Genomic DNA, 113,039 nt, shown 5'->3' with positions numbered 1-113,039 from the left:
CTCCCCCGTGGGCAGGGGGCTGTTTCTCTTTGAGGAACAGGTGTTTGTCCTTTAAACTGCTCTCACTGCCCTGTGGGGCAAATTCAATGCGCAATAAAACGAGGGAGGGGACATTCAGGGCCTGCCAGCAGCAGTAGGAACTGAGATCAAACAAGTGGAAGGTGTCTGGAATGAGTTTAAGGGTTTAAAGTGTCTTCCAACCTATCCCACTCCATGATTCTGCTGCTAATCTCTGTCATTTTCCCCCTGCCAAGTACTGCTGTGAAAAAAGAGCTGGCTGACCCGAAGGAGTTAACAAAGACATTACCTAAAAAGCCCTCAAGCAGAACTATTTTGCAACACCTACTTCAAAAATTCCCCGTTACCTCTGTTTAAACAACTGAAATACCACAGAAGGAAATTATCTTAATTTCCACTCCAGTAACATTTCCATCTTTGCTTTATTGATTCCAAATCAGAGAGGAAAAAACAATTTAATTTATCAATATTTTTACTCCCCTTACATTGTTCACAGCCTCACTGATTGGAGGCCACAGAACTCAATATTTCTGTACATAACCTTAGTATTTCATTTGCACTTTTGTGTTGCAAAGGCTTCTTTGAGATTAGGCACCAAGATGTGGTGGGAATACAGAGAACAAGCAGTGGCTGGGAAAAGTTTAGGAAACCTTAGGAAAAATTTGCTGGGAAAAGAGGGAGTGCTTCTAGCTAAAGGAGAGGCATCCTGGGATAAAAACCCTTCTGGTTAGAGCCTGTGATCATCTGGGGTGCTGTGAGCAGTTAATTCCTTCAAAATAAAGATTTCAGTGATCCCACGGGCTCACCTCTGCCTGAGATTCCCATTTCAGAGGCGAGCAGCAGCTTTGGGTTTGTTTTTCCAAGGAGGATGTGTGGCAGGCAGGCCAGGAGCAGGGTTTGGAGACAGGCTTGTATTGACAGCTGTGATTTCTGGCTGCACAACGCCAGCCTGGTGCCAGGCACGGCGTGCAGCTGTGCCAGCCAGCTGTGGGTAAGGCAGGAAGGCTGTTTCCACTGGGGCATCCCCCTCTGCACTCCCAGAGACAGAGCTGGCCAGCAGGGGAGGGAAACAGGCCGGGCTGGCACACATGGAGGGATTTGAAGGCTCCTGGCTTCAGCCCTGTAGCAGATTCCTGGCCACAATCATCCTCATGACCTCGTTGGTACCTGCAGCAGGATGGGCACACAAAGGAAACACAGTTAGGGCATGGTCCAGGATTTTCCTCCTCAAAAAGCCAAGAGAATTCTCCCCTGATGCGCAGTTTACAGCACAGAGAAGCTCTTCCCATTTAGGAGGGGCTGGGCCAAAACCCAGCTGCCGAGGGCCAGCATATTGCTTGGGAAATTGCTGCTTTTTATGTGAGTGTTGGGAGGCTGCAGGAGCAGGCACTGAGCAGAACTGGATTTACAGCAACATCTGAGCTCTCTGCTGTACATTTAACACATTCACCACACACAGGCTGCAAACCCACTGGGTGTAAGAAACAGCATGTCCCTTACCAGCTACCCTGGTTGGAGGTGAGGGCATTTCAAAGCAGGGAAAACAGAATATTTAGGAGGTGAAATTGGGATTAGAAAAGGCCAGATACTGTTAGAGACACAATGTCATGCCAGAGCTAGGCATTCCTGTAGTTAAATTTTTTAACAATGGCTTTTCAGGCCATAGATCTCAGAGAGAGGTGAGTAGGAATTTATGATAGAATTTGTTTTACTTTTAGGGTTGTGCTTTGTTTTAGGGGGGTTGGCAGCATCTAACCCCTCCCCTTATCATGGACCAAAATCACTGTTAGAGAAACGATGTCAAGGAGTGTAAACAGACCAAAATCACTGGACAGGAATTGTTAGGGAGAATCATCACATGGCCAGGAGTAATGGGATGAAACTGGACAGAGGCACTGCTAACATGACAACTAAATATATTTCTCTGCTGTAAGACTCTTAAAATAGCCAACTACATATCTTCCTCTGCCTTCACACAGCCAGAGTTCCCAACCAGGGCACTCACACACTGCACACCTCCTGCTCAGAGCAGAGCAGGGCTCCGAAACCCAAGAATCAGACTCTCATGGGAAGGTGGGAGCCTCCAGGGGGGTTTTTCTCCCAACCCCTCTGCCAACTTCCCTTGTTCTAGGAGTGTCTTTTACCTTCCAGGATCTGGTGCACTCTGATGTCTCGCACGAACTGCTGCACGGCGTAATCCTTCAGGTAGCCATAGCCGCCGTGCATCTGCAGAGCCTGGTTACAGATCTGAGGGGATAACACTGCTCTGAGCTGACTTGTGAGGACACAACAGTGGCACAAGCTCAGTAATGACCCAGGAAACTGAGCTCACTTTTTCTCCCTGGTCACCTAATCTCATCTCTTAAAAACGTGGTGTGACTGTCAGACCCCATCGGTGCTGCTCTCCATGCTAGCACATTCCCTGTTTTATGTTATGGCTGTGTTTATGTGAACAGGAATGCATAGAAATACCCAGGGATGGGTACAGACACCCAGGGATGGGTATGGATAACCAGGGATGGGTATGGATAACCAGGGATGGGTACAGAGATATCCAGGGATGGGTACAGATGCCCAGGGATGGGTATAGAGATACACAGGGATGGATACAGACACCCAGGGATGGGTACAGAGATATCCAGGGATGGGCAGGGATGGGTATAGGCACCCAGGAATGGGTATAGATACCCAGGGATGAGTACAGAGATATGCAGGGATGGGTATAGGTACCCTGAGATGGGTACAGGGATACCCAGGAACAGGTACACACACCCAGAGATGGGTACAGACGCCCAAGGATGGGTACAGACGCCCAGGGATGGGTACAGATATGCCCAGGGATGGGTAGGGATGGGTATAGACACCAAGAGATAGGTATAGATACCCTGAGATGGGTACAGACACCCAGGGATGGGTACAGAGATGCCCAGGGATGGGTATTTTTCGGGAATAAATTGATTTTTGCTGCATTTCTGGGGTTTGCAAACCCGAACCGCCCGATCGCCACCTGGCGGCCACTCAGGGCAGGCGCTGGTTTCCATGGAAACGCGACTCCGTCCGTCCTGCCCCCCAGTTTGGGATGGAAAACGAAACAACAGCAAAAAATTCAAACTGCTGAGCACATAAACAGCTTCTAAATGGCACTGGGATAGGAAATACCAAGTTATTTTCCCCCCTTCTTGCTTGCTCTTTATGGAGACATTTTGATAAAGTAACAAAATAAGGTATTTTTCAGTGATAAGGTAATTTTCAAAGCAATAATGTAATTTTTCAGCAGTCGAGGAAAGACTTGCTACCTAAAAATGATCACCCTGCAACATGCAAATTTTCCTTGGAAAATAAAAATGCTCTGCTCCCTGTCCTGTCACCCTTTTGGCCCCCTAGGAAGAAAAGTGGAAAGATGTTTGAAATCTCTCAGATTATTAATCCTGCAGCCTCCACACGTGTTATAAAACATCCTGTCCTCAAATAAGGCTCCTGTTGGCTTTGGGTTGTGTAGTGGTTTTGGTTTGCCAATTTAAAAATCTTAATTTTTAAATTAAGATTTGAGATTAAATCTTAGAACTGTTAAGATTGTTTTTAATCTTTAAAAAAAGTGGGTTTTTTAAAGGTTTCTTTTAAGGTTTCTTAATTATTTAAGATTTAAATTAATCTTCATTTAAGATTAAATTTAATCTCAAATTTGGGATTGAATTTAATATTTAAAAAAATAAGATTTTTAAAAAGAATTAAGATTTTAAAAAGATTTAATTTAAGAAGTAAATTAATCTTAATTTAAGATTAAGATTCAATTGAAGATTAAATATATATAAATATATATATATATATTTTTCTTTTTTCCAGGGAGAAGATCACACTTCTTCCTGACACCCTGGCCATTAAGGTTAAATTCGAGTTTTTTTTAAAAATTAAGATTTTTCAGGGAAGAAGATCAAACTTTTCCCTGACACCCTGGCCATTAAGATTAAATTTAAGATTTTTAAAAAAATTAAATTTTTTTTCAGGGAAGAAGATCAAACTTCTCCATGACATCCTGGGCATTAAGATTAAAAAAAAATACATATATTTTTCAAGGAGAAGATCAAACTTCTCCCTGACACCCTGGCCATTAAGGGGGGCATCTCCAACCTTCTAATGAGGATTCCAAGAGGAGTTTGAGGCACCTAAACTGAAGCACTTGGTGGCGAAGAGCTTGGCCATGGAGCAGAGCACGCCCAAGGTGGGTCATTAAGGGGGGCATCTCCAGGTTTCTAATGAGGATGCCCAGAGGTTTTTGAGGCACCTACCCCGAAGCACTCGTCGGTGGCGAAGAGCTTGGCCATGGAGCAGAGCACGGCCGCGTCCTCCCGGCCCTCCTGCAGCGCCCGCGCCGCGTTGCGCACCATGAGCCGCGCGGCCACCAGCCGGGTGGCCATGTCTGCCAGCCTGAACTGCAGGTACTGCAGAGCCACGGGAGAGCTCCATCAGCACCTCACTGGGGTCTCAGCCACAGCCCCACCACTGCCAGGCAGGGCTGGTACCCACAGCTCTATAGAGAGAGGAAACACAGCCCCACCACTGCCAGGCAGGGCTGGTACCCACAGATCTATAGAGAGAGGAAACACAGCCCCACCATGCCAGGCAGAGCTGGTACCCACAGCTCTATAGAGAGAGGAAACACAGCCCCACCACTGCCAGGCAGGGCTGGTAGCCACAGATCTATAGAGAGGAAAACAGAGCCCCACCACTGCCAGGCAGGGCTGGTACCCACAGCTCTATAGAGAGGAAACACAGCCCCACCACTGCCAGGCAGGGCTGGTACCCACAGCTCTACAGAGAGGAAAACAGAGCCCCACCACTGCCAGGCAGGGCTGGTACCCACAGCTCTATAGAGAGAGGCAAACTTTCCCTGGGGAAGGCTGTGAGGTCAGAGAAAAGAATAGGAAACAATTCTTATCTCCACTTGCTGCTCCTGGTGTTGTGCACGTGTGGAATGTGTTACGGAAATTTGGTTACCAAAGGGTGGTTTCTTACTTGGACACTGGATCCTCAATTGGACCCGTCTGGATTGGACTGTCTGTAAGGGCGATGAACTTCTTAAGAAGTATAATATAATAATATAGTATAATATCATAATATATATATAAAATAACATATATATAAAATAACATACTATATTATAATATAGTATATAATATAATAATATAGCATACAGAGAGGCAAACTCAAGGCATTGTCCTGGAGAAGGCTGTGAGAAGATCAGAGAAAAGAATAAGAAACAATTCTTATCTCCACTTGCTGCTCCTGGTGTTGTGCACGTGTGGAATGTGTTATGGGGATTTGGTTACCAAAGGGTGGTTTCTTAATTGGATGCTGGATGGTGTTTGGATTGACCTATTGGATCCATCTGGATCAGACTGTCTGTAAGGGTGACAATCGTCTTAATAAGTATAATATAATAATATAGTATAGTACAATAGTATAATATAGTATGTAGTACAATATATATTATAGTACAATATATATTATATAGTATATTATACATAATAGTATAATATAGTATATAGTATAGTATAGTATAGTATAGTATAGTATAGTATAGTATAGTATAGTAGAATAGAATAGAATAGAATAGAATAGAATAGAATAGAATAGAATAGAATAGAATAGAGAAATTGATCAGCCTTCTGGAATCATGGAGTCAATGCTAATTATTACCCCACTCAATGGATCATTGCTACAATTGGGGCTCAGGTCTGACACGCTTCCTTACTAGGAAAAGCATTTTCTTGACTTCCCCAGGAAAGGGGCCTGTGAGGTGAGGGATGGCCCTTCCAGCATGAGGAAGGGCACAGCTGCTGCAGGGCTTACCTGGTTGCTGGCGAGGGGTTCCCCGAACTGCTTGCGGACAGTGAGGTGCTCCTGAGCCAGGAGAACCGAGGCGTGAGCAGCTCCCAACGAGCAAGAAGCTGGTGTGAGAAGCCAAGGACACAGAGTGAAGGTGAAGCTACCTCAGACAGGCAACAGGAAGGTCCTGCCCTCCTCCCCTGGCTCTCTTTGGCTTTCTCACCGATGTTTATCCTGCCTCCGTTGAGGCCCTGCATGGCGATGTTGAATCCCTGCCCTTCAGCTCCCAGCCGGTTGCTCACAGGAACAACGCAGTCCTCAAAGATCACAGCCCGAGTTGGCTGGGAATTCCAGCCTACCTGGGAAAAAACAGAGCTCCTTCCAGACTGCCTGAGGAGCAGCACAGCTCCGACACAGAACCACCAGCCTGCTCCTATCCCCTCGCTCTCACTGCCAAGCTGTCACAAAGCACCCGTGGTCTGCGTGGTTTGGCCTCAGTGTGGAAACTGGAATGGGTGTTTTTGAGAAGCGCCACAAATCCAGTGATCTTGATTTTCCTGAGTCTAAAATCCTTCACTTACCAAAGGGGTGGGTATTGGGCAAACTTCACTTGGTAAAACCATGCCAGTCTGGGACTCCAATCCCATCCATGAAGAGATCCCTAATGCTTTGCACAGACAAGCTCATTGGGACCACAGGACACAGCCTCAAGCTGTGCAGGGGAGGCTCAGATTGGACATCAGGAAGAATTTCTCCATGGAAAAGACTGTCAGGTGTTGGAATGAGCTGTCCAGGGAGGTATTTGAGTGACCACCCCTGTAGGTGTTTAAGGAATGCCTGGATGTGGCACTCAAGCGAGCATCAGTCACAGGTTGGACTCAATGGTCTTGCAGCTCTTTCCAATCCTGATGATTCTGTGGTTCTGTGACCTCTGTCCTGCACTTCCCTCAAGCACACAGGAAGCACAACCCAAGCCTCTTACCTTCTTCTCCTTCTTGCCAAAGCTGAGTCCTGGCATTCCCTTCTCCAGCACGAGGCAGGAGATGCCCTTGGGGCCTGGGCCCCCTGTGCGACACATGACCACGTACACATCCGTGTCACCTCCCCCGCTGATGAAGGCCTGCAGGAGGGCACAACGAGAAAAGTGAGGCTTTGAGGGGGGGTTTGCAAACTATCCCTGAGCCCACAGCAGCAGCTGGCAGGGTACAGAAATGGAGAGGCAAAGACCCCACAGCCAGAGGCATTTAGGGACTCAGCTGGTGAAAGCTCTGCAGAGCACTTCTTGCCTTGGGAGAATGCACAGAGGTGAGGAGACAGCAGGAATGGGAAGGACAGTGAGACCCAGGCAGCTTGAGCAGGAGCAAAGAGGTACCTTGGAGCCATTGAGGATGTAGGTGTCCCCTTTCCTCTGAGCTGAGGTCAGCAGGGAAGCTGCATCACTGCCACTCCCTGTTTGAGAAGCAAGGAAGCAGCCAGTGAAGCAGAAGGTCCAGAGCCTACAAACTCTCCCTGGGACCATACCCTGACACTTGAGTTTGTACCATGAGCATCTCAGCAATCATCATCTGCCTCTCCTCAACTTCACAAATGAATATGGAAAGAAACATTTCACCTCCAGCCCTTTGCAAGGTTCATGTGCAGTTAAAGAGAAAGGAGGTGTCCTGGTTGAGGATGCTCACCTGGCTCAGTCAGGACCTTTGCAAAGTTCATATGCAGTTAAAAGGAGAGATGTCCTGGTTGAGGATGCTCACCTGGCTCAGTCAGGCAGTAAGAGGCAAACTTTTCCATGCTACAGAGAGATGGGCAGAACCTGTGCCGCTGCTCCTCGTTGCCAAAGGTGTCGATCATCCAAACACACATGCTGGGGTGGGAGAGAAGGAGCAGCATTCAGGATTGATCATAGGTTGTACAAGAACTTCCCTGGCTGAACAGAGGAAAGCTCCACAAGCCCTGAGGCCTGAAAATGTTCTTGTTACACCTTCCATTCACCACAGACTCACTGCCCTGTAGAACAGCAGGTTCTGTTTAAGAGCCTCAGCCTCTCCTCCAGGCTCAGCCCTGCTCCCTCTCCAGGAAAGTGCACCTGAAGAAAGAGCAGCATCATTGCAGCTCTCTGTGCCAAGTGACCTGTCACTGGACATGTCTGTACAAGCAGGACAGCCCTGGGGTCAGGTGGTGCCTCTGGGCTCTGTCACAGCACAGCAAAGGCACAAAGGCTTTTTCCAGGCTGGTTACTATCTATAGACAGCTTAAGTGGCAGGGCAGAGAACAAAATCCAGAACTTAATCCCATCTTGCATGCCACAAAGCTAAAATTACTTCTTGGTGGCATCTCAGTCCTTGTGGCCTATTTGTTTACTGCCATCCAGGGATCCTCACAGCGATGTGTGCACTCGAGGTCAGCATTTAAATATATAAATTATGAGCAGCAGCCTCCTGGAGCTGCCTCCAGCTGGATTTAGAGCCCACAGAGCAGCCAGGCTGACACCACCCACCCCTGCACAGACACACTCACTTGTGGATGCTCATGTAAGCAGTGGTGCTGGTACATCCTGTTGACAAAGCTTCAAAGATTATGGAGGTGTCAAGCCGTGACAATCCAGAGCCACCAACATCTGGTTTCACATAGATCCCACCAAATCCCAGCTGGGCTGCCTTCCTCATGGTTTCCACAGGGAATATTTCCTATTGGGAAATAGGAAATAGGAAAGATACCCCAATGAATATTCAGGCTTAGTTCAGTCCCTTTGGGTAGCCCTGGGCTACCAGTTTGAGTCCCACCATCCTGCAGAGTTTAAGTCAGCTGGGTGGGTCAAATTAGAGGTGATACCAACACAGACAAATTCCATCTTCAGCAGTGAACCCAAGATCCAGGTGATTGAATAACCTGGCTAGGAAAGCTTCAAGGTATTTCTAATTATTTCCCTCCCCTAGCTACAGCAGCAGCTTCAATGACAACTCCAGAGCTGCTGCAGGAACCCCTCAGTGAGACCTGTGGGTCACAACATCCTAAGGAAGGAAAAAGGGAACAGGGCAACCCTGGCGAGGCTGTCCTACCTTCTCATCCCACTCGGCCATGTAAGGAGCCATCTCCTTGGCAGCAAAATCAAGGGCAACCTTTTGGAATTCCTTCTGATCCTCAGTGAGTCCAGTGGATGCTAGAAAAGGAGCAAGAGATGAGAACATGTGTCTGATGAGGGAAAGCAGCCCAACCACCTTATCTATACCCCTTAACTCACACAAACAGTTCAGGGTCTCTGTTGCAGACACCATTCCTCTGTTCCTCAGGAATACAATGAGCTGTGCTGAGAACATGGGGCTTTGGGAGGGGCTTTTTGGCACAAAACAAATCCAAGATCCCAGCTGGCTCTGCCTGCTCCATGCTAACTACATCAGAAAGCCAGGACAGAGGAGCACAGTCACTCCATCTCACTAAGTCTGTGCTAAAGAAATGTGAGGGAGCAGTGCTGGGACTTCAAAGAAAGGAGATTGGAAGCAAATAATACAGCAGCCCTTTGGAAACAGCATCTAAAGCTTTAGTTAGGTTCTGCATTTGAAATCTGCTTCACTGACACATAGACCCAACATTGTTTTGTTTGTTCCCCTCCTGAAATTCACAGCTATGCTGGTGCCTCAATTTTAAATGTTGTTAGATGTTGAAGCAATTCATCTGCAAAGTGTTCTGGAAACAGAATGGCTTGGATTGCAAAGGACCCTAAAGACCATCTTGTCCTTGTTCCAACCTCCTGATACCTTCTGAGACCAAGCCCTGTCCAACCTGGCCTTGAGCACTGCCAGGGATGGGGCATCCACAACTTCTGGGCAACCTGTGCCAGCTGGAATTCTACCAGAGGAATTTCTTCCTAATATCTAACCTGAATCTCTCCTCTTTTAGTTTAAATCCATTCCCCCTTGCCCTATCAGTCTGCCTATATAAAAAATCACTTTCCTTCTTTTTAAAAATCCCTCTTCTTTGAGAGATATTCTTTGATTCACTATCAAATCTGAAAAACCATGAAAACCTAGGTAAGGGAAGGACATGGAGATGTCACTTTAGGATATGAAACAACATGAGCACACACACCACTGCTCTTAAGGTGAAAAAAAAAGGGAGTTTATTTTCTGACTCCCAACATTTATAGTTTTCTAAAAGAGACAGTGGATTGGAGGGTGACAGTGCTACCTCTCCAATGACACTGGACAAACTAACAGTTTATCAAATTTCTTCTATAAAAAGATGCAAAACAGTAAGTTATTTACAGAAAGTATGTGAGGAAGTTTACTACAAAAATGTAAACATTAAAAAGTTTTAAAAATCTTGAAAAAATCAGAGCAACGTGGAGAGGGACAGACCTTCCTTGTGGTCATTTTCCCACTACTGAGCACGGTCTAAAGAGGTAAAAGGAGGAATATGGAGAGGGATGGACCTTTCTTTCCTTCCAGGCTCTGTCCCACTGCTGAGCACGGTCTAAAGAGGTACAAGGAGGGACAGGGAGAGGGAAAGACCTTTCCTTACAGTCTCTGTGCCACTGCTGAGCAGCACGGTCTAACAAAACAGAAGGAGGGACATGGAGAGGGATGGACCTTCCTTGTGGGCTCTGTCCCAATGCTGAGCACGGTCTAAAGAGGTAAAAGGAGGGGCAGGGACAGGGAAAGACCTTTCCTTGTGGGTTCTGTCCCACTGCTGAGCACGATCTAAAGAGATAAAAGGAGGGGCAGGGACAGGGAAAGACCTTTCCTTGTGGGTTCTGTCCCACTGCTGAGCACGGTCTAACAAGGCAGGAGGAGGGACAGGGACAGGGATGGACCTTTCTCTGCCCTGTCCCACTGCCAGGCACCCGCCGCGCGTGTCCGCGCCCGCACCGCCCTGAGCAGGAGCAGGACCCGGGGAGGAGGGACACGGGGAGCAATGACACGCGGGGCAGCGACACCAACAGCTGGGAACATCCCTCCGGGCGGGGACACGACCCGGGGGCCACCGAGCTGCCGTCCGTCCGTCCGTCCATCATCTCCCCCAGCCCGCCTCCCCCGGGCCGCGGGGCCGGGCAGCTCCTTACGGTCGATGCAGGACGCGATCCCCCGGCGCCCCAGCAGCAGCCGCGCCGCCGCCCGCGGGGCCGCTCGCCACGCCATGGCCATGGCCGTGCGGGGCCGCTCCGCTTCCCGGCTGCTGCCGGTGGGGCAGGCTGGGAGCTGTAGTCCTGCCCCCGGCGCCGCCCGCCCGAGCGGGGAGGGAGCGAGGGGAGCCGGCCCTGCCCCGGCCTTTGCATAGCGGGCACCGCTTCAGAGCGCGCTTCCTCCTCCTCCTCCTCGTCCTCCTCCCCGCCCGGCACCGCCAGCATCCTCATCGCCCCGAGCAGGAGCGGCGGCAGCGGCCCGGGCTGGTGAGCGGGAGCTCGGAGGGCTGGCGAGGAGGGAGGGAGGAAGGGGAAAGCTTGGCATGGAAGGCGGAAAAGTTGATGCCGGCCGGCCTGGCAGGAGGCGGCGGGCTCGGAGCCGTGCGAGTGCTACTGACAGAGGGGGCAGGGGACGGGCCGGCTGGAGCCCCGGGGTCCGCAGGGCTGGGAGGGACCTGGGGGTCAGCGGTGAACCCCCCTGGCCGGGCACGGCCACCTGCGGCCAGGTGCGTTTGGCGCTCTGCATTGAAGGAGCCGCTCCCGAGGGACGCGGGCGAGCCCGGCCAGGGGCAGGCAGAGCCCAGTCAGAACCCAGGAGCAGCAGGCAGAGCCCAGATAGGGGCAGGCAGAGCCCAGGAGCAGCAGGCAGAGCCCAGGAGCAGCAGGCAGAGCCCAGGCAGAGCCCAGATAGCGGCAGGCAGAGCCCAGGAGCAGCAGGCAGAGCCCAGACAGAGCCCAGGAGCAGCAGGCAGAGCCCACACAGCCGGGGCGAGGCTGGGCTGAGCCCTGGGGAGCTGCGCAGCTCCTGTGCCACAGGCAGAGAGCGGCCCCGCTCTGCCCACGCACCTTGGGGATTGCCCGGGCACGGCAGCGCTCCAGCCCTGCTGCTGGTGTCCATCAGGGCTCCAGGGTGCGGTCCCCAAGCCCTGCCAGCATTCACACTGATAGAGGAAGTGGCTGAGCTCAAGGAAAGATTTATTTGCTCTCCACTCACCCTGCAGCGCTCGCAGCTCTCTGCCTCAGCCGTCTGTACTTTTTTCACCCGCCTGGAGCAGCGGTAATTCCTCCTCCTCCTCTCGTCCATCAGGTGCTTCTCAGTGAACAGAAGATAATTCAGAGAGACCAGAGATGCCTTGGCCGAGCAGAAAGAGAGACAAAGGAGCGGTAGCAGGTCTGTGCTGACATCCTGACTGGTTTAGCACGTCTCATTTGAGGTTCCAGGCTATAGTGAAACTACAGGCAGCCGTATTAACTGTCTGTCTTACAGACAGCATTTCCTGTGCCAAATGGGCTGAGAACCCAAGCGTGACTGAGACAAGCCTGCTAGGTGTGTGATAAGGACAGTGATGTATTCTCAGCACAAGGGGCTTAGGAAATGGAATTCGGGCCCATTTTTGCACAGCAGAGTTGGTCAGTCAAAGTACACCCAGTGCAGTGCCAGGAAGCTGATGTAAGAACAAAACCAAAAAGCTGCAAAACAAAAAGGAAAAACATGGCACTGGAGGCATCATGATGTGGTGTTTAAAGTACAAGATGAAAAACCTGCACATCTGTGCCACTCATCTGCTTGATCCACTCTAGCAAATAACCACATTTTTACCTCTTAATCACTTCTTAATAACTGGGGTTTTTTTTGTCTGTGTCCTGAAGAAACAAAGGATTCCTTCTGAACAGGTAGCTCAGTGGAGGTTAAGCTAAGATTTCCAGCTCCTGCAGGAATTGAAATAGTTTGGTTTGCTTGGTGAATGTTCCTCTTACTCACCAGATTTACCTAAGTCTGCTTTGTTGCCTGGAGCTGATTTCTCAGCAATTAATTAAAAAAATTCAACTGCACTTCATGTGGGCAAACATGGTCTATCCTGAGGTCTTTTTAGTACTAACTGGGAGTATTAAACTACATTTTTGCAGACACGAAAACCTCCTTATTTCAGATGCAAATTAGAAATACTCAGAATCATTGGTGCATAATGCTGTTACCTTACTCTGAGCACCTGGGCTGCCCCAAACTCCTGCTGCAGTCAAATGTGTGAAACCAGCTTGGACAACTAAAAATATTTTTTGAAACAAAATGTGTTTTATCTCAATGTCTTTTAAGATAAAAAAGAGCCTGATGCTAAAATTGCCAAAACCGAGAAGGAGACTTCGGATAAGGAGGAAGAAGAGAAGTCTGCAAAACCCCCAGCTGGGAGCTCCAAGTCAGGATGGAAGAACTGGAAGAAAAAGGAATCTGAGTCTGGTGGGGAGGAAAGCAAGATCACATATTGTCACTGGCTGCTGAAATCAGAACCTGAGAGCAGGCTGGAGAAGGGGGTGGATGTGAAGGTGAGCACTGACACCCCCTCACCCAGCAAAGGACAGCAGCAGGGCCACTCTGCCCACCTTTAGTGCCAGGTGCTGAGGGACAGCATCAGGCAACTCAGATTGTTTTATCTTCTCAAAACCCATTTTCCTCCTGGAAACAGAAAAACAAGATGTTCTTGTCCAAGGTGACAACCTTGGGGTTTCATACATGTAATACAAGAGGAAATCAGCTCCTCAGCATGCTTGGCTGCTGGTCACAGGTGCAGCATCTATTTCAGACTCTACCTTTATTCTGCTGCTTTGTAAAGGTTTATCTGTAGGCCCTGTGGGAGATGAAAATTGTGTCAGATTTGTGCTATAATTGAAGGAGCTGCTAGCAGTAAATGCTCAGTGCAGACAATGACACTGTAAAGATCAGAAAGCTCCTGAATGAATGTTTATTTTCATTTCATTTGGCAGTTCAGTGTTGACGACTTGAAAGCTCAGCCTAATCAGACAACCTGCTGGGATGGAGTAAGGAACTACCAGGTAGGAAGCACATGGGGGCACTGAAATAGCAGAAGAAGGTGGCTCTGCCCACAGCTTGTTCCTGTGCCTCAAGCATTTCCTCTTGGGGCACTCTGCCTGTTCATGCAGGTGCATTTTGGCAGGGACCTCAAGTCAACTCCTGCTTAGTGGCCTCTGGGTCAGAGGTAGATTCAGGCTGGTGAATATTCTGTCAAATCACTCAGTTTTTCTTTCACTTAGACCAACCTTTGATAGCTCACAGCAAGTCTGTACTTACCCAGATGCTCTGTCAGTGCACAGCTTTCTGTTCCAAAGGAATTCCACGTGTGTTCTCCTGCTGTGTATGATCCCTGTGCTATATAGGATTCCCTGTTCCCCTACACATGATCTGCTCTGAACTGTTTGCTGACAACTTTCCTGAGCTGTTGAATTCCCACACACTTTCTGACCAACAGGAGCTTGCTCTTCAGCCTTGTTTTGACTTTATTTAATTCCAACACAAAACCATCTCTATGACAACTGTAGGAAACATTATCTGAGTAATTCTGAAGCACATCTACCTCTCCTCTTGTTGGTTCCTGCTCTTGGCTGCTTCTAATGAAGCCATGAGAGCTTGATGGAAAGAGCTGAAAGTCTCTTGTTTACTCCTGACAGGCAAGGAATTTCCTGAGATCCATGAAACTTGGGCAGCAGGCCTTCTTCTACCACAGTAACTGCAAAGAGCCTGGCATTGTGGCCCTTGTCAAGGTGAGTGTTTTGGGGAGAAGTGATAAGGAATGGGTTATCAAACAGCTCACTGCTTGTGTCTCAGCCCCAAAGAGTGCAGGGAATGAGCCCAGGACACCTCAGCTCAGCCCTGCAGGGCTGACTCAGCCATGTGTCCCCAGAGGGATGGAACCACGCTGTGCTGTTTTCCTGCTGACATTTCGGGGCACTCCCAGCCAAGCCAAGTGCTGCTCCACACTCTGACTCACTGCATTCTAGTCAGCAGGGCCCAGAAGGCAGTAGAATAAAACCAGGGCACAGAACAGCTTTTTCTTTAAGAGCAGAACTCATCACAAAGATCTTTAGCAGCAGCTACCCAGTTTGCCTGTGCTGCATTTCCTTCCCCACTGATCTCCAGCAGGTGATGCTGCACTCGCTGTTCTGCACTCCTTCCACGCAAGAAATGTAAAGAAAACTGTTAGCATGGAGATCAGGGAAAGCAAGGCTGATTTTTCACCAGGATTATTCCTTGTCACATCTCATGCCCTTTGCTGACAGGTGTTTTGAACTGATGGAAACTTTCTCATTTCCTTCTGCTTCAGATTGTGAAGGAGGCGTACCCTGATCACACACAGTTTGATCAGAAGGATCCTCACTATGACTCCACCAGCAGAAAAGAGAACCCCAAGTGGTCCATGGTAATGTATTCCATTAAATACAGCTCTGTGTGCAAGTCAAGAGAAGGGAGAAGCCTCTTTGCATCATACTGAAAATCTTAAGCTTCTGTCCTGGCCTAGCTGCCTTTTTCTCTCTCAAGAGAAAATTCAATCCTCTTTTCTCTGCTTTTTCCCCAGTCCCTTTCAGGAGGCTGCCAAAATATATCTCCCTAAATTTCCATATCTTGGCTGCATAGCTGGCCTCTCTTCATTTTCAAATCTTGGCTGCAGAGTTGGCCTCTACACATGGCAGAACCCTGAGGTAGAAAAATGAGCTAAGAGCCACTGTCAGTGCACAGCAAACAGAGCTGTAGTTTTGAGGATTGTAGGGAAGGGAGTGTTCATAGGCTGCCTGCATCCCTCATCTGAATTCTGCATTGTCTGTGACATGAATGCACCTTGCTGCTGCACTGTGCCAACAAAATCACCTCCAGAACCCCGAGTTAGAAAAATGAGCTCAGAGCCACTGTCGGTGCACAGCAAACAGAGCTGTAGTTTTGAGGCACATTAGATTGTAGGGAAGGGAGTGTCACATCTGAATTTTGGACTGTCTGTGACATGAATGCACCTTGCTGCTGCACTGTGCCAACAAATCACCTGCCACAAACACTAGGAAGCTCTTTCAGCCTTCAGCAAGGCAAAGTTAGTGCACATCAGTCACTTCCTTCAGCTCTAAATCCTTATCCCTCAAATATTTTTATGGGCTGTGGAGGCTGTGTGCCTATCCAACGTGCTGTAGTTTTGAGGCACATTAGATTGTAGGGAAGGGAGTGTTCATGGGCTGCCTGCATCCCAAATCTGAATTTTGCATTGCCTGTGACATGAATGCACCTTGCTGGTGCACTGTGCCAACAAAATCACCTGCCACAAACACTGGGAAGCTCTTTCAGCCTTCAGCAAGGCAAAGTTAGTGCACATCAGCCACTTCCTTCAGCTCTAAATCCTTATCCCTCAAATATTCTATGGGCTGTGGAGGCTGTGTGCCTGTCCAACCTGCTGTAGTTTTGAGGCACATTAGATTGTAGGGAAGGGAGTGCTGCCTGCATCCCACATGTGAATTTTGCACTGTCTGTGATTTGCTGCTGCACAGTGCCACAAACACTGGGAAGCTCTTTCAGCCTTCTTAGTGCACATCAGCCACTTCCTACAGCTCCAAATCTTTATCCCTCAAATATTCTATGGGCTGTGGAGGCTGTGTGCCTGTCCAACGTGCTGCTGCCCTCCCTTGCAGGTGGATGTGCAGTTTGTGAGGATGACCAAGCGCTTCATCCCCCTGGCTGAGATCAAGGCTCACCACCTGGCACACAAAGCAGATGGGGGCCCCCTCAAGGACATGATGCTCTTCAGCAGGCAGCGTCTGTCCATCCAGCCCCTGACACAAGGTGAGAACCTCCCAGGACTCTTCATTCCCTCTGTCAGGCAAGCTGCAAGCTCCACTTATGGCTTTTCTTTCCTTACCACAGAGGAATTTGATTTTGTCTTGAGCCTGGAAGAGGAAAAGCCACATTAAAGCAGCCCAGCTCCCACCCAGCCCGCTGATGCCTCCTCCTGCACCAGCACAAGTCTCAAGTTCACCTGCTCAAGCACAGCACCACCAACATGCCACCACAAGACCTGCAGCCACACATCCCTTCCCCTGACACAGTTATTTTTGCTTATTTTTTCAATAAATAAAGCCTTTTGGAATCAACTGCAGCTACTTGGGTTTTAAAAGTAGGGAAATCTGCAATTTATCTCTTGAGGAAGAAACAGGTACATCTTCTTTGTTTAGTTTGGGGTCTAGTGCAGCTCCATGTACTGCAGAGGGACATTTAGAAAATTAGACAATTTAGAAAATTTAGAATCATTGAGTAGCCTGGGCTGGAAGAGACCTTAAAATCATCTCATTCCACCCCCTGCCATGGGCAGGGACATTTTCCACTATCCAGGGTGCTCCAAGCTCTGTCCAGCTGGGCTTTGGACACTTCCAGGGACGTGGCAGCCACACCATCAGGAGGAATTTCTCCCCAACATCCCATCTAAACTATTTTCTGTCAGTTTGAGGCCATTTCCCCTCCTCCTGTCAGTGCATGCTGTTGTAAACAGTCTCTCAGGAGATGGATACACAAAGCAGATCACAGTGAACTTCCTGCAGGTACAGAAGTTCCCATGTTATTTTAGTTCTGACATCAGGGAAATGGAAGAAAATAAAGCCAGCCTGCTGATTTTTAAGCCACATGGGTCCTCCACCAGCACAGCTGCCAAGCAGTGACACAGCTTAAAGAAAGTCCAAGGATTTACAAAGATAACAAAGGACAAACTCCTCCAGCATGTTTGAACTGCACACTGTGGCACTTTTAAAGAAAAATCTCTTCATACCACAGTAAAAAACCCCAACCCAACCCAATATAAATCATCAGACAAACTCATGCACAGCATTTGACAGCCAGGGCTGGCTCTTTTTAATTGGAGAGACAAAAAAACCCAAGTTTTAAAATACAGCCATTGAAAAGACGACGAATTAAGAAACATGTAAACACAGCAGAGGCTTAATTACAACTTGCACTGCTTGGTTTGGTACCTGCCCACTCCCCTGTGCCTGGGAGAGAGGGAATGAGCCAAGTACAGCACAGAACCACCAGCTCAGGGGGCAGGACTGCCCCTGGACATGCTAACACAACACTGCTCTGGAGTACCTTGTCCTGGAGTGAGCCCAGCTGCTCTCTAGGGATGCTCAGCACATCTGCTCCACCCCACACAAACACAGGCTGAAAATGGTCCTTCAGATTCAGTAAAAATGGGGATGATTTCTGAATTCTGATTCCACACACAGGGACATGGGGTAGGAAAAATCCCCCAAATCAATGCATAGGCTCAATCCATGTATGGGCTCAATCCATGTACAGGCTCATGCACCTTTTCCAAAGGAACCCTCCAGGAGTGATGAGCAGATGTTGAAGCCACCTCCTTCCAGCCAGGCAATGATCTCACACCCAGCCAGGCAGGAAAATAAACCACTCCTGGGATGCAGAGACATCTCCATCCAGGGGGTTTCTTTCCTTCCACATGGCCTACAATCCAGGGGAACAAAGGGATAAAGGGAATAAAGGAGTAAAGGAGTAAAGGAATAAAGGCAAGGAGGGAGCTGAAGGAAAGCTGAAGAAGATTGTAAGGGCACTGCTGTGCTCAGTTCCCCTTAGAAGAACAGTTTGCTATCCCCAAGAGCTCCCCAAGGAGCCTCCCTTGTCCCTAAAGGATTGTGCCTGGCTGCAGCACAGCCATTTCCCCCAAAGGAAGGGAGAGAGGAGTGTCCCCAGTGACATCCAGGTCCCCTGCCATGGCAGAAGTGCCCAGCCCTGCCCTGGCACAGACTGGGGCACAGACTCCCCATGGGTGGGACACGCGAGCCATGTCCTCAATGGGGCACAGCAGAAGCAGGGGGTGACAGGGGAGGGAGGGAGGAGTGTCCCCAGTGACATCCAGGATCCCCTGCCATGGCAGAGGTGCCCAGCCCTGCCCTGGCACTGCAGGGTGATGCTTGCAGGGAGATTTTGCAAGGCAGGGCTCAGCCCATGGCACAGACTCCCCATTGAGCCATGTCCTCAGTGGGGCACAGCAGAACCAGGGGGTGACAGGGGAGGGAGGGAGGGAGGAGTGTCCCCAGTGACATCCAGGGTCCCCTGCCATGGAGGGACAAGCCAGCCAGGTCCCCAACGGGGCACAGCAGAACCAGGGGTGACACAAGCACTGAGCAGAGATGAGCATTGGTGTCCTCTACAGAGCGAGAGTGGCCAGCTCCACTACAAACCACAACCTTACACGTGGTGAGGAAAAGATAACTGACTTTGGCAAGCAGAAACACACATTTATCACTGAATACAGCAGCTGTCATGACAGAAAAAGCTCCCCTTCCCACCCCAGCCCCACTCCCTCCACCAGCACCGTCCCACTGAGCACAGCAGACACTTCCATTGCCCAGACACCTGCTCCACACCCAGCTGCAGGACAGAGGAGCTTGATTCCAGAGCCAAAAGGAAGCTGGACAAACTAACAAGCCACAAACTCGGGGAAATCCAGACAAATCCCACTTGACAGAGCTCCTGTCCCAGCACTTGGTGCAGGCTGGTCTCTCCCTGGGGTAGGAGGTGTCACCACCTGCTTGAACAGGATGGACATCCTCCAAACTCAGGCAATCAAGTCTACAAAGCCACATCTGATTTTTAATGGAGGAGTGACTTCCTTCTGGGAATGTTCTCATGAGTCTACTCAGCTGAAGGCTAAAAGCAGCTTATTTAAAAAAAAAAGAAAACCCACACTCAGGTTCTCAGCTCACTGCGTGCTCTCAGACCTCGCTGGTGACTTCAGCTCAGGCCTCAGGAATGTGTCTCTGGAATCAGAGCTCTGCCACCCTTTCAGGTGCTGCCTGGCTCCTTCCAGCAGCCCACACTGGCCTGTTTGAGCCTCCCACAACCACTGCATTCCCCTTCTGTCCCCACTAACCCTCATCCTGCAGGCAGCAAACCTCAGCAAACCAGACCACATGCACGTGTCCCCACCCTGCTGTCCATCCCCACACACAGCCTGCTCTGTCCCCAGGACACAGGCACAGGCAGGGCAGCACAAACCCACCCACAGGAGAGCCCCCACGAGCTCCAGAGCTGCTCTCCACACCTCCCTGCAGCAGCACCTGGGAGCAGCAGCCGAGTGTGGATCTCAGGACAAGATGAGGAAGGCACAGCTCGTGGCCAGGAGCCCTCCTGGCCCCACTTGTTGCCCACCCATGAGCACTGGGACCGTCACCGCTCTGCCCACCCCATGCACCTCCTCCTGCAGCCACAGCTTCTGGTGGGACACAGCTCCACGTGGCTGGGTGGCAGTCCCAGGGCTGAGCCACCTCCAGCATCCAGCTGCTCGTGGCAAGGAATCCACCGCCAGCACGGAGAGGAAGAAGGGGAAGCAGCGAGGGGATGACACCACAAGGTTTCCAGCAGGCCACAGCAGTCTCTGATCCCTCCTCTAGCTCCTTCTGCTAGGACCTCCATCCAGCTCATCACAGGGCAAGATCTCGGCAAGGCAAGGAGAACATCCATCCTGCACAGCCCCAAAGCACCCCGGGCCTTCCCCGCTCTCTCCTTCCCCACAGCTGTGGGAGCCCTCGGGGCACGGAGGAGCTCAGGAGGAGATCAGGAGCTCGGCCACGGCCTCCAAGGAATGGACGGACTGGGCAGCGCCAGGCACCTCCAGTGCAGCTGGCCGAGCCCTCCCGCCCCGTCCCACCCCGCCAGTCCTCCGAAGAAAGGAATGCAGTCAGATCCGGGTGTTTATTCAGGGAGGGCCCTGCGAGTCCCGCGCTGCCGGGGGGTCCCGGCGCCCCCCGGCCTCACTGGCGGCCGTTGTTGTCCGCGGGCTGCCCCGGGGCCTTGGGCTCGCCGTGCGCCGAGCTGCCCTCGAAGCGCTGCGACGCGATGGCCGCCTGGTGGGACATGCTCTTCCTCACGATGTCCCCTTTCCTCCACAGCACCACCTCCTGCAGGGACACAGCAAGCGCTTGTCAGGGCTCATGAGACCTTCTGCTGAGAGAGACCCTTCTGCTGAGAGAGACCCTTCTGCTGAGAGACCCTTCTGCTGACAGAGACCCTTCTGCTGAGAGACACTTCTGCTGAGAGAGACCCTTCTGCTGAGAGAGACCCTTCTGCTGAGAGACCCTTCTACTGAGAGAGACCCTTCTGCTGAGAGAGACCCTTCTGCTGAGACCCTCTACTGAGAGAGACCCTCTGCTGAGAGAGACCCTCTACTGAGACCTTCTGCTGAGAGAGACCCTCTACTGAGAGAGACCTTCTGCTGAGAGAGACCCTTCTGCTGAGAGAGACCCTTCTGCTGAGAGACCCTTCTGCTGACAGAGACCCTTCTGCTGAGAGACACTTCTGCTGAGAGAGACCCTTTTGCTGAGAGAGACCCTTCTGCTGAGAGACCCTTCTACTGAGAGAGACCCTTCTGCTGAGAGAGACCCTTCTGCTGAGACCCTCTACTGAGAGAGACCCTCTGCTGAGAGAGACCCTCTACTGAGACCTTCTGCTGAGAGAGACCCTCTACTGAGAGAGACCTTCTGCTGAGAGAGACCCTTCTGCTGAGAGAGACCCTTCTGCTGAGAGACCCTTCTGCTGAGAGACCCTTCTGCTGAGAGAGACCCTTCTGCTGAGAGACCCTTCTGCTGAGAGAGACCCTTCTGCTGAGAGACTCTCTGCTAGGACCTTCCGCTGAGACAGACCCTCTACTGAGACCTTCTGCTGAGAGAGACCTTCTGCTGAGACCCTCTACTGAGAACCTTCTGCTGAAACCCTCTACTGAGACCTTCTGCTGGGACCCTCTGCTGAAGGAGACCCTCTACTGAGACCCTCTGCTGAGAGAGACCCTCTACTGAGACCCTCTGCTGAGAACAACCTTCTGCTGAGACCTGGTAGGACCTTCTGCTAGGATCTTCTGCTGAGACCCTCTGCTGAGAGAGACCTTCTGCTAGGACTTTCTGCTGAGACCTTCTAGGACCTTCTGCTGGGACTGGCTAAGACCCTCTGCTGAGACCCTCTGTTAGGACCCTCTGCTGAGACCTGCTGGGACCTTCTGCTGTGACCCTCTGCCGGGACCTCCAGCTGCCCCACCCAGCCCCACAGGGTGAGCCAGGCTCCATGTTCCACCCAGAGCCAGGACACACCCGGCAGTGCCTAAGGTGAAGCACAGAAGCTCCACCACTGAGCAGAAATGATATCCCAGGCATGCATTTTCCAGAGTCCTCCTCACCACCACACACATCTGACCTACATGGACATTCTTCTAGAAAACGTCTGCTGAGACCTGCTGGGACCTTCTGCTGCCCCACAGGCTGAACCAGGCCTGGTGTTCCACGCACAGCCAGGACACACCTGGCAGTGCAGCCTGCCTGAAATTTGGGTAGAAAGCTCCCCCGTGGGGTCTGGGCACACAGAGGACATCCACAACACCTCTGTCCTAGTGCCACTGGTAAGGTGAAGCACAGAAGCTCCACCACTGAGCAGAAAAGACATCCCAGGCAGGCACTCTCCAGACTCCTCCTCACCACCATACATATCTGACCTACATGGACATTCTTCTAGATCATCCCTCCATGTGATGAATCCCAAAATGGACATTGTTCTGGACTATCTTTCCACTTGTTGAATCCCAGATCCCCAGCAGGTCCTTGGAAAAGCATCCCAAAGAACCATGCACGGGTCCAAGGAGAGCAGCAGCCCTGGTTCTCACCTGCTGTTTGAAGTAGCGCCGCTCCTCCTCATCAATCAGCACCAGGTTGAGGTAATAACGCACAGAGAACTTCTTGTTGATGTCCCTCATGGTTGGAGTCAGCTCATAGCCAGCCAGAAAGAGCCTGATGGGAATGGACTCCCCTGGGAAGGGCACAGAGCTGTCAGCACAGACAGGATGCACAGAGAAACCAGCAAAATGCAAACTCACACGGCCACAACCTTTGTCACCGTTTCCACAAGTGGACTAACATGAGCTAGAAGACCTCAACTCCCTTCAGTGCTCAGCCAGATCCTGCCCTTGCTGACAGCTATTCCAGCTCCTCTCTAACAGCACAGGACTCTTTAGGGACCTGCATCAAGACAGCACTGCAGGAAAAAACGAGGAAGGTGACATTTTCTCAGCTGGGCAAAGAACAGTGGCACAGGGGATTGGCACAGAGCAAGAACACCACCTCTGCTCTGAGCTGCAGCAATGCCAGCTGCTGGCCCATGCCAACTGTGAATTTATAGCTGGTTCTGCCACTGCTTCATCAAAAGAATTATGATTCTGTCTTAGCTGCCCCTCATCACACTGGGGAAGGAAAGGGATCGCATCAATCCCCTGCTCTGAACCCACAACAATGGAAAGGGATGCTGAGCACAGAGAAAGTACTGCAAGGGTCATATTCCCACCCCAAAATCCTCCAGGAGAGCAGTGCTGGGGGCTCCTGTGCCCTCTCACCTCTCACAGGTGCCCCATCCATGATCTCGTACTTGGCTATGGTGTCGTTCTCGTGGTACACGTTGGGCCCCGTGCCCGTTGTCTCCCTCTTGATGATGTCTATCTCCATGTGCTTGATCTTGATCCGCACCAGCAGGAAGTAGATCTTCCCCACAATCACATCTTTTAAATGGTACCTGGCAGGAAACACCAGGATCAAACCCTGTGCAGCAGAGCAGGGCTCAGGCTGACGTGCAGGAACTTGCTGGGCAGGCACTTTGCTCTCATCCCCAGCAGATGGCAAACCAACCACCCCCACCAGCCACCAGCCCTTCATTTCCATCCTCTGCTCTTCTGGAAACCCACAAGAACATTTAGCACAAGCAGATAAAATAAATACTTTGCTTCAGGCTGAATATCTACAAGAAACTCCTGTAAGAGTAAAGGCTCCAAAATCAGTATTTTATATCAATTAAAACCAACCCAAATCACTGAATCATTCAGGTTGGAAAAGACCTCTGAGACCACTGAGTCCAACCAACATTTGCAGGGAGATTTGCCAGCACCAGCTGGGAAGGATGCACTAAGAGTAGTTTAAAAGAGCTCTTCCCAACTTCTTTGCTGGAGTTAATTCCCACTTCAGCTGTACTGCCTGGAAAGGAGCAACCATTGCCTTTTGGAGACACCTGGAAGTGCTGATCTGGATACAGGAGTGGGAAGCTACAGCAAGAATTTCATGCTGTGCTCCAGGCTCAGTGAGCCACAGCCATTGCTTCCCACCCCCTGACCCAGAGAGATGGGGAAAGGAGAGGAAGCCACGGAGCAGGGAGGATCTGAGCTGCCTCCCAGCCTCTCTGGAGCACGTGTGAGACATCAACTTTAAGGAATTTAGAGGATTTGAGGTTTTAGTTAGAGATAAGCTTTATTGGAGGTAATTAAAATCAATGGGTAGGCCTTGATGAAGTTAAGAGTTAGTAGCTAACTAATAATTGATTGCTTGGCAACACAATGTTGGGTTAGCTGGGTTTATAATGAAGAATACAGAAACTGATAAAGAGCTTTTAGGAACATCAGACAATTGTGGCCTCCTCTGTTCTGAAACCAATTGAAGATGGGAATGGGAGTTCTACCAAGGGTTCATTTGTCAGATTTGCATTGAAAAGGTAGAAAGGTCAGAACGAGGAAGACTGCATTTACTTCCTCCTTTTGGGACCCCTTCCCATGAAAGGGACCACCGACCCATTTCAAAGAACAAACCACGTATGCTTAATAGCTTTTGAACTGATTACCATGCTTAATAGCTTTTGAACTAATTACCATGCTTAATAACTTTTGAACTAATTACCATAGGAAGCGGGGAATGGGATGTACCAAAATTATGAACATGCATTTGCATTTTGGGCATTCAATACCTGTATAGATAAAAGGGCTCTGTAATCACCTGTAAATCACAGTGTGTATTTGGGAGCTATCCCACAATAAACATAAAATTTCTATCTTTAAACTGTTAGAGAGTTTTTGGATATTGGTACCAGATCAATATCCATATTGGGAATGGGATGTACCAAAGTTATGAACATGTATTTGCATTTTGGGTATTCAGTACCTGTATGGATAAAAGGGCTCTGTAATCACCTGTAAACTGTGGTGTGCATTTGGGAGCTATCCCACAATAAACAAACACTTTCTACATTTAAACTGTTAGGGACTTTTTGTCCATCACAACTGGATATCAGTACTACATCAATATCCATGTTTTTTAATAAATGACATGGACACGGAATTCCTTTGAGGAAACCCCCAGCAGGTGGGTCCCCAGCTGCTCCTGAGCCACTCACTTGGATTTGTTGTACTCGAACTCGATGTGCAGGCAGTCCTCAATGCCCACTTCCATCTTGATGGAGGAGTTGAGCTCGGGGTAGGTGCTCAGCGTGTGCACAACGATGTCCATCTCCTTCACCACGTCGTTCAGCCGGCGGCTCACGGTGGCACGGAGGAAATACCTGCAGGGACAGTTGTCATGGGCATATTTCATCAAAAATCCTTTCCTCAGGATCTTTTCCTCCTGAGAAGTTGGGAGGCCTCAGGAACAAAATGTAAACAATGGTTGTCTGCTGCTGTGGAATGCAACAGGTGCATCTGGGATTGGTCTCATGGGGTTGTTTCTAATTAATGGCCAATCACAGTCCGGCTGTCTCAGACTCTCTGGTCAGTCACAAGATTTTATTATCATTCCATTCAAGCCTTGTGATTAAATCCTTTCTCTTTCTTTAGTGCAGTTTTAATATATAATTTTCTTTTAATATAATATATATCATAAAATAATAAATGCTTTCTCTTTCTTTAGTGCAGTTTTAATATATCATTTTCTTTTAATATAATGTATATCATAAAATAATAAATCAGACTTCTGAATCATGGAGTCAAGATTCTCATCTCTTCCCTTGTCCTATGAACACCACCAAAGACAGGGTCACAGCAAGGACAGCCAAGGGGGGCTTGGGCTGTGCTATTTTCACTACACAGATCCATGTAAAGAGCTGAAATGCATTTCAATGCAAATCTAAACAAAACGTGTGATCAACTCTGCAGATCCACTGAGAAAGTTCCTTTTTTCCACTGAAGCTTGGAGTTTTCTCCTTGGCAAGGTGAGGGGCTCAGTTCAGCTCATGCACAGCTGAGGAGGGCCAGCATTTCAAGAACAGCGAATGGGGAATGTCCAAAGGGATGAAATAAGCAGGAAACCAAAGAATTGCCACAAGGAAGCAGAAGAGCAAGGAAGCTCCTCTTCCCATGTCATCTGCTGTTCCACTGCTCTTTTTTAGTGCAGATCTGAACAAAATAAACCCACAGCAAAAAGCCCCCAGCTCTTTACATGTACCTGCCCCTGGAGCAGCCAACACCCCCCACTGGAAAAGGCAGAAGGGAATTTTCAGATGGAAAAGCAGAATCCTCTCAGCTTCCAAGCATTTGTGAGCCTGGGTTACCTAAGGCCCATTTTGGGGATCTGAGGCACAGCCTGCACATGTTCAAACCACTGCCCTTTTGCAAGATTACATCAGGCTGCACAGCCACACCTCCCAGTGCAGATCTCAGACTTGTCCAACCCCCACTTTGAAGGCAATGAAAGGATTTTGAGTCGATTGAGTGCCTTGATGTGAAATATCATTTCTAACACATGAACAAGGCACCAGCGAAGCATCTGTTTGCATACAGAGCACAATTAAAGTTGACAAGACTGATTACAGCAAAAATATCCCCACTGGAGACTAAACCAAACAGTTTATTTTGATTTTTTGAATTATCAAATAAATTAGCAAGTATTTGACTCAAAAGGGGCTGATTTCTCTTGTCACTCAAAAGGGGAAAAACAAGTTCCATAAAGAGCCTGATGCATGCTTGTAAAATAAAGACCTCAAAGGCAGCTTTTTACAACTCAAAATTAATTTGGAGTTCTGCAGCATCAGAGTGAATATCAGCATTCACATAGAGCAGAATTGGGGTCAGCCAGGGCACGGCACTCACCTTAGCTTCACATTCTGCCCCGTGTAGGACTCGTAAGGTTTCTCCACGTGTGTGAACTCAAAGTCAAACGTTTGTGACTGAGTGAATTCCCCAGGCCGGGCCAGGTCCTTCACCAGGGACACGAACTCGTGGTGGTTCCCTCGGTCATAGTAGAGCTCTAGGAAAATGGAAATCCAAGTTAAGCTGAACCCCAGGTGACACAGGAGATATTCAACAACTCTCTTGTCCAGGTCACTCCTTCCTTCAACACCATTCACCAGGGCAATGCACTTGTTCCCTGCTCTCCATCAGAGCCAGGTGCGGGCCACAACTTTCCTCCCTGAAACAGGAAGGAAAAGTCCACACAGCCTCCTTTACTACAATAAATCAAGAACTTGCCTTGGGGAGGCACAAGTCGCCCTATTATCAATATTAAATATGGTCTGTAGTTCATGCAAACCCCTCCAATAATCTTCTGCACTGTACTCCAGGCCAAAGGCATTGCCCCTGTGAGGAAAAGCTTGTGTAGAACAGCCAGTGACAGAGCAAAACCGAGGGGACACGATGATTCCAACTGCTCCTGCTTATCCTTGGGCAGCAAAGAGCCTGAGTGGCCTTGGGCTGCAGCAGGGAATAAATGACAATGTTGATCCTGCTGCACAACCAGCCTGGGTGTGGGGAGGCAGCTGAATCCTCCAGCCCATGGATAACACATCCATGGCCATGTGAGCATGGGGAGGGAAGAGCTCTCACCTCTGGAAGCTCTGCTCAAACCAGCTCCAGGGACCAGCACTGCCTCGCTTTTCCCCACAACCCTCCCACAGCAGCAGGAAACTACAGCTTTCCTCCTTTAATGAAAGCAATCCTCCACACCTCCACTGAGTTTTCAGCCTCAAGACAAAGCACCAAAACCCTTCAATCTCTGCAATTTGCATGAACAGCTTGGGATTACACAAACCATCAATGAAACCTGCCCTTCCCAGCCCTGTGTGTGAGCCTGTGCCTACAGGACACCCACACAGTCCTTCTGCAAGGCAAAGCCTTTCTGCTGAGATGAGGAAACAAAAACCCAAGTCATCACACAGTCACACTCACAAACTCAGTGTCAGCACTAAACTGTGCAGGGGAGGCTTCTGAGAGGTATTAGAGGTGCTCAGGAACTGCAGTTCAGCCCTCCTTGAGATGCACAATGAGATTTCAGCTTTTAAGCGATGCCTGTTCCTCACAGCCCCGTGCTCACCTTATCTCTCTAATGGAAATTTTGGCACTGGAGCTCCCCTCACTTACGCACAACAGCAAATGTCACCAAGCCCTTTAGGCCGGGCAGGTGACATAAATAACCCAGCCTCTGTCTGTGCACTGAATTTGTGTGTCCACTGAGAGGAAAGTGCTCGCTGATGTGACAGGGAGAAGCCACGTGCCAAGAGAAAAAAGAGGAAACAGCTACAGAAATGGAGGAATCAGCCCAGACCATCGTGACACACAATGCAGAAGGCACAAATCAAAAAAGCAAGGGGAGGCAGATGTCAGTGCACTGAGTTCTCTGCTACCTCAGAAGGTGATGTTTGGCACCCTGCAGCCTTTAGCAGAGTGATGTTTCCCACACTCCAGCCTGTCAAACAGGTATTAGCTGTAATTTCAGGTTTTCAGAGCTATAAGGTTTCCAGACTGAGAAAATAACCTGCCAACATTTCAGTGGCTCGCTGAAAGGCCACAGCCACCAGAGGTGAAACCATCTGGAATGGGTTCTGGGCTCACCTGGGATCAGGCAGGACCCAGCACCCACAGTGTGGCCTTTGGTACCTGCTCTGGAGCATCTTCCCTGCAAAACATCCCTCCTTCACATCCCTGTTAAACTGCCTCACCTCCACGCTGGCCTCGTGGCAGCAAGAAGTCAGAATACAAGATGGAAAGCACTGAGAAATGCAATTAGTGGAACAAACTTCAGTGATTTATCAGAAAGGCCTGAGGGGCATAAGGACTGACGTGCAGCCACAGCAGATGTAACACACCCTGCTTGGGCAATAATGTGCATACAAAGCAGTAATTCCATGCAGGCATGGCTCAAAAGTCTTCCAAAACAGGGAATGAGTTGCAGGCAAGGCAGCACAGCAGAGACAGTGGAGCAGGAAACAAAGTTCATATTGAATTTCCACTGGGAAATGTATCAATAGGAGCTCCTGGTGAGCAGCCTCACCTACACTCCATCATTTACACACTCCTTTCCTTTCCAAAAACCAGAGTCAGGCACAAGCACAGCCAATAAAACTCAAACAGCAGCATGGGGCTGGGTGGGAAATCTCCTGCTCATGCTCCCTCACCACACGATTTGCAATGCAAAGGCTGCAGGCCCTTGGGTCCAGCAGTGATTTTGGGGTTTTAGAGCCAAGCACAGAGAGCCACAGATGTGAGGCCTCGCACGCAGCCACGGGAAGGAACATCCTGAATTTATTTTGGCTTGTGGGGCTCCAGGCATCTCCGTGGAGCAGGGACAGCTCTGCTCCGATGGAGGAGTGGGTGTGGCAGCTGCCTCTCCCCTTCGAAAGCAGGAAATACTAAACCTGAATTGCTTACACGCACAGATAACCACAAGTTTTGAACAACTTGAAGTCACTCAACCAACCATGCAGGGTGCGTGGAGGAGAAGGTGGGATCAGCCCAGGTGAGCCTGCAGGCTCAGGAAAGGGGATTCACCCAGGGAAAAGGGACACAAGGACAAAAGCCACCCCATCAGCACCCTCAGCATCCCTAAGAGGATCAGCAGGCAGGCAGCTCCTGGAGCAGGAACAGCCAGCATGGGGAGCAGGTCAGGGCTGAGCTGCAGCTGCAGGATGGAACCAAAGCGCACCCGGCTCGGAGCTAAACCAGTGACCGAGCAGAAGAGAGAAATTAGGACAGGAGAACAATGACCTGGAAAAGGACTGGAATGCCCTTCCTTCTGCCAGGGCTCGAGCCTGGAGAACAGGCCAGGCTGCCCAGCTCGGGGGGTGGAATAATGTCCAGCAGCCGTGGGAACGCTGCGTGCAGCCAGGAGCGAGAGGAACCTGCTCAACACCAGCGGGACCCCAGTGCCATGGGGCACAGCAATGCCCCCAGACCCCCAGTACCAGTGGGATCCCAGTGCCATGGGGCACAGCAATGCCCCCAGACCCCCAGTACCAGTGGGACCCCAGTGCCATGGGGCACAGCAATGCCCCCAGACCCCCAGTACCAGTGGGACCCCAGTGCCATGGGGCACAGCAATGCCCCCAGACCCCCAGTACCAGTGGGACCCCAGTGCCATGGGGCACAGCAATGCCCCCAGACCCCCAGTACCAGTGGGACCCCAGTGCCATGGGGCACAGCAATGCCCCCAGACCCCCAGTACCAGTGGGATCCCAGTGCCATGGGGCACAGCAACGCCCCCAGACCCCCAGTACCAGCGGGATCCCAGTGCCATGGGGCACAGCAATGCCCCCAGACCCCCGGTAGCAGTGGGTTACCATGGGATGCAGTGATGCTCTCTGGATCCCTGGCACCTGCAGGGATCTCAGTACCATAGGGTCCAGCAAGGCTCCCCAGACCCCTGGCACCTGTGGGATGCAGTGATCCCCCCGGACCCCCGGCACCAGCGGGATCCCGGCACCCACGAGGGTTATCAGGAAGGGACCCGGCCCCGCAGGCCGCCCCGCTCACCGATCTGCCCGATGAACTCCACTTTGATGCCCTGGTGCTCCAGCCGCTTGTTGGGGTTCTTGAGGGTGAGGACCACCCTGCCCGACACGGTCTCGCCGTCATAGAAGAGGAAATATTTCTCCTTCTTGCCTTCCTCCGTCTTGTGCTCCACCCGCCGCCGGCTCTCGGCGTCGCTCAGCACCAGCTCCAGCTCCGGGCTCTGCCCGAACCCGAAGAAGCTCATGGTCCCGGGATGCGGCGCGGGCCGGCGCGGGCGGACCCCGCGGCCCCGCTGGCGGATCGCGGCCGGGGCGGGGCTGCGCGGGGCGGCGGCGGCGACGCCGGGGAAGGAGCCGGGGCGGCGGCGGTGGCAGCAGCGGCGGCGGCGGCGCGGGGGGGCCGCAATGCGGCAGCGCTGCCGGGGCGGCGGCGGCGGGACCCGCGCACCGCGCACCGCGCACCGCGCACCGCGCACCGCGCACCGCGCACCGCGCACCGCGCACCGCGCACCGCGCACCGCGCACCGCGCACCGCGCACCGCGCACCGCGCACCGCGCACCGCGCAGCTCCGCCCCGGCCCGGCCCGGCCGCGCCCGCCCCGCTCCTTCCGGGGCAGCGGCGCCCGCCGCGATTGGCCCGCGCCGCCCCGCGCTCGCCATTGGCGCGTTCGAAGGCGGGCGGGCGGCGGCAGCGATGGCGGCGGAGCGGCTGCGGAGCGCGCTCGGAGGGTGGCGGCTGCCGGAGCTGGCCGCAGGTGCGGGGTCGGCGTCGGGATCGGGGTTAGGATCGGGTTTAGGATGGGGATATTGGGAATGGGGTCGGGGTTAGGGTCAGGATTGGGGCCGGGGCCGGTTTGCCGACCTCTTTTCCGGTTTTGGTCGCTGTGTTTCTCGGTCTCTCTTTCCCGGTCTCGCTGTATGTTCCAGTCTCTCTGTCCCCGTCGAGGTCTCTATTCCGGTCCTGGTCTCTGTTCCTCTCCCGTTCTGTCTCTCTGTCCCGCTCTCCGTGTCGGTATCGGTCTCCGTTCCCCTTCCCAGTCCTGCCTCCGTTTCGGTCCCCGGTCTCTGTCCCGCTCTCTGTCTCTTTCCCGTTCTCTCTGTCCCGGTATCCGACTCTGTTACGGTAGCGGTCTCTGTCCCCCTCCCGGTCCTGCCTCGGTTTCCGTCCCTGTCTGGGTCTCTGTACCAGTCCTGGTCCCCGTCTCGGTGTCAGTCTCTGTCCCCGTCCCGGTGTCAGTCCCGGTCCCCCTGTCCCGGTCCCGGTGGCTCTCCCCGGTCACCGGGGTGCGGCTGACCCCCGGCAGCTCCCGGCACTGACAGCGCTGCCCTTGGCGCGCCCGTGTCCCGCTGGATTTGGGCAGTCCGTGCTTATTTTGGAGCCTTATTTTGGGTGAAACGCGTGTTTCGGAGAAATCGCACCCCTGGCGCTTATAAACACTTTTTATTTTTATTTCTCTCAGTGTGGGTGGACACGGTGTGGGATGTGGATTTCACGGAGACCGAGCCTCTGGAGCCTTGGATAGCGGAGGAGATCACGGCCGATGGGCTCGACACCTTCACCCGCCTGTACAGCGCTCTGGCGCCCTTTGCTGCCGGGGACCAGGAGAGCCGAGAGGTGACATCCCCTGGGCAGAGCCAGCCACTCCCACTTGCTCTCTTTCACATCTGAAATTGGCAAAATATTCAAAAACTATTCAAACAATTCTTGCTCTGTGTGCTGGAATGCTTCAGAAGGAAGCTATTCCCAAATTTTAATAATAGATCTTAGTATTATATTATATTATATTATATTATATTATATTATATTATATTATATTATATTATATTATATTATATTATATTATATTATATTATATTATATTATATTATATTATACTATATTATATTATACTATATTATATTATAGTATATTATACTATATTATATTATACTATATTATATTATAGTATATTATACTATACCATATTATATATCATATCATATAATATCATATAACATATTATATTATATATTATCCTATACTATATCATACTGTATTATATTGTTATATATTATATACATTATGTATATCATTATAGGTATACATTATATATATTACTGTATATTATTATAGTCTATATATTACATTAAGTATACATAGTGTTATTATAATTATTAATATAAATTTAATTTAACAATTATTAATTGTAATCTATTAATTTAATTATTGTTACTCAAAATATTATAAATAATAAAATTAATATATATATTAATAATTACAGTGTATTATACTTATTAGAATACTTTTTAAAGCTTATAGTACATAGGGTGTTGGTCATGGTGTCACCTGTTAAAATCTGAATAATGGCTAGTTTTGGACATCCATGTTATTATGGCTTTCCTGACTATTCCTGTTTTGCCCTAGAATGTCTGGACCTTGTTTGCTGAGAGCAGCCTGTCCCACCAGGCCCTGGTGGCCGTGCTGCATCACTTTGTGCACGTGGGCCAGCACAAAAGAGCCAACGCACAGCAGAGGGTGTTTGCTCTGCACTCAGCTGGCCTCTACCTGCTGCTGCTGGAGATCCCAGGTGAGCCCTGAAATGTTCCTCTTCGTGCCTGGGACAGGACAGGTCGGGCAGGGTCGGGTTTGTAACAATTCCAGCTGGAACAAGTGGTGGTGTTGGCTTGATGGCCCTGAAATCCTCAGGGGTTTCACGAGCTGAGCGTGGTGTGAGTGCTGAGCAGTGTCACTGGACACTGTCACAGAGGGGTTTGGTGGCCCATGAGCAGGTCTGTGTCCCGTGACAAGGTGACAGAGGAGCATGCACAGACCTGGAACCACACAGGTCCCTCTGCTTTGACAGTCAAGGCAGGACCTTCTTCCTGTTTCTTCTCTGTAAGCAGGGAACACTTCATTGTGCAGCACATTTGGATGGGTTGGCTTGTGCAAACAGAAATACCAGTTTAGAATGACCAGCAGCTGAGTGTTTCCAGCAGGTTAGTTCACAGCTGGATCCCTTTGCATTCCGGCAGCCCTGAGGTTTTGCTGATGTCCAGGGTGCAGCTGGAAGGGGTCATTCAGCTGGTGATGCTGCTGGAATGTGTCACTGCTGATGATCCATCAGCCTGGTGCACTTCAGGCAGCTCTTTATTCTTCTCTTGAACTTTCTTAGGCTCTGGGGCGCCTGTGGAGAGATCATAGAACCACAAACTGATTTGGGTTGGGAGGGACCTTAAAGCTCATCTCATTCCATGGGCAGGGACACTTTCCACTAGACCAGGTTGCTCCAGCCTGGCACTGAACACTTCTAGGGGTGGGACATGATGCCCAGGTGGTTTGATGCTCTCTGTATCTTGTCTGGAACAGGGCTGACGTTTGTCTTTTCTGAGCAGGCAGCATAGCCAACCAGGTGTTCCACCAAGTGATGTTTGATAAATGTCTTCACACCCTGACAAAATGCTGGCCTCAAGAGGTGAAGAAAAGGAAGAAGGGACAATCTCAAAGCTCTCAGCCCAATGCCAGAAGGAACAGAAAGAAAGGGAAACCAAGCAGGAACAACACCTCCAGTGTAAGATATTTGTGCAATCCCTTCAGATACAAACAAATCCCTAGTAATAAACAAATTGTTGGCAAGCTGTTTCTCTTTCCTGCCAATACAGATGGAAGAGATGTTGGAAGAGGAGAAGGAAGAGGATGATGAGAATGTTTACCTCTCAACAGAAAATCTCCTCCAAGTCCGCAATGCCATCTTCCTTCTCTTGAAAAACTTCCTGAGGCTTCTGCCCAAGTTCTCCCTAAAAGAAAAGCCTCAGTGCATGCAGAACTGTGTGCAGGTCAGAAACATTCAGCTTGAGGAGCCTTATGTCCCCTAACACAGACTTTTTGGGGATGCAGAGCACTCCACATGGTAGAGGTGGCAGCCCTGCCTTCCTTCACTTGCTCCCTGGTGGGAATTAGGGAGGTGTGGGAGCAGGGTGCTGCTCTGTGGCTGCCTCTCCTGCTGAACACTTGCAAGTGTTTTTGTTCCTGGAATCAGAAGGGTTTGGGTTGGAAGGGACCTTAAATCTCATCTTGTTCCACCCCTGCCACGGCAGGGACACCTTCCACTGTCCCAGGCTGCTCCCAGCCCTGTCCATCCTGGCCTTGGACACTTCCAGGGATGCAGGGGCAGCCCCCATTTGTTCCTGGGGGGAGCTTCTGGGCTTTGGGCTCTGCTTTTGTTCTGCTCAAGGGAGATGTTTGAAAGTTAAACCCAGTGGAGTGACCCCAGCCATCCAGAGCCCTGCACAGCCTCCCCTCAGGGCACTGAGCTCAGCTTGGCTCTCTTCCCTTGCAGGTCTTTGTTGAGATGACCAGCTTTGAGCCAGTGCTCCACGAGTTCCAGTTTTCAGCAGCCATGTGAGCAAACAATTCTTAATATTTCTTAATATTTACATGATGATCTGAACAAGTAAAGCCCTCAGTGCTTGCGTTGTCCTGTTTGTATAAAAATGAAAGTGACAAATTCTCTTATAAAGATAATTGGAATGTGTTCCACGTGCTGACAGCAAACAGCATCTTGTGAATATTGAATGTTTCACAGTCAAAGAGCTCTTTTAATAGTCTTAATTTTTTTATAGTCACATCTAATTTTTTAATAGTCACATTTTTACATTTTCATTTTCACACTTTTAATTTTCTAATAGCCACATTTACTGTGATGAGAAGTGAACACATCTCTTTGCTTTCTTTCCTTAGGGATGTTAATAAAGCCAAGTACATTCCTGAGCTGGCCTATTATGGACTTCACTTACTGTGCTCCCCTCTCCACAGCACAGAGGATAAGGTACAAGTTCAACAGAATCTTTAACATCCTCACAGCAGCATGGAAGAGGAGTGGTTGCTTCTTTCTTTCTCAGCATGTCCTTTTTGCTTGGGTGGTTTTTACTTTTCACTTCAGTTTCCCTCTTTGTGCCATCTTTGCTGGGTCAGAGCAAAGATGATTTTTTTCCACCCCAGTCCTTATTTGCTGCTGCACTTGTGTGCAGTGAATTCTGTGCTCTGCTGACTCTTATGGCAAATGAATTGAAAACAAAGGAGAGCTGCAGTGGCACTGGGTCTGTGAGCCTTGAAGAGGAGAGTTCCAGGTGGCTACCTTTGCCTGGAATGTTGTGATTCCCTGCTAGATGGAGCTGCAGCACCGCCTGGCAGTGTGTGAGGGGCTGGGCTGTGCACTCAGTGAGGCTGAGCAGGGCTGGTTCTTGTTCACAGAACACTCTGGCATCGTGGAGCAGCCAGTTCTGCCAGAAACTCCCATCTGTATTTGCTTAATTGGCAAGCAGAGCAGGCATCTCCCCGATACCTGAGTACTGCTGAAGGTTGGGTGTGCCCAGGCTGTGTCTGGGAGTCTGGGCTGGTTCTGAGCCTGCAGCCTGGGGATCAGCAGCTGTCTAATCAGGAAAGCCTGGAGAACACACCAGCCTGGTTATTCCTGAGTGCCAGCCCAGCTCCAGCAGCCTGTGTGTCTCTGCCTCCTTGGTTCCTCAGTGCAGCAGGAGCTTTGCAGAGCTGTTGGCATTTATGGTGACAGCAAGGTATAGTCACTCCCTTTCCCAGAGCAGCCTCATCTTCCCTGCCTCTCCTGCTTGCTCAGGCAATGTCGGGATCGTGAGGCAAGCTGTGGTCCCAAAAAGATTCAAGGCAGACAACTCCAAGAGTTCAAGTACAAAACTTGCATTTAGCTTATGACGTCCTGTGCAAAACCCAGTGAGTTTCCTCAAATTCCAAATGCTTCTGGCAAAAAGAAGTGTCCACAGGGGACTATGGAGGGGGGACTTTGTTTGGAGGGCAGCTGTTCATGCTTTCAGAAAGCCCTTCTGAGACCTTGCTGAGCTTGCATGAGAACATCACAGGTTCTAAACAAGGTGTTGTGTGTGTTTAGAAACTGTCCTCTTGGGATTTCTCTGCTAGCAGTCATGCTTTAACCTGTGCTGCTGGTTGGTTCTAAGCTTGATTCAGAATTATTTCATGACCCTGGAGTGCCCATCTGTCAGAACCCAGGAAATTCCTCTGGCTGCCCTGGAGGACTCGAGCCCTTGCTTGGGGGCCTCAGAGCCCTTGGCACAGAGCCCAAGACCCCTGTGCCTTTGATCTTGACCCATGGAAAAACAATTACCAACCTTTATATGAAGAATTACAAGTCAAGAAAGTTTAAGTAGAATGATAGTGAATTTGTCACAGGGTGAAAAATAGATTTTTGAGGTTTTTAGAATGGAGGCTCGGGGTCCCAAGATGGAAGAATTTGGGTGTGCCCTCTCCTTTTTCCTTCTTCTTCTTGGCCTCCATGTTCTGGGTGATGGTGGCACTTTTAGATTGGTTTAGAGTAGAAGCTCACTGTCTAACATAGGTGATAGATGTTGGAAAGTTATGGTAGATATTGTACACGTAGTTTTTAGTATAAAAGATAACACCAGTGTGCCTCAACCCAACCTGCCAGGCAGACCTTGGTGGGTCAGAGAAAGAATTTTATAGATAAAAACAATAAACAACCTTGAGAACAAGAACTGAAAAGTCCTGACTCCTTCTTTGACTGCTGAGCTGGGAAAAAAGAAGCTTGTAGATATGTCAGAGTCACTCTAACCAGCAGAGATTCTGAGACCATCCATGGAACGGAGCCTGCCAATAACACCTTTGCAGCCCCTTCCATGTGTGTGTTTCTTTGCAGCCCCTTCCATGTGTGTGTTTCTTTGCAGCCCCTTCCATGTATGTGTTTGCTTGCAGACCCTTCCATGTGTGTGTTTCCTTGCAGCCCTTTCTATGTGTGTTTCCTTGCAGCCCCTTCCATGTGTGTGTTTACTTGCAGCCCCTTCCATGTGTGTTTCCTTGCAGCCCCTTCCATGTGTGTGTTTCTTTGCAGCCCCTTCCATGTGTGTGTTTCTTTGCAGACCCTTAGATGTGTGTGTTTCCTTGCAGCCCCTTCCATGTGTGTGTTTCCTTGCAGACCCTTCCATGTGTGTGTTTCTTTGCAGACCCTTAGATGTCTGTGTTTCCTTGCAGACCCTTAGGTGTGTGTTCCAGCGGCTCCTCAGCGTTGTTCTGATGGTGGAGAGCACTGGGGGCTCCAGGCGTGAGGCCCTTCCCATCACATCAGCTGTGACCAGCGCCAGGAACCAGGCTGTGAAATTCATCAGGTGACACTCAGAGCTCTGAGCATGTCTGCTCCTTTCTTCTGGCATGCCTTTGCTTTGCTCTTGAGGTGATAAAGGGATGAGACAAACTGGCACTGGCTTTGAAGTTGTTTGTGCAAATGAGGCTTAATTAAAATGTCTGGAATGGGAATTTACCCAGCCTGCTGGCAGAGGGGGAAGAAAAGGTGCTGTGGAAAGGACCTATTTTCTGTATTTTGCTTTGTGTCAGTTTTTCAAGTCTTGTGTTTAACTACAGAGAATTGTGAAGGAAATGAAAGATTAACATGGAGCTCATTCCTCTGTAGTTCCTGCTCTTTCCTGCTTAATGATGTGTTTTGCCTGTGTTTATTCCCCCTTTTGGGGATCCATATTGTTGGAAGTGTAGTTTGTGCAGAGATCCCCAGACAACATATAAAAGTAGATTAAGAACAAAGAAGCTTTTCATGTTACCCTTCTCCTTGTTAGAAAAGTATGGGAAGAAATTATTTTTTGCCTGCAAAGCCAGGTTAATGTGGGAAGCAAGGATGGTTCTCTGGTCATATCTTGCTGTACTCATGATTGCAGAATCATGGCCACTTTTCCTGACTTTTAAAATGCATTCCAAAAGGAATGTCCTTGACTTTTCCTCTGCTATAAACCAGCTTTGTTAAAATCTGCTTCCCTCTCTCTCTCTCCCCTGTGCAGTTCTCTGGTGGAGGAGCTGAAGGAAGCTGTTTATCCTGTTCTGCGAATCCTGCTCCAACATATCTGTACCAAGGTATGCCAAGCTCTGCTGCTTCTTGGGCTGGAGAACTCATGAGGATACATTGGAACATCATTAATAGTTTAGGAAATCAGTTTTCGCAGTCTTTTCTAAGGAGTGAAAACGTGTGATGGTGAAGTAGTGACTGAGGAAGCTGTGATGATTCTCGCTGTTGTTGAATGTGAATATATCAGCTCATTAAATAAAAAAACACTTCTCTTAAGCCCTGAAATGCCTTTCTGGCATCCAGAGCAGAGCAGTGAAGAATCACAGGGTGCCCTTGTGTCTTTCAGGTTTTAATTAAATTTTCTTTCAGGTCCCAGACAAGGGTGATTATCGCACCTACGCTGCCCAGGCCCTGGTGACCCTGCTGGACAAACTCCCCTGTGCAGAGTTTGCTGAATTCATTGCTTGGCTTTATAAATACTCACTCACCAAAGTAAGTGCATTTCCTTGATGCTTTGGAGATGAAGGGTTCAATCTCAGCCCTGAATAGCTCTGTCACTGCTGGTACCCAGAGGCAAGAAAACCCCGTGTTCGCTTCCATTAACAGAGCGCCTCGTGTGCTTTTTTCTTCCTGCAGGTTTCCTACAGAGTGTTTGCTCTTGATGTAGCCTTGGCTTTGTTGGAGCTGCCAGAGAGGAGCCCAGGCAGCTCCTTGTCCCAGGATCAGCAGAGTTTGCTAAAGCACAAGTTTTTAGTGCAGGTCATGGTGTTTGGCCGGTGCTCAGACAAAGCCCCCGTGGTCCGGAGCAAAGCTCTCAGCAGCCTCGCCCATTGTCTCGAGATGAAAGCTGCTGCCACCTTTGAGAGCATTCAGGACTTACTACAGAGCTGTGAGTACTGTGGGCACATGAGGTAATGAAAATCATTCTTGAACTTTCAAGGGGATAATTGCTGAGAGGTAGGAGTTGTCAGGAACTTAAAAACTGGCACTAAGCACAGTCCTTACGTGCTGTGCCATAATGAGCAGTAATTCATGAGCTGTTGGGAAGGATGAAAGTTTGACAAGAAAGTCTCACAGATACGTATGTTTAGCAGAAAGATTTTTAAATGTAGAGTCTGATGAAGGAATAGAGATGGAAGCAAGTTTTGATATAGAAGAAAAGAATTGCTGAGCCAGTCTTACTGGATAACCAAGGAGGCAAAGGGTGTGTTAGTTAGAAAGGGTTTTTATGGCTTAGAGCAAAAGATAAACTCAATCTAAACAAGAAGATGTTTTTACTAAGCAGAAAGATAGCACAGGCAAACAAGCCTGCTGATGTTGCAAATAGAAAAAAAGTCTCAGAATTTTCCACTGCAAGAAAACTGAAAAACTACTTTAGCTTAAACTGTAATGTACTGACTTTTAGTGATTGGAGAACAGTAACATGAATATGGTAATTACAATAGTTATGATAGGCTATGGATAAAAGTTAAGGTATAGATTGGTTCTACTGCATTAAGATGCTCAGCAAAGAAAAGTATAGAATGCATTGTAACCAAAACCAAAGTATAGAATGCACTGTAACCTAAACTAAGGGTCTCCAGGCATGCCTGCAGCTGGAGCTGACAGCTGTGGGCACAGCTCTGTCACCCACAACTCTGGACTGCTGGAATGTCTTGGATGCAATAAACTGCATTTTGGAGAGCCACCTGGAGTCCCACATCCTTCATTTAAACTCTTACAATGAGCCTTGTTCCTTATGAAGCCTTATATTTGGGAGGGATTTATCCTCCTGTATCAGTTCTAAAGAGATTCCTCTGTGAGGTCCCTTTGAAGGATGTTTACAGACAACCCAAAATTGCTCATTGGGAAAAAAAAAAAAAAAAAGAAGCAGTTCATTCTTGCCTGACAGCTGATTAAATCTTGAGTTGCCTTTTGCTTCTGCTAATTTGTTCTGTTCGTGACTGGCATGCCGAGCTCCCCCAGGTGTGCTGAAGGCCAGATGGCACAACTCAGAGCCTGCACACAGCATCCCATAGCTAGAAAGGAATTTGGAATGGCAGGGATATCCAGAATTCAAATACTTTGTTTGATTTCCTTTCTTATTTCTCTTTTTTGGCAGCCTCTGTCCGCACAGTGTTGGAAGCGAACACAAACACTGCGAGCGTGACAGTCAGTGCAGAAGGTATAGAGTCATTCTCTTCCAGTAAGTCTCAGGCTTTTCTTGGCATGCCATTTCCTAAAAAACACACATATCTGTTAAACCTAGGGCATGCACGAGGCTCTCTGTTTAACACTGAACCATCTTCTTGCCAGGTGAATATATGCTTTTGTTATTCCTCAGCTTTTATCTTTCCTTTCAGCTGTGTCCAACCATCCACTGAGGACCTTGCCAACTTGCAGAACTGTGGAGCTGACAGACAGCAGTGACACTGCTGGGCCTGATGGTATGTCAGAATTAAAGCAGCCTTTCCAGATAAGCATTCAAAGCCTTAATTGAAATCAGACTTTCTGAAGTGTATTCATTGTCCATTTCTCAAAGGAAGTGGAGAAATCTTTTACAAAACACTTTGGGGTGATGAAGGGGGTGGAATTGCCAGCCATAAGGAAACACTATTTCCACTCAAGTCTGAAAAACACATTTAATCCTGAAATGCAGATGTCTGTTGGTACTAATGTGGTGGCAACCCTTGTTGAGAAGCAGGTAATTTATTCTTCCCAATTTGTAATTTATGTGGAATGTAACACTTGTAGCTCCATGAATTTCAGGGTAATTAAATCTCTTGCTCCAGTGCACAAAGAACTGATCTATTTTGCTGTGTAAAGCACAGCACCTTTCTGTTCTGTAGGCAAGGATCTGCTTCTCTGCAGCATCAGGTTGAAAGCTGAAAGCAGAGTGTCACACAAAATGTCCTGATGCAGCATGGCAAGCTGCCTCTAATGTGTTGATAGCATGAAATCACCATGCAAGCTGGCTTTTGTGGCCGGGATGTTCCTCCTTTAAACCTCTCCTTTTCTTTTCCTCTTGTGTGGAAAAGCTTTTCTTGCTAACCTTTCAACCCCTGCCAGGATCTGCGCTCTCAGTTCTTGCTGTTCACCTCCCCTGAACTGCTGACAGTTCAATTCTCTGCTTGCCTCACATCCTGCAGTGCTGCCTTTGTTCCACGCTGCTCCTCACATGGGATCTCCCTCCCTATCTCCAGGAGCCAGGCTCCAATCTCCCCCCATTGAAAGCTCCTTTTTTTTGCTGATAAATTTTCCTTAATCTGCTCCCTCAGACAGACAAGTCCTCCAGGCCACTCAAGGTATTGTGAATTCCCTGTTTAGTTGCAGGCTCCTCGTGCCAGAGGATGCCTGGGTTTGTCTCTGATACCCAGCTGAGCACACGCTTGGCACTTGGCAAAACAAATTAAGAAAAGGCTGGAATGAATAAAGCCTTGTCTGGAGCTCCAGAGGATTCTGGAATGCAGGGCTCTCCGAGGCAGTCAAGGTGCATTAGCAAAGCTGTCTGGCCCATGCCTGTGCCTGGCTTGTGCCTGTGCTAATTTTGCTCTCCTCTGAAGACCAAACAGCTCATTTCTCTTAGAAAAGAAAGAAATCTCAGCCAGGGATAGTCAGAACATGCTCAGTGCTCAAGGGCAGAGATAAGGAGGGTGGGGATAACCTGCAAGGTGAGCTGTGCACTGCAGAATTTCCCCTGCGCACCAGCATCAAACATTCCCTTCCTTTAGGAGTTCTCAGCCCTTTAGAACTTGGGAATTTTGGTTGTTTTGTTGATTTTTTTTTTCTCCCTCTCTCTTTTCTACATCAGAAAAGTCAATGTCAAAGTGTGATTATTTGGTCACCTTCACAAGACTGGATTATTTTAGTGGCAAAATCTTGCAGTGGGGAAGGTTTTGTGCTCTTCCTGTGCAGCTGCTCTTGGGAGGAGGGTGGAAACTGCACTTAGCTGCCCATTAAGAAAGCCCAGATCAAAGTCCCTTTGCTTCCTTTTGGTAAAAATGTATTTTTAAGCTAGTTTTGCTTAGTTCCCTGTGACTAATCCTGTTTTTAATGGCAACAGGATGGATGTCCATGTGAATCTCTAAGTAACAGATCTCCAAATTTGGCATATCTTTGGGAAATCTGACAAACAGCAATAAATAAAAACCTTAAAAGCCATGATAAAATGCTTGAAGTCCTTATGGCCAGTTAATAGCCTAGTGATTCAAAATGTGAGAAATAAGTGATCTGTGAATTCAGTTGTGTGCCATTTAATAACTTCTTGCCTCGATGATGTATTTTTCCTTGCCAACATGCAGAAATAAGGATGAATGTGGCTGTACAGGGTGAAATTTGAGTCTTAACATAACATCCAGGGAAGAGAGATGTGTTCTGGTTTCCTTGCAGACTCTGAGGAGGGGCTTTGCAGCTGCTGGTTCAATTCTGCAGCCTCGAGGAGTTCACAAACGGAGTCATTTTCCCTCTGTAGCACAGCAGTTCATACATTGGTGCTGTGTGCAGCTCTGAGGCAGAACTCCCAGGAGGTTGTGGGTGTTGAGAGCTCTGCAGAGCCTCCCCTGGCTCTGTGCTGGCTCCTTTTTTCTGAGCTCTGCCCAGGGAGCTCTTCCCACAGGTACCAGGGTCACCTGAGCCACAGACTGTGCCTGACCCACCTGCTGAGCTCTGAAGGTAGCCTCACATCTTTTGTGTAGACAAATGAAAAGGTCAGAAATTGCAGATTCACCTTTTTTCTTTTTTTGCTGTATGTCTCTCAAGTAATTTGTTCCATCATTTTCTTTTGTGATATATTAAGATGAGTTTTCAAATGAGCGAAGCAGGGAAATGGTTTGGGTTTGTTTTTTCTTCTGGCTTATGCCTCATTCTGGATTTTTTTTGGGTGGTTTTAATTGTCCAGTCCTTCTGAAAGTTTTGGGGGATTGTTTTTGCTGTTCTACTGAGTTTGTGCTGCTTTAGGGTGGTGAGCCACTTTAGGGTGTGCTGCTTTAGGGTGGTGAGGGCAGCTGGGGCTGCCCCTGGATCCCTGGCAGTGCCCAAGGCCAGGCTGGATGGGGCTCTGAGCATCTGGGACAGTGGAAGGTCCCTGTCCATGGCAGGAGTGGAACAAGATGAGATTTAAGGTCCCTTCCAACCAAACCATCCTGGGGTTGTGTTGTTCCAACTAATGCTGTTCGTGGGGGTAATTCCATTTTATCTTCATTTTGGATAGGAAAAGAAGTCATGGCCATGCTGAGGATGAGAGCTGGAGATGAGAAAACCAACGTGAGGAAATCTGCCCTGCAGGTAGGGTGAGGCTTGCATCCTTCCCTGCTCCCAGTGATTACCCAAAATTGTTAATAATTAATTAGGCCACAGCTTTGCTGCGAACTCTGTCACTTTGCCCACTTGTAGCTTCCTGCTCTCCCTGCAGAGTGCCTTAGAGGCATTTAGGATCTTGTTTACTAGCTCCTGATAAGTAAATAATGCAGGCATAATGATGGAAATTTCTCTAGTACCCTTGCTGGCATTCTGTTATTCCGTCATTTGCGAGGAGAGGCTCTTGTCAAATGTCAATAGGCATTTCAATTAAGAGACTTCCTCATAAACTGAAGCATATTAGCTGCTTAGTTTGTTTTGACCTTGTTAGCCAAGGGATTAGGTTATATCCAGCCTCTTTCTGAGCTCTGTGCTGCTTTCCTTGCTGCTCATTTCTTTAATGAAGTCATTAGCTTTTAAAGAGAGATGCTTCAATGGAAATTTCCTTGTTTTAAAAAAGAGGTGTCTGCTGCTGACTGCCTTCCTCTGTTAGTCCTCTTCACCCCAGCTCTTCCCCCTCAATTCACACACTGATTTGAGCTTCCCAGTCAGGGCTTTGCAATTCATGTTTTAATGCTTTCTGATTAAGAATAAAAATAAATCCCTCTTGCTTATTATGAAGTAAGAACAGTGGCTCATACGAGAGGCACATTACTTTCAAGGGGAAATTGTGACACCCTCCCTCTCCAGCTGCTGTTCCAGAGCAGCAATGACTGGAATGATGTTTTGTGATTCATTTTCCATCTCTGGCTGTGCCCAGCACTCATGAATTGTTAATGTGCTTCCCTCTGGGTGTGATGAATCTCTGGCTGCCGTTGGTGGGGGGTAAATTGTATTTCTGCTTTGCCACCCAGTGCCCCTGGTGTGCCCAGCCCAGCTGAACCTAAATGGTGGGTCCAAAATGGGATGGGATTTGGGGACAAAGAAAGAAGTTCATGGTGACCGCATTCCTGTGAAATAACAACTTCTAGCCTAAACAGGACAGTGGGGGTCTAGGTAGGATCAGTTGGGTTTGGAGGCCCAATTACCCTCCTTAAAATTGTTCCAAATATCAAGGTAAGTGCAATGAGATGCCTGTTGCATTCAGTAATTCTATCTGGTTAAGATGTTCCTATCATAATTAATGAAAAGATTTTGAAGGCTGCAAAGCACTGGGGAAGGACAAGGGGTTTTTTTGACCACCTGTTTTTAAGCTGCCCCCGAGAAAGTTCCACAAGTAAAGCCCATGCAGTTTGTGATTATCAATGCAAATGGCAACACCAGAATGGAACTCAAACCCCTTTTTATTGACCTCTGCTCCAAAACCCAACCAAACATCTTGCAGCTGTAAACATAGATGGGAACCCTTTGTGGGAGCTTTGAAATGCAGCTCTATTTGAATTAAATACCAATATAGCCAGATGGGACATACCTGGGCTTGTCTGGCCGTTGCTGCTTGACCAAAAGGGGACAACTGTGGTGTTTTCACCGCACAGGCACTTTGGGCTGTGGGTGTGTGGTGTTTCACCCCACAGACACTTTGGGCTGTGGGTGTGTGGTGTTTCACCCCACAGACACTTTGGGCTGCCTGGGTGTGTGGTGTTTCACCCCACAGACACTTTGGGCTGCCTGGGTGCTGCAGTTGGGCCCATGGGGACAAGTCCAGGCCTGCAGGAGCTCTGGTGGTGCTGGGATGGAGCTTCCCCCCATAACAGGGGCTGCTCCTCAGGTTTCCCTCTGGCAGAGAAGCTTTAAGGCGATGGTAAAGGAAAGGAGTTGGTTCTGATGGAGGGTTTGGATCCAGAGCTTTATTCTGGCCCACAGGCCTCTGAATGCAGCACCAGCTCCAACAGAACTCCCTGAGCCCGTGGTTGCTGTTCCTCTGAACCCCGGGAGAGGGGCAGGGAAGGGGCAGGGAGCCACAAACCAGGGACAGGAGGGGAGGGACAAAGGGACAAAGGACACCTGGATGGCCTAATGTCCCCCAAGGGTAGAGGGCATCCTTTGGATCTGCCAATCACTCAATGCCCTTCTGCAATTCCAGGACTGACAGACAGTGTGGGGCAGGGATCAAGGAGGGGAAAGGACTGGGTAAACTGACATCACACCACACCACAACGCATCTCAGTGCTGCTGTTTGCCTGGCAGGTGTTTGTGAGCCTCCTAAGGCAGGGAGTGGTGCCCTGCACGGCCGAGGAGCTGGATGTGCTGCGGGAGCGCTGCCGGGACCCCGCCGTGTCCGTGCGGAAGCAGGCGCTGCACTCCATCACTGAGCTGCTCCTGGTGAGCCTGGGCAAGGGGAACACGATTAAATGTTGTCATCTTACTGCAGGGGTGCCATGCTGTTGTCTACTTATCACAAAAGTTTCATATATTCTTGGTGTTTCTTGTGGACAGTTCCTCATACTGTTGGGTTCCATACTGTTGTCTCCTTATCACAAAGGTTTCACACCTTCCTGGTCTTTCTCATGGGCAGCTCCTCAGAGCACTGACTTTTTCTTCTTCACAAAGCAGCCACTGACTCCAGTTCCCTTCTCAACCACCCTACTCTTTTATAGCATCTTCTTCTCATTAGTTACTGTTAAAGTCAGGCCTGCTCCTAATCTTTGATAATTGGCCCAGCTGCAACACCTTAGGGGTAAGATTACTTTCTACATTGTCTTTATTTTCTTATATTCTATCCCACTACAGTTAAATGGGTATTTATATTATGTCTTGGTTTCAAAAGACAGGTGCCTGCTAAGGAAGGCAGGAGCCCCCCCTCAAATGGAAAAAATGTAAACCCCCCTCTCTGAATTTTATAAATTTTAAATTAAGGGGCTCTCAGGCAAAAAATATGGGAGCAGGAATAACAGTTATTTAATAGGGAAGAAAATAAAAGGATAAAATAAACAATGCAGTACACTAGAACAACACTGACAGAGTCAGAACACACCCTGACACCCTGTGGGTCAGGGTGTTGGCAGCAGTGCCATTGGAATTGTGGCTCAGCCCTCCTGCAGTGTCAGGGCTGGTTCTGCTGGAGCAGGGATCCTGGAGAAAGGTGCAGTCTCTGCCTCTGAAGATCCAGGGGCAGAGGCAGCTGCTGTTCCTCTGGGGAATCCAGTGGAGAAGCCGTGCTGGTGTTCCAGAATCTCCAGATTATATCCAGGTAGGAATGCTTGGCTGGTGTTCCAGAATCTCCAGATTATATCCAGGCAGGAATGCTTGGCTGGTGTTCCAGAATCTCCAGATTATATCCAGGCAGGAATGCTTGGCTGGTGTTCCAGAATCTCCAGATTGTATCCAGGCAGGAATGCTTGGCTGGTGTTCCAGAATCTCCAGATTATATCCAGGTAGCAATGCTTGGCTCCTCCCTCTGGGCTCACATCTCCCAATGGGATGCTGTAGTTCTTATCAGCCATGCACTGACATTCAATGGCCTCTTATCAGCAGATGTCCCCCAGAGGGAGGAGTGTGTGTGTAAGAGATAAGGAAAACTGCCCACGGAACAGAAGACAACTGCCATACAGATGGCAAATAGAACACAATTCTATTTAGAATACAATAGAATAACAGAATAGAATAAAATAAAATAAAATAGAATAAATAAATAAAGTAAAATAGAATAAATTTGCTGACACAATCCAGGATAACTGAAGACTTTCAATAGCTGCACCTTGGGCAGTCAAAGCCTCCCAGAGGCTACACCCAAGCTGGACAATGGTCATGAGTTTTTCACACAGTTAAAAGTTGTGGGATTCACATTTTCTGAGCCTGAGAGAAGCAGGGGAAAGAATGATCAAAACAATTCTTATTTAATTTGTTTGTGCAAAAGTAGAATGCAGTATGGAGATTGTTTACCCAGAGTGATGGGGTTTTGTTTCCTTGGCCTGTCAGGGCCAAGTGTGAGATTCTGGGCAGCTGAGTTGAGTGCTTTGTTCAGATTTGGTTTAGATGTAATATAGTGCAATATAGTATAGAATAATATAGTATAATAAAGTATAATTAATAATAATATAGTATAATAAAGTATAATTAATTAGCTTTCTGATATCAATGGACTTCTCTTCATCATTTCTTACAGGAGTCGCCCCTTGATTCCAATAATAAGTTTGGTCCATTTACTTTTATAAGTTTAAGTTTGGTCCATTTACTTTTCTAAGTTTGATCCATTTACACATCAGGGGTTAATTCTCCAATTACACCTTCAGCTAATGAAGTAATTTACCCACAGTTTGCTCCTCTCCAATTCACTTTTGTTTGTACTTTTTGGGGCCTGAGACAGTGAGGTGTCCCCGAGTTAGAGCCCTGGAGGGACTGTTCTGTGTGAGTAAACAGGAGGTGATGCCTTGTGTGCAGTTTAGAGTTATACCCTAAAGCAGCACAGGATTTGAAAAATAGAAAAGCTGAAATCCTAAGGCATCAAGGGGAATGGGAATTCTGCCACACCTGGGAGGGGGGAGAGCAGGAGGGACCTCACCAATCAGTTATTCACTCTGGGAGCTGCATTTTAGGCTGCTCTAATTCTTTTCATTACCTTTTGACTCGGAAGTCATGACTCACTCTGATACCTACTTGTGATTTATGCAGAGTGCTTCCAACTGTTGGAAACACTGATTTTTCTGGCTGTTGATTTATGTGTCATGAAGAAAATGTTTATGTTGCTGGCCTTCTCAAGTTAAAAAAAACCCTGAATCACTTTCAGATGTAATGTGTGGATGATAGCAATGCTATATTTTTCTTTCTTTTCTATTTATTCACAGGGGGTTTGTAACTCAGGCTTGGAGCACAGGGTTTATATTAAGCAAAGCTCTTTTTTTTTAGTGCTAAATCATCTGCTGTACAGCCTTATTGCAAACCTGTTATAATTCTTTATAGAGTCTCAAAACAAAGTGTTGCAGTTCTTTAGCAGAAACACCAGGTATTTATCATAGAGATGATTAAAGACCTTGTGATGCTGAGTTTCCCTGTCCCACCTGCTGCCACACTGCTGGGCTTGATTAAAATTCAAGTTTCAAAGTTTGTAGCTGAGCCTGGAGGCCTTTGCTGCTCTTAACCATGCATTTGGGGTCCCCTAATGATTTAGAAATTTGTTTCTCTCAGTCCCAGCACAGCAATGTCCTGGTGCAGAAGGCCTGGTTGAACGGAGTGGTGCCTGTGGTGATGGATGCAGAAAGCTCTGTCCAAGAAAAGGCCTTGGATTGCCTTGATCAGCTCCTGCTGCAGCACATTAAACCTTATCATAAATCCAGGAGTGGTGATGAGAAGCAGGAGCTGGCGTGGGATCTGCTCTCCCTGTTGTCTTCAGAAAGCCAGGAGCTCAGGTAAAAGCATTTCCCTCCCCTACCTATGCTAATATTCAGGGATAAAACCCAGAAGTTTGGGAGTTTTTCCATTTTTAATCCCATTAGAATACACAACTTTTCCTTTACAGAAGGAAATTACCTATTGACTGAGGACTAAGATAAGAGTCTGAGTTTGTGTTCTCATTCCCTGTGAGGTCCCACAGCTCACACACACACCCTGTTAAAATGCACATGCTGTCTGCTGTGCAATGACAAGAAACCAAATTTTTCTCAGGGATTTCTTTGAAACTGCTCAAATTCCCTGCTTGAAACCCTCAGTATCATTCTGGGGATGGAAACCACCACACTGGGGTGCTTGTGTTGCCCTGCCAGCTCCCAGGACAGGGCTGTTGAGCATGGACAAGAAGAGTTCAGCTTATGTGTCAGGTGTTTCCACCTGCTGCTCCTGTTACCTGTGCTCTCTCCCTGGACTGCAGTGCTCACTGTTCCATCCCATGCTGGATGCACTGATAGCACATGAATATTTAAGTCAGATGGAGGTGTTCCTCTGACAGAAGTGAGAGAGGATATATAAAGCAAGAACATCACCTTGTATTAATTCTTATGTACAATATGTTACTTGTCTTGTGACAAATCGAATTATCCTGCCTGCCGTGGGAAGGAGAGGGAGAAATGGGATGACACACAGCATGACAAGGACACAACATTGATTAAAGACAGCTGTATGTTTATTAGTCAACAGGGCATAATAGCTCAGAAATAGCAGCTGAGGCACTGGTGGTGCTGCCGTGCCAGTGTGGGGAGCTGTCACTGTTCTAATTTGGGCCAATTTCTAACAGGGTTTGCACATTCCTGGCACCTTCTTCCTCCTGACCCTGCAGGACCTTGCAGCTTGAGAAATCTCACAGCTCTGCCAGTGTGGAGTAGATAATGAGGGTTGTGCAGGAAAACGAGCAGGCTGTGATGCCTGACGTGACTCTGCTGTGCCTCCATCCCTGGCAGTGCTCAGGGCCAGGCTGGATGGGGCTCTGAGCACCCCAGGCTAGGGAAAGGTGCCCTTATCCATGGCAGGGGGTGGAATGAGATGATCTTCAAGGTCCTTTCCAATTAAGGGCATTCTATTGATGACTTGTGAAGGCTGAAGTGAAACAGAGACTGGACAGAGTTAAAGAATAAAGCAGGGATTTATTAAGAGGCCTCAATGGATCCACCTTGGGCAGCACAAGAGCCCAGCCAGGGCTGCCCCCAAGATGAACCAAAATGGTCCCAAAATGAACCCAAGATGCACCAAAATGGTCCCAAAATGAACCCAAGATGACCCAAAATTGCCCCAAAATGCACGAGCGCTCCCGGGGTCTCTCCCTGGGATCAGTTCTGCTCCATTTGCACCTTGCAGTTAATTGTCCCATTCCAGCTTTGGCCCAGGCAGTCCCACCCTGCTTGTTTTTCTCTCTTAAATTCACCATTGCTCATGTTCTTGGGCATGAGATTTGTATGATTGTCCTTGGTGCCCAGCTGGAGCAGGAATTGTTTTGTCTCCCTGCTCTGTGCACAGAGCTCACCATCCCCTGATGTGAACCCAGACCCACACACTGAAGCAGCACAGAATGTGAAAAATAGAAAAGCTAAAACCTGAGGCATCATTATTATTCTGGGTATTAAACAACAGCTGCTGGAAATTCTTGGTTACAAATTGCTGAAATTATCATTTCCTGATGTGTCATGGGACCAATTGGACCTTCTGTGTTACTGCCCCAACATCCATGTAGGGATGCCAGCTCTGTAGCGAAAATATGTGTAAATGTGGAAATTTTCAGTGTGAATTGTGGCAATGCCAGGCGATAGCAGCTTTGTTGTGTTGGATTTTACTGTTTTATTTATTCCTCCCTAAACTTTCCTTTCCTCCCTGCAGCCGTTACCTGAGCAAAGCCTTCCTTATGTGGTCCAAGCAGAACAAGTTCACCTCCACTTTTGTCAATAATGTCATGTCTCACGTGGAGACAGAGCATTCCAGGGCAGCTTGGATGCTGCTTGCCAAGGTGGCTGGCTCTTCCCCCAAGCTGGATTACTCCAAGATCATTGAATCCTGGGACAGCATCAGCAGGTCAGTGTGTGTGCTTTGAGCTCCATTCTGCCAGGAGCCCTCAGTGCCCTTCCACAGATTGCCTTGTAGCTGCTTAAATCCCAGTTTTTCCTTCAAGCTGTCACTTCTGCAGCTGGAAATCCAGCAGAGGCGTTGAGATCCATGCAGTAACCAGCTCTTTCCTCAAGCCCTCTGAGTTTTCATTGCCTTTGACAGGCCTGCCTCAATAATGCACGTCCCAGAGGAGAGAGGGTCGCTCAGCTGTGCTCTCGTGGCGTGGCTCAGAGCTCACTGTTGGTTTTGCAGGCAGCAGGACACGAGTGGTGGCACCGTGGGACACGTCCTGTGTGTCATTGGGCACGTGGCAAAGCACCTCCCCAGGAGCAGCTGTGAGGGGCTGAGGGGTGAGTGGTCCTGAGCACCTGCAGAGATTTTGTGCTGTTAATTGCAGCCCTGAGATGTGTGAACAGTCTCTGTCTCAGCCCGTGTGTTCGAAGAATGACTTAGAGTTCTTCAGTTTTCAGTCCCAGAGTTGTTTATTGTATCTTATCTATAAAAATTTTCCTCCTGTCCTGTCAGAACTCAGTGCATCCCTCTGGGTGTCCAGAGTTGCTGAGGACCCTGCTGGGATCTCTGAGCCCCCTGGCACACAGCCCAGAACACCTGGGGATTTGATTTTGACCCCTGGAGCAAGTTACCAGCTTTGTATGAGGACATGAAAGTCACACAGGTTTGAATAGTGTGATAACAAAATGATCACAGGGTGAAAATGTAGATTTTAGGATTTTTGTTATGGGGGTTATGGGGAAAAGATGGAGGAATCTGGGCATGTCAACCCTTTCTTCTTCTTGTTCTCCATTTCCTGCTGTGATGTTGGCACTTTGGGATTGGTCTAGAGTAGAAGATGACTGTCTTAACACAGGTGATGGGTATTGGGAATTAAGTGTAAATATGTTATATGTAGTTTATAATATAAAAGGACACACAGAGTGCCTGTGGCTGCCCTGCTGAGCAGATCTCGGCTGGGCAGAAAGAAAATTTTATAGATAAGAATTAACAAACAACCTCAAGACTGAAAAGTGAAGAGTCCAGACTCGTTCTTCAGTTGTGTGGGCTGCAGCAGAGACACCCTGCACATCTCGGGGCAGCAATGAACAACCAAAACCTGAGAGTGTCCAGCCAAGGTCAGCTCAGCAGGGCGGCCTGAGGCACTCTGACCACCCCCGGGGTGGTGTTGTCTTTTTACACTACAAACTACGTATAACATATTTACAATTAATTCCCAATACCTATCACCTATGTTAGACAGTGAATTTGTATTCTGAACCAATCCCAAAGTGCCAACATCACAGCAGCAGATGGAGGTAGAGAAGAAGAAGAAGAAAGGCTGGACACGCCCAAGTCTCTCCATCTTGTCCCCAAAAACCCCTATTCTAAAAACCCCAAAATCTACCTTTTCACCCAGTGATAAATCTATTATTACACTGCTTAAACTTCTGTGGCTTTCAGGTCTTCATACAAAGCAGATAACTTGCTCCAGGGGTCAAAATCAAATCCCCAGGTGTTCTGGGCTGTGTGCCAGGGTCTCTGAGCCCCCTGGCAGGGTCCTGGCAACTCTGGACACCCAGAGGGATGTGCTGAGTCCCAACAGTTTTGTGCCTTCACAAACACTTGAACAGCTTAGAAAATGCTGTTTTTATGTGTGATGTCATCTCCAGGGAGCATCCAGAGCTGGCTGAGGGAGTCTCAGTGTCCCCTGGAGGTGATCAGCCCAGCCGTGGAGACCCTGCAGAAGCTCTGCCAGGCCTCTGCAGCTGCACCAGAGGAGGCACAGGTGGGACTTAAAATACTCCTCTTAAAATAGCCTGTTCCCCACTCAGGGGGTGTCTGCTGCTGTCTGCAGGCTGTGGGATGGATGATGAGTTCTAAAAAAGGGGCTCCGATTCCAGCAGCTCGAGCCTGCTCTGCTCAGCTCTGCCTCTTTGCTGCACTTGAGCTGGAGAACATCCTGGGGCTAAGCCTGGCTTGTGAGAAATCTTCTGCCTTCAAATCTATTCCTCCCCACACCTCTGAAGTACCTCGCATTTGCCTTCTGTCCAAGTTCACAGAATTCCTAAAGGAAATTTCCTAAAGGAAACCTGTTGCTGTGCTTGGTGCAGTTTGAACCCACAGATTTATGCTGTAATCTCTGTGTTCTCCATCAGAGCTGCTGGAAATGCACATATTTCCTAGATCTCTTCCTGGAGACCAAACAGGGAGTTAATAACTTGCTCATAATTTCTTTCTGCCTCCATTTGTTTTATGCCATGGCTCTGTTCTGCTCCCATAGTGGGAAGTTAGGCCATATTTTGTTGGTAAAATAAAAATCTCAGCCTGGACACAATTGCAAAGAAGCCAAAATTGATGCAGGTCTTTGTCCCTGATGATTTCTCTTTGTGTCTGTTTTATATTTCTCTCTCAGTGTAGATGGCAGCTCTTTTATAATAAGCATCCCAGTCAAGTTTAGAAAATAATGGGCAGAAATTTCAGTTTAGATGGTAGCTCTTTTAATTGAAATTTCAGTTTAGATGGTAGCTCTTTCAATTGAAATTTCAGTTTAGAGGGCAGCTCTTTTATAATAAGCATCCCAATCAAGTTTAGTGAATAATGGGCAGAACTGAGCCCTCTGTGCTTCAGCAGCCAGGGTTGGGTGATGGTTTTTGGGTTTTTTAAAATGACAGTCAGAAAATCCTCCCCTGTAGGTACAGCCACCACAGAGTGTTGGCTTAAAATGAAATGAAGGTGTTCCTGTAGTTGGTCACTTCACTAAATGTAACAGTTACCATTTATATATGTATTTGGTTATTAAAATTACCACTTTTAGATGGTGGAAAACCAGAAATGATGCTTTATATTCACCACAGTGTAGCAGATAATCTGCTTCTCATGTGTTTCCCCTCCACTCTTTGGAATTCACATCATGTTTTCTTGGTTAATGGAGCTTCTTTTTTCAAGCAACATCTAAAAATTGCCACAGACACCTCCAATGTGTTGGGTGCACATGAAACAGTCGCCTAAATCTTTTTTGTTTAAGTCTGTGTGATTTCTATAATGAAGTAAACTTGGGCCTGTGGATCATTAAAAGCCACATTTTCCAAGGTGTTTTGACACTTGCACACATCCTTTGATGTGCAGGGAGAATTTTAAAGCTCTGAGGCACTGTCAGATTGATTTTAATGGGACCCAGATTATTAAAAGCACATAAAGGCTTTGATATTAGGGATTCATATGTGGACAGATATTACAGCTACCTTTTGTTTAATTAATAAAGCGTTGAATTAATTGTGTTTAATTACTGAACAGGAGCTGCTCAACCAGGTGTGTGGAGATTTGGTATCCACCTGTGAGAGCTACATCTCCAACATAGTCCTCAAGGAGGATGGAGCAGGGCAGCTGCAGGAAGATCTCTTGGTAAGTTTGGGGATTATTATTTTAAATATTCCCCTTCAAGGGTTATTTAAAGGGTGGAGGTGTGCCTGGAGCTGGTGTTCCTCGAAATCCAAGCCAAGAGCTGGGATCACAGCAATGTGCAGGGCCTGTGTGTGTGATGAAATCTTGTATTTAAGGGCCTGGGAGCCCACAGCAGTTTTACACACCAGCAGTTGCTTTAAGGATATGGCACCCCATGTATTTTTAATAGATGACGTGGTTTTTATTTCCTTGCTTTTGCACTCAAACTTCTGAGATGAGCTGTTTGGGAGAGCTGCATGGAATGCTTTGAGGAGTATTTCAGTCTCATTAGATGTGCTGGGGGCTGTTGGAGCATATTAAACACACCCACCCAGGATTTCTGTTCCAAAGCTCCCCTTCTGTTCTCCAGCCACTGCCTTGAAAGCACTGAGGGAATTTTGAGTTGTTTTTTTATTTTTTTTGGAGAAGAACCGACTCCTGCTGGCTTTCATTTGCAGCTCAGCCTTTTGACTGCAGTGCTGCTTTCTCTCTGCAGGTCAGACACCTCTTCCTGCTGGGAGAGGCTGCCCAGCTGTGCCCAGCCAAGGTGGACAAACACATCTTCCTGGTGGTCCAGTCCATCCTGGCCTCCTCTGGCAGCGAGGACCAACGTGAGCCGCTCTCCTCCCTCTGCCTTTAGTGGTGCAGTTCGAAGCCACAAATTTGTGCTGTAATCTCTGTGTTCTCCATCAGAGCTGCTGGAAATACACATATTGCCTAGATTTCTTCCTGGAGTCCCCCCCTGTGCTGGTGTTCACAGGGGTCTCAGGATGAGGGAAGAGATGAGAATCTGGACTCCATGTTTCAGAAGGCTGATTTATTATTTTATCGTATATATTCATTATTATATGATATATATATTATATAATATATAGAATTATATTATTAGATATTATATATGTTATAATATATATTTTATGGTATATTATATCTATTTTTTATTTGTATATATATAATATATATAATATATATATTATTATATATATTATTATATATATAATAAAACTATACTAAAATACTATATCATATTAAATATATTAATATATATTATATAATAGATTAATCTATAATATATATATGATATATTATATATTGATATATATTATATATACTAAAAGAGTAGAAGAAAGGATTTCATCACAAGGCTGGAAAGGAAAGGAAGGGAATGACAATAAAATCTTGTGACTGACCAGAAAGTCCGAGCTAGCTGACTGTGATTGGCCATTAATTGGAAACAACCACATGAGACCAATCACAGATGCACCTGTTGCATTCCACAGCAGCAGATAACCATTGTTTACATTTTGTTCCTGAAGCCTCTCAGCTTCTAAGGCGAAAAAATCATAACAAAAGGATTTTTCATAAAATGTGTCTGTGACATTTAGCTTTGCATTTGCTGTCACCCCTGTGTGCCAGGCCCTGTTTGCATCCCTGCCCTGCTCTTTTCCAGGGTCAGCTTGCACAGACAGTGAGGAGATGCCCAGCTCCCAGCCCCTGTCCCAGTTCAGGGGCTCAGCCATGCCTCCCGTGGTCAGGGCTCACGCTCTCATCACTTTGGGTAAGTGCCATCATCCTGCCCTAAAAATGGGCCTTGGTGTATCTCAGCCTTTCTGGTGAAGTTCTGCCCAAAATCCTGCAGAAAAGGAGGCTCAGGGGGGACTTTGTCACTCTGTAGCTCCCTGGCAGGAGGGAGGAACCAGAGAACAGGGACAGGAGGAGAGGAGATGTTCTCCAGCTGTGCCAGAGGAGGGCAGGTTGGACATGAGGAAGAATTTGTCCATGGAAAGGGTGGTTAAACATTGGAATGGGCTGCTCAGGGAGGTTTGGAGTCCCCATCCCTGAGGTGTCCAAGGAAGGCCTGATGTGGCACTCAGAGCTCTGGGATCAGTCACAGGTTGGACTCAATGATCCCAGAGGTCTTCTCCAACCTAAATAATTCCATGGAAAGCTCTGGCAGTTGTGACAGCCCCAGTGCTCTGTTGGCATTAGCCCAGCTCAGAGCTTTCAGCAATGCAAATATCCATGGAAACAAGTTGGGCAAACCATCAGAACCCTGCCAGCTCTGCTCCTCCAGGTGGTTAATGCATTAATAGTGACCAATAATCAGCATTGTCCCCCAGAGCTGTGCTGTCCTTTTAGTCAGAGTTGGGTGCTGAAGGATTGTCTCACTTTCAGTAAGGTTTTCTAGGGAGGGTGAGGAAAACTTGGTGCTGTTGATGTAGCTTAGAGCAGAATGACTGCACTCAAATTCTTGTTCTCTTCAACGTGAGGGAAATGCTGCTTTCAGAGAAGCCTGGCCAGCTGCATTCCCAGGATTCTGAGGAATACCAAGTGAAAGTTCTGGGTTTTAATACTTCCTTGGTTAGGAGCAAGTTTCTTTTGCAGATAAGGCAGCATTATTCTTCCCTTAATTGCTTTGGAAAGTTTAATACTTTTGTGCAGAGCTTGGGAACAGGGAGAAGTGATGTTAGAACTATTGCAGGCTATTTTATTTTAGGTTGGTTCAGTGATGCTCTCAGAGGTGGGTGTCTCCCTGCTATGCCTATGACAGCTGGGGCTGTTCTTTTTAGCTGCTTTGAATAATACCCTGTACACAGAAATAGGTTGCTGTGAAGGAGGGAATTTGGCATAGAGACCCACTCTATAGGTCTAAGGGGAGTTTGGAAGAACTTGAAGTACCATCTCCCTGAGAGATCGTGCAGATTGCTCATCAAGTTCCAGCATGAGTTTCTTGTTTATTCCCTTGTTTACTTCCTGATCCCTTCCCTGGCTTGTTTTGGAGGCAGCGAGCTGGGCTGGCTGGGAAGGAGAATTTATCCCAGCTCTGCTGCTCTAGTGATGCCTTGGAGTGGCTGCCCAGAGCACAGGATAGACAGAGTTAAGGGAATTAAGTGAGAATTTATTAAAGGGCTTTAATTGATATACCTTGGAAGGGTTACAGAGGCTACACCCAAAATGGACAATGGTCATGAGGTCTTGTATTTGTGGGGTTCCCAGATGGAGGAAGGAATGATGAATCTGACTCCATGTTCTTAGAAGCCTAATTTATTGTTTTATAATACTATATTGTATTAAAGAATACTATACTGAACTATACTAAAGAATAGAGAAAGGATACTTACAGAAAGCTGAAAAGAATAATAATGAAAACTCATGACTCTTTTCAGACTCCTGACACAGCTTGGCCCCGTTTGGCCATTGAGTCACAACAATTCACATGAAACCAATGAAACAATCTCCAACCACATTCCAAAAGGGCAAAACACAGGAGAAGCAAATGAGATAAGAATTGTTTTCCTTTTTCTCTGAGGCTTCTAAGCTTCCCAGGAGAAGAAACCTAGGCCAAGGGATTTTTCCAGAAAATATAAGTGCCACAATGAGGTTTTCAGACAGATTTAAGTTTGGTCTATTCACATATCAGAGGTTAATCCTCCAATTACAGCTTCAGATAATGAAGTCATTCATAGTTTCTTTAAGCCTCTTCCCTCCATGGAGCCCTAGCAGGCCTGGAGCCTGCAACAAGTGGTTGTGGAAGAGATAAGGAAAGAACCCCGCTTCATCCAAGTCCAAGAAAGGAAGGAGTCAAACCCCCACATGTTGGTTTCAAGCCAACCACATAGACCACTGATGCTTCTTTCTCATAAAGAGATGTTAGTAAAACAATTACACAGCCTTGTCAAGACTAAATTGCAGCTGAAAACCCAGCACATCTCTACCTAAATATGGCCAACCACTCACAATTTAACTTCCAAGACACTTCCTCACCTATCATAGAAGAGCTGATAGGATTCCACGACCATGCCCTAATGTGACCGTGTTCGCAGGGGTTCTTGGATGAGGGAAGAGATGAGGATCTGACTCCATGCTTCAGAAGGCTTGATTTATTGTTTTATGATATATATTACATTAAAACTATACTAAAAGAATAGAAGAAAAGGTTTCATCAGAAGGCTGGCTAAGAATAGAATAAAAAGGAATGATAACAAAGGTTTGTGGCTTGGCTCTCTGTCTGAGCCAGCTGACTGTGATTGGCCATTAATTAGAAACAACCACATGAGACCAATCACAGATGCACCTGTTGCATTCCACAGCAGCAGATAATCAATGTTTACATTTTGTTCCTGAGGCCTCTCAGCATCTCAGGAGGAAAAATCCTAAGGAAAGGATTTTCCATCAGCGATGTCTGCGACACCCTAACGGTTGCACTAGCAATCTGCCCCTCAGTCCTCTACCTATTAACCCACACACTCACAGTAAAACTATCATCCAGGATAAGGAAAACTGCCCACTAAAAAGAAGACAACTATACAGATGGCAGACAGAATCCATCTTGCCTTGCATGCTGGGACATGCACCCTAATGATGCACTAGAAAGCCAGCCAGCATTACAACTGCTATCTTAACCACCATGTCTGCCATCCTCCTTCCTATCTCCCCTATAATCCTTACCATTATCTAAGAAAGTTAGGATTACCTAAACAGGTAAAAAAGCCTTAAACAGGAGTTAGCACAGGCTCTGAAAAACCACAAGAACCTGAAGCTGCAGGTGTCGCCAGCTGTGCTGTTTCGCAGGGAAGCTGTGCCTGCAGCACCAGGAGCTGGCCAAGAAGTGCATCGCGGCGCTGGCGCGGGAGCTGGAGGTGTCGCCGGACGTGGCCGTGCGCAACAACGCGGCGCTGGTGCTGTGCGACCTGTGCGTGCGCTACACCTCGCTGGGGGACAGGTACATCCCCAACATCTCGCTGTGCCTGCGCGACCCGCACCCCTTCATCCGCAGGCAGACCCTCATCCTGCTCACCAACCTCCTGCAGGTGAGAGCGTGTGGAGGTTTTCCCGATAGAAATCTGTTTTAAGTGAATTGTGCGTCTTTGAATTAAGTCTGTAGCTTGTCAAACACGGCTGCAACGCCCCTCAAACTATTGGAGACACCCTTGTCCTGCTCACCAACCTCCTGTGGGTGAGACACAGTGGAAGTTTTCCAGGGTAGAAATCTGTTTTGGTTTAGGTGAAATGTGCGTTTTTGAATTAAGTCTGTAGCTTGCAAACACGCTGCAACACCCCTCAAACTATTGGAGACACCCTCGTCCTGCTCACCAACCTCCTGTGGGTGAGACACAGTGGAAGTTTTCCAGAGTAGAAATCTGTTTTAAGTAAAATGTGCGTTTTTGAATTAAGTCTGTAGCTTGCAAGCTCAGCTGCAGCACCCCTCAAACTATTGGAGACACCCCTATCCTGCTCACCAGCCTCCTGTAGGTGAGGTAATGTGGAAATTTTCCGGTGTAGGAACTTGTTTTAAGTGAAATGTGCATCTGTGAATTAAGTCTGTAGCTTGCAAACATAGCTGTAGCACCCCTCAAACTATTGGCTAATGAAGGAGACACTCTCATCCTGCTCACCAACCTCCTGCAGGTGAGACACAGTGGAAATTTTCTGGGTAGAAATCCGTTTTAAGTGAAATTTTCATCTTTGAACTAAATCTGTAGCTTGCAAACACATCTGCAACTATTGGCTAATGAAGGAGACAGCCTTATCCTGCTCACCAACCTTCTGCAGGTGAGATTATGTGGAAGTTTTCCTGAGCAGAAATCCAATTTGATTTAAGTAAAATGTGCATCCTTGAACTAAATCTGTAGCTTGCAAACATAGCTGGAACACCCCTCAAACTATTGGAGACACCTTCATCCTGCTCACCAACCTCCTGCAGGTGAGACACAGTGGAAATTTTCCAGGGTAGAAATCCGTTCTAAGTGAAAGGTACATTTTTTTAATTAAGTCTGTAGCTTGCAAAGGAGTGCAGTGTAAAAACAGAATTGAAGAGCACACCTGCCATGGGGTGGGAGAGCAGATTTTTCATTTTTCTACTTTATTCTTCATACATGGGGTAAACCTCAATGTGCTGTTGTGGCATTTGTGCTGCTTAGAGCATCCTCCAGAATACCTGGGGTTGTTTTTGGGTTTACTTTATGTGCCTCTGGCTGAAGCTTTACATCTTGTTCATTTACCTCACTACAATTTGGAGGTTCACATTAAGTTTTCCTGGTTCATGTTGTTGATTTCTGCTGGTTTCCACAGGAGGAGTTTGTGAAATGGAAGGATTGCCTCTTCTTTCGGTTTGTCAGTGTCCTGGTGGATCCAAACCCAGACATTGCCAGGTAAAAATCTCAGCTGTGAAATGATGGAGGAGGTGAAGGGCAGAGATGTCTCAAAGCCTCTCTCAGCCTTGGCACCTTCACATTGTGAAGAGAAATGCCAGTGATAAAGCAGATTGTCCCTCTGGCCTCTGTACTTCCTATAGGGTCTGCAGTGGTGGCACAGGGGTGATGAGCCTCTCCCAAGGACACTTAAAAGTCCCAAAGTGTCCTTGGCTGTCCTCAAAACATTCAGCTCTGCTCTAGTCAGGACTCAGTTATCCAGAAAAAAAAGGAATTTTTGAGACAGAACCTTGTGAAATCTTCCTTGTGGTTTTCAGACAGGCTCTGTCTGAAGTGCTGGATTTGTTTAAGGACTAGGATTAAATATTTTGCTGCAGTTTCCTTTTTCTTATATTGCATGCCTTTCCTTTTCAGCCTTCTGCCACATCTTGTAATTGTCAGAGGAATGACCTGTCCAATGATGTGTCAGAGGAATTATGCACTCTCATTTTAAGTGCATGTTTATGAAGTTTTTGGAGGTTTCACAGTTTCCAGCTGCTCTGTTATGTGAGAAATGAATGGGGCAGGTTTCTCTCAGGTGGGGAGCTCATGTAGAAATTAGGGTTACAGAGGAGGATGGGACACCTTGCTGCTCATTTCTGCATGGAACAGTCAATCTGAGATGCATATTTCCAGAACCATCAACCTTTTATCAATTACCATTCACATTTCCTTTTCTCTTCAGTGTCTTTTATATCTAAAAATGTCTTTCCAGTAGATGGTGGCATTGCAGCATCGTGTTCCTCCCATTTCTTTGTGAGCCTTTTCCTTTGCATCTGCATTTGGATACAGCATCCAGACAAAACCACTTTCTTCCAGCCTGGGGTTGTCTTGCAGCTCTTGCAGGACCTTTGGTGATTAACTTGTTGCTTGCTGAGTGCTGTGTCTCAGCCATGGTGGAGCTCAGGTTATTTAAATAATTAAAATGCTGTGACAGGATTCAAGTTCAGATTTATTTCTGGCTCAGTTTGCTTTAATGGCCATAAAAAATGAGTAGTGTTGTGGATGCTGGAGATGTCTGTCCCTCTGGAAATGTCTGTCCCTCTGGGAAAAGGGTGGAAGTTAGTGAGCTGGGCAAGAATTAAATGTATTGAGGGAGATGTGGCAGAGGAAAACCATCCTCCTGCCCTGAGAGCCCTGCACAGCTTCAGGGGTGGCTTTTGGAATCTATCCAGTGATAATTTCTTCCTTCTCCCCCTCTGCAGGTTTGCAGAGTTCTGCCTGGTGCATCTCCTGCTGAAGAGGAACCCTGTGATGTTCTCCCAGCACTTCATTGAGTGCATCTTCCATTTCAACAGCTACGAGAAACACCAGAAGTACAACAGGTTCCCCCAGAGCCAGAGGTCAGTTGAGCACATTCCTGGCTAATTTTTGCTAAATTATGGGCTGTCTGGCCATGCAGCTCTCGGTGACAGCACAGCAGTTGTGGCACTTGGTAATTATCCATGCCAGTGCTGAGTTGTGTCCTGCCTTCCCCGTGACACTGCTGTGTGTAATTTGTAGGACTGTGTGCTGTCCTAGCAGGTTTATGGCCCTTAAAAGTGGCATGCAAATATCCCTGGCTGATTTAAGGTCTCATTATTCCTGGGAGCTGGCATGAAGTGATTTGGGCCTCTGTAAAAAAAAATGTTGTGCTCTGCCACAGGGCGAAGCAGCTCTTCTCTCTGAAGGGGAAGGAGAACAAGGAGAAGAGGATGAGGATCTACACCTTCCTGCTGGACCATTTCACGGATGAGCAGAGGTTCAGCATCACCACCAAGATCAGCCACAGCATCCTAGGTAAGGGTTTAAAAATGCCTTTAAAAGTCTGGCAAACAAAAACATGGTGTCTGTGTAAAATCTCACGATCCAGGTGTATAAAATCTCACGATCCAGGTGTATAAAATCTCATGATCCAGGTGTATAAAATCTCATGATCCAGGTGTATAAAATCTCATGATCCAGGTGTATAAAAATCTCATGATCCAGATGTATAAAAATCTCACGATCCAGGTGTATGATATATCACGATCCAGGTGTGTAAAAATCTCACGATCCAGGTGTATAAAAATCTCATGATCCAGATGTATACAATCTCATGATCCAGGTGTTTTATCCTGGCTTGCCCATCACTGCTGCTTCTGGAAAAACAAATGATTCCTTCCCTGTGTCTTCCAGCTTGCTTTGTGGATGAGGTCCTTCCCTTGGACCCAGAAGGCAGTGAGCTGCTCTCAGATACATTTGCAGTCCTCAGCTGCAAAGAAATCAAGCTCTCAAGTATGAGGTCCAAACCTGAGGAGGACATTCAGGCTGATGAAGATGAGATGGCCATGGCCAATGCTGTCATGCAGGTGGCCCAGAAAAAGCTCATCTCACAGGTGAGAGGCACCTGCTGTGCTGTGGGGAGAGGGCTGGGCAGCTCTGTGTGTTGTAAAAGCACAATATGAAGGCAGAATTGGTGAGGGATGCTCGTTGTGGGGGTGGAGGGAGCAGAAGTGCATTTCCCAGGAGCCAGGGGAGCTGTGCTGAGCTGGATTTGTTCCCCACCCCTCTCCTTGGCTGAGGCATCTGAGCGGAACAATGATTTCCCTGCACCTCTGGGCAATTTGCCTTCACTGTGGGATCTGAGTGACTTAGTGATGCATCTGAAAAGGCTCCACTTAGGTTAAAAGCCTCTGTGCATGTGTGTGGTGCAAGAGCAGCCTTAATTACAGTGATTCCCTGGCTGTGGAGGGAGAACTCCTCTGTGGAGCCGCAGAGTGGCTTCTCCTTCACTGCCTCGCATAACTGTTCATGCCTCGTTCACAAAAAGGTTCAAAAGAAGAATTTCATCGAAAACATCATCCCAATAATCACATCACTCAAGTCCTTGATGGAGCAGAAGAGGATCCCAGCTCTCAAGGACCTGATGAACTGCCTGAGGGTAAGGGGAAGTGTTTTCCTGCTGGTCGTGGTGTTTTGATCCTCTCCAGAGTTAATGTGCAACCACTGCCACAACCCAGAGCCTTGTGAGGAGGGAGGGATTCAGAAGATAGGATGTTGTGACACTGCCACTGCGTTAAATAACGTGGGAGGTGGAGGGATTGGAGATGAGGCTCTCAGCGTGGAACGTGGGCAGGAGGAGAGCTCAAACGCTGCGGAGCTTTTCCACGTTCCGAGGAACAAACTGGAGATAAAACTCTTCAGTCTGTTAAAAACACCTCTGCTCTACCAACTGGTGTTTCCTTTTGCTCCCGAGCAGCTGTGATCTGAATGGGGATGTGAATCAGTAGCTGGGGGAGATTTCTGAAGGGCTCCAAACATTCCTTGTCGCTGCAGGAAATGATGCAAGACTACCGAAACGAAATCAAAGACCTCTTTGCTGTGGACAAGCAGCTGGCAGCCGAGCTGGAGTATGACATGAAGAAATATGAAGAGCAGCTGGCCAGGGAGAAGGAGTCAGAGCAGGAGCAGCTCCCAGCAGCCCACAGAGAGGTGGTTATTGCCATTAACTCTCTCCATGTCTCATCTGCTCAAATTCCTGTGCTCCCGGCACCCAAGCCCTGCCTGGGGACCCTGTCCATGGGGCAGGATGGTTATCAGGGGTTTTCCTCCCTCTTTTCCTCCCTCCGACAGAAGTTTTGGTTTCAGAGTCATTTAATAGCCTTAGAACATCAGCAAACAAAGCCAAGAGGAGCAGCAAGTGATTAATGGAGAGAGAATTCAATTTAAAGGAAAAAGCAAGTCTAATGTGGCACTGGCTGGGCTTAAATGTTCTCTCTGTTCCCAGAATGATAAACTGGTAACAAAGAAAAGAGTTCACTTTGACTGACTTTAGGTGTCTACAAAGTGAAAGTTCAAACCTGTCCTAGTCATGAGATACTCTTTTAAATTCAGTGTAAAGAAATAAATATGTGCCTGAGTCAGTTGTCCTGAGCTATTTTAGATCCCTACCTTAAGATGAGGTGACTTCTTGCCTGGAAGTTCATTTCTCTGCAGACCTTAGAAGAGCACTTTATATATATAGGCCTCTAAACTGGGACATTTGTGTCCCTGCTCACTTCTTGGTAAAATTTTGCCCAATAAATTGTTCCTCCCCAGCACCCTTTCCATCCATCCCACGAGGGGCAGTTCTGAAACACTCAGGCCCAAGCACCTTGCAGGGTTTTCTGCTCTTGTCTCCCCTGTCAGACATGACCTGTCCTCCTGTTTTCCACAGCAGACTTCATCTCTGGAGAGAGCTGCAGCTCCTGGTGGCCAGAATAATTCCAGTGCCCAGTCCTCAGGGGGTGGGAGGCCATCCACAGCTGGCTCCATCCCTCCCCCTGGCCCCTCTGAGTTTGTCACCCCTCGTGCTGAGGCTCTGAAACAGCCACTGGTGGGTCGCAGGTATGGGCTCCTCTTTTTACCTGGTATTTTACATTTATTACATATTTCTATTTATTTTTATTTATTTATATTTTATATATTTGTGTTATTTTAATATTATATCCTATTTTATATTTTGTATTTACTTATATTATTTTTATTATTTTGTTATGTATCTATATCATATATATTGCTTGTTTTTATATTAGAGTTCATATATTTTGTATTTTTATTTGTAATTTTTATTAGTTTTATTAAGTACTTATATTTGTTATTTTTATATTTGTGTTTATATATTTCTACTTTGGTTTTTTAAATTTTATTTTATTATGTATTTATATTTTATATTAGTTTTACAGTAGAGTTTATATATTTTTATTTTTAATTTATTCATATTTATATTATTTATATTTATTTATGTTATATTTTATGTGATTTTTACAGTAAAGTTTATATGCTATTATGTATTTTATATTTATTTATATTATTATATATATCTATTATAGTGTATATTTATTATGTTATAATTTTATATTATTTTTATATTATAATTTATATCTTATTTTATGTTTTTAATTTATTTATATTGTTTTGTTTTATTTTATTTATTTATATTTTTATATTACTTTATATTAGAGTTTATATATTTATTGTATTTTATATTTTAATTTATTTCCATTATTTATTTTATTTATATATTTATATTTATTTATGTTGCTTTGCTGATCCTTTCTTTAGAGAGTGGTCTGAAACTCACGGGTGTTGCAGCATAATCTCATTATTAGATGTTGAGGGAGGGGACAGATTTTCCCTCAAGGCTCTCACTGGGGCTTTCAGAGGGAGATGCCAGCTGCTGTCCCTTTGTGCCCTAGGGCAGCGTCCCTGAGCACCCTGGCCATCCTCACCCCTGTCCCTGTGTCCCTTTGTGCCCTAGGGCAGCGTCCCTGAGCACCCTGGCCATCCTCACCTCTGCCAGGAAGGCTCTGCAGGAGAGGTGCCAGCAGCGCAGCAGGAGCATGGGCAGGAGCCTGTCAGCTTCCTCCGAGGCAGCAGCGGGCACAGCTGGCAGACAGCAAGGTGAGAACTGCCCTGCAGGGGCACAGCTGGCACCAGCAAGGTGGGGATTGCTCTGCATGGGCACAGCTGGCAGCCAGCAAGGTGGGAGCTGTCCTGTCCCTGCTTTACATGGGCACAGCTGGCACAGCAAGGTGGGAGCTGCCCTGCCCTGCTCTGCACAGCCCCAGGCAGAGCTGCAGTGCATTCCAAATCTCACTCACTCCCTTCTTGTTCCCAGTCTCCTTCCAAAGCCTGAACCAACAGTCCGGCGGAGGAACCATGGCTGTGGTGGGGAGAGCAATCAGCACCCCAGAGGGTGAGTAGGAACTGGTGGTGCCATTCCAATACAATAAATCTTCTGTGGTGAATATTCTGATTCTCACTAACCAATCTAGTACAAGATACAAATCCTACAGCATTTACACACAGCCTATAAGAATCATTACATTACCACACTGTGTTACATTTTAAACCCTAAAAACTCCTCTTTGGGCCCCTTCTGCCAAGCTGTAGGGTCTGCTCTGACCCTTGGGCCTGTCTGCAAGCAGAGGGTGTTGTTCCATCAAAAGGGGATCACCTTCAGCCAGCCACACCATTGTTTTCCAGTTGTTCAGTAACTGAGGGATCTCAAAGCTTGCTTTCATTTCAATCTCACTTATAGTTTCCATATTCTCAAAATCATTTTCCAGGCAATCAAATTGATAAGGTTCTCCTGTTTCATCTTCCCCAACAATGGCTGTGGATTATTTATTTATCTAAGTGCTTGTAGGAAAGAAGAGCCCTCCTGAAACCAAGGGATGAGAAACTGAAACTGAAAAGTACAGTGCAGTGTCTCCATGTGCATCTCACAGGCTCAGTGCAGGAGGGAATTTATTTTGGGATGCTGAGGTGACAGTGCCCTTTGTTCCCTCCTTGTCTCTGGGGTGCTGAAGAGGAAGGTGGTTGTGCTTCCTCAGCCCAGAGGTGTGGCAGTGCCCCTCACACACTGCAAACCCCTGACGGCCCTGAGCAGCCACTGGAAAATCTGATCCTGTCCTTCCTTCCCCGTGTGCTGGGCTGCTCTTGTTGCCTCAATGTTTCTCTTTGCCTGAGCAATTAGCAAAAAAAAAAATAAAAGTAGGGTTTTGTGCAAGAAGTGTTTTTAGAGAGCAGGATTCTTTGAGTGCTGTGGTCTCCTGGAAGCTTGCACGGCTGTTGCTCTTAAAGCACCATATGGTGAAAAAGGAGGGAAAATGTTAATCTGCAGTGGTGCTGGAGCTGAATTCCTGCTTTGCTTGGAGGCAGCATGTGTCCTTCAGCAGGGAGACAAACTGTACAGAGCAGGAGCATCACTTCAGTCAGCGTGTGTTGAGCCATCTGTATGGCGGCACAGGCTGACAGACAACCAGAATAAAACATTTTATTCCTCTGCTGTATCATTCTGAGACTGCTGGAGACGCAGTTCTTTGTAAACAGGTTTGTACTTGAGAAGTTGGGAGCAGCTGTCCCCTCTTGCTGCCTCCTTCAGCTGTTCTGGCTGTGTTCTCTCCCTTCCCTTCTGTCTTTGGGGCTCCTCAGCTCCTGCTTGGTGCTTTGGGAGCAGCTTCAGTGAGCTGGGTGAGGGGAATTGTACATGAATTGTACATTATTGTGGAGATAATCACACTGCAAGGAAAGCCCTTTTCCCCCCTCCTTTTTCCCCCCTCCTTTTTCCCCCCTCCTTTTTTTCCCCTCCTTTTTTCCCCCCCTTTTTTTCCCACCATTTTTTCTCCATTTTTCCCTCAATTTTTTTCCCCATTTCTTTTCTACCTAATCTTTACCATTTCTTTCTCCTTTTTTTCCCCTTCCTTCCCCATCACTTTACCAAGGTAACTTTTTCAGGCCCGCACTGCACAGAGTCACTGGCACAGTCCTGGGAGATGCAGGGCAGAGCTAAGGCAGATGGATCAAGTTTGATTTCTGTGATTCCCTTCCAGGACAGGGCAGGAGTTGCAGAGCAAACCCAGCTCAGCTGTGAAGTCCTTTTAGCTGAGTTTCCAACTCCTGCCCTATAAAGCACTTCCTACCTTAATTCCTTGTGAAAGGTTCTGGGAAACACGAGCATAAAACAGAGCGCTGAGTTAAGTAAAATCTGAATATTGTGACATCTCTCCATGAGATAAATGACAGGAAAGAGACAGCTGACAACCAGGGCCTATTCAGGCAAGCTAAATTCTACCTAGCTCCCCTGTCAAGTGATTCCTCTTGTCTGGCTGCTCCTCACCGAGCGGCTCTTTGGCAGTTTTCAGATTCTGCCTTGAGGAAGAGGAGCAGCTGCTCTGGGTGGGATGGCAGAGCTTCAGTGCCTGCAGGGCAGGGGGCACAGCACCAAGGTGCCACCCTGATTGCCCCCAGCCAGTGGGGCTGTGAGGCTGGCATCTGGGGGTGATGTGCCCATCACACTCAGCACAGGGGTTTGGGGCTGGGATTTGGGGTGATGTGCCCATCACATTCAGCACAGGGGTTTGGGGCTGTGATTTGGGGGTGATGTGCCCATCACAGCACAGGGGTTTGGGGCTGGCATTTGGGGTGATGTGCCCATCACAGCACTGGGGTTTGGGGCTGGGATTTGGGGTGCCCATCACATTCAGCACAGGGGTTTGGGGCTGGCATTTGGGGTGATGTGCCCATCACACTCAGCACAGGGGTTTGGGGGTGATGTGCCCATCCCACTCAGCACAGGGGTTTGGGGCTGTGATTTGGGGGTGATGTGCCCATCACACTCAGCACAGGGGTTTAAGGCTGGCATTTGGGGTGATGTGCCCATCACAGCACAGGGGTTTGAGGCTGTGATTTGGGGGTGATGTGCCCATCACAGCACAGGGGTTTGGGGGTGATGTGCCCATCCCACTCAGCACAAAGGGTTTGAGGCTGTGATTTGGGGGTGATGTGCCCATCCCACTCAGCACAGGGGTTTGGAGCTAGATGGGAGACCCTGAGGTCTGTGAGGAAGAGCTAGATCTGTGTGTTTGCAATTAACTGGATTTACTTACTCTGTGACACTTGAGTATGGCACAGCAGCCTGCCTTGCCCTCTGGCTGTGTCACAGGCTGCTAATATGTGGGTTTTTTTATTTTATTTCCAGAGACCTTGAGTGAGTTGACTTTTGGTGCTGGGGTCAGCCGCATCAGCCCGATGCTCACACCCCATTCAGCTCCAGGCAAGTCACCTCTGGCACTCTTATTTGAGGGGGAAATGAAACCAACCCCAAATGACCAAACTCTGTGGCATTTTGTAAAATACGAAAACATCACTATTGTTTGCAGGGAAGGAAGAGGCTGAGGACGGGCCAAGGGATATCATCTGTTTGACATCGCCGGAGAAACCGTGAGTGCAGCACGGGGCTGGGGCAGGCAGGGAGAGGGGCTGGAACTCAGGCACTGCAGGGAGAAAGAGAGAGAAGGGCTGGAAGAGGCACTGCTGGCAGAAAGAAACACTGGAGCAGCCACTGCATGCAGGGAAAGGGGCTGGAGCTGGCACTGCAGGAATAAAGAAAGGTTGGAACATCCACTGCAGGCAGAGGGGCTGGAGCAGGAACTGCAGGCAGGCAGAGCTGCTGGAGCACTCACAGCTGGCAGAGAGGGGCTGGAGCAGGCTGAGAGAGAGAGAAGCTGGAGCAGCCACTGCAGGCAGAAAGAGAGGATGGAACAGGCAGAGGGAATGGGGCTGGAGCAGCCCCTGCTAGGAGAGAGAGGAGATGGAACAGGCACTAAAGGCAGAGAAGTTGGAGCAGGCACTGTAGGCAGAAAGAGAGGCTGGAAGATCCACTGCAGGCAGAAAGAAACACTGGACCACTGCAGGCAGAGAGAGAGGCTGGGACAGGCATTGCTGGCAGAGAGAGAGGCTGGAGCAGCCACTGCAGGCAGGCAGAGAGGGGCTGGAAGATCCAGTGCAGGCAGGCAGAAACACTGGAGCAGGCACTGCAGGCAGGGAGAGGGGCTGGAGCAGCCACTGTAGGAATAAAGAAAGGCTGGAACATCCACTGCAGGCAGAGAGAGAGAAGCTGGAGCAGGCACTGCAGGCAGGGAGAAAGGGGCCGGAAGATCCACTGCAGGGAGAGAGAGGGGCTGGAGCAGGCAGAGAGAGAGGATGGAACAGGCAGGGAGAGGCTGCAGCATCCACTGCTGGGAGAGAGGGAGGGACTGGAACAGGCAGAGAGAGAGAGAAGCTGGAACAGGCACTGCAGGCAGAAAGAAACACTGGAGCAGGCACTGTAGAGAAAGAGAGGGGCTGGAACAGCCACTGCAGGCAGAGAGGGGCTGGCCAAGGGTTTGGACATGCAGGGCTGTTGTGCTTCCTTCCCGCAGCCCCAGCCGGCCCAGGGAGTGGAAGGTGGAGTCCCCAGCCCGGAGGAGCGGCCAGGCGGGGCCCCTGCGGCGCTCCCAGCGCAGAAACCCCCCGAGGGCAGACACCTGAGAGCGGCACCCTGAGCTGCACACAGAGCTGCACACAGCCAGCAGCCTCCTGAACTGCCCCTGGGACTGGAAACGGCTGTGCATGCTCATCCTGCCCTGTCTGCTCTGAGCTGGCTGCCCCCAGAGCTGCACACAGCCACCAGCCTCCTGAACTGCCCCATGGATTAGAAATGGCTGTGCATGCTCATCCTGCCCTGTCTGCTCTGAGCTGCACACTGAGCTGCACACAGCCACCAGCCTCCTGAACTGCCCCATGGATTAGAAATGGCTGTGCATGCTCATCCTGCCCTGTCTCCTCTGAGCTGCACACTGAGCTGCACACAGCCAGCAGCCTGCTGAACTGCCCCATGGATTAGAAATGGCTGTGGATGCTCATCCTGCCCTGGCTGCCCCCAGAGCGGCACACTGAGCTGCACACAGCCAGCAGCCTCCTGAACTGCCCCATGGATTAGAAATGGCTGTGGATGCTCATCCTGCCCTGTCTGCTCTGAGCTGCACACTGAGCTGCACACTGAGCTGCACACAGCCAGCAGCCTCCTGAACTGCCCCATGGATGAGAAATGGCTGTGGATGCTGATCCTGCCCTGTCTGCTCTGAGCTGGCTGCCCCCAGAGCGGCACACTGAGCTGCACACAGCCAGCAGCCTCCTGAACTGCCCCATGGATTAGAAATGGCTGTGGATGCTCATCCTGCCCTGTCTGCTCTGAGCTGGCTCTCCCCAGAGCTGCCCTGGAGATGGGCAAAGCCTGCAGAGCACAGGGATGGGTTCTAAGTGCTGCTCTTCACGCTGCAGGGTGACAGGGAGGGTGGCTTTTCGCTCTCTGGATGTGTAATTTGTCCATTTGGAAAAGTAAGGGCATAATGTCACCACGAGCTTGGCAATAAATTCATTTATCACAGCTTGCAGGGCAGTGAGTGCCTGGGTTTGCTCAGCCAATGCCTCATTGTCCCTCTTGGTTTTATAATAGAGTTGCTTTAATTTGAAAAAAGGTGAAACAGCTTGTCACTGCCACACCCCTAAATCTGGTAATTGCACGCTACATCACCTCTTATTTGTTGTGCAAACTCCTGTGTGTATGAACAGCCTTAATGTTCTTTTTATATGGAATATTTCCATTCTTGAACTGTGTTATTTCCAACTATTAGCATTTGATGAAAATAAATGGTTGCAGAATTAATTCCACCCACGGCGTCTCCCCTTTTCTTCAGCTGACAGAGAAATGATTTTATTTTTTTTCCCCTTTTTGTAGATTTCTACAGCTTCTCAGTCTCTTCTACCACATCATTGGTATCTTGGGCCCTCAGTTCAATTAATGTTGGCCCAGCAGCTTTTAAATAGAGGCTTTGACTTGGCTGCGAGCAGGGTATGAGTGACTCAGACAAGGTGGGTAAGTGCCTTGTTTATCACAAATATCCTGGGTAAATCTGACCCTTCCTGAGTCTCCCTGATGGCCACGTGCACCTCACTGAAGTTTTCCTGTTTTTAGCTTTTATCACAGAGCTCATGGCCTAGATTTCATTGAAACCTGGAGCTGGGATCTGTTTTGTTCCTGCTGGTTTGTCCAAGTCAGACACCAGCCCCAGGCACGGAGCAGGGTTTGCTGCAGGAGTGGAAACAGAGGCACTTTGCTCCTGCACTGGAATCCCAACATTTGCCTCCACTTTCCCTACTCTCTTGAAGATCAGAGAAGCCTTCAAGTGAGGTTAAACTTTATTCCCAAAATCAAAGTCAGAGAACAGAGGATGTATGGAATGGCTTTGGCTGAAACTATGGCCAAACCATTTATTTCTGTCCTTTCTCTTCTGCCTTCAGCTATTATTTAACCACTCTGAAGGGTAAATTTGGATTATTTCCTGCTTTTAGTTTTGTCCTCGAGCAGTATCTGAGATGAGCCCTGTGAGTTTTAACCTGTCTTCTCTCTAGAGAAGAACCAGGAGCAAATGTGCAAGAACAAACTGATAAACAGCCCTGGACTTTGTCACCTCCATCCACTGTGAGTGCTCTGACAGGAGAGACTTTCCCTCATTTCACTGAATTGAAAACAGGAGCTTCCCATAATTTGCCTGTTTGAAAACCACCACCAAGCCCAAACAAAAACCCCTACAAGAACGCTTTGTGGCCTGGTATTTATGTAAAACATTCTTGGCAAAGTTAAAAGGTAATACATTAGTACAAACCTGAATATTATTCACAATGATACAATGGATTCATCCATCAGCTCTCACGAGCTGGGTGGGGGAGGATCCTCTCCCCTTTCTCTCGTTAGAGATGCCACTGTGCATTTTAGAACTGGGGGAAAAATAATAAAATGAAGTTTGGATTCCTAGCTCTGCTGGTTTGCAGATTGTGCTCCCAGAGCTACCCTGGTTCCAACCCTCTCCTCTCTCTCCTTTACTGAGGTACCCTGAAAGCAGCACAGAGGAGCAGTGGGATGCAAAGGAATGTCAGAACAATTAGAGGCAGCAATCAGCACTGGGTGGTTGGATGAAGAGCTGGCATTAAGAAGGTGACCAGGGGGAAGCTGCAGGATATTGGTGACGGGCGAGTTACACAGAGAACACCTGGCTGGGGCTGCCCCATCCTTGCCTTTGCTTCCCCTGGCAAAGGGACAGGTGGCAATGCTTTGTTGGGGTGGAACAAATGCAGCAATGGCATGTCCAGCGAGGGCTCCAGGAGACAAAGCAGAGTAAAGCAGAACACGAAAAATAACACTGACAGTCCAAATTGTCAAGTATCCAAAATACTGTATACAGGAAAAAGTTAAGACAACTCAATTCATATTGGAAATACAAGAACACTAAATTCTGCTACATTAAAAAACTTCCTAAACCACAGCACAGTCCTAGTGTTGCATCCACATCTTGCAGCCTGGTCTCACCCAATGCTGTTCAACACTATCAACGTGGATATTTTGGGAAACAAAATATTCCCCATCATTCTCTCTAAAGCCAAGAGAACCAAATTTGGTTGGTTTTGCTTTTTCCTTTTTTTTTTTTTTTTCCTTTACCATCTAGAGAAGAATTTCATCTGACACTGTAAAAGTGCTTTTGTGTTGAGCTTTTGCTTTCCCAAGCCCAGTAACAGTGGCCTTGGCCATGTGGTTTAACCCTGCCAAGCTGCTGTAGCTGTCACACTGTGTTAGTGCTTTAGGGAACTTGCAGAGGGGCAGCAAACACTGAAGTCACTCTGTCACCTCTTTGGAACTGAATCCAAAACCCATCCTGGCTATTTCTTGCAACGACAAAAACAAAGTGTTGGTCACTGGCAAGAAATTTTTTTTTTTTTTCATATAAAAAAGTTGATAGCTCCTGCCATAAATTTACAAAAACTATCCCTGAGTGACTCTGTTCTGTGTCTGGTAAGACCTCTTGTGACAAGGAAATGGCTGAAGCTGGCTGAAGAGGAAAGAGATGCTGTTCCACCTGCAGCTTTTTGTTACACTTTGCACTAATACTGATATGCTCTGACAGTGCCACACTATAGCAACGTGTGAGCTCCTCTCCTGTAGCTTCAACAGTAAAAAAATAGCTCCGTTACTCAAACGCTGCTGGCATCACATATTTACACTTTTAAATAGAAATGTTACCTTTTCTGAAGTAATCAAAATAGATCTTTGCAAAAAATTTAGAAGCTTGGGGGGGGTTTTACAAAATAAACGGAGAAGGTAAAAAAAGCTGGAGGAATCTCTCAGTACCTTTTATGGCAATCTTAGCCCAGGAAATTATTTGGCTTTAATTTTCCTGAAAGGGATGTCTTAGCAGTGGCTCCCTGCCTCCCCTGTAAGCCTCTTTGCCCACGGAAGGACGCAGGAGCCAAGCCTGCTTTGTGCAGATTAGAACCAGGGGTTACCTGGGTGCAGGGAGCACAGGCACTGCCCTGCCCCTGTCCAACAAAGCATCTGGGGAGTTACACAGGGCTGAGGGCATTTGTGGTGGTTTCACTGTCACTGGTGGCTGGGCACCTGAGCACAAGACAATCACAGATGTGGAGAAGTCACCAGCCAGGCCTGGGCAATGCATTCTTGGGAGGAAATCCCCCAAATTCATTCTTTGAAGTCCATCTACTGCTGTATCAGCACCCTTTTTTTTGTGTCTACTGGTAACACATTGCTGCTCATGTCTACTACAGGTTTACCTAATGCTGTGCCCCTGCTGGGTTTGCACGTTGTGGCCGTGGCCCTGCAGCACAAAGAGAAGGCAATTCCACAAACTTCACACAGCCCAGTCTCTTGGGAAGGACTGAAAGCCTTCCTCAGTCCAAGGACAGGTTTGGGTGATCCTGTTGGTATCTCCAGAGGCAGGGGAGACGCGAGTTGGGCAGTGAGGAGTTACTTTAAACTTTGGCAAAGAAAAAAAAGATATACAGATAGCTAGCTATCGAGTTCTTGTGTGTTCCAAACTCTTCCAAGCGCACTTAATTCATCTTTTGCTCTTGCTTTGAGTTCCTGGAGGAGGTATTTTCACACTTGCTTTTGCTGGTTTGCGATCTCCTTTTGGCGTCTTAGATGACAAACGAAGACTTGTGTCTGAAGTCGCCCTGCAATGGAACAGTTTGGGATGTAGGAAGGATCCAGCAGCTTTCCAGGCCCCCAAAAGGTGGATCCAAGCTGTGTAACCATGCCCAGGCAGCTCCCATTTCCCACGGGAAGGAGAGGGAGGCACCGGTTCCCCTCGCACACCAAGGCGTGGCAGGGATTTCTCATTCCCTCACTGATATCTCTGCTAACGGGAGAGGCTTTTTCTGCTCTTAAGCTCAGTGATCTACTCAAATCCCAAAATACAAATTCTCTCCTAAAAGCATCACGTCCTGCCCACTTAATCCAATGAAACTCATCCTAAGGGGGGGGGGTCAGGCCACGAGATAACTCAGAGCAGAGCTGCCTCTGATAGCTCCTGGCATCAGTCACTTCAGGCAGCTTCAACTCCTCATCATTTCTAAGGAAATGACTCAGCCCTCACCCTTCTGTTTCCCTCTGTTCCCCAGCCCTGCTGAGGAGGGGAGCCCACTCTCACAAAGCCTGTGGGCCCTCCCAGCTCCCCGTGCTCTGCCCACCCTCTTCCTCTGCTGCCAGAGATGGAAATGCAAAGCGTTTGTTGGTACCTCATCATCTGTCCGGATATAGTTAACGCCATCAGGCTTTGCTGGAGTCTTGTAGCTGAAAGAAAGGGGGGAAAAAAAAATCTCATTTCTGGGACAGGAAGACTGCAGGGTTTTGGAGGGGAGGTGCTGGGGAAGATGGAAATGAGGAGGAGGAGCTGAGTGAGAAGCAAGCAGAGAGAAACCCAGTTTGTTTTTCAAATGAGATATCTGTGTTTATTCCATCGTTTACCATGACTGGGATTTTGTCTAAATTCCCCTTCAGCAGAGGGCGAGAAGATTGCTGTGTGTTTCCCTAAAACTCTGCAAAGAGATAAACTGATTCTTTCCTGGGCTTTGCTGCTTTTGTGTCTGTCACTGCCTTTCTGTGCCTCCTGCTCTGTTTCCTGTGGCAATTATAAAGTTCATTTTAATCCTTCACTGCCAGAAGCCTTCAGCATCTTTCTTAGTTACAAGGAAGCACCACTTGTTTGCAATCCCACAGGAACTCAGGATTTACACAAGACTGTCAAGTCCAGTGTATGCCAACCCTCAGCTGCATTTAAATGGCATATTTAGAGCTTTTTTCTGAAAAACAAACGAAAGCAATGAGAAAAACAAGACAGGACTTGTGCTGAAAAGCAACATTTAGCACAGAACAAATCTATCTGGTGAGAATCTTGGCTTTGCATATATTATCTCCTCTCCAGACTCTGTAAGGACATCAAGGCTTGTCTCTGATGCTAATGCTGTTGTTTTTAACATTTTCATCTGCGCTCCAGAACGGCTGTTTTTCATCCCAAATTTAGGTCCTCACAACTAGTGAGACTTTCTGTGGAGAGCCTGCTCTGCTGCATCCATTCCCTATGCATGTCCTGATGCTTCAGACTAATTAGGCAGCGAGCTGAGATCATTAAACCACGGCCCTCGTTATGCCAACAGCACAGGAGCTGCTGGACAAACACCTGCAGGCATTTAATTGTGCTGGGCCCCCTTTTCCATGCAGAGGATGAGGGTGGATACCAGAGCACAGCTCTCATCCACACCACAATTCTCCCTTGGGAAAATGCCATCCATTCCTGGGAGCGTCCAAAGCCAGGCTGGATGGAGCTCTGAGCAGCCTGGCCTGGTGAAAAGTGTCCCTGTCCATGGCTGGATGGTCTTTAAGGTCCCAATTTACTCTGGGATTCTGCGATGATTCCATGAAATAAACCTGGGTGCTGCAGGGTTTTACAGCTGGGCATTGGGTGCCTCAGGGACTGGCTTGGCCTGAGGGCTTTGGTGGGGAATTAGGCACTGAAATTCCTTTTAGCCACTAATTCTTGGCACCATTCAGACTCCTCCACGCTACCTGAGGCTGCAGGGAGTTGTCCAAGAAGCCAAACTTACCTTTCCCCACTCTCTTTGCCATTTGCAAAGTATCCCCTTCTGTAGGCACAGCAGATCCCAAAAGTGATGAGCACCAGGACTGCAAGGACCACCAGGACTCCCCCGATTATCCCACCAATATTGAGGTCATCTGCCAAAGAGAGACACCAGCTCAGTGCTTCTTCAGGGCAGCAGCCACATTCCAGCTTCACACACACTAAAATGCCATCTCACTTTAAGCAATAGTTCACAGGGAACTAGTGAGTCCCTGACTTCAAGATTAAATCTGTTCACAATCTGACGTTTCCCTGCATTTTCAGATTATTTTTATCTCCTTATGTTTGGGGCTATGAGAAAGCAGGGAAGACTTAAGGCTGTAGGATGTCCCCCCCCTCCAAATCCTGATGGTGATGGCAATTTATTTATGGTGATAAATCAGCCAGCGTTGATGAAAACTGTACAGAGAGCCACTCACAGACTTCCATCTCCTGCTCCTCACACTTGGCAAAGCCAGCCTCGTTTGTTGCTATGCAGGAGTAACGCCCTGTGTCACCTTTGTGCACTGCATGGAAAACCTGGGGAGGGAAAAGGGACAGAGGGAAGGGATGTGACATGAGGAACAAGGCACTGTGAGGGTATAAAAATGTGTATAAACATGCATCTCTGCTAAGATCTTCTCCCATCAATCCTCCCTCTCCCAGCTCGCCCAGACCCTGGCACACCTCACTCTCTTCAAATTATTCATTCCTTGAAAGCCAAGCAATGTTTTGGTGAATTTACAAACAGCCTTAAAGATAACCTGTCCAGGCAAACAAGTGTTGATCAGAGGTGTCAGGGCATTACCAGAGTGCCCGTGGCAGGGTTCAGGGTGTAGGAGGAGTTGTGGGGTTTGGATTTGCTGTCGGCTGACAGGGGTTCGCTGTTGCGGTACCAGCTGTAGGTGGACTTGGGGAAACCTTCGTTCTCATGGCAGTGAAGAGAGGCTGACTTGCCAACAGGGACAGCTTTAGGCACAGAGCATCTGGGAGTCATGGGTTTCACTGTGGGGAGACACAAACCAGGTGAGTGGCACTGAAATTCTCTGCTCTCTTAGGCAAAACCATCCCAACTTCCCATTATTCCCACCTGGTTTTAAACCTCCCACTGTTTGGAGATGCCCACAGCCCTTTGTGTTCCTCTTGCAGAAGCTGTAGGTTTGTGTCCTGGATTGCCAAGCAAATTGTATTCTATTATATTTTATATATTTATTGTATTTTATTTATTTATTTTATTTATTGATTCTATTTTATTTTATTCTATTCTGTTATTCTATTGTATTCTATATAGAATTGTGTTCTATTTGCCATCTGTATGGCAGTTGTCTTCTGTTCAGTGGGCAGTTTTCCTTATCTCTTACACACACACTCCTCCCTCTGGGGAGACATCTGCTGATAACAGCTATTGAATGTCAGTGCATGGCTGATAAGAACTACAGTATCCCATTGGGAGAGGTGAGCCCAGAGGGAGGAGCCAAGCATTCCTGCCTGGATATAATCTGGAGATTCTGGAACACCAGCCAAGCATTCCTGCCTGGATATAATCTGGAGATTCTGGAACACCAGCCAAGCATTCCTGCCTGGATATAATCTGAGATTCTGGAACACCAGCCAAGCATTCCTGCCTGGATATAATCTGGAGATTCTGGAGCACCAGCCAAGCATTCCTGCCTAGATATAATCTGGAGATTCTGGAACACCAGCACGGCTTCTCCACTGGATTCCCCAGAGGAACAGCAGCTGCCTCTGCCCCTGGATCTTCAGGGGAGAGACTGCACCTTTCTCCAGGATCCCTGCTCCAGCAGAACCAGCCCTGACACTGCAGGAGGGCTGAGCCACAATTCCAATGGGACTGCTGCCAGCACCCTGACCCACAGGGTGTCAGGTTGGGTTCTGACTCTGGCAGTGTTGGTTTAGTTACTGCATTATTTATTTTATCTTTTTATTTCCTTCCATAATAAAGAACTGTTATTCCTGCTCCCATATTTTTGCCAGAGAGCCCCCCTTTAATTTAAAATTTATAGCAATTTGGAGGGAGGGTTTTACATTTTCCATTTCAGGGGAGGCTCCTGCCTTCCTTGGCAGACACCTGTCTATTCAAACCGAGCCAGGGAATAATGGGGAGTTTTGGATGGTTGGTACCTTGGACTGTGAGCTCGATGTTGATCTCGTCGATGGTTTTGGTGTCGGAGGGCGCGGCCACCTCGCAGCGGTACGTGGCCGTGTCCATCCTCGTCGTGTTCTTGATCACCAGGGAAGTCCTGCTCAGGATCTCTGCCCGAGTCGCAAAGTCTCCTGACACACAGGGAAGAGAGGGAAAAACATCAGGGGAATCAAGATTAATGACTCAGGACTGAAAACCAGCTCGTTTTGGGTGTATGAATTAAGTGGTTGTTCTCAGACTCTTTTCCAGAGTCAAAGGAACTCAACGCTTGAAAACCCCAAAGGAAACCAAAGCTGCCAACCATGTAAGAGGATGAACTGGAAAGCATCACTCCAAATCTCAAAAACTGTGGCAAAATCGAACTTCCAAGACAGCCTCAGGCCTTGCCTTCTTTGGGAGACACATTTGGATGTGGCTCTTGGTCCCATGTGAAGTGCTGGAGTAATTCCAGGTGGAGTCAAGCCCTCCTGGCACTGGAGTTCTCCTGTCAAGCCAGTGAGGCTGCCTGTAATGCTCCCAGGATGCTGCAGATCCCTGAGCAGCCTCAGCAGAGAGCACTGGCAGCTGGACACACAGAGCCCTGCTGAGGTGCACGTGAAGCCCTCAGATGTTCTATGGAAAGCCTGGAAGGGTCAGTGCCTGGTGCTGAGAGCTCAGACACCCAGCGACCATGGGACCCACAGAAGGGAAGATGTATCATTCCTTTCTGACCCCAAAAACACCTCCTAAGGAGGATCTCACTCCAGCTCCATGTGGCTCCTACTGTGAGCTGTCAGTAATGAGGCAGGGAGGTAAAAAACATCCTGCTCCCTCTCCATCCTGCACTTCAACTGTTCCAGAAGAAAGCAGCCGGCCAGCCAGAGCTCCTGCCTCTCACAGGCTTGTTTGTTCCCCATTGTGCTGTTTCTGAAAGCTGTTTTGGAAATCTGAGAACAAGGAATCTTCATACCCTGCATTTTGTTGCCAAAGAACACGTAAGAGGTTTCTCCATTCCGGATTTTCTTCCACTCGATTCTGGGATCAGGCGTCACCGTGGATTTAATGATGCAGGACAGCTCCACACCTAGCAGGAGAAATGGAGGCAATCCAGATTAATAGGAAGCAGCTGTGTTTTTGCTCTGCTCTGAGCACTCTCACTCAATGTTTTATTAGGAGATGCTGCCCACAAAGCAGAGCCTTCCCTTTCATCTGCCTCACAAACAGAAACGCTGCTGGGTTCCAGGAGCTATTGGAAGATGGATTTTGGCCAGCAAAAATAATAGCCCAGCAGATATCAGCTATGGAGAGAAATGAACACCCTGTTCTCTGCAGGCTGGGGCTCATGGCAAACAAAACCTTTAGTCAGAGCGAGCCCTCAGCGCTGTCCTGCTGCTGAGCAGAGCCACACTGTGAGCCAGGGGTGCAGCATGAGCCTGGGCACTGCCTGGGGATGGGCTGGGACAGCAGCTCCTGGGGATAAACCTGTCACAGACATCTTCTTATGGAAAATCTTTTTTTTAGGATTTTTCCTCCTGAGAAGCTGAGAGGCCTCGGGAGCAAAATGTAAACAATGGTTATCTGCTGCTGTGGAATGCAACAGGTAGATCTTTGATTGGCTTATCTTAGATGTTTATAATTAATAGCTAATCACAGCTCAGATAGCTTGGACAGAGTCTGAGACAGCTACTTTTGTTATCATTTTTTCTTTTTTATTCTTAGCTAGCTTTCTGATGAAACTTTTTCTTTCATTCTTTTAGTATAGTTTTAATGTAATATATATTATAAAATAATAAATCAAGTTTTTTGAAACATAAAGTCAGATCTTAGTCTCTTCTTTCAACCTGAGACCCCTGTGAACACCATCACATAAACCCAGCCAGCCCTGTCCCCTTTGCAGCTGGCCCTGGCACCCCATCTCTGAGAGAAGCCTTCCCAGTGTCCCAGCCACGTCTGTAGGAGGGCCAAGAGAAAATGTCGCAGACATCTGTTATGAAAAATCCTTTCCTTAGGATTTTTCCTCCTGAGAAGCTCAGAGGCCTCAGGAACAAAATGTAAACAATGATTATCTGCTGCTGTGGAATGCAACAGGTGCATCTGTGATTGGCCCATTTGGATGTTTCTAATCAATGGCCAATCACAGTCAGCTGGCTCTTAGACTCTCTGTCTAAGCCACAAACCTTTGTTATTCATTCCTTTCTATTCTATTCTTAGCCAGCCTTCTGATGAAACCTTTTCTTCCATTCTTTTAGTATAGTTTTAATGCAATACATATAATAAAATAATAAGTCAGCCTTCTGAAACATGGAGTCAGATCCTCATCTCTTCCCTCATCCAAGAACCCCTGTGAACACCGTCACAAGAAAATATATATTTCTCTCTCTGTGTATTAATTGCATTATTTTGCTTCTTTTGGGACCTAGTTCAAAAAAGCACTTAAGCAGAGACTTTGCAATGCCAGTGGCTTGCAGAGGACCTCAATAAACCATTTAAAACAGGGAGATCCAGCCACATTCTCAGGCACTCCTCTGAATCCCTGGCTCTCGTAGTCCTGAGGAACCAGTGAGCAACGAGCCAAATCTTCCTGCATTGTTCGGCCTGATGCAGCACAGGCAGCACTCACTTTGGAATTCCTGCACCACGGGCTTGGTGTTGCTGGATGTCAGCTCCACAGCCAAGAGTCTGCAGCCTGCAAAAACAAACAGAAGGTAATAAGAAATAGCACAGCTCATAAGTCACCCAGCTAGGAGCAGGCTGCCTGCTGAGAAATCCTCCTGGCCAGCTCTGAGGAGTGACTTCCCCAGACAAAACCTCTTCCTGCCTACCAGCACAGCTCCAGCAGGACTGAGTTTATTTAGGAGTTTGTGGTGTAAATACAGGAAAATATAATTGTTGGAAGTAGCAATTAAAGAGGAGGATTAACATAATGGCACAAAGGCAGTGCCAGCACGAGCCATTTCCTTGTGCTTGTTTAGATGGGAAAGGAACTGTGGCTAATGCAGGAGTGAAAGTTTTATTTGGAAAATTCACTTGAAGGTCAGAAAACAGGAAGCAGATCAGTCTCCAGAGATCTGGAGTTCCTGGGAGATGGAATGGGCCAGGCCTGGCCTCTAGCAAAAAATGCTGATTACACTGGCAAATACTGCAAGTGTGGTGATGTAAAATGTGAGTAAATCACAAGAGGACTGTGATTCAGGAGAAAACAGCTCAGCATTTTGGGTAGAGCCCCAGCCAGACCCACACTGGGGAGGAAGCTCAGCCATGCAGTGCTGTGAGGCTCCTTACAACACAAACCTGCTTGTTCCCTTCCTGCTCTGAGCACTAATTCCCAATTAATCCAGTCAGCTTCCCTCTTTTGCACGTTCCTTTAGCTTGAAAAATCTGCCTTCTATGTCCCTTTTGCTGTGCACCCCACCAGAGCAGGCATCAACAGCAGTCACGCTCTGCTGGATGCCAAATTCACCAACAACTCTCCAGAGGGAGAGGGAAACAAGCAGGGATTTCCCTGGGAGAGGAGAGTGAAGCAGACAGGATATTCTGGAGCTGGATTTTCTGGTTCTCCTCTCATGGTGTCACCAAACCAGGCTCCAAAGCCCCTCCAGGAGGAGGTTCCATGCTACAGTCAAAATAATCAAAATAATACAAAATATTCATCTGCAGGGGCCTGCTGTGCTGACATGAGCAGCTCTGCAGTGACAAATCCCATCACAAGTTGGTGGAAATCTAAGGGAGATGCCCACTGAGCTCGCTGGGCATTGATCAAACAGCAGCTTAAAAATGATGGAAAACCCTGCCTCAGGGACGTGGGATGTGGCTGAAGGCTAAGAGTAAAAAGCCATAACAATCATGGACGGAAAGCAGAAAAGGGAGATGTGGAGAAAGAAATGCTCTCCAGCATCATGACCCAGCTGGAAATTTCTGTGCTGGCTCTCAGGGGGGAAAACTTTTGGGCAGGGACAGCATCCCTCTGTGGAGTGGCAAGGCAGCAGCCTGAGAAACACCCAAGAGCTGCAAAGTCACTCCCACTGAAAGCCTGAGGGCCTTCAACACCTGAACCCCTTCCAGCAACGCTGAAATGTTCCCTGCTGGTTCCTGTTAAACGCTGACGCTTTCCTGGTACCCCAAAGACCACCAGGGAGAGCTGGAGTTTGGCAGGGCTCAGAAAGCTGCCTTTGTGTCCAAAATCATTGTTTCTCACACAAAAGCCAGCAGCTGATGCTAACTAATGGCTGGCCCAGCCAGAACTGCTCCTAGCAGGGCTTTTCCACCCTTCCCCCTCTGCACTGGAGATGGTCATGCAGCATTTGGGAGAAATGCAATACTGAGCTGAGCTGACAGAGCTCTGCACTGTGGTTCTCTCCAGGCAGGAGCTGGTCTAAGCAGTAATTTCTGCAAGTCTGTGTTGAAGCAGAGTCCATTTTCATGAGAGCTGCTGCTTCCAGACCTACTCCCTGAAAGCAGGGAATTGTGCCAGGCAGTGCCAATGCTTTCCCTGCCCTCTTTTTATCACAGAATTATGGACTGATCTGGGTTGGAAGAGACCTTAAAGACCCTCCAGTCCCACCCCTGCCATGGCAGGAACACTTCCCACTATCCCAGGTTGCTCCAGCCTGGCCTTGAACACTTCCAGGGATCCAGAGGCACTCTGTGCCAGGGCCTGCCCACTCTCCCAGGCAGGAATTTGCCCTAATATCCAGTCTGTGCTGTCAGCTGAATCCATTCCCCTTGTCCTGACACTCTGTGCTCTTGTAAAAAGGGATTTTTAAAGTCCCCTGATCCTCCAGGTGTTCTCTGTGGGGCTCCCATCCTCAGGAGCATGAACAGGTTGCACTGACCCCAGCAAACCCCAGAGCATGGGAAGCTGCTAATCCCCCAAAGACAAGGCACAATTTTGGGAAAATCCTTTTGGAATCTTCAGACATGTTTCCAACAACAGTGAAACACAGCATTTGAGTGCCTCTGCTGTGAGATTGCTGCTTCTGGAACCAAGAACTGAACTGAGAGCCCAGGCCTGAGCATTCAGCTGATGCTGGCTGGCCTCCTCCTCTGGACCAGTTTTAGTTTTGTTTCAGATTCTTGCTTGCACAATATCTTTTTCTGGAAAAATGCTGTCCCATCAAACAGACATGGCAACAGTCCTACATCTGCTGTAGTTAGAAAATCTGTCCAGCTGAAGGTGGGGACAACGAAACCACAGAGCTGTGTAGCTCTGAGGGAGTTTTGGCTCTGGAAATATTCACTCCAGGCCAGTGGGACTCCATCAGACTCCAGCCCCATCTCATTTCTCACAAACTGCTCACAGCAGGCCTTTTCTCACCCACTAAACACAAGAGATTCAGGTCTATCCCTCAGGCACAAAGCAGGATGACAACAAATTTTAGACAGAAGCTGAGTCCTTGGAGACTGTGTGAGAGGTTCTGACATTATTACATGTATTGACCGTGGGCAGAGATCAATGTAGCTGCTTAAATCACTGCTAAGGCAGATTTATTCCCCTCTGTGTGGCAGAATACTGCAAGTAGCATGTTCTAAATTAAAAGAAGGTGACAGCAAAGCCAAACAAAAACCTGAGCTGACCGTACAGACTGTGCAGCAAGAGAAGAATGCCTTTCTAGAACCTTGCTCTGCTGGCAAGAGTTGTTTGTTTGTTTTGTTTTGTGTTAAGTCATCATTAGTGCTTAATAATCTTCTAAAAGGTGTTGCTTTAGGCTCCTTCCAGCCCAGCCAAACAAGCAGCAAAGGGTTTGTGTTATGTAAATCTCACTTCAAAGACCCCAGCAGCCGGGGTTTGGAGAACAGCTGGAACTGCATTCCCTGTCCATGTGTGCCACAGCACATTCCCTGTCCATGTGTGTCACATCCCTGGATTCCCACCAGATCCATATGTGCTGCAGCTCCCAGCTCCTACCGAGTCTCCATAGGCTGCAAAATCCCAAACCCTACCAGATCTGTGTGTTCTACCCCTCTGGGTACCTACCAGCTCTCTGTGTGCTGCAGACTCAGCCAGACATATGGTTGAATCCCAAATGTCATCAGTTCTCCAAAATAGAATCCAGGACAAGCCACTGAAGTCTATAGCATATTCTTATGGCACTTTTTTCTTTTTTTTTTTCAGCTAAAGAGATCCAGCCCATGCTTGTTACTGTGACTCATGGTATCTGAATCATTTTAAAATGCTATACTGAAGAAAAAAAAAGCAGCTTTATAGGCGACTCTGTGTGTTAAATCTCCTTTCTACTGTTCAAAGCCAAGCCTGACCTTCCATCTCCTTCCATCCTGATGTCAGTTTGAAAGCTCTAGGCAGAAATTTGAAGAGGAGGTGAGGTATTGTGTTATAGGGAAAGTGAGAGGATGACCAGGAGAGAGTTTGGAGAAGTTGCTGGCAGCATCCTGAGCTGCAGCCTCGCTCGATGTTATCTGATACAGTAATTTTAGTGAATGCACTGTCAGGCACAGGCAGCACAAAACCACGCAGCTGCATTTAAACACCTGCCCACCAAAGCAACAAAAATATTCCCTGCTCGAGGTGTCCATCATCAGCAAGCCCTTGCTGGATTTGCAATTCAAAGCGTGCCTAAGCCATGTGGGAACGCTGTGATAAACCACACGCCTTGTTAAGCACCTCTGCCTTCTGGGTGGGTACTCGGTGCAGCAGGAGTGAGTGAGATGTTATGAGGTGTTAAAACATGTTAGCTGAGCCCTCTGCAGGTCAGCAGCCTCAGGGCTGCACATCTGGAGGTGCCCCTGCAGCATCTATCCATGGATCCATCCATCCATTGTCTATCTATCCATGGATCCATCCGTGGATTCATCCATCCATCCCTTCATCATCCATCCATCCATCCATCCATCCATCCATCCATCCATCCATCCATCATCCATCCATCCATCCATCCATCCATCCATCATCCATCCATAATCCATCCATCCATCCATCCATCCATCCATCCATCATCCATCCATCCATGCATCCATCCATCATCCATCCATCATCCATCCATCCATCCATCCATCCATCCATCCATTATCCATCCATCATCCATCCATCCATCCATCCATCCATCCATCCATCCATCCATCATCCATCCATAATCCATCCATCCATCCATCCATCCATCCATCCATCCATCATCCATCCATCCATCCATCCATCCATCCATCCATCCATCCATCATCCATCCATAATCCATCCATCCATCATCCATCCATCCATCCATCCATCCATGCATCCATCATCCATCCATCCATCCATCATCCATCCATCATCCATCATCCATCCATCCATCCATCCATCCATCCATCCATCCATCCATCATCCATCATCCATCCATCCATCCATCCATCCATCCATCCATCCATCCATCATCCATCCATCCATCATCCATCCATCCATCCATCATCCATCCATCCATCCGTCCATCCATCCATCCATCATCCATCCATCCATCCATCCATCCATCCATCCATCCATCCATCCATCCATCATCCATCCATCCATCATCCATCCATCATCCATCCATCATCCATCCATCCATCCATCCATCCATCCATCCATCCATCCATCCATCCATCCATCCAGGGGAGCTGGGCATGGCAGCCAGGCTGGCCCAGGGCTGGCCCTGCCTCTCAGGGGTGGATGTACAGCAGGGAGGAAGCTGTCTGGGAAATGGGTGGGAAACCTCCAAAGGAAGAGCAGAGGGAGCCACGCAGAGCTGGACTGGGTAAAACAAGGAGAGGGGAGGCTGCATTCCTGCCCTCAGCTTATTTTGAGGAAATCACCACAAGCCCTTTCAGGAGCCTCTGCCCATCTGCCTGGAAACATCCATCCTTTTGTCTCCCAGTGCTGCAGGCTCTTTATCCCCCCTCTTCTCTATTCCCAGCGCGTCCCGTTGCAATTCCACAATCAGACTGGTGCCAGGTGGTGCAGGACAGACAACGCAGCGTGGCACAGCAATCAGACACCACAGTGCCTTAGGCACTGTTTGGTGAAGTTTTTTGGGGCTTTCTTTGTCCAAATGTCACTTCAGGAACAGCAAACGTACTTGTGACAGATAAAGACTGGATTTGTAAAGCGTGAATAAATGTTTTGTAGCACTCAGTCTTAACTTCCACTCATTCTCTTCACCCCAGGGAGCTGGTGCTGCGTTTGCTCTGGCTCCTCAGCGTCAGGCTGAAAGCCCTGGGGGCTGATAGGAGGGAGCAGGCAGGTGATGGGCCGTGTTTGCCCAGTGACCCGAGCCAGCCATGTGCCTTTTTTAATTCCATTTTTCCATGGCACCTCCCCGAGCTCAGCCTTGACTCCGGGGTGGGCTGCCCTGCTGGAGAACAATGTCAATGTGCAGCCAGAGATTAGTGAACAAAAGCTTAGGAGTGTCTCCATTCAAATTAAGTAACAGATGGACCTGGTCTGTGTGGGAGCTGATAACAGTTATAAAAAGGCCATCACCAGACTGTGGCCAGCCCACCCTGGAAAAAACCCACTCAGTCGTAAATCCTCTGTGCTGTTATAGCTGCTTGTGCGAGTGAGGCTTTATTTTTACCAGCTATCATCAAGCAGCATGCCTTATTTTAACATGCATGGCTTTTACTGCTCAGCTAAAAGGGTGCCAGCTCCCCGACAGACACCTCCCGGCAGAGATGGGCAGGGAGCACCAGGCAGAATTAACCCAGAGGAGGGAAATGCAGCCTTGCAGAGCAGCCTTGGCACCCACGGGGCTCTGGGCTTTGCTGTCCTCCTCTCACTGGTGGCACTCTCCTGGTGGTGAGGGGTCTCTGGTGGTCCCAGCAGCAGCAGGACCCCACAGGATGGAGCTCGGTGGAACACCGCGGGGTGTTTGCATTCGTTCTGGAGGTGTAAGAACTTGGGATTTTGCCCTTAATTCACTTTCTTCCTCCTCAGCAGTACAGAAGGTGAGGAGATGCCTGACTTCAAACAGGGTACGTGCAGTTCTGGAACGAAATCTTAACCTGTTTAAAGCTCCTGATTTAAATTTCCTGACTTAAACTGGGACCTTAAAGACCTGACTGCATTTGCTGCAGAGAGGGCTCATTAGCACCCAGGCCATGTACACAGGCTTTTCTCTTACTTTCCTTTTTCTTTTCTAGTTTTTTCTTTCCTCCTCCTTCTTTTCTTCTTTGTTTCAGTTTCCTTTTTTTTTTGTTTTTCCTTTTGGACAGGAGGATTTGCTGTTCCACCTCCTAACCAGACAGCAAAGCACACCCACCCTGAGGAGTGGAACAGGTTGCTCCCAAGGAGATTTGGAACCCTCTTAGGTCAAAAGCCTCTCTGCAAAGCAGCTTTTTCTGCAGCCAAAACTCCTCCTGTCTCCCAGGCAGGCAGGGAAGCAGAGGTGTTGCCTGGTAAGACCACACAGAGCTCTCTGATGGTTTCCCCCAGCCTGGTTTCATCACTCTGGGCTGCAGCTGCAGACAGGCTGTCTCAAAGCACCATCTGATCAGGGCTCCTGCAGCTCAGGGTTTCGCAACCTTTGCTTGCTGTGGCATTGCAGCGTGGGCAGAGATGGTGTGTTAAGGTCCTGCAGATCAGCACCTCCACAGAAATGACCCCATTTTATTGAAATGGGGTTTCCTCTGTCCCAACAGGCACCAGCCCCACAAAGGGACCCTCACTCTGCTGCCAGCAAGGAGGAGATGCACATTTATACTCCATTTAATCCCCTGCAGATGGGGCTGTATAAACCTTGCCCAACATCTTAATCTGGGCCTAGCTCTCCTGTTTTCCCAAGCTCATCCCCTGGGCTCTGGCTCCTCTCCTGGAGAGGACTGCCTGTACGTGCAATATTTGTGTGCATGACTAATACCCAATACTTAAAGAGATTAGGATGGGAGCAGCAAGGGCTCGGGAGCTTCCAGCATGTCAGATTGCATCTCTTTCTGGAATATACTTCAGGCCAACTTCAGCTCAGAGAGGGGATGGAAAGAGTTGGAATTTGCCCCTCAAAATCAGGGATGAAGAGTAGTGGAGAGGGAACAGAAGGAAATACGAACGGAAAAGCTGTTACCAACATTCCCTGCATTCCTGAATTGCTTCTCCCTTTCCAACAAACCTGAGGCTGAACTGAAAGTCCTATTTCCCTTGCGTGGGCAACAGGGAACAGGGCATGGAGCTTCTGCCAGGGGATTAAGTCCTGCCCAGACCATTTCTTTGCCTTGCTGGTGGCCTCTGGGGCCAACCCCTCAGAGATGCTTTGGGCTTCCAGTGTTAGGCTGAGTCTCCAGGAGGGAAAAACAGGGGCAGGTGGCCTTGCTGTGTGGTTCTGAGGCAGGAGAGCTTCTCCTTACAGCTGCATCAAGGTTTTGGCAAAACAACCGAGGAGAAATCCCTGATCACTCGACCAGGAATGCACTGAACCAGCCAGGATGTGCTCAGTGCTGGTCTTGCCATTTTCATTAACAAATGGGCAGCCTAATTACACCTTCAAATTGGGCTGGCTCATAGCCAACATGGGGATGAAGGGATCCCAGGAGGGCAGCTCATCCCCATCTCTGTTTAGGGCATGAAAACCCCAGGGATGCAGCTGGCCAGGCCCCTGGCACCCTGAGGAAGCTGAGGGTCTCCTGTGCAGTTTCCCCTCATCATTTCCATCCACCCAAGTGCTGTACATTCCTCTGCTGAGCCTCAGTCCCTCCACATTCAGCGTGCCCTGCGCTCAGTGAGGATGTACAGTTCCAGTTCACTGGAGGAAGAAAACGAGGAATGGAAATCCCAGGAAGAGCAAAGGCACACGCTATCTCAGGCAGCAGTGGATGTGCCTCTCTGTGACCTGTTTACCAGATGAGAATGCCTTGCAGCAGCAAATCCCAGGAACATGGATGGTGAGCACTGGAGAGCAGTGGGAACTTTTGCAGAGGGCAGATTTGAAACCAACCCTTCCTGCCTATTCCCACTTGCCTTCCATTGTTTCCTCAGCCAGCCCTAGGAGCTGCCATGCAGGCACATCCTACGTTATTTCTCACTTCAGCAAGTCCCCTTCCTCCCCAAAGTGGCAGATGCTGGTACCAAATTAGTGCAAAGTGGGAGGCAACCAGCAGATAAGTACCACAAAAGCCAGGGGCAATGGTGTTCCTGCTGTCCTCTCCCTTCCTCCCAGCAGAACTCTCCTGACAGATGCTGAGGGCTGAAATCCAGGGCAGAGTGGGGTCACTGAGATGTGACAGGGATCTACGGCCGGTGTCAGGGAGAGGGAATGAACTGCAACGGGAAAAGGGGCAAGTTCCTTTATTTTTGGCTCGTGTGGGAATTTGACTCAAGGATTGTTGAGGATCTCAGAAGCCACGGTGACGTTTTCCAGGCTGAGCGCCAGCCGAGGCACAGACTTGATCTCAGCAGGTATCTGACTTCCCTGGGAGCTGGGATGCTTTGCTACCTGCCTGACCCTGCCTTTTGATGAGGACACACATCTCAGGAGCTGCCTGCAATGCAAAGACAGGATATAAGCGGATATGCTATCAGCACCGGGCTTTGCAGTGCTCCTTAGTGTCTGGCTGTGTCCCAGCCATCAATACAGAGACTTGCAGGGGTTTAGCCTATAATCCTCTCTTCCTCTGTCTGTGACTCTAATCTCCTGATCCTCCCTTCTCCTCCAGCCTAAAGCTTGACCAGCAAAACACGGATCCGAGGTTCTGCTTATTGAAGACCAACCATGTCATCTTCCTGTGGAAAATGGGAGTTGGGGAGAGAGCCGGGAGTAGGCTGGGGAAGGGAACAGGAGAGGGCGTGAGCAAGCACACAGAGAAATCATTTATGACAAGACTGAAAGCAGCTCTCATTTTAAGAACATTTCCTCCAATTTTACAGTGTAATTTCTGCCTTTTTTTTTCCTTTCCCCGCGTGAGTGTAATTCCAGCCCCGGGTACAAACTGCGATTGTCTCGCTAACGCAGCACGAAACACGCACAAATAAACGCTGCAGGAGCCTGCTGCAGGCACCCAGGGAACATCCCCAGCTGCCTGTGAGCACACCAAGAGCTCACAGAGATCCCTGTGCCGTCATTCCAGGCGGCAGAGCTGGGGCCGGCCTCCGCCAGGCAGCTTTGAAGCTTTGCAGAGAATCCGTCAGAACAAAGGACGCAGCCCCACCAGGGGGGAAAGGCACTCGGCAAGCCCAGAGATGTGATTTTAGGGGCAGCCCTGGATCACAGGAGCAGATCTGAAAAGACTTGCCTTGTTAACATCAGCCTGAGCAAGCACAGGCTGCCAACCTGCGCGGGGAGAAGCGCCGCAGGCTTCAGGGGAGATTATTTTCTTAGGAAGCGCACCGGGGAATTAAAGGGAGCCCAAGTGAAGTCGCAGACAGATAAAGATGAAAAGCGTGACACACAGAGCTATTAGGAAGATGCCAGCATAAATGAGCAGGGGGAGAGGGAAGGGAGTAATGCTGTGTCAGAGCAAAGAGGACAAAACCCATCCTGGCTCGGCCCAGCCTGGATTCCTGAGCAAGGCCTTGGCACAGAGGGGTTAAAAGATTACTTGTCCTGGGGGAGTTGAATTAGCCACATATCTGGGAACCAACTTCTCCCAGACCCTGCCTTGTTTTCCTCCTCAAACATCATCTGCTGCTATTTTTAGCAGAGAATTTTCTCAGCCGAGTGCTCCCAGCGGAGCTCTGGTCTGGGGCCCTTTTCCCAGGGAGACACGGGCACAGCAGCACGTGCTGGCCCCTAGCTCATCTCAGCTCTGTGCCACTGCCCTGCCACCGCTGGGCTTCGGTGTCACACTGCCAGCTCCCTCCTGGGGCATGGGACAGTGCCTGCCCCAGCCTGGGGCAGGTATTTTAAATGCTCTCAAAAAGCCAAGGGAGGCTCCAAAGGTAGAAACAGTCTAAAAGGGGTGGACTGGACTTGGTAACTTGCCTGGAGGCTTTAGCAGCATGAATGGCAAGAAAGGTGGGAAGGAGATGGGAAGAAATGATTAGGCTGACATTAATAACAGGATCTGCTTCTCAGGGCTGAAATCTATTTGGATTCACTCCAGTTCCTCCGAGGGAAACCGTGGAAGCTTTTATTGTTCATAAAAGTTGCAACTAAATTCGGACTGTATGAAGCTTAAGGAAATACCTCTCAGAGGACAACCCTGCTAAAAACAAATGAGGTAACTCCCTTCCTCTTCTCTGCTTTTCTTGGGGCCTCCATTCTTCCTTGGCCAACACCCCAAGCTGTCCATCAGCCCATCAGCCCCTGGCTGCTCAGCCTCCAGCACTGCTATCTGTCTGCCTGGCTGCAATTAGCAATGTGTCACTGGGTGTCTGGGCTGCTTCTCAGGGAGGCAACGCTGGGAACTGCTTTTATCTGCAGCTTGAATTAATACCTGCCTGCCAGAGATTAGCACGGAAATCAAAGGGCCAGATCAGGGCACACGGATGGACAAATTGAGTAAAGCAGGAGCAAACCCCTGCCTTGTGTGTGTGCTAATGGGCAGCTCAGGCTGGGGGAGCCGGGAGGATTGAGCTCTGTGGATGCTGGGGATGAAGTCAGGAAGGTCCCTGTAACAATGGCCCCTTCTTGGTCAGTGTGTCTGCTCCCTGTGTGTCTTGGAGCCGTGTCAGCGAAGCAAACAGATTGGGAACACATTTGCACTCCCCACAGCAGCACAGCAGCCAGCCCTGACACAGAGCAGCAAGCTGGGCTCTTGGCTGCTCCTGCCTCGGTGCCAAGTTTCCAGCTCTGCTCAAAACCTGTGCTTGAGCCTGAGAGGACAGGCAAGGCTGGGGAGTGCTCAGCTCACAGAACCTGGCAGCTGCAGGGCAGGGGAGCCAGGCTGAGCTCACCTGTGCTGCTCTGAGGCTCCCCAGGTGACACCAAGCCTGGCACAGTGGCTCTGCCCTCCTCATGGCCATGCTGGAACAACAGGAGCCCACAGAGCACACAGATGCTGCACAGGGCCTCGTCCCTGTGGCAAGAACTGCCTGCAAAAGCTTCCCCCAGCCCTGCAGGAATCCCAGGAGCTCTGGATTTCTCTCCTGACCTTCATGTACACATTCCAGCACACGGCACTTAACCTCTGATGCTCCTGTGAAATCGCAGTGCCAGCGTTTCACGGATGAGTGTGCTTCCCCTCGCATCTGCCCCGGCATCAGATGCTGCCAGCACCTCTCTCTCTCTGCTGGCTCTGCTCCCAGCTGAAGGACAGACAATAGGCATTTGAATCCAGCCTCCACTTCCCCTCCCCAGCAGCCTGGGGAGATGGCATATCAGAGACAGTGCTGAGAGCAGCTCCTGCCAGCCAGCCACAGGCCTGTCCTGATCCCAGCCTCAGCCCCAGACCACCACTGCAATCAATGGTCACTGGGCACCCAGACCTTAAGGATTCTCTAGTTCCAAGTCTCCTGCCACGGTCAGGGACACCTTTCACCAGACTAGGCTGTTCAAAGACCCCCATCCAACCTGGCCTTGAGCAATTCCAGGGACGGGGCATCCAGGGACGGGGCATGCCCAACCGACTTTGAATGCAGCTGGTTTGTGTCTCCATTTCCCAAGCTGTGGGGTGAAAGGGGCTCCCCTCTCTTACAGGCAGGAGGCAAAACTAACCATGTTTAGATACTGCAGTGGTGTATCAAGGACCATGGGCTGGGAGCAGTAACAGGAATCATCAATAAGAAAATAAAGTTACCTTTAATAGCGAGGTAAGCCACAGTACAAGCAGGGTGAAATTTCTTCAGAGTTCAATTGCATCAAAGCCTGAATTTCAGTAAGGGTTGTGATAGAAACATTATGGGTATATTTTGTTTTGGCAACTAGCAGTGAATTGGAAACTAAACTTGCTCCCACATCACAGCTGAAGGCCTGTGGACTAAGTCTGACCTTCTGTAAGGTATAAAGTTTAATACGTCAGTCACTGTTTCCTCTCAAGCCTTGCAGCTTAAAACTGACTGAAGTGCAGCCTCCAGAGATTGCACTCTGCACTGGCTGCAGGAGATGCTACCAATGGTCCCAAAGGTCAGAGCCCTTCTGCACGAGTGAGGAGGCCTGGCTCAGGTCACAGCAATTGCCACTGGAGCTGGAGGAGGAGGTGACCACCTCTGTTTGCAGAGGAGCCGCACGCTGGGGCTGCAGCTGGTCTCACATCAGCGCCTCGGTGGCCTTGGCCGGGCAGGGCAGGGGAGGGCTGGGGCAGCACAGGGCAGCTAGGCAGGCCAAGGAGCCTTCTCTCAGCACTGTGCTGCTGCTAAAATGGACTGCATCACCCTGCATCCCCAACCTGCCAGCCACAGCACCGGTCACAGAGCTCTCCTGGACCTCTCTGCCCTGCCAGCTCACTGCAGACACACTGGCCACCTCCTGCACTTCTCTTGCTCACTCTGAGGAGCATCTATCTGATTCAGGTTCCACTTGCAAGAGGTTCAGCCAGGGTCTGGTGAGAACTGTCCTGGATTCTCCTGAAAAACCATCTTCCATCTTTCTAGAACCAGCTCTGCCTCTGGAGCCATTCAGCCTGCTTGGCACCATTCCTGCTGCTTCAGAGATAACAACAGAGAGTGAGAAAAACCTGTCTAGACACCATTTACCTTCCACGGACTGCCACTGCCACATCAAAGCACCTCTTCAAACAAAACTGGCCATTCTCCCCAGCCCTGCTGTGCCTGCTCCAGCCAGAGGCAAGGACTCATCTCATCAAGCTCCAGAGTTTATCTTTAATCCAGCCCCTTCTGACAACAGCAAGAGAGGGAGGATGAAAAATCTCATTACAGGCACATCAACAGAAGCCACCTGGCTTTACCCTACCCAGCTGGGGCTGCATCCCTTCTGCTCAGTGCCCAGACACAAGCTGAGATCTCACCTGTCTCCTCTGGGCAGGCTGCAACCCCCCAGCTCCTCTCCAAAGCTGCCACACACTTGTCACACTTGTCACACTTGTCCCTTCTGCTCAGCTGCCTTTCCATGTGTGTGAATGCTGGGCAAGCTTGGCTGCAAGCTGGGGATCACAGCATATCTCCCTGTGACACCCAAGGAGAGGGAGGTCAGCACCCAGCTCAGGACAAAGGCACCCAGGTCAGGGAGAGGCTCGGGATACCCTGAAACCAAGGAGAGAATTTCAGGTTTCTTGAGCAATTCAGAATTCACTTCTCAGTTCTTGAGAATTTCAGGTTTCCTGAGCACAAGTTCAAGTCCCTGCTGCGGGGAAGCACCTGGTGCTGGCATCGAGCACTGACCCCACGCAGCCACCACGAGAGCAGCATCCACCTCATTATTTTAATCAGGGTCCTTTGAAATCCCTCCTGTGCGAGAGACAGCTAAGAAAATCCCTTAAAGTCTGGCTTCATTCCGTCTCAGGCAGAAACAGCCTTTATTTAGCAAACTGCTGCTAACAGCTCTGTCTCATTAGTCAGTGTTTAGGGAAGCAGGCTGCAATTGTTCTGAAGTCTGGCATTGCAGAAAGAGCCTTGATAATGAGGTCTGCAGGAGACGATTCCTCCTGACAGCCCCACAATGACCTAGAAATCCTACTTAATTCCCTGTCAGGGAAAAGTGCTGAGTAACAGCAAGGTGCAGAGGCACTGGGGGCTGATCCCAGAGGTTGCTGCTCACTCTTGGGGCTGCCATGCAGGTCCAAGGTGGCAGAGCCAGCCCTGCCCAGCTGCAGCAGCTCCCCAGAGAGAGCCTGAGGGGAAGGGACACGGGGCTTGCTGTGGGAAGGTTGGTGGAATCATCTGGAGAGACTTGGCATACAGATAACACAACAGGAAAATCAACAGCAGCACCTGGATCTGGGCTTCCCAGGGCACGAGGCACTGCCTCCTCTGTATTGTACTCACCTGCAAACTGTGCCAAAGCCCTGCCGAGGAACTCCCTGGCTCAAACAGCTCCACTTTCACCTCTGTTCTAGGCCTGGCATGGCAGAGCCTGTGCCATGTGCTGTGGAGCCCCTCTGGAGCTGCACACAAGAGCAGACTCCGGGCAAATTGTTGGAGCAGCCCTCCAGTATCTGAAGACAACCTGCCAGAAGGAGGCAGATGAGCTACACAAGGGCATGGAGTGACAGGAAAAGTGTGGATGGCTTTAAAACCTGCAGAGTATATGTTTCCTTTGGATATGGGGAAGAAATTCCTTGCCAGGAGGGTTGTGAGACACTGGGACACATTGGGGGTGACCCATTCCTGGAAGTGTTCAAGGCCAGCTTGAATGGGTCTAGTGGAAGGTGTCCCTGCCAGTGACACGGGGGGTGAAATTAGGTGAATTTAAGGTCCCTTCCAACCCCAACAATTCTATTATTCTATGGTAATATTCATTCTGTGCAGTAGCAGTAAGGAGTTGAAGATAGAAATAACAGACTGTTCATTCTGAGAAACTGCTATCCAATGAGTTTAACTGTTTGGGTCTCACATATATGTTCCGTTTAGCATTACCATATCTAGTAACAGTCTTAGCACTTTATCATACACACAAATATTTTATCATTTTTAACGTTTCTGACCTTTGAGAACAGGACATGGGACACACAGTGTGTGCCCTGAGGTGCTGGGGAGCATCTGACACATTCTGCCCCAGCTGCTTTTGCCCCGTTCCCTCAGAAGAGCAGGCAGCAGGCTGGGGCAGGCTCAGCCCATAGACACTTTCAAGTGGTTTGTTCTGCACAAGCAGCACGTGGACGTGGCCAGAACCTCTGGGCTGGGTGGCCCAGGGCCAGCTGGGCCAGAAGGTGAGGCAGGGGGGTGTAGCAGGAATGTGGGCTGCATGCTCCTGAAGGGAGGCTGCAGACAGGTGGGGCTGGTCTCTGACAGAACCAGAGGACACAGTCTAAAGCTATGGCAGGGAAGGGATAGGTTGGATATTAGGAAGAAATTTTTCACTGAAAGAATAATAAAGCACTGGAATGCTCTTCCCAGGGAGGTGGTGGATTCACCATCTCTGGATGTGTTTAAAAAAAGACTGCACATGGCACTGGGTGCTATAGTTGAGGTGCTAGGATATAGGTTGGACTCAATGATCTCAGAAGTCTCTTCCAACCTCATTATTCTGTGATTCTGTGACACAGCTGACCCTGAAGACCACCCCCAGCACAGACCCCCACAGGCATGTGCTTGCCACCTGTTCCAGCCAGCAGACAGGGGCTAAGGCAGGAATTCTGGAGCTGAATGCAGGCTCTGTTCAGGAGGGGTCTGTCCCCACAGCGGGCTGGGGGTGCCCCTGGCACAGGAATGCAGCGTCTGCTCAGAAGTGCCCCCACATTGTTCTGGGGGTGCTGTCCCAGCCCCTGGCACAGGAATGCAGCTCAGCCCATCACGTGCAGCGCTGTTTAAAGCACGGCCCAAATGTGCAAAGGACTGCTGCAAAAAAAAAAAATTAAAAAATGTGCAAATGAAATCACCAGCCGAAACAGTGTCTAGAGACAGCCCGAGCCAAGTGCCTCGAATGTCAGCAGCAGAAGGAGGGCTCAGATACGGAGAACCCAGCTCAGTCTGCTGGCACACATAGAGAATCTGCCTCAGAAAGACATATGCTGAGAAGGGAAGGCCCAGCTTTATTTTACCAGCCTCTGTTCCCACCCTAGATGTGCTTTAAAACTGCCTTGCAAAGTAGGAATTAAATCCAAAGGTGCCTATGCATCTTCCTTGCTGTCATCCCCTTATCAGTTATCTCCAGCCTGCCCAGAGCCAGAAGATGAAAGGATCCAACACCACTTATCTTCCCACTTAAGAACATGTTTAAAAGCTTGCTCTTAAAGAGCAGGACACTCAAGCCTGGGGAAGCAGCTGTAAATTCTGCAAATGGGCTTCCTTGCATGTCTTTGAAGGAGCTACTGCTTCTCAATATCATGAGGGAACTTGGGAAGAAAGAGAGAAGCTCTGATAGCCAAGGGAGTCTTTGCCTCATGTCCAGGACATGGAGCTGGGTGACAATTCCTCATGATACCATGAGGAAACTCCAGAGGGAGGAAAAAAAGAAGCCTTGATAGCCAAGGGAGTCTTTGCCTCATGTCCAGGACGTGGGGCTGAGTGACAGATGTGAGACTCACCACACGTGTGCCTCAGAAGTGACCGAGGATGAGCCAGGAATTGAAAAGCTCTTGGGAAATTTGGAAGCAGCCAGAATTGTGGCACGTTTGTCACTCCAAAACCAGGCTCTCCTCGGGACTGTGCAGTGTCATGGCCAGCAAAGGTTAGGGATGCCCTTGCAGGCTGCATCCAGCCCTGCTTCACAAGGCCAGGACCTCTCCCACACAGCCCCGTGTCTGAATTTGACCCTCAGCTCCCCCCTTTGCAGAGCTGCTTGTAACCACAGCGAACCTGGCTCCAGCTCGCTTTTGTCATTTAATAGCTGAGTCAAACTGTCAAAACAGCCAAAAAGGATCTGTTCCAAATATTTGCAGAGAGAGGAGGATCAAGGAGCCTGCAGCATAACAGCGGGAGAACAATCCCCATTGTGGAGCAGCAGCGGGATGCTGGTGGGCGATGGGCACACCTTGGGACGTGGGCAAAGAGCCCCCAAAGCCCCCAAATCCTCACATATTCAGGGATAAACTGGAATCTGCAGTCCCCTCTGCTGGGGTGTCACTCACTCAGGGACAATAACTGTGGTTATTAATTGTTGGGGTGTTGTGAGGGTCCCCAGGACGAGGTGGGAGATGAGAATTGACTCCAAGTTCTCGAAGGCTGATTTATTGTTATGTTATGTTCTGTTATATATTATATTATATTATATTATATTATATTATATTATATTATATTATATTATATTATATTATATTATATTATATTATATTATATTATATTATATTATATTATATTATATTATATTATATTATATATTATATATTATATATTATATTATATTACATCATATTATATTACATTATATTATATTACATTATGTCATATCATACTCTATTAAAATTATATACTAAAACTATACTAAAGGAAGAGAAAGAGATATCAGAAGGCCAGACAAGAATGGTAATAAAAACTCGTGCCAGACTCAGAGAGTCTGACACAGCTGGCTGTGATTGGCCATTAATTAAAACCAATTCACATGCTGGGTAAAAAATTCTCCAAATCACATTCCAGAGGAGCAAAACATGGAGAAGCTGAAGCTTCCCAGGAGAAGAATCCTGGTGAAGGGATTTTTCATAAAATATGTCAGTGACACCCCTCTGCCCCTGGCAAAGCCCCAGCCCCGCAGGATGACAGCCCTGTGGCAGCTCAGCTGTTGGCTGGGAGGAGCAGTTGGCAGTGGGACAGGGGGTGCTGGGGTGCCTTGGAGCTGCTGCCAGCCCCAGCACGGGCTTCAAAGGGCTCCTCTTTCCCTGCTGTGTGGGACAGGACAGCTGAGTGCTGGGCAGGCCTACCAGAGCATTTCTGATGGCAGCACAGAGGGGCTGGTACCTGGCATAAGCTCCTCTCTCTTTTGTTTTGGTTGTTCATTGCTGCCCCGAGATGTGCAGGGTGTCTCTGCTTCGTCTCACACAGCTGAAGAACGAGCCTGGACTCTTCACTTTTCGGTCTTGAGGTTGTTTATTAATTCTTATCTATAAAATTTTCTTTCTGCCCAGCCGAGATCTGCTCAGCAGGGCAGCCACAGGCACTCTGGTCCTTTTATACTACAAACTACGTATAACATATTTACACTTAATTCCCAATACCCATCACCTATGTTAGACAGTGCACTTCTACTCTAGACCAATCCCAAAGTGCCAACATCACTGCAGAAAATGGAGAACAAGAAGAAGAAAGGCTGGACATGCCCAGATTCCTCCATCTTGTCCCCATAACCCCCATACCAAAAATCCTAAAATTTACATTTTCACCCTGTGATCATTTTGTTATTACACCATTCAAACCTGTGTGACTTTCATGTCCTCATACAAAGCTGGCAACTTGCTCCAGGGGTCAAAATCAAATCCCCAGGTGCTCTGGGCTGTGTGCCAGGGTCTCTGAGCCCCCCGGTGGGGTCCCAGCAATTCTGGACACCCAGAGGGATGCACTGAATTCCGACACTCTCCAGCAGGCAAAGCTCTGAGATTTATGGGATGCTGAAACCTGGCCAGAATGAAGGGAAAACACCAACTCCAGAAGATGTTTACCAACTGAAACAGCCAGCTCTGCTTGAGGAGGCTCAGTGGGCGATTACAGGGCACTCTGCCAGTTCAAAGGCATCTCCATCAGCTCTGAAGGAGATAAGGCATCTCCTTGCTGGGAAATCAGAGCAGCCCCATGCACATCCACCACCTGCAACCTCAGCAGAGCAGCTCACAACAAAGAGGAGGGAAAGCAGAACCTCCTGTGCTGTGTGGGAGCCTCTGGATCAGCAAGGAGATCTGTGGCGGGTGAAGCCAACCTGTCCCATGGCTCGTGTCTCCATCCCAGCAGACACTGACAGGGGTGTTGGAACCCAGAACATTCCAGGACATGCCAGGGGTGTCGGAACCCAGGACATCCCTCTGGCTTGAGACCCTGCCAGGGGGCTCACAGACCCTGGCACAGAGCCCAAGCCCCCTGTGCCTTTGATTTTGACCTTGAAATTTTTGGAAAAAAATGACCAACCTTATATGAGGATTTACAAGCCATGAAAGTTGAAGTAGAATGATAGTTAGTTTGTCACAGGGTGAAAAGTAGAATTTGAGAGGTTTTTAGAATGGGGGCTCGGGGTCCCAAGATGGAGGAATTTGGGCACGCCTTGTCCTTCTCTCTCCTTCTTCTTGGCCTCCATCTTCTGGGTGATGGTGGCACTTTTGGATTGGTTTGGAGTAGAGACAAACTGTCTAACAAGGTGATAGATATGGGAAAATTATCGTAACTAAAGTACACACAGTTTTTAGTATAAAAAGATAACACCACCCTGAGGGTGGGCAGTATGCCAGGGACTGACCTGCTGAACTGATCTCAACAGGTCAGAGAAAAAATGTTATAGATAAGAGAAAATAAGAAAAAAATGAGACAAGATAAGAAAATAAGAAAAAAATATTATTATAGAGCCTAAACAACCTTGAAAACTAGACCTGAAGAATCCTGACTCCTTCTTCAGTTGCCAAGCTGGGAAAAGAAACTCTCTGACACACCTTGGGGTTATCCTGACCACAGAGACAGGAGTGCCTCACTCCTTCCACTCTGCTGGGACCCAAACACCTCAACAGCTTCTTCCAAGGGCTCCACAGGCTGGGCTGGAGCAGAGCTCCAGAGCACAGAGCTGGGACTTCCCTTTCCAAGATGCCCAGGACCTCCCTAGCACAGAGCGGATGTTTTCCAGGCTCTAAAAATAACCAGCTCCAAACACCGTGGTGGGCACGAAGAAATATTTATCTGCAAGCTTTTTGCTGGAGATCAATACAGAAGAAAAAGATTAAAGCAAAGATTTAAGTGCGTATTAAAAATAGCTGTTGATAAGTTCCCTGTGAGGGGATAAAAGCTTTTTTTTACAGAAGCAGCAAGAGCTGCAGGACTTTGCAACACCTTCCCTGCCGTGTGAGCTGCAGGAAATCATTCAGGAGAGTGTCAGCAGCCAGAGCCTCAGGAGGAAGTCCATTAGCAGGCAGCAATTCCTTAATGGGCCCTGGGGTACGTGGGAAAAGCTGCTGTGGACACAGGGGCTCCTTCCAGCACCACAATCACACAGCCAGTTATCATCCCAAACACTCCTCATCTTTATGGCAGCCTTAGAGCACCACGAATTCATCTTTTGGGGAGATTCCAGTGAGTTTTTGCTATTTCTTTCTCTTTTTTTTTTTTTTTTTTTGGTCAGCCCCCAGCAAATGTTCTGTAAGGTAGGTAGCAGCAGCAACATCCATCAAACCTCTGTTTTCCAAGGATAACATCCTGGCAAAACAATAAATGCTGTCTCCACGGGTGGTTTTTGGGGCTGAAAGACCTTGTCCATTTAGAGACAAAATCATTAAGTTCTCTGCTGTGCAGCCACCTCCACTCCAGGTCTGAGAGAGCACGCAGCCACCCTGGAGGGATGAAAAGTGGCAGGAACCCTTCCAGTGGGAATAAAAAGCAGGACTGCTGTGCACAGCTCTGTTAAAAGGTAAAAAAGAGCTCTCCTCCATGACCTTGCTTGCCAGCCTTATTCCACGTCATTAATGAAACACAACTCCTGGCTTCCTTTGGATGCGTGGGATTTTCATGGGCTCCTTCAGCTCCTTCATGGCTGCACATCTTGAGATTTACTGGGCAGGAGTGTCAAAAATGGCAACTTAATTAGATGTCTCAATGGGACAGAGCAGGGAAGTCAGGTGCTGTCAACAGATCTGAAATTTTAGGAGTATTTTACTCCCACCCTTCAAAACAGAGCCTTAAAGTGTCCTGATTTACGTCCTCTCTGTCAAATGCTGGCCACTTATATAAGAAATTGCCCAAAGTTTATTAAGGCAAGGGATTTTCAGAGGAGGTCACGGGCATTAGAAACCCAGCCTAGTAATAGGAACAAAATCCCCTTAGATTTCAGTGGATTTCTCCAGCTCAGCAGAAAATCTTACCTAGGCCACCGAAATATATTTTTAATAGCGTGATTAAAAATCTTGAAATACTGCTGAACATCGTCCACTGCTGCCTTTCAGCCTCATGCCAAAGATAGAGTTTTAAAGCTCAGTGTCTTCAAATGAGCCAGCTGTGCCCAAACAAATTAAGAGGGTTCAAAAAACCTGCTGATCTCACATTTGTGTTGCAATAATCAGGTACGCTGAAGGGAGTAGGTTCCAGCATGTTCTGGCTTTAACTCTGAAATCCCTGGGATTTATGACTTAAAAAAAATAAAAAAAAAGGAAAGAAAACCTTAAGCATTATCTGAACACAATTTAATTTCATCCACTGGTGCTCTGAAAAACCTTCATTTCCCCTTGTAACTGAGTTTTAAGCCCTGTGCTCCAGCCCATGATGGGCACCACAGAGCCCAATACCTGGGATTATTTATACTGACAAGCAATTCTTGCATGACAGAACAATTCCCATTAATTTTTCGAGCTTATCTGAAGTACCTGTGGGCTGTCAGGTTACAACATGCATGTGCCTTAGTTTCTCTTTGATTAGCCAATGCCAGCCCAGAGTTGGCTGGACTCTCATCTGACAGCATTTTACAGGTGAGTTCATGAACTCCTCACTGTCCTGTTCCCTACAGATTTATTTTGGTGAAGGCCCAGAATGGACTCCATGGACTCCTCACTGTCCTGTTCCCCAGATTTATTTTGGTGAAACCCATGGACTCCATGAACTTTTCACTGTCCTGTTCCTCACAGATTTATTTTGGTGAACCCCAAGGAATGGACTCCATGAACTCCTCACTGTCCTGTTCCTCACAGATTTATTTTGGTGAACCCCAAGGAATGGACTCCATGAACTCTTCACTTCCTGTTCCTCACAGATTAATTTTGGTGAAGGCCAAGAGTGGACTCCATGAACTCCTCACTGTCCTGTTCCCCACAGATTTATTTTGGTGAAACCAAAGGAATGGACTCCATGAACTCCTCACTGTCCTGTTCCCCACAGATTTATTTTGGTGAAACCCAAGGAATGGACTCCAAGAACTCCTCACTGTCCTGCTCCCCACAGATTTATTTTGGTGAAACCCAAGGAATGGACTCCAAGAACTCCTCACTGTCCTGTTCCCCACAGATTTATTTTGGTGAAACCAAAGGAATGGACTCCATGAACTCGCTGTCCTGCTCCTCACAGATTTATTTTGCTAAATCCTCACAAAAAAAAGAATTGAAACTCTCCAAACCACACCTCTCCCCTTAGGTTATTCCTGTTGGTGCTCTGAAGGGTCACAAGCAAACAAAGACCTGAACTTTCCAGCCAAAAAAAAGGTCCAGTTTTTATGCTATTATTATTTATTCTTCTGAAAAGTGAAACCGCTGGTTTCCAGCAGGGAGCTGGAGCGCTGTGACCCAGCAGGTATTTCCTCTGCCCCAAGCACAGCTCTTGCCAGAACTGCACCCAAGCAGCAATCCAGGCCCTTTGGGGGGAATTTCAGGCCGTGTCCAGAACATTCATTAGTGCAATTAAAGCCATTAGCTGGTTCTGAGGCCATGCCTGACTCAGCCAGGACTGGGGTTTGTGCACACGCCCTGACTCCTCCACCTCCCAGGAGCGATGTTCAGCGCTTAGCTGGGGTTTGATGCTGTCTCACAACAACATGATTCTCCCTGGGGGCTCTGAGGGAAGGCAACCAGCCCTTATCAATCAGGAGAAGATGCTGCAGCTCCAATTCCCGTCGATGGAGAAGCCAGATTGAGAATGTAATTATCCTAATTAATTTTATATCTGGAACTCATCTCCTTTCGCAGTTTCCAAGCAGGCCACCGGCTTTTTATTTTTTTTATTATTTTTTTGCACTGAGCAGTGGTTTTATCTTGTTGAGGGGCATGTTGGCAACACAAGCTCTTGTTGTGTGAGACAAGGACTCTTGAGGACTCGGGATGCTGCTGGCCTGTGGAAATCTTTGCCTTTGCTAACTCCCTCCCACCACTTCGGGCTGGCTCCGTAAGGAGTTCACGAACCTTCTCCGGATCATCGGGGCTTGATGCAATCAACTGTGAAGCATTAGCTCTAAATATACAACTGGGAGGCCAGTTCTGCTTCAACACACAAACACTCACGGCAGAGGATGAGCCAGCAGCCAGCCCAATTTGCAAGAGAAACTTAACTAATAATCCAAGCAAGCTGCAGGGGAAGCAGGAGGGAGTGGGGGCCGATCGTTGCTGTGCCCTTTGGGGATGGCTAAAGTTAGGGGCAAACTGGCAGGAGGCCACGCACATCTTTTGTCCCTGTTGGTGGAGCTAAATGCAGCAGCTCATTCTGCTTCATTTATTTGTTTAGGTGATTTTTTGGCAACTCCAAGCGTGTCCCTGGTGCAAATCCTCCGTGTGTGTGGACGGATAATTGGAAAACAACAGCAGCAGGCCAAGAGACCCAGCATTCAACTTGTACAGGGAAAATAAACACTGAAAGAACCCAAGCTCACAAAGCAGAGCAACATCTCAGTCCACAGGCTAAAGCAAACACATTTTACTCTTTGGATCTCCTCGTGTTTCAGCAACCAAGAAATTCTCAGAAGCATTCGGGGCAAGAGGGAATGTGCTGGTGTCACTTTCTTTGTCAACAGCTGTAAAGGAGATGTGCATCCAACCACTCTTTGGTGTCCATGCCAGACCCTGCTTACCCAAAAAGGAACACCAAGCCCTCCCTAGGAATTTTTTGGAAGATGTTATTAAGCATCTGATTTTGGCAGGGCTCTCAAAGCCGTTTGTCCCGGTTTTTTACTGCCTGTTGAAAAGAAAGCGATACTACAAATACTTCCCAGCAGAAAATACCAACAAGCAACTTATCATCACTGCAAGGGAGCTAACAACATTTCCACCGAGTGGTTTTTGGCACTGACAGCTGACTCAGAACAGTTGTTGGTGGCTGGGACAGATGGACTTCATATATTAAAAAAAAAAAAAAAAAAAGGAAATGAGAACTTCTACTCCATAGATTTTAAAAAGCCTTTTGCGAAATCCAACCTATTACCAAGCCCTCAGAATTAAATCAAAAGGAGATTTGAATATAATGAGCTTTAAAACTTAAATGTGCCTGAGACTTGCCCATCTCTCCCCATCAAGGACTACAAGCTATCAGCATGTTCTATTTTCAACAGGAAATACTCGAGAGTTTTGAGAGGGTCTCCACAACTCTGCCCTCAGCCCAGCCCGTGAAATCCTCTAAAATCCAAATATTTGTTTCCACGGGGAAGCTGGCAAGGAGAGAGAGCTGGAGGTGGAACTGAAGCCAGCCCCGCTCTCCATCAGCAGAGCTTCCCCTGCTCTAATCGTGGCCATGGCATTTCCCTGATGTGCAGAACCTTTAGAGGCTTTCAGTGCCTAGAGCTGGGAATGCTCTGAACGCTCCATGCTTCACTGGCTCCCCTTCCAAGGCAATGTTTTAAGGCCATGAGCAAGAACAGGGGTTGTTCTGGCAGCAGCACACAGCAGAGGCAAGCCCAGCTCGCAGCACTCGCAGTCAAAGCAGCACCCCAGAGTCCAGAGCAGGATCTCAGCATCTTGGGAGCTTCGTCTCCTTCTTTTCATGCCTTTTTCTTTTCTCTCCCCCAAGTAATCAGTTGGCACAAACGCATCCTTCCAGTCACACTCCCATCCCACTATCCAGCACCAGCCCTGCAGGCTTCAGTGCATGTCTAATTTTATGTGCTGCTGACAGCATAACCCTGTTTTAGTGGGGTGCCCCCAGCACCTCAAGTCAGGCGTGGTGGAAGAACCCTTTTGATTCTCAGCCTCACTCTGCCCAATCTTAGGTTTATGACCCCAAGTTCAAACACTACTGGGAATCAACACAGGATGAGGCACTCTGAATTTAATGGAAAGCAAAGCCTGGCACCACTGGGCTCACTCACCAGGTAAATGCTCTCAGGCAGAGGTGTGAAACCAGTGGGGTTTGGCTGCTTTTAGCAACTATTCTCTGTCTGAAGAAACACAGAAATATCTGGAGTTTGCTTCCATTCCTCCTATCTTTTAGGCCAGATTCAACAGGACACTTGGGCTCTGCTCACGCAACACAACAAAGAAATGGGGAATCTTTCTGCCCTGAAGCCCCTCTGCCAGGGAAAGTCGTGTTAAATCTGTGGTTTTTCCCAATCAAAGGGAGCAGCTGAATCCAGAGCTAGCACTGGGCAGACTGTGTGATGCTCTGGGATCAGGCACTCCTGATTCCTCCTGCTGAAGCTGCTTCTGCTCCAAACCACAGCAAAGCAAGTGAACACCAGAGCCTGGAGCGCGTGACAACCCTCTGCTTGTTGGGGATGAGTGTCAGAGTCATCTTCACACCCCTCCGCTGACTGATTGGGTAAATAGTACCCAAATCTCACTTTACTTGAGACCCGAAGCGACTCTGCGAGCTCTCTGGAGTCACTGGAGGAGTGTTTTTTGTCCTTAGATAAACTGTTGGAAATATTTCCATTCACTTCCTTGAATGTTGACCCAAAACATTCTGGTGACACGCTCAGCCCCGTGTATTTTGGTACTCAGCTGTAGGCTGGTTGTCAGCCTAACCCCACTCCACCCCATCCTCTCCTCCTGCCATCTGGGCAGAGGGGGGAGGACAACACGAGCCCACCGGCTGCTGTCCCCCTCCTCATCCCCCAGCTAATAATAGCCAGACAACAAATGAGCCCAAATTCATTCCTGAGCGGAATTAGCAAATGTTTTTGCAATTAAAACTGCAAACATTTCACGCGGGGCCCCCCGAACAATAGGCGCCTGTGCCTGGTCTTGAATAGGCACCAGTGTCCTCCCTGCCTGCCTGCCGAGCCTGCACATTCCTGGCACCCTCAGCGCTGGAGCCGCTCCTTGCTGAGCTGGGTTTTGGGATGTTTCCCCCTGTGCTGTGTGCGTCCGCGCTGCCGGCTGGCCCTGGACCCGTGTGCTGGACCCGTGTGCTGGCCCGTCCCCATCCCGGCGGCTCCCACGCTGTCCCCGCATCCCCCCGCGCCCGGAGCATCCTTCCCCTCCCCTCCTTTCCCTTCTCCGGGGCCAGGCAGGAGCAGGGGCAGGGACAGAGAGAGGGGCAGGGGCAGGAGCAGGAGCAGGGGAAGGAGCAGGAGCAGGAGCAGGGGCAAGGGGCAAGGGCAGGGGCAGCGCATCCCTCCCCTCCCTTCCTCGGGGACAGGCAGGGGCAGGAGCAGGGGAAAGGGGAAAGGGCAGGGGAAGCGCATCCCTGCCCGTCCCCGGGATGGTGACAGGGACAGCGCATCTCCCCTTTTCCCTGGGATCACAACCGGGGCAGCGCATCCCTCCTCCTCCTCCTCCTCCCACTCCAGGATGGGGACGAGGGCAGCGCATCCCTCCTCCCTCCCTGCCCCCGGATCCCGACCGGCCAGCGCATCTCCCCCTCTCCCTGGGATCGCAACCGGGGCGGCGCATTCCTACTCCTTTCTCTTCGGGATGGGGACAGGGAGCAGCGCATCCCTCCTCCGTCCCTGACTCCGGGATGGGGACGGGAGCAGCGCATCCCTCCTCCCTCCCTGACTCCGCGATCGGGACAGGGACACTGCATCCCTCCTCCTTCTCTGAATCTCGGATCCGGACGGGGGGAGCGTCTCCGTCCTCCCTCCCTGCCTCCGGGACAGGGACACCGCATCCCTGCTCCCTCTGTGTATCTCGGATCCGGACGGGAGCACCGCATCCCTCCTCCCTCCCCTCTCCGGGCTGCGCACGGGGGCAGCGCCTGGCGGAGCGCGGGCGGTGCGGGGCGGTGCGGGGCGGTGCGGGCGCTGCCGGCCGGTACTCACCGAGCAGGGGCAGGAGCAGGAGCCGGAGCAGCTCCGGCCGCCGCAGCGCCATGATGGGGTGTGCGGAGCCGAGCCGAGCCTGCGCACTGCCCGGGCGGCGCCGGCCCGGGGGCGGGGGTGCCGCCAGCCCGGTCCCGGCTCCGCGGGGGCACCGGCCGGGGGCGGGCCCGGCTCGGCGCGGCACGGCTCGGCACGGGAGGGGAGGGGGAACGCACCGCACCCACGGGCAGGGCGCGGCCCGGGCCCGCGTGTGGGAGAGGGGATGGGCCCGCCTGGGGGATGGTGGATGGAGAGAGGGGATGGTCCCGGCAATGGGACCCCCGTGGGTGGGGAGAGGATGATACCAGCAATGGGACCCCGTGAATGGGGAGAGGGGATGATACCAGCAATGGGACCCCGTGAATGGGGAGAGGATGATACCAGCAATGGGACCCCCGTGAATGGGGAGAGGGGATGGTCCCGGCAATGGGACACCCGTGAATGGGGAGAGGAGATGATCCCAGCAGTGGGACCCCCGCGGGTGGGGAAAGGGGGTGGTCCTGGCAGTGGGACCCCCGTGAATGGGGAGACAGGATGGTTCTGGCAGTGGGACCCCCGCGGGTGGAGAAAGGAGATGATCGCATCAGGGGGACCCCTGTCAATGGGGAGAGGGGATGGTCCCGGCAGGGCAACCTCCGTGAATGGGGAGAGGGGATGGTCCCAACAGGAAGATGGTGAATGGAGAGAGGGGATGGTTCTGGCAGTGGGACCCCCGCGGGTGGAGAAAGGAGATGGTCACATCAGGGGGACCCCCGTGAATGGGGAGAGGAGGTGATATCGGCAATGGGACCCCCATAAATGGGGAGAGGGGGTGGTTCCGGCAGGGGGATGCTCGTGGATGGAGAGAGGAGATGGTCCCGGCAATGGGACCCCCGTGAATGGGGAGAGAGGATGATACCAGCAATGGGACCCCCGTGGGTGGGGAAAGGGGATGGTCCCGGCAGTAGGAGCCCCCTGAATGGGGAGAGGGGATGGTCCTGGCAGGGAAACTCCCGTGAATGGGGAGAGGGGATGATCCGTGCAGTGGGACCTCCGTGAATGGAGAGAGGAGATGGTCCTGGCAGTGGGATGCTCGTGGATGGGGAGCAGGGATGATCCCAGCAGTGGGATGTCCACACCGTGAAAAGAGGGGCCATTCCTGCCCGTGGGACCCCCGCCAGATCGGGAGAGATGGAGATCCCGGTAGTGAGACCCCCGGCGAGTGGGGAGAGGGGTCGGTCCCGTTAGTGGGACCCCCAGCTGATGGGAAGAGTGATCCTGCTCTTGGGACCCCTCTGGGTGGGGAAAGGGGGTGATCCTGCCAGTGGGACCCCCGTGGGTGAGGAGAGGAGATGGTCCCATCTGTGGTGCAGAGAGGGGTCAGTCCCAACCGCTGGTTAAGCTCTGTGGAGAGAAGGAAACTCACCCCGAGTAAGGCACCAAGAGGACTTTAATGTTTTTGAGCCAGGATATTAGCAACATTGTGGTTATAAAACCCAGCCAAGTTTTGTTCCAAAGTGTTTCCCCTTTTGTGTTTAAGAAGAACCTCTAAAAAGATTTCTCTGAGAATTCGCCCTGAAAAGCCAGCTCTAATTGGTCTGTGAATTTCACTGTAAACTTTCAACAACTTAAAGTAAGCAAGAAACATAAACAAGCAGCTGGGCAGAGAAAGCTGCTCTTGAGGAACTTCCTGAGTCACAGAATCACAGAATGGTTTGGGTTGGGAGGGATCTTAGAGATCATTTAGTTCCAAACTCCATGAGCAGGGACACCTTCCCCAGCCTCGTGCTTGACCAAATCCTTTCTGACACAGCCAGGTATTTGATTTAGTGATTTCGCCCTGAAAAATGGCTTTGCACAGAGAGCATCCCGAGCTGCTGTGTGGTCCTCAAAAGTGCCCCAGGATCTTTTTCTTTGATTAAGAGCAACAGAAATGATCAGCATGGGACAGTGGCCCCGAATGGAGCGAGTTCTGTGTTAGTGCTGGCTCTTGCGTCACTGCCAGCAGAGTCTGATGAGGATGTAATTAAGAAGCTGTTGAAGATCAAGCAGCTGGAATGAAAGGCAGAGCTCTCCTCTGCTCTGTAAACCAGCTCAGCAGAGCTGGCAGGAGTTAAGGGATGTAAAAATGTATTTAACCTGATAACGCAGCAGATCTAACTCGAGATGCTAATGAGTAGATTTAAAGGGCTGATCTGAGCCCGGTGAAATTAATACAGGGATTCTCATCAATTCTAGTGGCCAGATGGGACATTTCCCTGAGGATGAAGGGGAAGGAATCACCTAATAAGGTTGTATGGCTTAAAACCTGACTCTGGCAGTCTTTGGGCTGGGTCCCTGTCGAGTTGGGAATCATTTTAACACAGCCCATTTGGGCTGCTCTGACAGGAGAGGTAAAATGTGATGACAGCGAATATAATCAGCGATAAAATGCAATCACTGAAGTGTCAGGATCCTTTTTAGCTTCCAGCAGCAGCTTGATCAGGGCAGAGAGGAGATGAGACAGAAGATACAAAGAAGGATGGGAGGTCTCTAGCTAGATTGCAGGGGAAAAAAAAAGAAAATTATTTCAGTTTGGATGGTGCTTGGAGCAGCCTGGTCTGGTGGAAGGCGGTGGAACTGAATGATTTTGGAGGTGCCTTCTGCCCAAACCATTCTGTGCTGCTCTGAGTGGGGTTGAGCTGTGCTGGGACAGCCACAGGAGGGCTGTGGCCAGGGGTGTCGGCTCCCCCAGGCCATCTGGACCTGCTCTGAGGAGCTCTCCCAAGCCTTGATTCCCTCTGCAGGCTGCTGGAGCCCAGCCTAGGCATGCCCTGAGAGTGTGTTTGGATAATCAACGCAGGCAGGGGCTGGGTTTGGAGTCAACTGGCAGAGCAGATATCACCTTCAGGATAACACCAGGGTGTGAAACCTCGGGCATCATCCCAGATATCCATCCTGCACCACAGGGATGTGCCAATTGCTGTTCTCAGGCTGATACAACCATGCCAGCTCTTCTCTTTGTGCTGCCCCCGTGGTTTCATTGCAGCCAGGTCCTGCCTTTTCAGCTGCCATCGCCTCTTGGGAGTGTTACTCTGGTTTTTGAAAGTTCCTTTAAGCGTTTTTGATATTTACATTTTTGTAATGGAATTTTCCACGCACTTTTAATGTAAATAATAATTGTTTTGTATTTTTTTTTCTAAAAAAAGAAAAATTAATAGACCGGTATAACCAGTGTAATTTAAAAAATAACAATTTCATCCTCCAATCCATAGTCACTTTTAAAAATTCTATAAATATCAAAATCCAGAAATAAACAGACCTTTTTTACCTTAAACATCTCAACGTGTTAGTGTTGTTCATTTTGTGTCATATTACAACAGAGGGGCCCTTTGAAACGTGAAACTCAACAATCTCAAGGAGTCACAATAAATATTACACAGGATGTTAATTTATTTCTACTAATATATATTATAAATATAAATACATATAATGATATATGATATATGATATATGATATATGATATATGATATATGATATATGATATATGATATATGATATATGATATATGATATATTATATATTATATATTATATATTATATATTATATATTATATATTATATATTATATATTATATGTTATATATATCATATGTTATATGTTATATTTTGCCACCAGCCTAGGATGGCGAAGCACTGCTGTGTAAAACACTGATTTCCACACACAGATAGAGCTCCCTTTTCTTTATTTAATGTTGAAACGAGTAGCTAGAATAAAAATTATGCTGAGGGCAGCCCTGTGTAGCACAGGGATGTATTCAGGAATGAGGAGGGAGCTCTTCCTGTGATTTCCTTCCAATCCATGCTCCAAGCAAGAAGAGGAATCTGCAGGATGATGGGAAGGGAGCACAGGCCCTGCCAGGGAGTCCCAGGACAGTCTGTGTGGGGAGTGATGGAGACCAAAACGTGGGATAAAGCCATAGAGACTCACTCCTAGCACTTGTAAGGACAGAGGGAGGGTGACCAAGGACTAAACTGGGAATGAAAACCCTGAGGGATTTCTGAAGGTGGCATGGAGCGTGTGCTACATGAGGTGTTTGGGATCTGAAGGCAGCTCAGAGAAAATGGATCCTTTTGATGCTTGCAGTGCCTGGAGGCCCAAACTGAGTTTCAAGCCCTGCTGGGAAGAAGCTGCTCAAACCTGTAATAACAGGCTGTGCCTGTCACGATGGCTTTTCAATAGCAGTCCACACGGCAGGCAGGAATGTGATCATCCCAGGCACCAGGGCTCTGCCAGAGAGCTGTGCCATACCTTGTGTGAGGAGGAGCAGCCCGTCTGAGCCCTCAGGGCTGTCCATCTGGACCCTTCCCAGCCTGCAGCTTGTTCCAGACCTCGTTGACTTTGATGCTGTGGTGGTGGCAGGGCTCTGCTGGCCTGGGATGAGGGAGGTGGGAGCAGCAGCACTGGGGGGAATCTGTTCTGTTAAAGAGAACACTTTGCACAAAAGAGGAAGGTTCTGGGTCACTGTTTTCTCAGGGGGGCAATACCAACAGATGTGATTTTGCTGGATGATCTGAAGTGTCTCCAGAGCCACCTCTGCATGTGACAGATGGAAGGTCACAGGTGACGTGCGTAACTGGTGACAGAATGGCCCCCAAGGAGGAAAAGTCTCCCTGGAGCTGCACTGGGGTGAGCAGGAGCTGTGTCCCAGCCTTGGCTGAGCAGGCCTGGTTCCTCTTGGTGGGACAGGACCTCTCAGTCTGACTGGGTAGGATGTCTGGAAGCCAAGTCCTGCCCTGTCCTGGGGGGTTTCTGGGGTCAGTTTAGGCTCTGCAGGTGTTTGTGCACAGCACTCCTGATCTCTGGATTTACCCCAGATCATTAAGAGCAGCTCTGGGGAGAGATGCAGGTGTCTGGCCTGTGTCCATCTCTC

At 48.8% G+C, this 113,039-nt stretch overlaps 5 protein-coding genes across 7 annotated transcripts; 2 read left to right on the top strand and 3 right to left on the bottom strand.

Moving 5' to 3' along the window:
• Window positions 1-417: 417 nt before the first annotated feature.
• ACAD8 (acyl-CoA dehydrogenase family member 8) lies at window positions 418-11,006 on the bottom strand. The gene is made up of 11 exons (XM_058041389.1): window positions 10,901-11,006; window positions 8,901-9,001; window positions 8,359-8,528; window positions 7,596-7,705; window positions 7,217-7,293; window positions 6,827-6,964; window positions 6,068-6,203; window positions 5,869-5,966; window positions 4,305-4,457; window positions 2,163-2,265; window positions 418-1,185 (listed from the first exon to the last, which is right to left on the bottom strand). The coding sequence occupies exons 1-11, from the start codon at window positions 10,980-10,982 to the stop codon at window positions 1,133-1,135; spliced, it is 1,221 nt and encodes a 406-aa protein (XP_057897372.1). The 5' UTR covers window positions 10,983-11,006; the 3' UTR covers window positions 418-1,132.
• Window positions 11,007-11,057: 51 nt separating this feature from the next.
• THYN1 (thymocyte nuclear protein 1) lies at window positions 11,058-16,879 on the top strand. The gene is made up of 8 exons (XM_058041390.1): window positions 11,058-11,227; window positions 12,048-12,131; window positions 13,056-13,282; window positions 13,721-13,789; window positions 14,423-14,515; window positions 15,076-15,171; window positions 16,421-16,571; window positions 16,653-16,879. Exons 2-8 carry the CDS (start codon window positions 12,089-12,091, stop codon window positions 16,697-16,699), a joined length of 726 nt encoding a protein of 241 aa, XP_057897373.1. The 5' UTR covers window positions 11,058-11,227; window positions 12,048-12,088; the 3' UTR covers window positions 16,700-16,879.
• Window positions 16,880-20,536: 3,657 nt separating this feature from the next.
• VPS26B (VPS26 retromer complex component B) lies at window positions 20,537-30,605 on the bottom strand. The gene is made up of 6 exons (XM_058041386.1): window positions 30,325-30,605; window positions 26,671-26,827; window positions 24,984-25,148; window positions 23,167-23,342; window positions 22,444-22,586; window positions 20,537-20,695 (listed from the first exon to the last, which is right to left on the bottom strand). Exons 1-6 carry the CDS (start codon window positions 30,545-30,547, stop codon window positions 20,549-20,551), a joined length of 1,011 nt encoding a protein of 336 aa, XP_057897369.1. The 5' UTR covers window positions 30,548-30,605; the 3' UTR covers window positions 20,537-20,548.
• A 391-nt stretch (window positions 30,606-30,996) lies between these two features.
• Window positions 30,997-70,762, top strand: NCAPD3 (non-SMC condensin II complex subunit D3). 3 transcript variants are annotated; one of them, XM_058041190.1, is made up of 35 exons: window positions 30,997-31,057; window positions 31,763-31,917; window positions 32,707-32,869; window positions 33,675-33,850; window positions 33,942-34,115; window positions 34,619-34,680; window positions 35,020-35,107; window positions 37,318-37,451; window positions 38,133-38,205; window positions 38,507-38,629; window positions 38,774-39,026; window positions 40,239-40,301; window positions 40,480-40,563; window positions 43,326-43,399; window positions 45,539-45,673; window positions 48,476-48,696; window positions 50,591-50,782; window positions 51,068-51,165; window positions 52,480-52,595; window positions 54,104-54,211; window positions 54,747-54,861; window positions 55,701-55,808; window positions 58,823-59,061; window positions 60,323-60,402; window positions 61,647-61,784; window positions 62,087-62,220; window positions 62,599-62,798; window positions 63,233-63,343; window positions 63,739-63,894; window positions 64,619-64,788; window positions 65,702-65,844; window positions 66,062-66,139; window positions 68,927-69,001; window positions 69,108-69,168; window positions 70,149-70,762. In XM_058041190.1, exons 1-35 carry the CDS (start codon window positions 30,997-30,999, stop codon window positions 70,255-70,257), a joined length of 4,470 nt encoding a protein of 1,489 aa, XP_057897173.1. In that variant the 3' UTR covers window positions 70,258-70,762. The 3 variants fall into 3 exon arrangements, with proteins under 3 accessions (XP_057897173.1, XP_057897172.1, XP_057897171.1); XM_058041189.1 differs by having other exon boundaries at window positions 40,239-40,322; window positions 64,622-64,788; XM_058041188.1 differs by having other exon boundaries at window positions 40,239-40,322.
• A 1,607-nt stretch (window positions 70,763-72,369) lies between these two features.
• JAM3 (junctional adhesion molecule 3) lies at window positions 72,370-108,167 on the bottom strand. The gene is made up of 9 exons (XM_058041191.1): window positions 108,108-108,167; window positions 81,500-81,565; window positions 79,850-79,963; window positions 78,879-79,031; window positions 77,545-77,741; window positions 77,177-77,276; window positions 76,723-76,852; window positions 75,358-75,412; window positions 72,370-74,793 (listed from the first exon to the last, which is right to left on the bottom strand). The coding sequence occupies exons 1-9, from the start codon at window positions 108,157-108,159 to the stop codon at window positions 74,758-74,760; spliced, it is 903 nt and encodes a 300-aa protein (XP_057897174.1). The 5' UTR covers window positions 108,160-108,167; the 3' UTR covers window positions 72,370-74,757.
• Window positions 108,168-113,039: the final 4,872 nt, after the last annotated feature.

Source organism: Melospiza georgiana, chromosome 27, assembly GCF_028018845.1.
Source record: "Melospiza georgiana isolate bMelGeo1 chromosome 27, bMelGeo1.pri, whole genome shotgun sequence".
NCBI lineage: Eukaryota > Metazoa > Chordata > Aves > Passeriformes > Passerellidae > Melospiza > Melospiza georgiana.
The sequence above is the reverse complement of the archived record's forward strand: the minus strand, read 5'-3'. Positions and strand labels throughout refer to the sequence as shown.

What these genes read in the sequence shown, in the direction of transcription:
- ACAD8 (XM_058041389.1), bottom strand. Translation starts at nt 10,982, where the DNA reads ATGGCCATGGCGTGGCGAGCGGCCCCGCGGGCGGCGGCGCGGCTGCTG. An exon ending in TTGGCAAGAAGGAGAAGAAG is followed by an intron (nt 6,204 to 6,826) that starts GTAAGAGGCTTG and finishes GTTTTTTCCCAG; the next exon opens with GTAGGCTGGAATTCCCAGCC. An exon ending in CGGAGGCAGGATAAACATCG is followed by an intron (nt 5,967 to 6,067) that starts GTGAGAAAGCCA and finishes TTCTCACACCAG; the next exon opens with CTTCTTGCTCGTTGGGAGCT.
- THYN1 (XM_058041390.1), top strand. Translation starts at nt 12,089, where the DNA reads ATGCCTTGGCCGAGCAGAAAGAGAGACAAAGGAGCGGTAGCAG. An exon ending in AGACAAAGGAGCGGTAGCAG is followed by an intron (nt 12,132 to 13,055) that starts GTCTGTGCTGAC and finishes ATGTCTTTTAAG; the next exon opens with ATAAAAAAGAGCCTGATGCT. An exon ending in AGAACCCCAAGTGGTCCATG is followed by an intron (nt 15,172 to 16,420) that starts GTAATGTATTCC and finishes CCTCCCTTGCAG; the next exon opens with GTGGATGTGCAGTTTGTGAG.
- VPS26B (XM_058041386.1), bottom strand. Translation starts at nt 30,547, where the DNA reads ATGAGCTTCTTCGGGTTCGGGCAGAGCCCGGAGCTGGAGCTGGTGCTG. An exon ending in GGGCAGAATGTGAAGCTAAG is followed by an intron (nt 25,149 to 26,670) that starts GTGAGTGCCGTG and finishes CTGTCCCTGCAG; the next exon opens with GTATTTCCTCCGTGCCACCG. An exon ending in GGATGGGGCACCTGTGAGAG is followed by an intron (nt 22,587 to 23,166) that starts GTGAGAGGGCAC and finishes TGCCCTTCCCAG; the next exon opens with GGGAGTCCATTCCCATCAGG.
- NCAPD3 (XM_058041188.1), top strand. Translation starts at nt 30,997, where the DNA reads ATGGCGGCGGAGCGGCTGCGGAGCGCGCTCGGAGGGTGGCGGCTGCCG. An exon ending in GCATGCAGAACTGTGTGCAG is followed by an intron (nt 34,116 to 34,618) that starts GTCAGAAACATT and finishes CTTCCCTTGCAG; the next exon opens with GTCTTTGTTGAGATGACCAG. An exon ending in ACCTGATGAACTGCCTGAGG is followed by an intron (nt 63,344 to 63,738) that starts GTAAGGGGAAGT and finishes TTGTCGCTGCAG; the next exon opens with GAAATGATGCAAGACTACCG.
- JAM3 (XM_058041191.1), bottom strand. Translation starts at nt 108,159, where the DNA reads ATGGCGCTGCGGCGGCCGGAGCTGCTCCGGCTCCTGCTCCTGCCCCTG. An exon ending in ACCCTGCCACGGGCACTCTG is followed by an intron (nt 77,277 to 77,544) that starts GTAATGCCCTGA and finishes TTCCCTCCCCAG; the next exon opens with GTTTTCCATGCAGTGCACAA. An exon ending in GGCAAAGAGAGTGGGGAAAG is followed by an intron (nt 75,413 to 76,722) that starts GTAAGTTTGGCT and finishes CCTTTCTTTCAG; the next exon opens with CTACAAGACTCCAGCAAAGC.